Source organism: Arachis hypogaea, chromosome 13 (genome assembly GCF_003086295.3).
Source record: "Arachis hypogaea cultivar Tifrunner chromosome 13, arahy.Tifrunner.gnm2.J5K5, whole genome shotgun sequence".
NCBI lineage: Eukaryota > Viridiplantae > Streptophyta > Magnoliopsida > Fabales > Fabaceae > Arachis > Arachis hypogaea.
The window spans coordinates 6,192,705-6,309,058 of NC_092048.1; the positions used below are offsets into that span (position 1 = coordinate 6,192,705).

At 32.5% G+C, this 116,354-nt stretch overlaps 15 protein-coding genes and 3 non-coding genes across 26 annotated transcripts; 13 read left to right on the plus strand and 5 right to left on the minus strand.

Annotated features, from left to right (window-relative positions):
• The first annotated feature begins 7,560 nt into the window (after positions 1-7,560).
• On the plus strand, positions 7,561-11,300 carry LOC112736779 (uncharacterized). 2 transcript variants are annotated; one of them, XM_025786373.3, is made up of 11 exons: positions 7,561-7,944; positions 8,250-8,325; positions 8,429-8,501; positions 8,581-8,632; positions 8,855-8,916; positions 9,298-9,361; positions 9,730-9,790; positions 9,878-9,964; positions 10,287-10,380; positions 10,633-10,742; positions 10,889-11,300. In XM_025786373.3, exons 1-10 carry the CDS (start codon positions 7,725-7,727, stop codon positions 10,723-10,725), a joined length of 882 nt encoding a protein of 293 aa, XP_025642158.1. In that variant the 5' UTR covers positions 7,561-7,724; the 3' UTR covers positions 10,726-10,742; positions 10,889-11,300. The 2 variants fall into 2 exon arrangements, with proteins under 2 accessions (XP_025642158.1, XP_025642159.1); XM_025786374.3 differs by having other exon boundaries at positions 7,683-7,944; positions 10,867-11,300.
• Positions 11,301-11,857: 557 nt separating this feature from the next.
• Positions 11,858-13,122, minus strand: LOC112736780 (tetrapyrrole-binding protein, chloroplastic). Its single transcript, XM_025786375.3, has one exon. The coding sequence runs from the start codon at positions 12,792-12,794 to the stop codon at positions 11,991-11,993; it is 804 nt and encodes a 267-aa protein (XP_025642160.1). The 5' UTR covers positions 12,795-13,122; the 3' UTR covers positions 11,858-11,990.
• A 6,193-nt stretch (positions 13,123-19,315) lies between these two features.
• Positions 19,316-33,224, plus strand: LOC112736781 (eIF-2-alpha kinase GCN2). 3 transcript variants are annotated; one of them, XM_025786377.3, is made up of 29 exons: positions 19,316-19,628; positions 19,761-19,829; positions 20,163-20,222; positions 20,382-20,487; positions 21,204-21,308; positions 21,647-22,036; positions 22,174-22,302; positions 22,382-22,465; positions 22,572-22,658; positions 22,748-22,856; positions 23,803-23,914; positions 24,196-24,250; positions 24,503-24,678; positions 25,465-25,649; positions 27,043-27,191; positions 27,312-27,561; positions 28,352-28,631; positions 28,747-28,840; positions 29,219-29,299; positions 29,561-29,617; positions 29,936-30,067; positions 30,145-30,228; positions 30,347-30,455; positions 30,545-30,681; positions 31,192-31,299; positions 31,789-31,874; positions 32,006-32,108; positions 32,194-32,316; positions 32,690-33,224. In XM_025786377.3, exons 1-29 carry the CDS (start codon positions 19,489-19,491, stop codon positions 32,798-32,800), a joined length of 3,711 nt encoding a protein of 1,236 aa, XP_025642162.1. In that variant the 5' UTR covers positions 19,316-19,488; the 3' UTR covers positions 32,801-33,224. The 3 variants fall into 3 exon arrangements, 2 of the variants coding, with proteins under 2 accessions (XP_025642162.1, XP_072067212.1); XR_011869308.1 differs by having other exon boundaries at positions 19,321-19,628; positions 30,562-30,681; XM_072211111.1 differs by lacking the exons at positions 19,316-19,628; positions 19,761-19,829; positions 20,163-20,222 and adding an exon at positions 20,584-20,748 and having other exon boundaries at positions 20,397-20,487.
• Positions 33,225-34,630: 1,406 nt separating this feature from the next.
• Positions 34,631-34,702, plus strand: TRNAT-UGU (transfer RNA threonine (anticodon UGU)). The gene has a single exon. It is a non-coding gene; the product is annotated as a tRNA-Thr (tRNA).
• A 1,582-nt stretch (positions 34,703-36,284) lies between these two features.
• TRNAT-UGU (transfer RNA threonine (anticodon UGU)) lies at positions 36,285-36,356 on the plus strand. The gene has a single exon. It is a non-coding gene; the product is annotated as a tRNA-Thr (tRNA).
• A 62-nt stretch (positions 36,357-36,418) lies between these two features.
• Positions 36,419-40,678, minus strand: LOC112736782 (serine/threonine-protein kinase-like protein ACR4). Of its 3 annotated transcripts, XM_025786382.3 has the most exons (4): positions 38,709-40,655; positions 38,068-38,471; positions 37,397-37,796; positions 36,419-37,165 (listed from the first exon to the last, which is right to left on the minus strand). In XM_025786382.3, the coding sequence occupies exons 1-4, from the start codon at positions 39,892-39,894 to the stop codon at positions 36,609-36,611; spliced, it is 2,547 nt and encodes an 848-aa protein (XP_025642167.1). In that variant the 5' UTR covers positions 39,895-40,655; the 3' UTR covers positions 36,419-36,608. The 3 variants fall into 3 exon arrangements, with proteins under 3 accessions (XP_025642167.1, XP_025642164.1, XP_025642166.1); XM_025786379.3 differs by having other exon boundaries at positions 38,068-40,678; XM_025786381.3 differs by having other exon boundaries at positions 37,397-37,781; positions 38,068-40,655.
• Positions 40,679-44,399: 3,721 nt separating this feature from the next.
• On the minus strand, positions 44,400-48,033 carry LOC112736783 (uncharacterized). 4 transcript variants are annotated; one of them, XM_072211114.1, is made up of 6 exons: positions 47,814-48,033; positions 45,968-47,075; positions 45,522-45,556; positions 45,239-45,440; positions 44,998-45,100; positions 44,400-44,641 (listed from the first exon to the last, which is right to left on the minus strand). In XM_072211114.1, exons 2-5 carry the CDS (start codon positions 46,985-46,987, stop codon positions 45,098-45,100), a joined length of 1,260 nt encoding a protein of 419 aa, XP_072067215.1. In that variant the 5' UTR covers positions 46,988-47,075; positions 47,814-48,033; the 3' UTR covers positions 44,400-44,641; positions 44,998-45,097. The 4 variants fall into 4 exon arrangements, with proteins under 4 accessions (XP_072067215.1, XP_072067213.1, XP_072067216.1 ...); XM_072211112.1 differs by having other exon boundaries at positions 45,196-45,440; positions 47,814-48,008; XM_072211115.1 differs by having other exon boundaries at positions 45,968-47,084; positions 47,814-47,974.
• Positions 48,034-48,554: 521 nt separating this feature from the next.
• Positions 48,555-48,636, plus strand: TRNAS-GCU (transfer RNA serine (anticodon GCU)). Its single transcript has one exon. It is a non-coding gene; the product is annotated as a tRNA-Ser (tRNA).
• A 589-nt stretch (positions 48,637-49,225) lies between these two features.
• On the plus strand, positions 49,226-50,302 carry LOC112736784 (calmodulin-like protein 3). The gene has a single exon (XM_025786385.3). It carries the CDS (start codon positions 49,630-49,632, stop codon positions 50,089-50,091), a length of 462 nt encoding a protein of 153 aa, XP_025642170.1. The 5' UTR covers positions 49,226-49,629; the 3' UTR covers positions 50,092-50,302.
• A 1,334-nt stretch (positions 50,303-51,636) lies between these two features.
• Positions 51,637-53,775, plus strand: LOC112735718 (uncharacterized). Its single transcript, XM_072213088.1, has 3 exons — positions 51,637-52,427; positions 52,534-52,618; positions 52,862-53,775. The coding sequence occupies exons 1-3, from the start codon at positions 52,401-52,403 to the stop codon at positions 53,572-53,574; spliced, it is 825 nt and encodes a 274-aa protein (XP_072069189.1). The 5' UTR covers positions 51,637-52,400; the 3' UTR covers positions 53,575-53,775.
• A 382-nt stretch (positions 53,776-54,157) lies between these two features.
• LOC112736785 (uncharacterized) lies at positions 54,158-56,630 on the minus strand. The gene is made up of 3 exons (XM_025786386.3): positions 56,299-56,630; positions 55,096-55,730; positions 54,158-54,855 (listed from the first exon to the last, which is right to left on the minus strand). Exons 1-3 carry the CDS (start codon positions 56,405-56,407, stop codon positions 54,640-54,642), a joined length of 960 nt encoding a protein of 319 aa, XP_025642171.1. The 5' UTR covers positions 56,408-56,630; the 3' UTR covers positions 54,158-54,639.
• On the plus strand, positions 56,612-59,827 carry LOC112732495 (uncharacterized). The gene is made up of 4 exons (XM_025781237.3): positions 56,612-56,745; positions 57,150-57,483; positions 58,111-58,512; positions 59,222-59,827. Exons 1-4 carry the CDS (start codon positions 56,657-56,659, stop codon positions 59,714-59,716), a joined length of 1,320 nt encoding a protein of 439 aa, XP_025637022.1. The 5' UTR covers positions 56,612-56,656; the 3' UTR covers positions 59,717-59,827.
• A 2,545-nt stretch (positions 59,828-62,372) lies between these two features.
• Positions 62,373-65,746, plus strand: LOC112735720 (uncharacterized). Its single transcript, XM_025785233.3, has 5 exons — positions 62,373-62,578; positions 62,683-62,735; positions 65,013-65,204; positions 65,293-65,382; positions 65,486-65,746. The coding sequence occupies exons 1-5, from the start codon at positions 62,522-62,524 to the stop codon at positions 65,652-65,654; spliced, it is 561 nt and encodes a 186-aa protein (XP_025641018.1). The 5' UTR covers positions 62,373-62,521; the 3' UTR covers positions 65,655-65,746.
• A 4,264-nt stretch (positions 65,747-70,010) lies between these two features.
• Positions 70,011-71,586, plus strand: LOC112736786 (probable fructokinase-4). Its single transcript, XM_072213090.1, has 3 exons — positions 70,011-70,999; positions 71,077-71,193; positions 71,286-71,586. The coding sequence occupies exons 1-3, from the start codon at positions 70,775-70,777 to the stop codon at positions 71,412-71,414; spliced, it is 471 nt and encodes a 156-aa protein (XP_072069191.1). The 5' UTR covers positions 70,011-70,774; the 3' UTR covers positions 71,415-71,586.
• LOC140178059 (fructokinase-like) lies at positions 70,022-70,540 on the plus strand. Its single transcript, XM_072213089.1, has one exon. It carries the CDS (start codon positions 70,022-70,024, stop codon positions 70,538-70,540), a length of 519 nt encoding a protein of 172 aa, XP_072069190.1.
• Positions 71,587-73,191: 1,605 nt separating the features above from the next.
• On the minus strand, positions 73,192-76,014 carry LOC112736787 (B-box zinc finger protein 24). The gene is made up of 3 exons (XM_025786387.3): positions 75,353-76,014; positions 74,162-74,470; positions 73,192-73,743 (listed from the first exon to the last, which is right to left on the minus strand). The coding sequence occupies exons 1-3, from the start codon at positions 75,533-75,535 to the stop codon at positions 73,501-73,503; spliced, it is 735 nt and encodes a 244-aa protein (XP_025642172.1). The 5' UTR covers positions 75,536-76,014; the 3' UTR covers positions 73,192-73,500.
• A 22,023-nt stretch (positions 76,015-98,037) lies between these two features.
• Positions 98,038-99,890, plus strand: LOC112736788 (uncharacterized). The gene is made up of 3 exons (XM_072213091.1): positions 98,038-98,472; positions 98,798-99,020; positions 99,288-99,890. Exons 1-3 carry the CDS (start codon positions 98,085-98,087, stop codon positions 99,478-99,480), a joined length of 804 nt encoding a protein of 267 aa, XP_072069192.1. The 5' UTR covers positions 98,038-98,084; the 3' UTR covers positions 99,481-99,890.
• Positions 99,891-109,146: 9,256 nt separating this feature from the next.
• Positions 109,147-110,736, plus strand: LOC112736789 (RHOMBOID-like protein 13). Its single transcript, XM_025786388.3, has 2 exons — positions 109,147-109,233; positions 109,581-110,736. Exon 2 carries the CDS (start codon positions 109,643-109,645, stop codon positions 110,432-110,434), a length of 792 nt encoding a protein of 263 aa, XP_025642173.1. The 5' UTR covers positions 109,147-109,233; positions 109,581-109,642; the 3' UTR covers positions 110,435-110,736.
• Positions 110,737-116,354: the final 5,618 nt, after the last annotated feature.

Genomic DNA, 116,354 nt, shown 5'->3' on the forward strand with positions numbered 1-116,354 from the left:
ATAAAGTATTTTTTAGATAAATTGTAATGATAATTTGATATTTTATTGATATTAAAATATAAATTAAATTTTTAAATTATTTTTAATGTCTTATTTTAATTATATCAAGTATTTAAATTTTTTTTTAATAATTAAAAATATATACTATATCTAAAATTATTTTAAGAATATATATTAAAAATAAGACTGGACACGCTGATACTTTATGGTATTTAGGTGTGTCCAGACGTGTCCGAAAATTTTTTTTTTTTATTAAGACACGGTTGAACACGGCAGACACGCGTGTCAGACGAGTGTCATTGAGTGTCATATCCAAAATGTGTCCGATACGCAGACACGACAACTCAACGAAGTGTCCGTACTTTATAGGATACGCTCAATTTTTTTTCTTTTCTGTCTAAAGATATCTCTCAACCCGGCATATCAAATACTAATTCGTCATGGATCGAAGTTTTAATGTGTTGTATGCACAAGACTGGATTCGAACCCTCAACACTTGTGAGCTAAGTGCTAACCACTACTAACCTAACTTGGTTAAAGATATGCTCACTTGGCTAAGTTTGTTTACAAAGATAGAACACTAAAATAGGAACACAGACACACAAAATCGTGTTTGACAGAGAAAATATGGATAAAGACATTGTGTCTAGACTCCAGAAATACTGAATTAGTGTATTTTGTATTCATCCTGACAGAAAAGACACAGAAACACTAATAAAGAATACAACTTATTTTTTCTTTTTTCTTTTATTATTCTTATTAATTTTTTATAATTATATTTTTATTATTATATTTTTCGTTTCAATTTTTTTAAATAAAAAAATAAAAATAAATTAAATTTTTATAATTTATTCTAATTTATTATCAAATAAAATACAAATCTTACTCTTAGTGTTTTGTCTTATTCCTAAAGACAAACTCAACCTTACACCTGCTACTAAGGACCAAGAAGGACCGAATATCAAAAACTTATAATCAAAGTGGGCCTCGCAGGTCGGCAAGAGCAGCAGTATCAATTTTACCTACAGAAGACCATTATGGCCCAAATGGTCCAATCATGAGTTCATGACATAGTTTTTAATGTAAAAAGAGTATTTCGTCTATTTTTTAATAATAATCTTATACTTATAGTATTGCACTAAAATAGTCAATAAATTATAATTCAAATGGCATAGTCTCTTCGTATTCATCTAAAAAGTCGCAGGATTCGAACTTTTCTATCTTTGATAAAAAAAAAAGTATTGCACCAAAATAATAAGTTCGTAGTATTTGAATGCTCATTTTCAGTTGGTCAGTTTGATTTTGATAGTCACACATTTGGGTCACTAGAGAGGTAAATACATATTATTTTAGTTAATTTAGTTTAATTACCTAATTCAATAATATTTTTTGTAGAAAAAAGAACAAATAAATTTTTGACTTTTTGATTTACAGACATTTAAATTTTTGAAGATTTAAAAATATATTTAAGTTCCTAATTTTTTTAAATTTGGATATATTGATTCCTCATATTCACTTAGATCTGTTAGATCTAACGATAAAATCAAACGTGATTCCTGTTGTACTGACTTGATTAATACAGATACACACGTGAGAGAGTTTTTAAAATAAGACAAATTAGACCCATAAATCAATGTGTGCAAATTTTGAAAAAGTCAAGGATTTAAATATATTTTTAAATCTTCAAGACTTAAGGCTTCGTTTGGTTTATGTATAGAATGAGATATAGACACAAAGATACAGACATTAAAAAAAATATATATATAAATATATATATATAATATTTATGTTTATATATTGTGTTGGACAAAAATAATGAACCAGACACACAAATATTTGAAAAAGATTAAATTACTGCTCATTCAACCACAACCGCTTCACATCCATCACTCCAAACACTACATGTCATTACCATTGAATTTTATTTCTTTCAGTATTTTTTATTTCTTCTAATATCATCTTAAATTATCATTCAAATATTAAAATAGAATTTTTTTATAAAAAAATAAAAAAACCAAAGACAAAAATTTATCAAAGATTAATCAAAATTCAAATAAATAAAAAATTAAATGTACAATTTTTTCTTAAAAAAAACAAGAAGGTCAATTTGGTTATAGCATCTAAAAGAGATAGAAGAAAAAGAAAGATTTGGAGAGATAAGAAGATAAAATTTAAAAATTAAATAAGGGTAAAAGAGTAAAAAATTAGTGTCTCACAAATTATGTTTCGGTATTTCACTAAATTGGAGGTATACAAATTTAATATCTCCGTGTCTATTTGTGTCTTTTAAAAATATATGTCTCACCAAACTAAAGAGTAGAATGTGTAATGAGATATGGATATCAACTAAACGTTACTTAAATGTTCGTGGACGTGACTCCAATTTGTAAAAAAGTCAAAACTTAAATATATTTTTAAATTTTCGAAAATTTAGATGTTTATGGAGTGGCATGGGAGCAAATTTTTTCTAGTGAAAAAAAAGTTGGATGGTGTCAATTGTTTAATTTAATTTTTTATTGTTCTCTCTCATATTTATTTTTAGTCTTACTTATAAAATTAAAGATAAAAGATCACATCTTATTCTTTCAAATGTTAAAAAAATTAAAAAATTGAGAGGATCGAGTGGCACAGACATTAATTTGGATTTTTTATTTTAATATGGAAGAGGAAAATGAGTTTTACGTTAATGATAAAAAATAGAGTTTTACAGTGTTATCGGGGCGCTGTTCTGGACAAACACAATACGCAGAACACGTATTGTAATGACAATACGCAAACTGTGTATTTACAATACGCAGACTGCGTATTGTAATTTAATATTAAAATAATACAATACGTAATCTGCGTATTGTAATTTAATATTAAAATAATACAATACGCAGTCTGTGTATTGTCTTTATAAATTAAAAATAAATTGATTTGGCAATTCGCACTCTGCGAATTCTATAGCCCCCAAAATTTTGTAAAACACCTTAACTTCCAATATTAAAGGATTACGAGTTTTTTAATTTTGATATGGGAGAGAAGGTGGTGTTTAGCAGCGTTATGGGGTTTTGGGGTGTTTGACGGAGATGTGACGGCGTTGTAGAAGAAATCGGTGGCACCGACGGGGGAGACGGAAATCGGTGGGACCGATTTCAGGGAGGGGCAGGTGCGCAAATCGGTGGCACCGATTGGTGACCCCCTTGCCACGCGTCGCGCATGCAGCTGGCCCGTGACTCCCTATGCATTTTTACCCTCTCAAAACCGGATACCCCTATCTCTTTCATCCTCTCACACTCTCTCTTTTTCACTCTCAACAACAACTTTCCCTTTCTGCTTACTCTCAACCCCACTCAACCCCACCATTTCATCATTGTTGGACCACTATTACCTCCTTGAAAAAATTGAAGAAAAATGCCAAAAAAAGAAAAACCAAGAAAGTAAATCAACCGGAGCTTCACATTGTTAATTATCTTGGAGATCCAAATTATGTAAGTTTTTATTTTTTAATAATGTTATTTAATGATAATAATAGTGATAATTTTAGATTTTATTAACAGTATATATTATAATGGCACTAGGTAGAAATTAGAAATTAAACATGTATGTATAATTTTATTATTAGGTGGTTAGAAATAGAAATAAAAATAGGAATAAACTTTGTATGTATATATGTATGGAGATCCTCATGTGTGAACCGGTGCTCATGAACTGAACTGGATTTTTTTTTATGTATATTATTTAAAAAGAAAAGAAAAAATAAATGTTTGTAAAAAATAATGAATAAAGGAAAAAAAATGAGATCTGTATATATTAGATTAGAATAGGAAGATATTAATATATTGTTGTTGTTATTATCAGTATTAGTAATTAAATTTAATTAATTATTATGATTAGTAATAAAAATTTTATTAATTATTTTATTTATGATTATTAACAATTGAATTTTAATTCAGTCAAAATTACACAATATATTAATAATAACTAAAATTAGATTTTGTACTGTGTTACCTACTACTACTAATAATAATAATAATAATAATAATAATAATAATAAATTAGTAAACCTGGTATATATGAATAATAATAATAATAACAATAATAATAATAATAATAAAATTAGTATGTATGTTGTTTGAATAATAATAATAATAAAATTAGTATATAGGCTGTTTGGATAATAATAATAATAATAATAATAATAATAATAATAATAATAATAATAATAATAAATTAGTACGCTGGTTTTTGTATGAATAATAATAATAATAATAACAACAATAATAATAATAAAATTAGTACCTATGCTGTTTGAATAATAATAATAATAATAATAATAAGAAATTAGTATGTTGTTTAGTTTATAATAATAATAATAATAATAATAATAATAATAGAAAAATTAGTATGTAGACTGTTTGGATAATAATAATAATAATAATAATAATAATAATAATAATAATAGTAAAAAAAATTAGTACGCTGGTTTTTGTATGAATAATAGTAATAATAATAACAACAATGATAATAATAATAAAATTAGTATCTATGCTGTTTGAATAATAATAATAATAAGAAATTAGTATGTTGTTTAGTTTATATAAATAATAATAATAATAATAATAATAATAATAATAATAAATTAGTATGCTGTTTTTTTATATGAATTATAATAATAATAACAATAATAATAATAATAATAATAATAATAATAATAATAGAGGCTGATTTACTGTGTAAGGTTAATTAATTTATGTTATAAAGTAATGCATATGATTGAAGGATTTTTGTATAACAGATTTAATGTGTATGTTTGAATTGCAATTATGCTAGGAATTAGTTATAATGGACATGTTAAGCATAATTGTGTTTTTGAATAATATAGTTATATTATACTTGTTCTCATACTGGAAAATGTGATATTGTAGGCTTCAAGGATGTTGATGTGCGATCATTTACACCCGCCGGATCCATATAACCAAATTGTTGAGGCACAGTTACGCGAGAGTGGATTTTATTATGTATCCCAAGTTGGAGTTATTAAAGGCCAGTCAGCAATGATTAATGCTCTGATTGAGAGATGGCGGCCCGAGACTCATACTTTTCATTTTCCGGTTGGTGAGTGTACCGTGACCTTGGAGGATGTGGCGGTAATTCTCGGTCTGCCAACAAATGGTCTTCCGGTTACAGGTCCGACCATGAGTAGCTTTGAGGCATTGGAAGCCGAGTGCTTGCACCAATTTGGAATTGCAACCAGCAAGAATGACTGTAGAGGGAGCTTTATAAAATTAACGTGGTTTAGGAGTGTGAGAGATCGTATAGTGTTGAATGATGATGTGCACATGCAGATGTATGTAAAGTGTCACATAATGTTGTTATTTGGGAAAATTCTGTTTGCAGATAAGTCGGGTGCAGCGGTATACTGGAAATTTTTACCTTTGCTCCGCAACTTCGGTGGGATCATACAGTTTAGTTGGGGTTCAGCATGCTTGGCACACTTGTATAGATCATTGTGTAGGGCAACTCGTGTCGACTGCAAGGAGATGGACGGTCCACTAACACTGTTGGTCAGTTGGGCTTGGATCCGGCTACCATTTCTAGCGTCGATTCCCGGCAACCCCCGAGTGTTTCCAATTGCAAATAGGTAATTTTGATTAAAGTATGCATTGAAAGAATTCATATAAATTGTATTCTGTTTATGGTAAGATAAGTTAACAAATGGATTCATACGATACTTCCCAACTTTCGAAAATTGATTCGACCGCTTGCTGCTTTGCTAACCAAGCCTTGCGATAGCTGACGGTGTAGTTAAACTTTGACTGGATATCAGCAATTACTGATTTCACCTTTATAGACGGGTCAACCTCTACCAACGGCTTTATTGCTTCTGCAACTGTCTTGGAATCCAGCTTCGAATGGTCTTGAAAAATAGTAGACCTGGTACAAGTATGACTTCCATTGTACCTCCTTATCTCTCAACAGTACTTCTTCTGCATTTTAGTTACCCTGATCAACCAGTCACAACCATCCCATATTCTGTACATTTTGCATAGAATGTCGTCGATTCCGACTCATATACCCAATAGTCCACACCTATCCGGATGGTGTAATCTTTAATTGCCTTGATTACTGCCTCCCTTGAACTGAATTCCATCCCCACTGTGAACTCACCATCCGCCACAACAGGAGGGGCTGCATACAGCAAAAGTAATAAATGCTTCATTATGTACTCAGTAACAAATCTTTTATTACAACTCAATTAATAAACACACTTTACTATGTAAGATCGTTATAGTCTTATTTCTCGCTATTCCATCTACATAAACAACAACTAAATATCATTCACAACAGAGAACTATTAATTAATAAAAAAATCAAACGCTATGGTCACAAATGCCTGGTCACATATCACATACATTACTCATCTGACTTATCGATCTGCTACTTCAGAGATTCACATAGCCACCTAGGTTTACGCACCTGGATTCATATATTGCGGAAACTCCGGTGCGTGCATAGCCTCCAAATCCAATGACCGCATGAAAGAAGGCTCCTGAAACGGATGCGGGTTTGCTAGTGCATTTGCAACTTCCGCCACATCTGCGTTCATGGCGCCGCCAGCTTCTTCTTCGTCCTCACCTGGACCGACGATCTCATAGTTACTTTCAAATTCATCTTCGCTTTCACTATTATAATCTTCCAATTCAATGTTACGGTCCGCTTCAGATTGCTCAAACTCAATATATAACTCGATGCACGACATTCGGTTGCGATTTTCCATGTACACTGAAAATATTTCCTGCATACTCGCTTCGTCCATCACATACTTGGTCTGAAATTGAACAAACCCACCAAACACAGGTAAAGGATACCTGTACAAAATACACGATATTCTCTATATCTTCGAGAATCTATCTTCTCACAAATCACACCTTTTAACTCCTCAAATGACAACGTAAACGGAATAACAACATCAACCGGATTTTCACACACAAATTGAACTCCCTCATATGTTTGTAATAAGATATGTCCGTAATAATAAATCTTTAATACAACTCTATCATCCATAACACTAACTATTCTCAACCTCACAGGAATTTTTTTTACAGAAATAAGGGAGAAGAATCAGATAAGAGAAGAGAGGAGAAGAGGATGAACATTAGCTGACGAGGAAGAAATGGGGCTTCTGTGATACCACCGTCCGCTTTTTGTATGGACAAACGGCAAATCGGAGGGACCGACCGCTGCACCCCAAATCGGTGGGTTCGATTGGTGCGCCCCGACTAAAATAAAATTCTCTGCGAGACCGATTACTGCACTCTTTGCTCATGTCTTCCAGCACCCTCAAATCGGTGGCACCGATTTAATACCCATTAGCCTCTACCTTGCACAAATCGGTGGCACCGATTTCACATCCATCAACCTCTCCCTCCCACAAATCGGTGGGACCGATTCCTCGCAGCTTCAAATCGGTGCCCCCGATTTCTTCCCCCAAAATTCCAAAAAAGCAACACCGTCATAACAGTGTAAATCACCCTTAATCATCATATCCCAGCATAACTCACACCCCCAAATCATATCTAAAAAAATCAGCCAAAGGATTACACCCATTTTTATCCAATATCCAAAAAAATTAACCCATTAATTTGTCCTTTTCCTTTTTGTTAAACAAATCTTAGTAGGCCTATAACAAATACCAAATAAATAAAATTTTATATTTCTTCGCATTTTGCCAGATCGACATGGGAATGAGAAAAGCAAGAAGGTGCAATGGAAGGTGGGAATCAATGGAAGCATTGCACACGATGGGGAAAACGAACACTCTGATGCTGCTTCTGATACACATTTTCTACTTTTCACCCACAACAATCACCGCTATCAGAAAAGACATTGGGTTTGAACCTTCCCATCGTCCCTGCAACACCACCGTTCAAGGAAGATACTTTCTCACAGATGATAACGGTCTCTCATTCTTTTCTAGGGTTCCAATTACTATATTCATTTCATTTCATTTCTTAATTCTTTTTGTCAGATACCTTTGCTTATATGCTTTAATTTTGTATCTCTCATGAACTTGGATTGGATTAGATTAGATTCTTAAGTGAGCTAAGAAAATGAAAATTGTTCTATGGTTCATTCATATAGTTCAGCAACTCAGCTATTGTGGTGTAAATTATAGCAGGTTTTCTGTTCTTACTCCAAGAGCACCTAAGAATTTATGAACTTACTGCTGTTGCTTTTCTATAAATGGATTTTGAATTTGGTAGGTTATGTGTGCAATGCTATGTCCGTGGATCCGCAGACTCGGTGCTGCCCCGAAACTGGGGAGAAATTCTCTTGTCAGTGAGTTCTCCCTTCGTTTTGTTTACATGGAAACTGCTTTGTTTTGATTCCATAAGACATTGACTCAGCCATCTCATGCTGTGAATTTATGTTTGGTACGCAGAGGATGCAATGTTCTTTCACAGTGTTGCAACTCTTACGAATATTGTGTTTCGTGCTGCCTAAACCCTGTGCAGGTAAATGTAAAATCTCTTGCATGATATTTATCCAGTTGAAGAAGGATCTAAGTAAGCGTTTATGGGTTTAATTGAACAGACAAGTAAGGAACAAATTCTGAAGGTGAAGGTTGCGAAACCAGCTACTGCAAGTAAAGTTTCTGCCTCGTTACTTTGCATGGATATTTGCCTTGGCCATGGATTTATTTGTAATTAAGGAATGCCTTGATAGACATAGGAATTAAGAAATGCAATTTTTTTCCCTATCCCAATTTTTATTAGGTCGTATGGCTGGTGATTGGTTCTTATGTACCACAGGTCTCCTGTGTAAGATTAATTAATTCCAACACATGCATCCTTTTATATTTTGTTAGGGACTTATACAAGTGTTTTTGACTACTGTGCTGGGAGATGCCGTCATAGTTCTGAGAGTGTGGTGAGCATTCTTTATGCCTTCCTGCTTTCTTCTTGTTCTTGAAGTTGTATCCCCTCAACTCAGCCATTTATTCTTACACCTTTTACACTTGATATTAGCAAATCCCTTAATTACGGAACTAATTCCTTTACACAATTGCACTTACAACATGCTTTTAAAAGGTCCTGCCCTTTCTTCCCATGTCTCCTATCTAATAGGAGCTCTCGTGGTTGTTATTTTTTTTTTTTGAAGGTTTATGAACTATGAATCATACATACCACCACGGACTCTTTTGCTTACTGTATAATATGTCTCTAATAAGGATAAATGAACATATTTTTCTTTTAACTTCTTTATATTTTTGTAGCTGTTTAATATTTACAATGAGTTATAATGTTTCAGGTTCATGAAAACGCTTATGTTAGTGATTTCCACCACTGCTTTTCTCTCCCATCTAATTCTTCTGGTAAGTGTGATGAGGGAACTAATTGTATTAGTCAGTGCCCAGTGACTGAGTTAAGTCTCTAAATTCTAATTTTTTTAACTACGAAGGTGTGGGTTCTGAAATCCCATCAGACATCAATTTTGTTGCAGATATGGATTTTGTCTAGACAGAAATTGTTAAATATACTTAGCAGTTGTTGGCAGTAGACTAGCATCCATAATCTATTTCAAAACACGTTGTACTTTGCAGTCTAAAAGATCTTTATATATATATTACTAGCATATCCTTGTTATGGAAGGGTTTGTATGTATGTCTTATTTACAATTATGTTCTGATTCTGTTGTTTATGGCTATTTCATTAAAACCTGTTTGTTTTTTGTCCATTGAAGCGGGGACAAATAGTACACTCCTTGAAGCAAGACTGAATGGCATCAATGTTGTTGTTGGCAGGTGAATTATACTGAAATTGTTTCTTTTCATTAAGTCTTGCTGTTCCTTGCTTTATCTTTGCAGTTTAACTTCTGGCCATTTTGACAGGCAAGGTGAATCATGTAATTCAGTTTGCAAGTTAAGAGGGAAATTATGCGTACCAAATAAACTTTTGGTTCTTAATCATTGTGATATGTAAGTGGTGCATTGGAGTTTTTGGTGCTCTTATTTTGTTTAGTTTATAAACATTGGGCATGAAACGTATAATTTGATTAACTCGTGGTTATGATCTACCCAAGGAGTAATTATATTCATCTAGAGCCCCTTTTTTCGTTTCCCCTTTAGATAAATAATCTAGAATTGATGGTTAATTCTAACATGCATGCCATAGATGTATAATTTCTTGACTCAAAAAGCATTATTGAGAAAGAAAGGAAGATCATATATGACTACAGATATTTGTTTCTTTTCTTTTAATGTACTGTTCTTATCAAGTGTTCTTTAATTGTTTGAGCAGTATTCAGAAATATATGAGCTGCAAAGGAGCTTGCTTTTCAAGTGTAGGAACAGATCAACCTGCTGAAGTTGTTGATGATGCCCCCAAGCATATGGTAATAATTGGCTATGTTTTGTGTTGTTTTACTAACACAAGAAATATGTTACATTCCAGAAACTGATGAACAGTGGTTTACTAATATTGTACTTTTCCCATCGAAATCATTTGTTGATAGTCAACGGAAATTAAAGTATCTGGGATCTGTGTGTGACTTAAATATTTAAATAGTTTGAATTTCTGCTAGACAGATGAAACTTATATGAAGGATAAATGATAATAATCTTTCTTTGTTTTTGGTTGTTTTCAGAATCCAGGATCATGTTTATACACTCAGACACAGTCTATGCTTTCTTGTGATGGTTCACATCAGCATACAAGAAGATTGTGCCCCTGTGCTTAGGGGTTTTTTCCTGCCTGGTAAGTATTGGTCCCCTTAACAATGTTGGATTTGCTCAACACAATGCCAAGAATTAGAAATAGCTTTCTTTATCAGTTAATGAAGGAACAAAAAAAGAATTATGTGGAACTAAAGCAATTGCAGAACATTTTCCTTTGTGATGCAGAGTTCTGTGACTATTGTAGAAGGTGGAAAGCATCTAGTTGTGTTACAATACAAACTTTGCTTTCTGTTACACTGCTGTACTAGATTTTGTAGCACTAGTAGAGATGGTATCAGTGGAGGCAACTCTTGTAAATCATCAACCTTTGGAAATGCTAATATCATTCTATGTTGTAAATTTTCTTTTTCCCCCCTCATTGCTGTTTCTTTCTAAAATTTGTTAAGAGTTAAGCTTGCTTAGGTCATATTTGAAAGCTAGAGAGAATGGATGGAAATAGAAAGACATGAGGAAATACCTAGATATATTTCTATGCACTGGCATCTATATTGTTGTTTCGTACATACAATTGATTTCTTTTTTATATTGTTGATGTAGAAGTTAATTACTTTTGTCTATATAATAACATTTGCTTAAAGTGTGTGGAAGAGTTTTACATTGAAGTGCGTATGAATCAACCTGATATCTTAACATAAAAGTTTAATTTTGAAATAGTTTATATATTTCAATTGCTCGTGTAATAGATCTATTAATTTTCTTTCAAACAATTTCTTGGGTTATTGTATCTTCAAATTTCCAGTGTAATAAGCCAAAAAAAGAAACACATTATGCACCGACTACATCTGTGTCTTCAATGGCTGAAGTTGGAGCAATAAAGTTACATTGGTGAAAAAATCCAAAAATGAAATTGAGCAATATAGTTATATACAATACACAAGTTGTAGCAGTCATTTTTTGTTATGCAATAGATTTCTTCTGCAAGTTGCAACTGAATAAGCAAACAAGAAAAACAACAAAGGTAGGCTTCACTGTTATTTTGTCCTTTTCATAATTTCATATGCACACTGATTGATTTACATAACATTTTTACCTTTTCACTCTATGGGTTTTGACAAATGCACTTAAGCCTTAAAGATGATGTAAAATTACATTTGCAAATTGAGAAAAAAAAAAAAAACAAACAGAAGCTACCACTTTCATAATAATTAATTTGTGATTACCATATTATATATATAGGTAAATTCAAAATTCAAAACCCAAATTACATTATCTGTTCACTAAACTTGTCTGTGGTAGTAGTAATTTTTTTTTTTTTTTTTGGTAGAACTCAGAAGCTATAATTTGGTTTGAAGACCCTCTTAGCCAATGAACTATCATCCTTTTCCTTCAACCCCTTGTCCTCAACAGCAGCAACAACATCATCACCCTCTTCTTGTTCTTGTTCTTGTTCTTCATCAAATGCTGGATGGTTAAAGATGTTGTATAGCAGCTGTGTCCCTCTGAGAGCATTTGTGAGAGGCAAATGGCCTTCTGGGGTGTCACCATTGAGCTCCCAAGTGAACTCAGTAGGGAAAGATCTATAGTTATACTGTTCCATTTCAGTGTCAAGCTTCTTCATCCAACCAACTTTGATGAAGAACTTGGTGAAGTCTTCATTGGATTTCTCAAATATCTTCTTCTGAACACTGTATCCAAACTTGTTGTCACTGTGGACCCTCCAGAGTTCATCAATGGTTTTGAGGTCAGATTCTGATATGAACTGAACCTCAGAGAAGAAGACATATCCACGTTTCTGAGCAGCTTCACCAGCTAGAACTATGAGGAGCCTCCTTGTTTCTTCATCAGCTTTTTGATACTCTTCTGCTGTGAGATGCTGCTTTAAGACTTCAAAGGAAACTGATTCTTGTGAGGTTGATGATGGGGTGGTGGAAGTAGCTTGTGAGAGTGAGAATGTAACACATGAAAATGAAGAAGAACCAGAAGAAGAATGTGAAAGAGTGATGTTGTTGGTAATGTTAGAGGGTTTAAGGAAGAGTTGTGAAGCAGAAATAGTAGTTGGAGGTTGGAATTTGATATGGAAATGATGGTTATGGTGTTGTTGAATTGAACAGTGAAGAGAGTTTGTGGCCATTTTTTGTTTTCTTTGAATCAAAATGAATGAATGTAATGACACTATATTTTGTTTTTCTTCTAAGATTTTGAGTCTTGAAGGTTTGATATGATATGAGACAATGTGGTGTTAATGTTGTTATTTGTGTGGTGAAAGATAAGGAATATGTGGGGAGAGAGTTGAACACTGAATAGGCTCATCTCAAAAGGAATACAATACTAGTTTGTGATTGGTTGGTTTGGGTATGGCTAAGATAACACTACCTCTTTCTCTTTCTCTCTCTTTCTCAGCACAATTAATTTCTTTACCCCCATGAAATTGACTTGTTATTTTTCTTAGTAACGAAAATTAAATGTGCTAGTATGCTGTGTAAGGTGTAACATTTCTGGAATTTTCTTGGCTGCAGTTTTACAATTTTAGTAACCAAGGTAGATGACTTTATATATATATAGATTATAAATTTAACATTATTCTTGGACATCATTAGATATACATTAGTGACAGGATGTAAATAAGATATATTTTTTTTAAATGTTCAGCAGCCCTCTTAAAATATGAAGAAAAACATTGCCTCCCATTTTTTATCACTTCTAGAACCTACACCATAGAGTTATCATTTTTATCTGATTTTATGCACAAAAACTGCCGTTCTTATAGGAAGATATTGATTGTACAATTTACATATCCCTGAACAAAGGACACACAACAATTTGTATTTTGTAGTCTTTTAATGGTTTTATGTGGTGGCAAAGTTTCTTCTTGGATTTTATGTATGCTCTTCTAACTTCTAAGCATATTCTAAACGATTAAAAAAACCAAAAAATAACGAAAATGTTTGAGAAACAATAAAAATCAGCTGAACTTAGTTAAAAATTGTCTTATTTTATATTCATTAATTATCTCTGAAATGAATACATAATATTAGATGTAACAAATATATAATTTTAGATGTTATATATATAAAATTATTGATGTTAAATTAAATAAAATAATTTTACATTATTATCTTTCTAGCATGATAATAAATTAAAAGGTATACATATTTTCTATATATTAATTGAGATGAACTAGTAGGCGCGAAAAAATTGAGATAAACTAGTAGTTTACGGGGTCACATTTTTTCATTTTTTGGGCAATTGTTCCGATATTTCTGAAAATTATGGAATGAATTATTCTTCTCGTGTATTATTACATAATAAGTCTATTTTGATCACTTTTAACATATGAAATATTAGAACATGCATTAAATATATTATAAATTATGTATATATTTTTCAAGTTTTATATTCTATAAAATAGAAACAATGTAATAAGTTAATTATCTATAATTTAATTTAAATATATTCAAATAAAATAAAAAATAGTTCATGAAAGAGGGTAATTTCCTCCTAGTTTTCAGAAGGTACCTGAGCAGTTGACTTTTATATTTTTTCGTCTAAATGTTTCATGGATATCTCCAATTCTCTTTCTAACGAGAAAACATGACATACCCAATATAAGTGGGCCGAGACCATTGTTTTTCTGGAATTAATGCATGCGGTTCAGCATTGCTTGCACGGTATTGGGCTTATAAGACATGAACTTTTTAAAAATTAAAAATTAATGTAGTGGCAGACTGGCAGTAAAAAAAATGTGGATAGTCCATGTAAAAAATTTAAACAGAAAAAAATTTGGATTGATATTCATTTAGTCAATTTAAAAAGTGTCGGGGTTAACCAACTTGTGTTAGTCGAGCAGTCAACTCACTCGTTTGCTTAAAAAAGTGCCGGGGGTTTGAATTCTACCTTATGCATGAAGCAATCTATTGGCCAACAACAGACCCTTAAATAAAGTTCAAATCCGCGGCAGATTAGTCCTTAGTCTGCCGGATTCAAAAATATATTGGATAACAAAAAAAAAAGTATCAGAGTTTAAAATTTAAATGTCGTCTTGCACGTACCAAGACTATGCCACTTTAGATAAAAAGTATGTGTTATATTATTTATAACCGTTATAGTCATTCATTACAATATTACATAATAGACAATTATGTTGATTTTATAATTATTCTCTACATATAAGTTATTTTTTTATACAAGTCATTTTATCCTAATTCATCTCATGCGCTTCTTAATCTAACTGGTATATATAACTGCCTTTTACAAAAGGATTTCATTTTTATTTTCAAATTTTCTCAATGTTTTTTATCTACGTTCTCTTCCATCTCTGCATTCTCTGCGTTTCTCTTCGTTCGTTCTCTACGTTTCTGAAATCAAGCTCTAAAATTAATTTTGAACAGTTATCTCGTTGTTGAAGATAATGAATAATTTAAGTTCAGATTGTCAATTGAATCAGAACGAAATTGATTATTGTTTTGAATCCAATCAAGTGGCTGAGGTGTGGTTCGATTCTAGTTAATGTTTTCGTTAGTAATTTATGATTCTGTAGGTGAATAATGTTGTTTTTGTTTGTGAAAATTGTTGTTCATCGTTGATGGTTTGAATTGAATGTAATGTAAAAGTTCTGCATTAAAGAATATATTTTTCTATATTTTCAGCAAATTTCAATGTAACACGAAGATATTTGAGTGTATTGTTTAAGAATTTTCAGTGTATGTGTTCTGATAAGTTCTGCATTATTCAAAACTATTTTTTTCCCTCCTCCTCATCTTTTGCTGCTTTTTCTTCTTCTTTTTCATCATCATCATCATCATCATCATCATTATCATCATCTTTTTTTCTTGTTCATCTTTTTTTTTCTTATTTTATCTTCTCAAGTTTCTTCTTGTTTTACTCTCTTAACAAGAATAAAAGCAAAAAAAATAAAACAAAGAAGAAGAAGAAACACATAATGGTACAAAACTACTTGGAATAGAATGAACTTACATTCATTTAACTAAAAGAAAGAAAGAAAAGAAGAAGAAAAAAATGCACCATTAGAATAAACATTTTTCTGTATTTGCAGCAAATTCGGGTGTAACACCAAGATATTTAGGTGTAACACAAAGATATTTAAGTATATTGTTTAAGAATTTTTGGTGTATGTGTGTCGATAAGCTCTGCATAATTCCAAAACTCTTCTCCCTCCTCCTTATCTTTTTCTGCTGCTTCTTCTTTTTCATCATCATCATCATTTTCTTTTTTTTCTTATTCATCTTTTTTTTTCTTGTTTTATCTTCTCAAGTTTCTTCTTGTTTTACTCTCTTAACGAGAATAAAAACAAAAAAAATCAAACAAAGAAGAAGAAGAAACACATAATAGTACAAAATTATTTGGAAGAGGATGAACTTACATTCATTCAACTAAAAGAAAGAAAGAAATACGAAATAAAAAAAGAAGAAGAAAAAATGCAGCATTAGAGGAAACATTTCTCTGTATTTGCAGCAAATTTGGGAACTAAATCTCCATAGTGGTCCTCCAGATTTGGCTCGTGCACCAATTTAGCCCCTAAGATTTCAATTGCACTGTTATGCTCCTCGAGATTGTGCTCCAGACTACATACTGGCCCTTCACTCGAATTCCGGCATGAGTCAGCAACTGGCTTGCTGATGTGGCACAACCACTGCCACCTAAGATCTACATAACAGATAGATGACATGGATATTGTTTTGCAATTTTTCAATTTAGTCCCTATCCCTTTTATAAACCCTAAAGCTTCTTCTGCTTCCTCTCATTCTGGTTCTTTCCATTGACGTCTCGTTCTTTATCTCTTGTCTACATCAATAGTGGTCCTCCATGATAGGAATTGGGAGCCACGTTGCTGGAAGATCAAACCGGTCATCATCAATGGAGAACTGGACAAGAAGCACAACACGAAGGAGGCATGGGCAGGTTCCGGAGTGATGCGACTGTGGTTGCCGCCCTGTGCTTATGTGGTTAGCGATGGAGACACATCCTAACAAGCCCTTCTTTGATTGTCCCAATTATAATGTGAATGAAGGTAACTTCTTTGTAATTTAAATTTTTTGTGGTTGTCACATTAATTTGTATATTAGCCCTGACACCCCCAACAAATCCAATATCAACTCCTTCATCGGAAACGTCCTCCACAAATGTATCATCATCAACACAAATCTTATCCTTCCCTTTTTCCTTTCCACTCTCCTCATGAACCTTCTTTCTCACATTGTATTTTCTTACTTTCTTCTTGGATGAAGAAATTTTGTCTCCAATGCCTAATTTACCTGAACTATCTTCCAGCGATACGGGCTTGTACGCCTCGTCCTCAATACTTTCGTAGCTGTCATGAGAGTTTGAATTAGAGGACAACACTACATCGTCACCTCCATCTACCTTTGTTTTTGAAAAATCTTTTTCTAAAGTCTTGGGGTGGAAAATTTCTAACAGTATCTCCTGATCTTGGTCACTTTGTTTTGTGTGGGTGTGCATTTGGATACTGTCTTAGACTTAGGCTTCAATTTCAAATTAAAATTGATCTTCCTTGGTATTATTTTTTTAGCTTTATGCTCAAACTCAACGGAGGTGGCTTCTCGGTAGTAATTTTAGGGAAAGAGTTTAGGACATTGGTCATCTAGGTGCACAATAACATCCTGCCCTTGTAGTATCTCAGGTTCTGAAATTTCATGTTCAATGTACACATCAATAATACCATTGTTTTTTTCACCATAAAAACACATCTCCCTCAACTCATTATCAGAGTTTAAACGCCTCAACCCCACTTCCAGGCTCCTTTGTGGCACATGCCACCAAACTTTCTTCATTTTCTCATATCCTAACTCTTTGAAGTAGTTTCTCAGGTAGAATACATCCAACCTATCAACATCAACTTCACCCAAATGGTGCTTATTGTCAGGATAATTTGTCCATCTTCTATCTTTACCCTTTTCAACATTTCTCCCATGATGAAATATTATATCTAACACTTCGGCGTCCATCTGCAACATAACAAAAGAAGAAAAAAAATTTAAAATGCATGCAACCCAAAAAGAATAAATAACAAACACACACTGCACAATCAGAGATAGCCCTTGTTCTATTCAAAAGCAACAGAGCATCCAGTAGCAGTTCGAACATATCAACAACAAAAATTCTAACAACCTATCATTTCCAACAAAATCTAAATATAAACGAAAAGAGTAACTTAAACAGCCTCTCATCGGAAGAATGAAAAATGTACCAAAAAAAAAATTTGGAAAAAAGAAAACTGACCTTCAAGATAGCTTAAACGGTTTCCTACCATTTGCTTCAATAGCTTTTCACGAAACTTTCTCCAACTTTAGCGCAACGACTGGAAGAAATCAGCCACCAAGTAGCACTGTCCTAATCTATCGCCATTGTCTCTAGCTATGGAGGAGGAGACTAAGCATTGATGTCATTGAGAAACTGTGAAGAAGATGTAACGAATGACCAACCCTTCACCCAAGCAACTATTTCATTCTACTAGGAGCAAAACGACGACATTTTAGTTTCAAAACGTTTCAACCATGAAACGATGTTGTTTTGTAGATCCTAGGTGGCAATGGTTGTGCCACACCAGCAAGCCGATTGCTGACTCACACCGGAATTCGAGTGAAGGGCCAATATGTAGCCCGGAGCATAATCTCGAGAACTATAATAGTGCAATTGGAATCTCAAGAGCTAAATTGGTGCACGAGCTGAATCTGGGGGACCACTATGGGGATTTAGTCCAAATTTGGATGTAACATGAAGATATTTGAGTGTATTGTTTAAGAATTTTTGGTGTATGTGCGCTGATAAGTTCTGCATAATTCAAAATTCTTCATCTCATTCCTCCTCATCTTCTGCTACTTCTTCTTCATCTTCTTATTTTGTTTATCATAATTCTTTTCGAATTTATCTTCGCAACTTCCTTCACTTTTCACGACGATTTTCAGATATTTTTGAGAGATTTTGATCTTTATTTAAATTTTGAGTATTGCAGTTTTGATTGAGGGAAAAGAACCGTTTGTGTTGTTCAAGAGTAGTTTATTTATTCGCAATCTAAACTAAAAGTCGTTTTTGTTGGATTTCAGCCAATTTGTATAAATTTATATACCAAAAAGACTTATATATGTAATAAATCTCTTAGTTTTAATTGCATTTAAAATCTATATTATTTGTTTGTAATTGGTTATAATCATTGGATACACAATAGACAATTATGTTGTTGTTAATTGTCTTTGAAAATTAATATTACAATTGATAAATTATGAGAATGATAACAACTACTTTTTATTGTTTGAATTACATTTATTTTTTTCCAAAAGAATTCAAAAGTAATTCAATCAAAAAAAAAATATTAAAAATTAATTCAATTACATAAATAGTAAATAAATTATGTCAATCAATTAGAAGATTATCTTAAAATTTTTTTTGACAGACAAAAGATTAATCCATCACAAATCAAAATTTTATTTAAAGGTTGGTGTATTTAATATTAGACCAACCCAACTTACTTATTTTAAATTCTATTTTAATATATTATAAATACATAGATAAATAAATTTTCAATACATTTTTAAGTAAAATTACATTAAATAATTAATTAATAAATTAACGCAAAATAAAATTGCCCACATTAAATAGTGCTTTTTGTCTCATTACGTGCTGCCATTTGCATCCTTTTCAGTTTACTTCATTTTCATTTGATTTTTTAGCTGAGGTTAGCTAGATTTTCTAAAACGGTGCGTTTAGCTCCGCTGAGTGTTTCTTAATTCTTATAGTTGCTGCATCAATTTCAAACTTCAAAGAGAATCAGAGTGAGTTGAATGAATTGAATGGGACACAGCTCGAAGAAGAAGAAGCGCGGCGGCGGAGGCGGCGGTGGCGGCAGGAGCAAGGGAAGAGCCCCTTCCAAAGATCACACTTCTCAATCCGCCAACGATGATATTGAACTCTCCGAAGAGATCACTGCTCTGTAATGAATCATATGCTAACTCTTCATTTTGGAATTTCTGCATTCGTTGTTGATTATTGCGGTTTTTGTTTTACGTTTCTATATGACTATTCTTATTATTATGGTGCATTGGTGTTTGTTGTTTTGTTTTAGATGTGCGATTTTCCAAGAAGATTGCAAGGTTCTTCCTGGCTCACCTCCTCAAATACTTATTAAGCTCAGGTAATAGAGTTTAATTTTGACGCTGACAGTGTAAACACGCCGTCATCTAATCTAATCAGATTCATGCGTTTAGATTTTTTAACTAGTTTAATTTTTAGCTGATATGTTGATATGTCAATATACGATTGTAAACTCTTTTACACTCGGTGCATGCATGAAAGTTAAATTCTAATTTATGTCGTTTCTTTGGTTATGAATTTGGATGATGAGGGCCGTGTTTCGTAACTAGCAGCGTGTGTTCATTGAAATATTGCATTTTAATATTTTTAAGCTGTTTTGAACGTGAAGTAAGTTATTGAATGTGTTGTTTGGTTTGTGCTTGGAATTGACTAGGCCTTACTCTAAGGACATGGGTTATGAGGACTTGGATGTTTCTGCTCTTCTTCACGTCAGGTATCAAACTCTGACTCTTTTGCACCTTTGTTGTCAATTCATATGTAGATGTTAATGGTTTGACATTCAACAGGATTTAAGATAGCTTTTGTTTATTTTTTAATTTTTTTAATTGTGAATTGATATTGAATTGGCCCTTCTGTGTCTTTCTCTTTATAGATGCTTACCTGGGTATCCCTTCAAGTGTCCCAAGCTGCAGATTACTCCTGAGAATGGCTTATTAGAGAGTGACACTGATAAACTATTGTCACTCCTCCATGATCAGGTATGATCCAAATTTATACCTCAGTATATGTCTCTACTCGTACACTTCAATGTTGTTGTTGAATTGTTAACCGTTGGTGCATTTATTGTGTTGTAGGTAGTGTTGTGTTAATATTTATGGCTAGGATGAAATATTGGTTAGCAATAGAATGCTTTGATGTTTTTGGTTTCTTGGTGTCAATGCTGAGAGCAATTGAGAGCAAGCATGTGTTATGATGCCCAAGTTGGTAGAAAGGGAGCCACAAGGTGGAAGAAGTATCAAGTATGTATTATTGAATTAAAAGATTCTGAAAAACATGATTTGTACATTATCTAAAGAAAATTGAGGTAGGATTCAATATTGAGGTAGTTGAGACCTGAATGGCAAGAACAAGTTACTAAACCAAGCATATTTCTATGTGATCTTATTTTGAATTCTCCATGTGTTCCTCTTTCTTTTAATTCTTTGAATGTAATTACTGATCTTTCTTGGTACCCAGGAGTTTACTAGACATGTTTCAGGCATCTTGTCATTTGCTTTCTTAGTCTAATTGGATACAATTCTGTGTTATATTTATGGCTTCTTTTTTATGTTGAGTCCATTTCTCACTCTCTTTATAAAGATATTATAATTTTTGTGAGAACTACTATTCATCCCTTGGAGCCTCTAAGTTGTTTACATTGGATGAAGTAAATGTATTTATGTTTTGCTTTGTATTTTGTTACTGTCCTTTTCAGGCTACTTTAAATGCTAGGGAGGGCCGAGTAATGATCTTTAATTTGGTTGAGGCTGCTCAAGAATTTCTGTCTGGAATTGAGCCAATTGCTAAACCAACTGAATCTGTGAGCTTTTCATTCTGTATTTTGTATTACTCTATAATAACTATTCAGTATCTTTATTCATTCATTTCTTGTAATGCATAAAAAAAATTGTCATAAAAAGAACATTGTTAGATATTAGAACAATAAGATTGGCAATGCTGCTGTTGTTGTTGATGATGATTTTCCTTTATTTGAATATTTATTGGAGCATTACTTCATTACTGCTAAATGCTTGATTATCTTTTATCGTTGATGGTATTTCGCTGATGCTTTCATGTAGTTTTTAATAATCTATTTCAAAGGGCAAGTTATTATGCTTCTTAAGCTGATGTTCGTATATTTTTGTTCTCCTTCTGTAGAAGCCTTTGCACTCGACTAAGGAAAGCAATGAAGAATTGTTTCTCAAGGATATGGCACCGTCAAACAAAAATATATCTTTTGTTTATGGTTTCATAGACCTTTTCAGTGGTTATGAAGAGTCTTGGAATTGGGAAATTGGAATGGATGAAACTGCCGGAAAAAGTTCTTCTCTTCCTCCCTCTAAGTTAGACACCTCAAAATATGATTCTGAGGCCCGCGAAAAGAAATCTGACAGTAAGGAAAAACCATTAATAAAGCAAGAGCTCCCTGCTAAATTAGATACAGTTGGAGAAGTTAGTGAAGATGGCAATAAGAATACATCCTCGACTAGTTCAAGTGGAAATCTGGTGGACGATCTTGTGGGGAATGACATTGAAGGTGAGAAAGAGGTAATATAAATGATATATTTTGCTTCTTTTAAGTATCTATGTATTGTTTGTTTGCTTTTTGTGTATTTTATTGTCTTATATCTGTTTAAGATATTTAATTATGTTAACCCGCTTATCTTCTATTGATGCATATTCAGGATTTTGTCTTTGCTGAGTATGCACCACAAGATGACGAACAGATGTATGAAAGTGTGTCTTCAGAATCTTTTTCTTCCGCCACTTCTCAACATCAAACATCCCAAACAGTTGAAAAGGATCTTATAATGGTAAAGGTCAAGTTTATCATTATCATTTAATCACGAGACAATTGCTAAGCAATGATTAAGCTTCACTCCTTTTGAGTAGGTTCACCTGCTTCGTCTATGTGCTTCTAAAGGAACACTGGTTGACTCTTTGCCACAAGTAGCAGAAGAGCTATACAATTTTGGGGTATCAAAATATAGATTGCCACTTCACCGAAATAGAAAAGACTAATTTTAATTTTCAACTGATGTCCGTTTCAAAGGGATCCTAATTTTTCGTGTTACCTTCCCAGATATTTTCTGATTGGGCTCGTGATATGGCATCTAAACCTCCCTCCCTTTTTAACAAAACATTTGATAATGTTTTTCAGAAACATGTGGTTAGTAATCTCTTTCTGGGTGGATTAGATCATCTCTTTCTCACCACTAAACTTGTTAATTATCCATTTATTTGCTTGTTTTTGTCCAGGCTTCAACCAGAATATCTCAGTTTTGGAAACCTTCTGATCTTGGTGGTTCAAATACGATTCCCCATAGTTCTCGATATCTGAATGATTTTGAGGAGCTACGGCCTCTTGGTAAAGGAGTTTCATGAGTTTCTTTTTGCATTTTATATGAATATATATGATATATGATTCTGTAATTCTATAATGTCTTTCTTTAAGGTGTATACCATGATGATATTGAAGTACTATAATTTCATTTTTAGTTGATGATTTTGATTTCTTCTCCTTTGTGTTATTGATATTTTGGTAATTGGAAAATATTGGAAGCATTCCTAATTTTATCTTTTTTGCTATATAGAATTTGTATTGGATGTGATCTTTCCACTCTGTTACATTTTGATGCCATCAATTTTTTTAACAGAATAGGTATTAGGCAGGTTGTTTTTGTCACTAATTCTCATTTGCTGTTTGTTTGCTAATCATTCATTCCTTGTTGTGCTAAAATCCTCATAGAAAGCCCATGGAACTGGATCTCACCATGAACTTCCATTTAGCTAGTGATATAGAAGAGAAACCTCAGGTCAATCTTTGCTCTGCCTATTGATAATCCCACCTCTGGAGGTTTATTAGTAATATGGATTTGTGCTCCTTTATGTAAGGAATGGCAAACACCTGTTTATTTTGTTTGTTTTGGAAATTATGCTTTCAAATATGATGGAACCTTCATCCAACTTTGCGTGACCTTCTTTCTCTGAAGACACTAGGAAATTGTTGAAGGCCAGATTCTATATTTCTTCATTACCTGCTTAATTCCTGTTTGCTGTTCTTTCCTTTTTTTTTTTGGGTGATTTGAAATTTGGGTTGCAACTTTCTTAGTAATGTGTAAGTAGCACTTTTTTTTTCTTCTTTTTTATATATTTACTCCCCCCCCCTCCTCTCCCTGTTTTAATTTTAATGTAAACAAAATTTCAGTTAGTTACGGTTTAGCTGTTTCTTTTGAAATAATACATCAGTATTGAGAAGTATTTGATGAAGTATTTCAGTGAGTGTAAGAGTTTTTACTTGGCATTTGAAACAGGACATGGTGGTTTTGGCCATGTTGTGCTGTGCAAAAATAAGCTTGATGGAAGGCAGTATGCTGTAAAGAAGATTCGCCTTAAGGACAAAACCATGCCTGAAAGAATATTAAGGTAATTTTGTTGTTACCTTTGCGAAACGAACTATCACTTTTTAGTGTGCAATTATGTAATTAATGTCTATAGTTTGGTGAATAAATAAGAAACCATTCACTTTGTTCTCGATTTATTTTTTTGTTGGAGCAAATTGATTTCAGTATGGAGTTATAAGGCTTTATTGTTCTTGTTGTGGTCCTTATCATTTCTTTCTGTTTCCTTGTATACTCTCTTTTTACTTTATTTTATTTTTACCACTTCTTACTTGTTTATCCATCAATGTAATGCGAGAAAACCAGAGAAGTAGCCACACTTTCTCGTTTGCAGCATCAACATGTTGTTAGGTATTATCAGGTATAAGCCATCTTATTTTTCTATGCACCATTTTTTGGTTACTGAAACTTTCTCATTTTGCTTCTGCATTAACTGTGTATTCTATTGTATTGACCATCCTGGATGCCTTGTTCTTCTTTGTTTGCATTGAAGAGGGACAGAGTTTCTCGAAGAGTACATGAGTAGATATGCAAAATAAATAAATAAATAAATAAATAAATAAATAAGATTTATGTCCTCATATGATGATTCTGATCAATGCAAAACTCCCAGGCATGGTTTGAAACCGGAATCGCAAACTCTGAAAATGATGCGGCTTGGAGTTCAAGGACTACACTGAGCCCTTCTTTCAGCTATACCTATAAAGCTGCAAGCTCCAATAATGCCCTTGTGCATGAAAATCAGCTTGAATCAACGTACCTTTATATACAAATGGAGTACTGTCCCAGGTAAGATTTTCAGTTATTTGTATTCTTTATGATCAGACTGCAGACTTACTTATGGGACAATGCTTAATAACATGGACTTTACTATTGTAGTGTATGTCTTTTAAATAGAGATAATTTGAAAATGTCTAGCTTTAGCTTCTCTCTCTCTCTCTCTCCTTCTTCTTTGCTGTTTATTTTTTTTTTCCCAATTTATATTTTTGCAGATACCTTATCTTCCAAATTCTCTATAATTATCTTCTTGTCTTCAAGACTTGGTGCATTTACTTGTGATCAGGCATATAGAATGTATAGCTACCATGAACATGGTAAATATGATTTGGTTTTATATATATGTAAAAGAAGAATAGCAGTATCATTAAGGATGAGAGTGATAATGTAAGAAAAACGGAGGATAAGAGATCCTCTTTGTAAGAGCAAAAAGGCAATCAGAAGAAAAAAGCTATCTATGAAGTATAGCAATCCAATCTTTCAACAAGGAAAATGAATAAAATATTAGTTGAATTCTGGCCTTGCCTGACTCTGTTTAGATTAATGGATTCCTCTCTGGATAACTTTATCCACATAATTTTCTTTATTTATTTTCTTTTGATATTGTTCTGTAATTATTCATTTATTTGAATTCGAAAACTACTATCAACAATCAATATTGTGGATGAAACTCCTTGGATACTGTATATGCATGCAGGCACATGTGCACAAACACAGCCAATTGTCCCATATTTATATTCGCCATATGTCATTCATCTGTTTTTTTCTTGTTTGGGGGTTGGGTTCTCGGATTTAAAGGACTCTTCACCAGGTGTTTGAATCATATAATCATTTCGACAAAGAGCTGGCATGGCATTTGTTTCGTCAAATAGTGGAAGGTTTGGCACATATACATGGACAAGGAATAATTCATCGGGATTTGACACCAAATAACATATTCTTTGATGCTCGCAATGATATTAAAATTGGTGATTTTGGTCTTGGTAAGATCCTGATTCCATTAACTTTTCATTTTGGGTAAAGTACTATTTTGGTTCCCAACGTTTGAGCCTAATCCTAATTTTATCTCTAACGTTTCAAACCTCCTATTTTAACCCCAAAAAGTTTCAAACAGATTCAATGTTGTCCCACCATTAAATTTGACTCGAATAATTAACGGAAACTTTTACATTAGTGATCATTCGTAGGTCGATTTTACTTACATACTGAAATCGAACGTTGGCTTTTAAATATGCTAATTGTTCATGTCAAATTTAACTGTGGCACAACATTGAACCTGTTTGAAACTTTTTAGGACTAAGATAGGACTTTCGAAACTTTAGAGACTGAATTAGAATTTGGCCCAAATGTTGGGAACCAAATAATACTTTACCCTTTCATTTTATTCACACTTTCTCTTTGTATAATAATTCAACCCCGTCTAGCTTGTTGACTCAGTAGATAGCTTACTAGATATGAAAGGTTCTGTTGTATTTAACTATTTATCAGAGGATGTGATAAAGCTTATCAATCTATTGGCTGCCAAGTGTTCTGGTTGTATTTGTGATTTGTTTTGCTTGTTCAAAGTTTGTCCATCAGTGTATTGCATTTATATTTTCATTTGAGGTCAATGGTAAAAAGGGTTAAGGATGCCCATTAGCTCAACTTCACTGATAATAGTTTGATACTTTGATGGTAGTTATTTCCCCTTAAAGAGACAAAAAGTAGGCTTCCATTTGTGTAGTAAAGGGGGTTTGTCAAACTTGGTTCTCAATTATTGTCCTTTGAGCAAATTGGCAGGCTTTATTGTTTTTGCGTATTCAAATGGTTTTTGTCTCCTCTGTTTTGTTTTTTGCTATGTTAATATTCCCTCTACTTTCCTGTTTTACCTTAACAGAATTGTTTCCACTCTCTCACTTTCTTGATCTTCACTGTGAGCATGAGTATAAAATATTTAGTTATTTTTATCTTGTTTGGGATGCCTGCAAATGGATGTGCATTTTGCTTGTTCCATGTGCCTGCTCAGTAACATTAAGATCTTAGTGTGGTTTCCTTGTTAGAGTTTAAGCCAGATACTGATGATATTAGTAAAATTACTACCTCTTTTTCAAATTAAATTTCTATTTCACTTTTTTTATTAATTGAAAACTTCATGTATTTAGATAAAAGTTTGTCCAAATATATCAATTTTTCAGTGAACCCAAAAATAGGTTTTACAGTTAATTTGAGGAGGGAGTATAATATAAGCATTCTGATTGAGTGATGTTAGTGCTTGTTCTTTTCATATTACCAAGGAAATGGTTATTTGTGGATGCAGTATCAAATTTTATATTGCTAATTTAATTTTTTAACTTATTTTTGATAAAACTAATTATTTTAATCTCTAATCTTTCCCAGCCAAGTTCTTGAAGTTGGACAAGCTTGATCATGATCTTAGCCTTCCTGTTGATCCACCTGGAGTTTCTACAGATGGCACTGGACAAGTGGGGACTTATTTCTATACGGCTCCTGAAATTGAACAAGGATGGCCTAAGATTGATGAGAAGGTGTACAAGATTCACCATTATATGATTCCGACCATTTATTTTATACTTTTTCATAACATCTGTTGCATATAATCTGTTTGAAACCATTTTATGTAATTCTCGGGTTTACTTGTGCTGCAGGCGGATATGTACAGCTTAGGTGTTGTTTTCTTTGAGCTTTGGCACCCATTTGGGACAGCCATGGAGAGACATATTGTGTTGTCTGATCTGAAACAGAAGGGAGAACTTCCTCCGGCATGGGTTGCTCAGTTTCCAGAACAGGAATCCATAGTACGAAAGTTGATGTCTCCAGGTCCTTCTGATCGGCCTTCTGCCACAGAGCTTCTACATAATGCCTTTCCCCCGAGAATGGAATCTGAATTGTTGGATGGTAAGTGATTAAGACCTTTTTGCATTCTGATATTGTGTTGTTGAATTGCACCTACATAGTACTTGTATTATCCATTTAAAGGAAGCATTATCTTATCAACTTATCTGAGGTTAATTATTTGCACAAATATGGCTATCAGAAGAACCACTGAAAAATTGATTAATCACAACTCATGAAACACATGTGAACTGTAATTTTTCCCCCACATTGTGTAACTCATGAACTTAATGTGTTTCAGAAGTCCACAAGTGGTTCAAAACTTTTCTTAGGGAAGTTAATAACTTAAAAATCACATGCATCTAGCAATTTTTGATTATAATCATAATTATTGGAAGGTGTTGAATTCCAATTTGGTGAGAACTTGTTTGTAAAATATTGTTGTCACAGTATAACATATTTACATGTTTTCATCAGCACTAGTGTATGATATGTAATATGTTAGATATAAAACTATTCATGACTCTTCATCTAATGGCTTGAACTTTTAGAAAAGCTAGACTATAACATCCTGTCAGAGCCTTGGGGAAAACAATAGGCTTTCGCATGAGGAAGTGCTAGATACAAAAATATGTATGAAGTCTTCCTAGTCTAGTGACTATTGTTTTTAAAGATATCTCAGCAAGGTATTCACTGTCTTGATGGGTATACTATATGTTTTGTGAAGATAAAACTTTTTTGTCAGACTGACAAGGAGTATAAATTCAGGAACAATCAGCCTTGATGACTAGCGGTAGTAATGAGAATCTAAATGCCATGGGTATCTTGGATAAGTGATAATTGTCTTTTTCAGATATCCTCCGAACAATGAAGAAATCAGAGGATACAAGCATATATGACAAAGTTGTAAATGCCATCTTTGACCAAGAGATGTTAACTTCAAAACATATTCATCAAGCTGGAAGCTTGGGGACAGTTGGAGATAGTTCTTCATCTATTCAGTACACAGATCTTGAAACTGAGGTTCGAGATTATGTTGTAGATGTGAGCAGGGAAATTTTCAGACAGCATTGTGCAAAGCATCTAGAAGTATTAACAATGCGATTGTTGGATGATTGTCCACAGTTTAACAGGTCAGTATTTGAAACTCAAATTCTTTGCTTTTGTTTACATATTTTTGACATAATGCTTCATGACCTTGACAAACTAGACGAAAGATTTCTGGTTTTGTTTTGTTTTTTGGAGTAGAAATGCAGTTAAACTTCTGACCCATGGAGGAGACATGCTCGAACTTTGCCATGAGCTGCGCTTGCCTTTTGTGAATTGGATCATATCAAATCAGGTATTGCATATATCAGCTTGATTTTATTTATTTCTTTATTCTTCAATTATATTCATCATGTTAATATTTGACATCAATTGTATATAAAATGGTTATTATAATAATGGTTTCATTGAAAAACAGAATTCTAGGTTTAGTTATGATTTTAATATTTTATACATATGGATGTATAGTCTTTAACTTCTTTGTGCCTTGGAATGTATAAATGATGCTCTTCAAATAGAACATTTGAAAAAAAAAAAAAACACTACCGCATGATCCTTCAATTCTCTTTGATGAAAAAAGATATTCTGAACTATTCTTAGTAGATGGTATGACTTTGTCAGTGCAGCAAGCCATGAGGATAAAATTTGATACATAATTCTACATTGTGTGTAGAAATCTTCATTCAAAAGATACGAGATATCAAGTGTATACAGAAGAGCAGTTGGACATTCGTCACCAAATCGCTACCTTCAGGTACTATTCTAGTGAATTTTTCCAGTGCTTTTATTCTTTCTTGTCTTTGAATTGATCCGAAGGAACAAAGAACAATATGAATGATAAATAAAATTATCCATAGCTGGTATTTGGTGGGAGAAAAATGTAAATGGTCTTGAGAATTTTTACCCTGTATTCATTGAATAATCTGTTTGGAGCTTCTGCAATGCTTTTCTTGAAAGTCTACTCTATCATTTCAATGCATCTTAAGACCCTTCATTATGAAATCATTTCTCGCAGGGAGATTTTGACATTATTGGTGGTACCTCAGCATTGACAGAGGCAGAGGTCATAAAGGTGATGTTTTCTACCTTAGCATTAAGTTCTGAATTTTGCTATGAATAGTTATCTGGGATCTGGCTTTATAACAGCTGGTAGTTAGAGTTATACATGACACGGACTGGTTCTGGCAATAGAAGGACAAGTCATTGACTTTATTAGCATGGTACATAAGTAAAAGTATTGTTCTTAAAATGCAATATGGAGGGATAAAATCTTCACTACTCAACCTATGATTTATTTCATTCTGTGTCTCTTAAATCTTTTGGAATTGTGTCTTATGAAGGTGATAATTAATCGGTATTTAATTTGCCAGTTTTACCAATTTTATTACAGGTGACAAGGGACATAGTCACTTGCTTTTTCCATGCAGATTCATGTGACATTCATCTAAACCATGGTGAGTTACTGGATGCAATTTGGTCGTGGGTTGGAGTCAAAGTAGAACACAGGCTTAAAGTTGCAGAGGTATGTTGGTTGCACAATCATGACATTGGCATTATTAAGTGCATAATATCTAGTATGACAGTTTTAATTTTCTGAAGATTCTTTCCATGATGGGTTCTTTGCGCCCACAATCTTCAAAAAGGAAATCAAAATGGGGAGTCATAAGGCGGCAGCTTTTGCAGGTGAGAAAATTTATTTAGAAATGTTGTTTGTCTGTAATAGTTATTGTTGTGGTCATAGTAGTGCATAAGGAAAAGATTCATCAGATAGATTTATTAGTATCATCAAATGCTTTTACAGGAACTAAAATTAGCAGAAGCTACTGTAAACAGACTGCAGACAGTTGGTTTAAGGTTCTGTGATTCTGCAAATCAGGCACTTCCTAGATTAAGAGGAGCTCTTCGATCTGGTATACTATTCTTACAGTTGTATCAGAATATATGTCTACGCATAATAGAAGGAACGTCGTGGTTATTAGAAAATAATAAACTAATGCAGATAAACGCACATGCAAGGCACTTGATGAATTGTCTGAACTCTTCAGTCTCTTGAGAATTTGGAAGATTGACCAAAACGTCTATATTGATGCATTGATGCCACCAACTGAAAGTTATCATAGAGATTTATTTTTTCAGGTAACCTAGAGTTGTTTTTTTATAGACATATTAATCTCACATTGGGTTTATTTAAATCCTACAAAGCCTTTCATTGTCTTTCTTTCTCTGTTTATTCATCTTTTACTCTTCCATTCTGTTCTGTCTAGTTTTCCCAATACTTTTGGAATGAACAATTCTATAAAGCTTCACTTCAACATACAAGAGAATTAATTCTGACACTAATAACAAGTTATTGAGTTAAACTTGTTTGGCTGCTGATTAAAAGGTTTAAAGAGATTATCTATTCATTGCTTTATGTGAAATAAGATTGATTGAACTAGAGTATACCAGTTTACTAAACATATTTTTTCGGTCACCAACTATATATGTGCCCCTGCTTGGTGCTTACTGGAAATTTCGTGCATGAGTTTTTGTGATAAAAAGTGTCAGGGTGATGATTTCTTGGAATTGCATATCAAACACACATACATTGATACAAGCTAGAAGTGTATGTTGTTCATTCTCATGAAGTTAACTTATTCCTGGCAGGTGTACTTAAGGAAGGAGAACAATCCTGGATCACTCTCTGATGGTGCCTTGCTAGCTGTTGGTGGTCGTTATGACTATTTGCTTCAGCAGTTATGCAGTCACAACTATGTAGGTTATGCATACACATTTATTTCTTCTTATTACCATTTTCATGGAATGTATCTGCATACTTCTTTGTCTCTGACTTTATATATGTTAGAACATATTAAGATCAATTAACTTTTATTAGAATTATTTAGCATATTTGAATATTTATTATAGGATATTATGTTTTTATTATTTCGATTCTCTTAGCACCTATAAATACTCTTTTATATTGTATCATTCTATACAATTTGAATACACACAAATCTTTTTTCTATTGCTCTCTCTTACCTTAATCTTGATAAGTCAGGTTCGCTGTGATGCTAATCTTTTCCGTGAGTAATGATTAACTGTCCACATTGATTATCTTACATGTTTCAATTGTATATATATACCTGTTACAGTGGTTTTTGTTTCCTCCTTATTGCTGTCCTAGACAAACATAATGCTTCTTTTTCTCTGAGGTACTAGATTGTATACTGTTACTAATTGCTTGTCGTCTTTGTTGGTCAGAAAGGAAATCCCCCCAGTGGTGTAGGGAGTAGCCTTGCATTAGAGACAATAATTCAGAATTGTCCGGTGGATTTTAAGCCCCTTAGGTTGGTGTCCTACTCATACTTTTTTTTTTTAATTATTATTTTAACTTTTGATACAGTCCTTGCCTCCAGCACTAAGTTATTGTCTTCTCAGTTAGGCATTTTGTTTTTGCAAATCTTCTCGACTGTTTCAGAAATGAAGCCAGCACCAGTGTTCTTGTCTGTTCAAGAGGAGGAGGTGGTCTTTTGATGGAGCGGATGGAACTAGTTGCTGAATTATGGGAAGAGAATTTTAAGGTTGAGATTTTTTAAATGATTTTGATATCCATATAATTTAGTGTTATAACTCAAGCCTCTGCTCACTTGCTCTTCATGTTTTCAGGCTGGATTTGTTCCCATCCCCGATCCAAGTCTTACAGAGCAGTATGAGTATGCTAATGAGCATGATATCAAATGTCTCGTCATCATAACCGATGCAGGTGTCTCACAGACAGGTTCTGTTAAGGTAATTTGTAATGTTCTCCAATCCCATTCCGAGTTTTGGTATAAACTCACCCAGATAAGGATCTACATTTATATCACATTCCCGCAAATAAATCCGCGCAAATATAAAATCCAAGCATTTTCTAGGTGTTACTTGTTAGTTCAGCTGGTTATCACTTGTGGTTTTTTCTTAGAATCTCTGTTCCAAAATTTTCTTTAAGCAATTATAAGTTTAGCAATGATTGGATTGTTTATTTGTAGTCGCTAGGGTTCATGAGGAACAATCTTGGGATAAGGAAAGCAATCTTGTCCCAAGTTTATTGCTCATGAACTTGAGAATCTTACTGAAATGTGATTATACGATACTGTTATTAAGGGATTTCAATTGCCTCCAGGTTCGACACCTTGAATATAAGAGGGAGAAAAATGTTGAGAGAGAAAATCTAGTCAAGTTTCTGTCAGATGCTATGGCAACACAATTCAGAAACCCTTCCATTTGGTTTTAATATGACGTTTTTAGAAGCTCAACAACATCTCCTTCATACATAAATAGATGATAGATTCGATGGCCTTTCCAAGTTCCAACATAACACAGTAGACTCTGACAAGATTATCAGCGGATGCCTTCTTTTTTTTCACACAAATGTTGAGGAATTCGTACATATACCGGTTTTGCAGGTTTATCTGATTGTCATCTTTCTTCTTTTACTTTCTTTTTTTCTTCTATTTTTAAAAAAAAAAAATTTGGCCTAAGAAAGTTTTGTTTTAGGCTTTTCTGTGCATAGTTGTGATTTTGTAAATGTGTAAATAGTATATGGATGGTTTTAATTCATAGAGCTGGATAGTGTAGCCATTAAGGAGCTATTTCCTGTGTGTTTATCTTGGAACATGACGCAAGTATTAAACGTCTAATCATTATAGCTTCTCCTCTTTTCTTTTGTTTTGTCGTCTTAATTTTTAACCCATTTGGATGAGCGAGCTATAAAAATTACATTATAGTGAGATTCCTAGAATTAAAGCTCAACGACTAGTGTATATAATTTTGAAAAAGAAAACACAAAGAACTTGGATTAGATAGTGAGAAGATTGATTTATAGTCATGGATTGGATGGTAAATTGACAAAGGTGAAGATTGAAGAGATAATGAAAGTCACAGTTTCTAGTACATAAATCTTTTTTTCAATTCTGCTGGGTAAACAATGAGAAATCTGAACAATGTGAATAATTGGCTAAAGTCTACTTAGGATTAAAAAAAAAAACACCTCAATTCAAGTTAAAAAAAATTTCTTTTAATCCTGGTTATACTCCCTTCTAATCCAAACCCCCTCCCTAGTGCCGCTATTGCCTGTCGTCACCAATCTTGAGTGCTGTATTGAGTATAAGCATCCCATTTACAAGAAGAATAAACATTCCATTTGTATTAAGAATAAATATCTCATTTGTATGAAAAATAAACATCCACATGCGTATATAAAAATTCATGCTTTGCGGCGTTGAGGTTGATGGCGGAAATGGTGGAAAGAGGGAAGGAAGAAGCAGTCGAGGTCGTGGGAGGCAAGAGAACGGAGTGGAGATTATGCATGGCTTTGAACAATGAGTTGGTCGTGGGAGGCAAGAGAACGGAGTAGAGATTATGCATGGCTTTGAACAATGAGTTGGCGTGGAGGTGGTCGTTGTTGTCGACGGTGGTCGTGAGCTGCAACGATGAAGGTGGGGCTGCGGTGGGGTCTGCACGGCCAGTGGCAGGGCAACGGGAAGGAGGATGCACGGGGCTGCGGCGCGATTTGAGGTTGCTACTTACTACGGAGCGCAAGCAGGACGAAGAGATGCTTCGCTAATATCAATTATGATTTGGTTTAATTGTTAATTCTTATTTTTTAAATTTTATAATTTAAAATTAAAAATAATTAATTAATAATCTGATTTATAATTTTAATTTTATTTTCTTTTTTACTCTATTGTTCACATTGTTTATAATTATTATTGTGTCTTCTTTAGTTGGTCATGACATAAAGCTATGTAAAATTCATTCCGGAAAAACACCTGAAGGAAAAAGACAAGTTGGTTTACTTAAATGACATACGTAAAACTTCAAGTTCAACTGAAAAATTCTTGAAAAATGAACCATTTATCTCCCTACTAGTTAGTGGTTACTGATGAATTAACTTCCATCCAATAACATTGTCTAGCGAGCTCTTTAATGCTTTTTCACAAAAGAATACTGGATCTGTTCATATAATAGTTGAGGAGTCTGAAGTTCTAGCAAACTTATTTCTGCATCAAAAATCTTTTAGATTTTCTATACACATAATAAATAAAGATTTGAATATCAACAAGCCCTTATAGCTCAGTGGTAGAGCGTCAGTCTTGTAAACTGAAGGTCCGTAGTTCGATCCTGCGTGATGGCATTTTTCTTAATTATATATTATGAAAAAAAGATATACAAGCTATATATAAATAAATGAATATCATATTTATTTATTTGATGAACCAAATAAAATGTTATTGTAAGGAAAAAATAATAATATATTTTTAATAATATTATTAATGCAAAATAATAAATTCTAAATGTTCTTTTAAATATAGTAAAGTAACCTATTTTAATAAAAAATTTGTTATTGAAATAATTATATCAATATTTTCTAAATGTTCTTTTAAATATTATATTTTAAATATAGTAAAGTAACCTATTTTAATAAAAAATTTGTTATTAAAAAAATTATATCAATATTTTTTATATTAATTTGTTTTATTAAATTTTTTTTTCCTTTTAAAAGAACAACTATAATATCATTGAGATATGACAAAAGTAATTTGACTTTATTTTTTATTTGGTTTGAATTTTGGTCAATAATAAAATATGACATATATATACATACATACACATACAGATTCCAGTTATAAAATATAGATTATTTAATTTAATCTACTTTGTCATACATATGAGTATATAAATATAAATACATCAAATATTTAAAATATAAATTTTGTGAAACTTTGTCATGACAAAGAGATGTACCGTGTGAAAAAAAATACTAATTCTTCTATTTTTTATTAGTTTTTTTAAACAAATTAATAAGATATATAACACACTTAATTGGTTTTATTTTTTTATGCATATATTTTTTTAACAAAAATTATAAATAACATTAATGTAAATTCAAATGTTTTTGTGCATGACAAGTGCTTTAAGCCTTTCACACTTGTAAAATAATATAATTTAAATAATAAATTTGCCATTAAAAAATATTTTTATCAATTTATTTAATGTTTTAACTATTTAATTTGCTATTGATTTTTACAATTCATCAATAATTTTTTTATTGATTGTTCTGTAATTGTTATTTAAATTCAACCATATTTTGTCAAATATATAACAATTTCTTTATTAACCTAATTGAACTCAGCAATCTAATCCAAATTTAAAAATAAAAAATTAAAATTCAAAACAGTAAATAAAATTTAATTAATATTATATTTTTTTAAAATAAATTATGATATGGATACTACATAAATATTATAAATAATATAAATAAATGAAGCAATTATTTTTTTTTACTAAAATATTCATTAATAGAAACGAAAAGAGATGTCCACGTTATAAGACTACTAAAATTAAATATCTAATTTGTTTTAACTTTACAAAGATTTTACAAAATGATTTAACATGACTTAAACATGGGATAACTACAATTTTCAGCAAATTTTTTAAACAAAAAATTATAGTAATTCCAGCATACAAATTTTAACTTTTAAATGAAGTTTTAGAATTATTGTTATAGTCTTTTTGAACTACTCACTATATTGTTTAATTTTATGTTATTGATTGGTATCATATCAATTTCGACGAACTTAACCGACAAAAATTGGTTAGAGATGTTACTTTATATATTCGATGTTTAATTTACAGAAAACATTATTTGTGTGGGATTACTTCTAAAATTTGTATGAAAATATAATTATTATTAATTAAGAATTTAAAATTAACAAGCTCTTATAGCTCAGTGGTAGAGCGTCAGTCTTGTAAACTGAAGGTCCGTAGTTCGATCCTGCGTGAGGGCATTTTATCAATTATCCCTTGGGTTTTTTCGGTTAGCTTCAATATCCAAAACACATGTAACATATAATATAACTTTAGTAAACATTAGTGGTAGAATCACTTTGTTCTCTAGCAAAATTAACTCAATTTTTCTTTCCATACACATTTTCATCTTCCCCAACAAGTATCTAAACAAATACAAAGAACAAGATCATCTAAGAAATGAAACCAAATTAAAAGTTTCCTCCAAGAAGATATATATGGTTGGTTAGAACTTAGAAGTTATGTTGCAAGAACAACCTCTCTCTAGGAGAAGCAGGTCCAATCTCTTCCTCAAGACTCTTCAAACCATCACCACCAACACCAACAACATTTCCCAAATTCTTATTCACTTCTGCATTATTACTAATGTTATTGTTGTTGTTCTTCCCTCCTTCAACATCAGCATCTGACACTGAAGACTTCCTCCTCTGAGAAGATGTAACACTTGGGAATGTTATCCATGATGGTGCCCTGAACTCAATCCGTTGATCCTCAGTTTCTGCTACCTCAGTGGTCTCAGAAGCTGATCTATTTGATGATCTTTGTGATGATTTCTTGTGCAACCTATTGCTTCCCAAAACAACCTCAGTTGGCAAAATTGGTTGCTCAATGCAAGGACTTCCCATTAGCATTGCTAACCCTCTTTCCAATGCTGTTGTTACTTTGTCCATTGAAGGTCTTTCTTTCCCTCTCATCCTCACACATTTGCATGCCACATTTGCAATCCTTTTCAAGGCCTCAAGATCACTAGGAGGTTTCAAAACTGGGTCTAATATTGCAGCTATGTCACCTATGTTGCACCAATAAGGATATGAGTATTGGATACAAATAAATATGACAACTTTACTAAAAAATATGATGTGGGAACAACAATATGTATATTTTCACGGTATATCCCAACCGACAAGTCAAACATTAATTTGTTGTGTGTCTGCAGCTGACTAATGGGTTACTGTATATATAAGGTAAAATTTAAATCCTTGACAATTTATTTGCAGAGTTAAAATATATCATAAGTTACCTGACTTGATCAATGGCACTGCCCATTCAACAATGTTCCCTTCTTCATATTGCATGTCAATGGCTTTTCTACCACTTAGAATCTCCAATAACAGAACACCAAAGCTATATACATCAGATTTTGTGGTGAGGTAGTGAAGCCTATAGTACTCTGGATCAAGATAACCAAGAGTACCAGCTGGTAATTCAGCAAGTGGTGAACCACTGTCTGCAGGGCCTAACAATGACAAGCCAAAATCAGCAACTCTTGCATTGTGTTCTTCATCAATGAGAATGTTTGATGATTTTATGTCTCTGTGAATCACTGGTGGACATGCATATCCATGCAAGTACTCAATTCCTCTTGCTGCTTGGACTGCAATTGTTACTCTCCTTATCCAATCTAGCTGCTCCTTTAACACCTATGTTGCATTAATATGAATACAGGTATTGAATACGATAATTGTTCTAAGAAATTAGAGAGTAAACTACCAATTTAGCTCCACAAAAAATTTGAATGCTGACAATTTAATTCTCGAAAGAACAGAAGCTATGGTACACTAGCTTATTTAGTTCTTTCGAAGTTAAATTGTCAGCGTTTAAATCTTTCAAAACTAAACTACTATAGTCTAATTAGTCATGGAAATGTAGCACAAAAAAGTGAAGTATTTGTGTTATTATAGTTTTCAGCACCTTATTTGGTCCATGAAGGTGTTGATGCAAGGAACCATGGGCCATGAACTCATAGACAAGAAGCCTTTCGTTTCCTTCTTCACAATATCCTAATAGGTTCAGCAAATGTGCATGGTTCAACCTTGATAGCAAGTCAAGTTCTGTGTGAAACTCCTTTGAATTCTTCTGCATGTTTGTGGAAACTATGGCCCTCTTAACAGCAACAACAGTGCCATCTTTCAGAACACCCTTGAACACACAAGAGAAGCTTCCTTTCCCAACAATGGATTCTTCTTTGAATCCATTAGTTGCAGTTTCAAGCTCCTCATAGGTGAACATTTGGGCCCTCCTGATCTTGAACTCCTCCAAATTTGTCCTGTTCTTGCTGTTAGAACCACCATTGAGTTTCTTCACCTTTGACCTTCCTGAAGAACACTCACAATCTCTTAGCTTGTATCTAACATACAAAACTGAAGTCAACGACACAATACAAACCAAGAACACTGCAAAAGCAATCTCAGCAATAACAACTGGTAACTGCAAAGCCCAAAACTTATCATCATTTTTCTTCTTCTCAGAATTAGAAGATGAGCAATTTGATAAGCACTTAGATGAAAAACATGAAGAACAATTATATTCACATATTCTATCAGAATTCACACCACAAGAACTCTTCTGGTACATCTCAGATGGACAATCACCACTGCTGCAATGAATGCAAATTCTTGAATCTGTTGACTTGCAAAGACCTTTTTGGAGATCAATCTCATAGAATCCAGGAGGACATGGATTTGACTTGCACATTCCTGGTGAAACAGCCAAAGGTAGTGTTTTTGGAAAACCAACACCCCAGCAAACAGGCATAAGAGATCTTTCAGCAAGAACACCACAAGAAAAGTAATCACCACCAGCAATCTCAAACACCTTGGTTCCACTTGGTGGTGGTGTGCTTGGTTTGATGATGAATCCCCAACAAATCACTTCCCTATCATAGCTTTTGATTCCACATGCGTGAAACTTTCCTCCAACAACAGATAGCATTGGATCACTTGGTGCCAAATCAACATTACCTTGACCATAACTACCAGCATGTTGTTTCACTGAAACTGAGATTTCTTCTTCTATATCCAAGCTTCTTCCCCAACAAACAGCTCTTGAATTCTTCACACCTTCCAATATTCCACAAACATGGTATCCACCAGCTGAGATTCTCTGGAATCTTTTGTCATCTGGAATCAAAGTAATGACCCTGCTACTAGTCTCATCACCCCAGCAGAACACACTCCTATTCTGAGAGAAAAGGCCACAGTTGAATCCAGAACCTGCTGAAATTGACTGAAACATTCCATCAAACACATAGCTCCTAGTCATGTTGTAACCCCAACAATCAACAAATGAAGTGTTCCTGAATCTTCCAGTTAATGGCTTCCTCAATCCACATACATGGTGATCACCAGCACTGATGTCTATGTATTCAGCTTCCTTGATCATTGGTTGAGGCACCCCCATTTCAATGTAGCCACTGCTACCCCAACAATAGGGTTGGTTTGAATCCATTAAAAGTCCACATATAAAGCCATCACCAGCAGTTAGACCAATGAATGAGAAATGAGATGGTGTTTCATAGATTATGGCTGTGTTGGATCCATAACAGGTAACAGTATGGGACCCATCAAGCTTCAAACCACAAAAGACTGAACCTTGTTCTCCATAAGATATTGCAATGGAAGACATGGATCCAAGACTTGTAACTTGTGACCACAAGTATGATAGAACCATCACATGAAAAAATAACCACAGTTGCATGTTCAAACCATAGATTAACAAGTCTCTCACTGAGAACCCCATGATGATGCACACCCAATCTAAATATCATATACAATAAAGTCTAGAATCTTCACTGCTCAGCATTGTGAATAAATAAACATAGAACACCACAATGCTATTGTTGCCATTACCTCAAACTTCTGTTCCTACAATCTCCATGTCTTTGTATAGCTAGCTAGAAATGCATGAAAACACAATAGCAATGGATCTTCGCATCATTCTGAAGTTTTCTCTCAACACAAGTTATCATCTTTCTAGCTAGCTATGCTTGATGCAACACAAAACAAAACAAATAGCTAAGAAATGTAGTGGATCTTCTTCTGCATGCCCACTTTGTTTCTATGTATGCTTATTAGGGTAAGCAAGTAAAACCTTGCATATTGCTGATGATGAGTTGGTGAGAAGAAGAAAGATAAACTTGCCATCTCAAAAGCTTACAAGCAACCATAGCTAGAGCTAGCTGCTTCAATGAACTTTGATTTGAACTCATCACTAGATCAACAACTAACTAACTGGTGGAAACTATGCTTTGATGAGTCCTTTGAAGAAAGCTCTATATAGTATATAGTTAATGAAAGTGTGAACTCACATTTTTGTTAAGAATAGTCAGAAACCTTTTCTTCAATGCAAGTATTTAGCAATTGGCAGTTGAAGTTGAAGTTGATCATCAAAGGGATATAGAAGATGGATGGATTGTTGTTGAAGAAGGGTAAAGAGAGTGAGATTAATGGAGAGAGTGAGAGAGAGATGGTGGTGCAATAAATGAGAGAAAACTGCTACTTGTGTACGTTATGGGCAAAGTGTTGGTGAACACATTTATTGTAAAACATAAATGCAAAAATGACCTTTTCATGCCCAAACTATAGGAAAATTTTCAAGTGAATGTCGTAGTGACAGCTATTTTTAATCGTTGATCTTAATTATAAAAACATATATATAATATATATATATTATAAAAAAATATATAATATATATAATTAAGATCAACGGTTAAAAATTACTGATATACCGATACGATGATACACTTAAAAATCTTTCCAAACTATAATGCCATAATACAGCACTTACCATTCTCTCCTTCTTTCTTTATTTCTATTTATGTACTTATATGGTTTTGGAAAAAACATTCATATATTGTGTTTTAAGGTTATATTTAAAAAGTATAATAATAAACTTTTTTTAAATTGTTGATATATCTAATATATTAAAAATATAAAAATATTATTTTTTCAATAATTTTTAGTAAAATTTTTTATAGTATTTTTAAAATATGTCTTATATATATATATAACTAAAATCATTGAAAAATAAATAAAATTTCAGTTAAAAATAATAATTACAAATATAATTTTATTTTCTTATTGTATAAAAGAATTTTAGACAGATAACCAATAATATATAATTGTATCACAAAAAATAAAAAAAATTCAAATTCAATACTTCAAAAGTCAATCATTTAAACGTATAAATCTTATTGAATAACCATAAAAAAATTTTATACTATTAATATATTAAAATTAAATTCATAAAAAATTAAATAAATAATTTTTTTGGTGTCAAATATATATAAATATATAATAGCACATACAATCTTTTATTTTATTTTATTTTTTCTGCATCAAGTTATTTTAACATTTAAATATCTGAATATAATGTATTGATATTTCAGTATATTAATAAAAAAAATAACAGAATATATATGTGGGTTTAGCTTGGTACAATAATATATACCAAACCTCACACCTCAAGACTCAACATATTTGATATGTGTCCCTACTTCATTTAAATTCTTTCATGTTCCGGCTCCCTCTATGGCTACTACCATCGCCACTCTCACCAAGTGACAAGTGTATCATCACTTATTTTTTCATTAATTTCCTGCTTTTTTTTTTCCTCCACTCTTTTACTTTGGTCTATGGACTGGTTAATGAATCTTCTCTTTGAGCATGTCCTTTTTATGCCCTTATATAGATGCAATTAAACTTTAGCTTAGAGGTAATAATGTCATTGTAAATTACTTTCTATAACTCCTATAAAGACTGACTTACACTCACAATATTTCTTCTTTTTGGTATTTTTTCATTATTTATCGGTAAAATTATTTCTTCTTTAATACTACATTTTACACTGTTTTTTTTTTTAAAAAAGGAAAAAGAAAAATTAACCCAAGGTAGGTACCAGATGACAATGAAATAATGAGTTAGTTAGGGCATGGCGCGTCCAAAACTAGGGATTAGGGAATTTATAAACTGCCCATAAATGATGAATCACTGGAAAAAGAAAAAGAAAAGGGACCGCAATTAAAACTAAATTTAATGTCTCCTAATTATCAATGATAAAATTTTATATTGACACATTGTAATGTTAATCTAAATTTCTTTTGAATTTTGTTAACAAATTCCCTTAAAAATACAAAAGTAAAGCTTTTTTTATAGAACAAAAATAATTTAAAAATTTGAACAATATTAATTATATACTCTTAGCATATTTGTTAGAAAATCTCAATTTTTGTATACAAAAATATTAATTTTGTAATAACTCTGTATAAAAATTTAACTCGAAAAATTACTAATTAACATGTTTTATAGTTGGTGGAAACTCAGGTGAAGTTGACTTCACATGAAGTTGATATCTAAAAGCCGTTAGATAAAAATTTAGTAAAATCAGTCAAATTATATCTAACGACTTTCAGGTATTAACTTCATGTGAAGTCGACTGCACCTAAGTTTTCACCTTTACAGTTTTACATACAATTGGAACCCCTAATGCATATCTATAGTAAAACCCTTCACAATAAGATTTCAGTTGTTTTTTGTGTCTTTTATCAAAGACTGATACAAGACCCACTTGTCTGATCAATTTACAAACTTCAGGTTGCGCCCTTAAATTGAGACACTAATTAAGGAAAATCACTATTCAAACTTGGTGGGGACGTTAATAACCAGTTAAACTTGCAAATTGGGCTAAGGGTTTGTATAGGTGAGCTTTTAAGAAAAAAAAAAATGTTTAGTTTTTTTTTTTAAAAAATCTTATGAAAAAGTAAAAATAATTTTATGTTTGAATATCTCATAGGGGTGTCTGCGGATCGGATCCAATATCCGTAATTTTTAAGGTTGGATCCGATCCTATCCGATCCGCAAAGCGGATCGGATATCGGATATATCCGCAAAATACAAAAATATTTTTAAAAGCTTATTTTTATTAAAAAAATATCAATAAAATTTATTTTTTCTATTCTTTTAAATATGTTTACTCTTAAAATAATATTAAACATACTTTTCTCGAATAATAAATTAAAATAATTTAACATATATGATAATTATTAGTTAAAATAAAACATAAAAAGAATATTTTACTTATTTATTTCTTTATTTTTACGGATACGCGGATATGCGGATACCAACACAAAATCCGCAATCCGATCCGATTAGTGTGTGGATCCGATCCGAAAACCTTGCGGATCGGATCCATATCCGCAATTTTCGGATCAGATTCGGATAAACACTGCGGATATGCGGATCGGATCCGATCCATGGATACCCCTAATATCTCATGCAAAAAGATCTTTTTATTTATCAATTATATTTAGATATAATAATATAAAAATATTTTTTTATTTATTTATTACATGAAAAATATCTTTTTTTAAGAAAAAAAGATATTTTAAAAAAAGATGTAAATTAGAACTTTTCAAAAAAAATATTTTTTATTTTTTTATTGTTTTTACTTTTACTACTCGAAATTTGCTAACCATGCTAAAAAATAAAAATAAAAAAAGATTTTTTTTATCAAGATAAAGACGTCCAAACAAATACTAAGTCAAGCTTAAATTATAGCTTAAATTATCATGTCTGCATCATTGGATGGTTGGTGGCCATTAATTAATTAATACTATTAGTATCCATATTCCACCGTCATAGATTTGCTGCATCATTAAAATGAATAATCAGTTTATCAGATTTTAATAATATGGTCTTTCCGACAATACGCATAAAAATAAATTTTTGATAAGCGCTTTCTCAAAGAGTTTATTTATTTTTTATAGTCAACACAAACTCAAAAAATAAAAATGAGATAATGGATTATGCAATAAAGTTGCCACTAAATCTCGTGATATTCACGTGATGATCCACAAAATCACATGTTCTTTCTTGTTCAAGTTCAATTATATTGATGATTTGGCGAGTTGTGCTAGTTCATCCAGGTAACTTATTTTGCACATAATTTTTATTCATAATTTAATTAATTTTTTCCCTTTTTTTATCCTCATTCCAAATTCACTCCAAATATAGATAAAAATCAAAGTTATATAATCAAGAAGAAGAATAAAAATTGCATGAGTCTTATGCTCAGCAACATAACTATATATAAGCTGTTTAACAAGAACATATTTAAAAGATAAGGGTGCACTTTCCACAAGAACAGAGAAGAAAGATATACATGTAATAGCTGCAACTACTGACAACTGTATCCAAACTATAGGTAAAAAGACAGTCCTATCCTGCATGTGTTCACAAAATTAAATATGCCAGATCAAAGCTTCGCAAGTCCAATGATGAATAATCAGATACATATACAACAAGCAATAGTGTCACAAAGGAAAAACATTAAAAAAGATGCAATAGTTGTTTTTCTAAATACCAAAAATAGAAAGACCTATATGGCTCACTTTCTAACTGTTTAATTGGAATTTACCCAAAGTAGCTACCTCGCATTCTTATTTTTCTGTGATTCTAAGTTTCTAACTCTTCCAAAAGAATGAAGCAACCTGCAGCCAATTAACATCATTAATAGCATAATCTTGCATTTCAATTGATGTAACTTTACTTATTAGAGCTAGATGGCCTCAGAAGATAATCCTGATGTAGAGAAGCAGAAAAGAAATTATTGGCATTGAAGAATCTAGCTTATTTCTAATTTCTGATATGCTTCAAAAGATTTGTCACATTTAAGACCACTTTTAAAGTGATTCTTTACCAAGTTATTGATTTAGAAGACAAAACAAGTAAAGTAATGGATTGTGATTCAAGAGAAAATAAAATTTTGATTTATCCAATATCTCCTCTAAAAGTAGTAGTCAATTTCATGAAACTAGAATATAGAGGAATAAGAGGATGCTCTTACCTAGTAAATTTCATTCATCCACTTCCAAACCGTGGATGATAATTTCACTGGAAGATCTGTAACTAATGCCTCCAAGTGGCACCCGAAGCATTTCAGGAATTCACTGGATACGAAAAAAACAGAAAGCATTAGAATGTAATCACCAACTCGTACATGTAAAACCATTTTCTTTTTGCCATGCAAGTATATAATTTTTACATATAAACGCTGTAACAATACGTCAGAAGAATGTCAAAGAAACCTTCGACATTCGTCGCATGGATCTTCTAGGCAGGATTCTTGCAACAGTATTCTTCATGCTCCTTAAAATTCTTGTAACAGGTGTGCCACTTGAGGCTTGAATTTCAGAGTCGCATTTTCTCTTTTTGGAAAGCTTCATTTTAGAACCCTGATCATCATAACCTTGGCCAGATTTCTGAACTCGATCATCTAACTGGGAGCATCTGAAAGCACAGTATCAATATGCTCAATTGCATGAAAGCTTTTAAAAACACCAAAAAAGTTTCAGAAAGAAGAGTAATTACTCTGAACTCTCTCTGCCATCGACACTCATCCCCACCTGCAAACACAATGGATATTTATCATACTACACATAAGTAATACACACTCAAAAACAAGTCAAGAAGCTTGTAAAGGATTATCAAAACTGTCTAGGTTTCCAATACAAGTGAATTTCATATTTTAGCATATACCTTGTTAAAGGTGTATTTCTGTGCAAATAATTATAATCCTAGGCAGAACATCGAGCAAACATGGAAATTTGTATTAAAGCTAATTAGCTACAGCACAATAGCCATCAAAATATATTTTATGTGGTGATACCAAAAGAAAGAATTCCTGAGTTGAAATAGTCCAGCCACAACAAACCTAATATACCATTTCGATCCCCCAAAAAAGAAACACCCCCCCCCCCCCCCCCCAAAAAAAACCAAAAAAAAAACAAAAATGAAGGCTAGAGAAAGCACTATACCCATTCTTCAGTTAATGCTGCAAAATTGTTCCCATCAATAGCTGGGCCACATTGTTCTGTATCTGACGTATTCTTTGGTTCACTTAAATCCAGGGATCCATCATTTTCACAGAGTGAAACTGATGGATATTTATGACAACTTGCAGCTTCTGAAATTTGTAGCTCCATAGAACTGCTTAACGAAGCACCTGGACACACCACCCCAGGGTTCACAAAGCAAGAATCATTTAGCAGATCACAATCTTGAAAACATTCATCATCAGGCTTTGAAGCTTGATATGCCAGTGTCCCCAGATCTGACAGTGAGTTGCCAACAGAATCACAAAGTGACTTGAAAGGAGTACCAGTAGCATACGAATCAAAGAAGGCCTTAGACGCAACTTTAGCACAAGATTCAGCACCAAAAATAAAATTGCTAGGTACACCATAACTTTCTTCAGCTGAGAGAGTGGACTGATCTTGCATTAAGTTATTTACTACATTAACATCCGGTTCAGCTAAGGCAGAGCATTGATTTACCTGCTTTGAATTAGCTGCTGCTTTCACATTCATGCTGCATGGAGTTAATGAATCCGATATTAATGGGCTTTCAACTTTATTCCGTTGGCCTAACTCTACAACAATATCTTTTGTGAATTTCAAGCTTGAGGAAGATTTAGCCAGTCCATTATGAGCATCAATTTGGACAGGATTTGCATCCCACAAGGAACATCTTTCTTGTGTAGCGCTCCCTCCTAGGCAAGCAAGATCCTGCCGGAGACTCCAGGACTTGTTTCCGTACATAGTCTCACGTACTTGAACCTCATTTCGAAACCTGTTAGTCCAATCTGATGGGGATGAATTTAAATCAACATGAAGATTAATTCCCTTGTCTGACCAAACATAGAACTCAAAAGAAGAGGGAGTAGCTTCAGCAGCTTCTTTTATTAAAGAAGCAAAATCTTTGTCTACATAAGGTGCACCTGCTTCTACAGTTCCACGATTGTTTTGATGAAAGTTCTGCACTAAGCTCTCTCCCATTTTACCTGGGCGAAAATAAAATCTTTTCCCTAGCTATATATTACTATTCTGCAGAGCTGTTTGATATATTGTATAGCAAAACTTCCTCCTGCATTTGCTAAAATGATTACATAAGAGATGCTCCCAAGGATTACAAAGAAAATAAAAAATGCAATTAAAGATGACACAACTCTACCACATCATCCACCCTGAAATGGGAAAAATATGCAATCCCTATTCATCCTAAACTCAAGCATGATTTTCAGCTTCCAAACGGTTAAGTACAAAATTAAATAAGACTAAAAGACTGTCATCTCATAAGACTGTCCTGCTGTATAATTCATACATTGTAATTGCAATAAATCTACTATCCCTTCAAATGCTCGAAAGGAAGTCTAGGAAACTTGTCACCCTCACCGAACCTTCACTCAAATTCACTCGCAATTCGTTATACCCTTTCCCGGTCCTAACAACCCCATCTCATACTTACAATAGCCAATAATTCCTACTAACTTTATCACAACACAGCAGCAACATACACACAAACACGTTATAGACATTGACATATCTCCTAGAACACTAACACACTGCAATTGCAAATTCCCTTTCTTTCTTTTTTTTCTTTTTTTTTTTTTTTTGCTTTTTCCAGTTCTGTTTTTTACTGTCTTAAATTGTTACTACTAAAAAAGTAAAAACTAAGACACATCCAAGTACACCTGCCAAATCAGATTTTCCTCTTAAAGAAGAGAAATGAAAACATAAGAACACCGTGTATTCAAATCTATCTTACGAAATCTGAAAACAACAAAAGCATAGAACAAAAAAATGCAGCAACGAGAAGCAATACCTGATCGGAAACCTTACTGAAAATGTGAGCAGAAAACAGCAACATAAAATAAGAAAGAAAGCAGAAAAAAGTTGAGGAGCTTTAGGATCTTCAAGCTTAGCTTAGAGAGAGAGAGAGAGAGAGAGAGAGAGAGTGAGAGAGTTGACGCAAGGAATGGAGCGAAGGAGCCGAAGAAGGTTCCAAGTTCAAATCTGTGAGAGGGTAGTAGTGGCACTTTCGTAAATAATGGGTATATTTTGGGGCGTTTCTGAGTTTGAATGGTTGCGTTCCTGTGCGGACAGATCTACTGTAAGCAGCATGGCTTTACGATGGGTACGGCTCTGGCAACGGGACACGTGTCACAGATCAAGGGTACGCATGAAACGAATGGATAAGGCTACGTAGTTTCCCAAGTCAAGCGTGTTCCCATGCAAAACGAATTGTGTTTCCACTTTTTGTCTTTTACTCTTTTTTGGGAATTTGGAGTTGGATAATGCATTCTGCTCTTCAAATGTTTGAATTTCGAACACCAGCTCCCTTATCCTGTTTTGGTATCTAGAAATTTCCCCGTCATAAATAAATAAAAATGTCCAGAAATGCTTTTAACTATAATTTGCTCAAACAATTTTCTTTTTCATTTTCAATTAACAGAAGGGTTTATTGTTAGAAAAAAGAAAAGATTACTAAGGTAAAGAAAAAAATAAGAAAATGTTTCTTCAGATCCTAGAATTTACAATTTCAAAATTCCTTAAGTATCAACCAGACGCTTTGGCCGAGTGGTTAAGGCGTGTGCCTGCTAAGTACATGGGGTTTCCCCGCGAGAGTTCGAATCTCTCAGGCGTCGTTCACTTTTTTTTATTAATTTATAATTTCGAATAAAATTTTTTTTTACAAATATGAAGCTCAATTTATAATGTGCATCAACCTATCAACGCGTCTTTGAAGACAAGTTGTGTTCAAGTTACGTCGCAATAACTTTATATAATGCTAACTAATTTCAATTAAGAAACCAAAGACGCGTAAAAGTAAAAAGTGACTCAAAATAAAATGCGGCTCTACACAACTCTGATCCCACTACTTTGCCCCTTAATTATAATAGTGAGAATTTCTAGGTGCAGAAGCTTTTGTGTTTTGTAATTATCAATTAGTCATCAATAATTTTTTTAATAGTGTGAAATTATATCCAATAATAGAAGATCACTCACTTTTTTATTATGGTTAAATGCTAGCTACAAAACACAAAAAATACTGGCTCCCTAGATTTTTTCCTTTAATAATAATGGTTTCTAAAACATTTCCGGTTTCTAAATATCACTACATATATTAGATATTTAAAAAGCATGGTTATTTACGTTTATGTTCATGTACCTTGGTTGTCAACTCGTCGAAAATATGTATTTAAGCCACAAATATGATTTTTGTTTCTTATTCACCACGAATAATTGCATACGTGAGACGTGACACATACATGACAAAATACAATAAAGTAGTTATTTAGTAGTTACTTTCAATTCCTCTATATATCATCAAATAAATCACCCTTCCCAAATTTAGAACAAACGAAGAATAAACACCTCAAATTCCCTATCCCTAGTAGTGTTCTTCTTGAATGCCAAATATTTTGCTCCCTATTTTCCTTCTTTATTTTTAGTTCACAACCTCCTAAAATCTCAATTCATATCCTCTCTTTCAATTTGGTACCAAAACAAATTAGGTCTCCTCCTCCTCCTCTGTCGCCTCCTCCTCCGTCTTCCTTCTTCCTCTCCTTCGTCGTCAACTTGACAAATTACTCTTTTTTTATTACTACAAAGTAACAAAATAATAATATTCATAAATTATGGATTCGGCCGAACTCCAGCGCGTTTTTCAAATGTTTGACCGCAATGGAGACGGCCGAATCTCGAAAAAGGAACTCAACGATTCTTTGGAAAAGCTTGGGATCTATATCCCGGACAAAGAGCTTGACCAAATGATCGAAAAAATCGACGTTAATGGAGACGGTTGGGTGGACATGGAAGAGTTTGGCGAACTCTACATGTCTATAATGGACGAACGCGAGGAGCGCGACGAGGAGGAAGACATGAAGGAAGCCTTCAACGTATTCGATCAGAACGGAGATGGTTACATCACGGTGGAGGAGCTTAGATCGGTACTTTCTTCCTTGGGGCTGAAGCAAGGGAGGACGGTGGAGGAGTGCCGGAAGATGATAATGAAGGTGGACCGCGACGGCGACGGCATGGTTGATTACAAAGAATTCAAGCAGATGATGAAAGGAGGAGGATTCAGTGCTCTTGGTTAAATTAAATTTTCAATTTTCGTCGTTAATTATAATTAATTAGCCTCTTAATCTCTCTTTGCTACGTTCTTTCTCTCTATCTATCTCTAATTTCTCTGTAGACTCTACATATAATGCATGTAGTTTTACTTTGTATTGGCATGCATGCACATAAATACATACATTTGGGTTTTCAGAATTCAAGTCGTAATTCATTGTGGTTCCAAAACTCAAATCCCATCCCTTGTAAATAATAAGTTTATGTTATCTTAGGTTATATATATTATACATGTGTGTATGTGAAAGAGATTTTGTTTTTGTGACTGTATGCGAAAGAGATTTGGTATGATATGATATAATCTATACTTATTTGTGGTATTTTTAATCTTTCCTTGGACTATGTTCCGTGTAGTGTATCAAAATCAGTTATTAAAATTAATTATTAGTATGAAATATATGTTAAAATATAAATAGTAAATACATATTGAAAATAAATTAAATAATAAATATATTTATATATAAATATATTAATAATTAATTTTAGTGAAGGAGAAATAATATTTTTGTTTTAATAAATTGTTTTGTTTGATATAAATATAAGATTTTGTTAGTAAATATGGTTGAAAAATGAAAAGGTAAAAATTAAATATCTCAATTTTCTTTTATTAAATACATTTATAATGAGGTCAATGAGTAATAGTTCAAATAGTATATTCTCTTCATACTCAATTAAGAGGTTGTGGTCTCCTATCTTTAGTAAAAAAAAAATACACTCATAATGAGATATCGACCTTTGATGCTCTGTCTTTTTTTAATACATATATTTCTTTTAAAAAAAAATCTTTTCTTTTTCTAATTTTATTTCTAGGTATAATTCTAATTACACTCAATTATATTGTCCACAAATTAAAAAATTCAACAAATATATAGCTATAATTAAACAATGTAATTTTTAAGTTATCCTACATAATTATTAAACAAAAAGAATTAAAATCAATATTAATATTTAAAGTACACAATAATCATATATCATTTTTTTTATTCTATATCAAAAATAAACAATACGAATTGTATGTATATAATGTTGACATAATGAAAGAGGATCGAAACGATTCTAATACCATTTATTAACATTATTGAAAATATTACTAAAATATTTTTACAAGAAAATTTTATTGAAAACGTGATAAAACATAGAAAAAATTTGTTGTTTTTAGTTTTAGCTCTACAATATAAAAGAAATAGAAAAAGATCATCTAAAATGTATTTGAATTTAAAAGGAATCAGTACTCTTAGTTTATAAATTTATTTTTATTATCAATAAATTCCAAAAATTTTAGGGGTATATATATAATACGGGTTATTAAATTTGTTGATAATAAAATAATGTCTATTCATACATTTTCAGCAAATATGATAATTGATAAAACTAAGCATGTGATTAAGGACATATGCTCAGTCAAGTAAAGTCAAATCATGTTTGAATCCCTCCATAAGGTTTTATATTAACATGCTCAACCACTAATTAGAAACATATACTATAATTAAACGACATTACTCACTAGGCAGCTCTGATTTTTTTTTTTTTTTTTCTATATATACCCTCTGGTCTCATTTTATACTATTTAGGATGTTAGAATATATAAAAAGATGTAATCTATTGTGTGATACAGAGTAGCAATTGATTAAACAAAATGAAAGCTCTTATATAATAAAATAAAATTAAAGTTCATATGACTTGAATTTATTTGAAATCTTGCAGGAACAGATACCCAAATATTTACGTCAATATAAAAAATTCATAAAAAATACCTATAATTTGAGAAAAAAAAAAACTGAATCAATATTTTTCATTTGCTTTCTATTTATTAGATATATTTAAATATTTTTTTTATTTAAAAGTAGGAAGAAAAATCAGGAATATATATTATTATTCTTATTGAGTTATTGTATATCTAAATTTTTTTAATAAAAAATTATTGAATAAAAGGTTTTGTCTACGAAAGATGTTTAATGTAAATGAAAGTATCAAGTATTAATAATGGATATCAATGATATTACTATATTCCTATAATTAATTATAAATACAGTACTTTTTTATATATTCATTATTAGAATAGAATTTTATTACATTCTAATTTAAAAAAGATATTATACATTTTAGATCAAGCATTATATTTTTTCAAATCAATTTCATATATTCAAAGATATATTTTCTTTTTTCTGTTTCCTTCTCTTTTTTCGGGTAGATTATTCACCATTATATATTTGCTACTCATGCTAACAATTTACATAGCAATTGCTACATTCATTGCTTCAGAGATTTTTCTCTAATGGAGAACAATGAGTCCGTTTCTCCGGTAATTCTTTGATGTTACATAATTTTTCTCTTTACATGCATTCCATTTAGATAAGATATATACATTAACCTTTTATTTATTTTTATTTTATATTTTTTCTTCACAGACTTGTGTTGTTCTCAAAGTAGTGAATCTCCAATGTTGTGAAGCTTGTCCTTCCAGGGTGAACAAAGAGCTTAGGAAAATTAAGGGTATGTATATAAATATAAATATGACACTATGATTTATAGCTTTATGCACTTCTTTTTCTAATGACATATGATTTAATTAGTCTATCAAATAATGGATGATCTTAAAAGCTAAAGATATGAGTTTTAGAATATTACTTTTTATTTTGGTTCATAGAAAGACATGAATTAGTAAAATTTTTTGAAGATGTGTAAATTTTTTTAGAATATGTACACACAACATTTTGGAATTGCTAAATTATGCAGGAGTTACTGATGTCCAAATGAACAGAGAAGAGGGACTAGTTACAGTTTTTGGTGAGGCAGATTCTTCAAAACTCATCAAAGCAGTAAAAAAGGTTGGAAGAAAAAGAGCAGAGATTTATATGGAGCCTAAAGATCAACCTACTGAACCAAGCTGCACCTGCTTAGAACACACAAAGAGCACAAAATCCAAGAACTCAAGCATCCCTGATGACACAAAGAGCACCAAATCCAAGCACACAAAGGCGAGTGCGAAACATGATGATGATGATGATGATTCTGATGATAATTGCTCTGCTGATGCTGATTTTGGCGACCACGATCTGCCTCTGCCTCCACAATTTAATGATCATGGAGCTCCTTCAAGGTCCAACAACCATGTTGCTTCTAATGCAAGCTATCATCATTATCCTCAAAATAATCCAATAATGCTAGGTACCAATAATGGTGGTGGTGGTGGCGGTTATTTTCAAGGGACAACATTTCCTGTGCCTGCATATATTAATACATATGCAAGATTTTGTAATGACTACAATGAATGTGTTCCTCCTCCAATGGGTTATGGTAGACCACAACAACCACCTTATCAATACAGTTACTATCATCATCAACAGCGTTATCCACCACAACCACAGCCGCAGCAACAGGCTCCTCCTCCTCCTCCTCCTCCTCCATGCTCATATTATGGTGATGCTAATGGATGCACCATATCATGAGCTCTGCTACTTATTATATAGTTGCTTCTTACTTCAATTCTATATTCTTCTAATGTTTTGGTGTATATCCTATGGTTTGCTCATATATCCTATGGTTTGATTTTGACCTTTTATGGTGACTTTTTGGTATATACTTTATATAGATATTATTTTATTTATTTTGTGATATCTATTTGAAAGATAAAATATATTTTATTTGTATTTTTATTTTCTATTACGATTTCAATGTTTTTTATTTTCAGTACTAAAAATAAAAATACAAACTGAATACATCCTATGATTCCCATAAGACATGGGAGTAAGAAAATAAATAGTGAAAAAATACACATAGAAGAAACGATTATGTAAATAATCAACAAATTCATTCTCATGATAACACCAAAAGAAAAATGAAACTAAAATTCAGAAAGCAAATATTAGGATTATATACTTGAGATCCATCCTAATGTCTTAACCATTTTTAATAGTAGTAAACCCAGTTAGCAATGGAAGGTTGAGCTTTCATTGATTACTTCACTCGTTGCAGCAAAGGAAATCATACATAACAGTTTAGAGCAAATCAATTGATGGAAGCTGAGCAAAGGGAGAAAACATGAACATGGATTGGGAGCACAACATGCTCATACAAGTCTCATTATATATACAAAATAGATTAATCATTACTAGACACAAGAGTCAAAGCCTTGGATCATGTTTTACAAACTCATTAAAAAAATGGAACAATTCAACTCTACCATGGCATTTGAATGCCTCTCTTGAGTAATAATATCATATTTCTGGCACAGCTCCCACAAGAATCAACTCAGATGAAACCAGGCATTGACAGTAATTGGCTTTCTTCTTCTACCAATTAAAAGTGTCATTCATTCGTAGCATAAATAAGAAAACAATACAATGAATTTCATTGCATGAGAACCCCACCAGACATCTAAAGCAGGAACAGAGAGCAAACACCCTAGGGTCAGCAATTAGCAGAATACTACTAACATTGCACTTTGTATGCTTCGCATCGCAGCATTTTTGAATTGACGGTTGGTTTCTGTGTTTCGTCCGGGGGAAAATTATTTAAAGGGTGGCTAATTGAAAGTTCAATTGACTTTGTTCTTCTTTGCTTTCCATCTCCTTTACATTGTCTACTATGTGCTGTATTTTCTTCGATAGGCTCTCGTTATACTCGTCAATGTGCTCGAGTATCAATTCAAGATGTCTTTTATAGGTGGCAGACCTCTTTTTCTCTGCTGTCAACTGCTGATTTAATTCCCGAATTCTATCCCGTTCGCCCTGGAAAATAGTATCAGAAAACAAAGAGGTAAGTGGGGGAAAATAAGCTGAAAACATGTAAAAGAACCAATATTATCCTGAAAAACTTCATTCTGAAATAGCCTGATGCTAATCTCCAACATTTAGCTTAATAGTGACATCATGATCCATCCAATTTGTCATTTCTAATCAATCTGGCATGAAGTAACTGTGAAGATAACTAATTTAGTAATGCATAGCAATGGAAGAAGGAGAACTGACCGGATATTGTTCGTAGATGAAATCCCTTCTGCCACCTCCTGGACCAGCAAGAGGATGTGTGTGTTCCTTTACAAAACGTGTAACAACCCAGCTACCAGATTTTACTTTCCTTACCATTATCATTGCCTTGCAACCAACCCTTGTCTCAGCCCTTTGCCGTATAACATTTTCACGCTTGTCAGTCATCCTGTATCCCTCTTTGTTGCAGACAAAAATCCGCCCAATAGCAGAATTATCGATCCTTGATCGAGAGAGTTTACTAACACGTACGATGAATCCAACACTCGTGGCATATGCATTGTAGAATGCATGTGCTTCTGCTTCTGACTCAAACTCCTGTCCCACATAAGGTTCAACAGGTGAAACAATTGGGACCGGAAGTGTGGGAACAGCTAGGGTTATGGCCCCTCCAGCAGAAACTTGAGTCACATCTTGACCTTGGCTTTGAACTGGCACAATAGCACGTCCATCGATGTTATTTCCATCATCACCATTGTTTCCTTCGTCAGCGTTGTTCCCTTCATCAGCATTGTTTGCTTCATCTGCGTTGTTTCCTTCATCGGTGCTACAATCGTCAGCCATGGCAGCATTTTCTATTGCCTCCCCATTATTAGAGCCATCAATCTCAACCTCCACTGCAAGAACATAACATATATGCTATAAGATTTTCAGAGCCAAGGAAACATTCTACAGAACAGTGCATAGCATAAAAAACAATGAATGAACATGTAAAGAAATAAAACCCTAACCCCAAGATTGTTCTTTTTCTTCTTGATATTAAGAAAAAGCTTACAAACAATAAGGGAAAAATTAACACAATTTGGTTTAAAACAAGTTCTAGAGCAGAGAAGTGACTAATAGAAGAGAAACATGAAAATCACACCGAGAAATTTGCAAATTAATTCATTCCTCCACAAACAATCAAAATAGATCAAGCACTCTGCACCAAAAGCATGACTTTCGCATACCCTTTCAATAATCCTTTCTAAAAACACCAAACAATAATGATTCGATTGCTTTAAAGCTCAATACCAAATTCCCAAACCACAAAAGGGGGAGAAAACCCTCAAATTCTATCGGCATCAAAATCATCAACAGAATTTCCACATCAAGAATCAATAAACAAAATAAACATAAAAAAAAAACAAACTTTACACCCTAAAAACGAAATTTTTTAAGAAAAAAGGAAAAAAAAAAACTTACTCAGAATTAGATTAACGTAGAAAACCGAACGTGATACCGCTTGTGTTAAGAGCTGCAAAGTGAACACAGCGAAGTAAAAAAGGAATAGAATTGGGGGAATGCGAGGCATATATGGACCCTAATTGTCTCTCCACGTGTCTTATTTCTATTGGAGAATTCATAATATGAAAGTCAACTTTTTTACATTGACTCGTTGCTTTGTTGCCACGTTTTCAATGAAGTGTACGCTGGGCCGTAAGATTAGAACCCGAACCCGATCCAATACGAGTGGGTGCACCACAAAGAAAGAACACACGCAGTGCACAACACAATAAGCTGCTTCTTTCTTCTTCATCGTCTTCTTCTTCGAATTCCAACCATGGCTACTTCGTTGTTCCGGAGCATTCGGAGAGCTTCCTCTCTTCTCAAATTCTCGTACTCAACTACCTCCTTTTCGGTTTCTCCCAGGTTTCTCTATCATTCCACGTGCTATTTTTTTTTAAATTGTTATATACATGTTTCGTCACTTACATTCTTACACTAACCCCAGAAGGGGAAAAAAAAATTCATTTTTTCAGCGCCCGGGAACTGTTATAAATAATTCATTGAATCTCTTATGTTGGGTTAGCTTGTTTTCCTTGTTTGTGGTTCTAAGTTGGGGAAAGTTTAAGCCTTTGAATTGAAGCGTGAATTTGTAATGTGTGTATATATGAGCTATTTTGTGCTGACTGCTGAATCCCTTGTGTTCTAGATCAATTTTGCTTTTTGCGATTTTGTGTTGTGGAAAGTTTAAGGCATTTAATTGATGAGTTAACTTGTAATATGTATCAGTTATGTTGTTTTTTTTTTCTCCTAATTCCTTTGTGCTCTAGGTCAGTTGTGAGGTCCCGGATATCGGTTTTCTTACCGTTTAGGCAATGCAATTCAGTTGGGAAGCCGAGTTCATGGTGGGGTTTCAGAGAGTTGAGCTATGGCACTGTGAACTTGGTTATATCGGAAGGGAAGACCAAGTTTGAGGCTCGCGAGGTTGAGCCGCCAAGGAAGGACAAATATAAAACTAAGAAGAAGCTGAAGATGCAGAGGAAGAGGGAGAAGGAGAAGAGGAAAGCTGCAAATAGGAGAGACCCTCGTTGGCTTGGTGTCAAGGGGAAGAAGAAGCAGAAGTTTGCCAATGCAGAAGAGAGAATCAAGTGCAAGCTTGAGAAAGTAAGCACTGTGATCGGATTCTTTCTTGCCACAATTGGTGCAAGGAAAAGAGCCAAGCTTAGTGTTGCATACATGTGTATATTGCGATTGATGAGTGCAGACACCAGATATGATAGAATTAAGAATGAATGAATTAGAGAAAAAAGTTAAGGTTACATCTATTGTGGTGTCGAAATATGGTAGAATCGCGCCATAAATTATTTGGTTATACTAGATCAGATGAAAGATAGCCGAATAGGTAGGGTTAGAAGAAAACCAAGGAACCATGGAGTAGCACTCCAAGTTGAATGACTTGTCTATACCATGGTTCATAATAAGACACAATTATTATATTACTATATCTATATAGCCAACCTTACCTTGGGTAGAAGTTAGAAGAGACTTAGTTGTTGTTATTGTGCAAGCCAGCACTTTTGCAAGAGCTTCTTCATCTACTCATTCCTATAAATTTTAGGGGTCTTTTGTTTTGTTGTATTGATATGTCGATCTCACAAGTTATTCAGTTTCCCTCTTTTAGGCCGCAAGGATATGTTTTAGGGCTAGAGGTTAAATTTATTAATTCATATCTTTTGCTTATTTTCCCAGACATTCTACGGAAATTTGTAATGACTCAGATTTTAATCCCAGGCAAGAATTAAGGAATCAATGCTCATTGAAAGACTCAAAAGATATGATGTTCCTAAAGCTCAGGGTCCTGTTGCCAAACCTGATGGTTTGACGGGGGAGGAACGATTTTATTTGAAGAAGATGGCTCAGAAGAGTTCTAATTATCTACAAGTTGGCCGAAGAGGATTATTTGGAGGGGTTATTCTTAATATGCATATGCATTGGAAGAAACATGAGACTGTTAAGGTCATATGCAAGCCTTGTAAACCTGGCCAAGTACATGAGTATGCACAAGAACTTGCTAGATTGAGTGGTGGTATTCCAATCCACTTCATTGGAGATGACACTATAATATTTTATCGCGGAAAGAACTATGAACAGCCCGAGGTTATGTCACCAGTAGATACATTATCCAAGAAAAAGGTATGTTTCCGTGTTCCTTTTGTTAATCTCAAATGCATTACTGAAGTATTTGTTCATCACATGCAAAAGCAAAAGCACCGAAAATGAAATTTAGTTGCTTCAACATTTTATCTACATTTTCTGTTGCAGCAAGGTGTTTTAAAGTACATAACTTTTTGCTCTTAGCACATAATTCTTTTTGCCATTCTTTTTGTACATAACATTTTATCTCCAGTCTGCATTTTCAAGCTGTATGAAGCTGCTATTAGCTAGAAAATGCGGGTTTGGAACCATTTGTTGCTGGTTTAATGTTCAGTATGGAGTTTGAAGTTATTCAATTTTCTTTTTCAAATGATGTTGTCAAATGTGATCTCTCGCTATACAATATCTTTTCCTATTTGTTTTTTCTTGGTCTCACTTAAAAAGTGTTTGGTAAGACAACACACTTGACAATGATAGAAAAATTGAGAGAATCTATATTCCCTGATGAACATTTGGTCCAGAGTGACATTTATTTTGAAGTGGATGAAGTAACATGGAAATCTGTAGTTGACTTCTCATTTGAACTATACATATTTTTTGTAGCTTGGAGAAAAAATTCTCCAGTTTGGTATGGTTTTTAACAAATTCCATGAAGATTTATTCCTAGTTCCAGATATCTCTTATTTGACAAAAAACTCTTCTTCTAGAAGTGGTCAATTTTCAAATTTTATTTTTCATTTCTCCGCAGGCACTTGAAAAATCCAAGTATGAGCAATCTCTTGAATCAGTTAGGCGCTTCATCGCTATCGCTGAGAAAGAACTAGAGCTATATTACAGGCATATCGCACTCTACGGCAATCCGAACGACCGTAATCCCTTATCAGTTCTTGAGGGCCCAAGTGGAGACTCCATCAGAAAAGGGTACCATAGGATTCATAAACAAAGTAACCCTGAGTTGATTAATGATCTTGCTGATTCCAAAGAAATGGGGCTATCAGAATCTGAAGATAATAACAATGAAGATGAAAACTTGTCAATGGATGAATCAGATTCTGAAGAGGACAGCATGCTAGATACTAGTGATGATGATAAAGAAAGTGAGGAATGTTTTACTAATTTGAAAGATGCAAGTGCAAGCTCAAGAGCTGGTACATCACCATCAATGTCTAAACATACCTACCATTATAGTAATTGTAATAATCAATGTTTATTATCCAAACAAATGCTATGCACTAGAGATTAGAGATAAATTTATACTATGCCTCAAATGTTGTATATATATGGCAATGAATGTTGGGTCTTTAAATGACAATATAAAGGTTATTCAAGCAATGAAAGTTTTTTCATTCAAAAATATTTGAGAAAAAAATGCATTTCTTATAAATCACGTTGATGAACATTAAATAATAGTAATAAAAAAAACTCAACCATAACTAAGTTGTTTTTGCACCTGCATGATGAAAAGAAATTGACAACTGGGGCGGGAGGGGGAGGGAGAGAACAATACAATTAAGTATGTAAATTAACTAAAAGCACTTATGTTCATACCAAATGTATCAACTCCTCCATTTTTTAATTATCATAAATTCATACTTATAAGATCATAGTATATTTAAAAAAGTTAAAAAATAATAATTAACATAAAAGACATCTATAATTATGATAGCTAGAATTTTTTTTAGAATGATGTCATACTACTTATTTTATTTGCAATATAATTAGAGTGTATTATAAAAAAAAAATTAAAAGATTAGACTTATTTTAATAAAAAATTATATGTCTATAGACATATAATTGCTTCTTGTTCATACCTCGACCTCCAACTTAGCCTAATCCAAAAGCAGGCAAGGTCCAACTAACAAAAACCAAGATCCACCTACCGGCATGCTCGACCTCGTACGCCCGACCTAGTGTCCAGAACCTAAGTGCTCCTACAAACGTGTTCATATATTCATTCCAATATGAAATCTCAACAACCTTAGATAAAAAAGGGGAAATAAACTCCCACCAAGATAAGTCAACAAATTACTAAAAATAACTTATCTTTACTTATATATAAATACACCTCACTATCTCAGGTATTTCTCAACTCTAATCTATCTAAAACTTGTCTAAAATCCTTACTAACCTAAATATCAGAATCTCTTGCAGATACCACCCCACACATTCTCACGAGGAATTCGAAAACGTCAGATCTTTCATCTAAAGGTGTCTGGATCTCACGTTCATACCCAAAATCACCCTGGTTCAAGATAAGACTCGAAACACTTCTTATATAATAAACTATGTTAAATTAGTTTATCTATTTTATAGTTTACTTGAAATTTTTTTTTGTATCATAAAATATTAAATTGAAAAAATAGCATGAAATTTATTTGTTTATGTTATTTACAATTCCTAGATTTCATTTAGTGGATTTATTATAGTTTAAAATAATTAGCTTGTCTTTTTAATTATAAACTTAACAAATATTGCTTATAATTATCATATGAAATCAAGCCATAAATAAATAAAAATAGAAAATACATATTTGATGATATTGAAGAAAAATAAATATAAATATATTGAGAGAACAATGATTTACAAAACTACTACAATAATAACAGAAAAGAATATGGTTACAAATTTATAACAGGAGTTGAACTCAAGAGCATACCTTTGTCAAAAAGAGAGATCAATTCAATAAATAACTTATTACATATTGATAGAAAATTTAAATAAAAAAATTTGATGGGACCATGAGTCCATGACCAACCATTGTTCCAAAGAAACCTTCAGTCAAATAAATGGCGTCGTTCTACGTTTAGGGTCCAAATAAAGAAAAAGGAAGAAGGGACAAAAGTACACCTGAAAGTTCGCACGTTGGACACGATTACACTTCAATTATTTAATGAGTTACTCGTGCACACTATTTATACACTCCAGCGGACACAGTATTTTTCGTATTTATTTTGTTTAGGAAGAAGGGACAAAAATACAGTTAAAAGTTCACACGCTGGACATAATTACACTTCAATCATTTAACGCCGCCACATGCCGATGGTCGGAAGGGTAAATGTGTCTGCCGGAGTGTATAAATGGTGTGCACGTGTGACTCATTAAATGATTAAAGTGTAATCGTGTCCAGCGTGCGAACTTTCAGGTGTACTTTTGTCCCTTCTTCCTTAGAAAAAAGAAGCATTCAGTCCTTCACTTTCTCTCTCTTCGAACCATGAAAGCCTTCGCACCCACTAATCCCTAGCCCCTTCGCTGAACAGCTTTGTCTTCGTCTCACTCACTGCCGTCATCTTTGTTTAGGGTTGTGATTATTTTTTGTAGTGATGTGCTGCTTTGTATTTTGTTAATGCATTTCTTTGCCAATTTCCTTGGCATCTTTATCTTTGTACGGGTGATAGCTTGCCATGTTGTTATGGCTGATCCAAAGTATGAAGGGAACTAGGAGATTTTTACTTTGTAATTGTGATTTTTATGTTGTAGACTTTAACTATTTTTCTAATGGAAATTAAGTTGATATAGAAAGGAACTTTATTTTGAGTAGACGATGGAATATTTATTATTAATTTAGTTAATTTAATGATTTTTTTTTTTTTTTTGTGACTATCTTAATGAATTTAATATGGTGATATAATGACTAATGAATGATAAATTATTAATAATTGATGAGATCAAAGGTTATATTAGATTTTGGTTGATACAATATTTTATATTTGGAAGACATTATAAAGTTTATGTTAGAATATAATTATATTGTAGGATATTTATTTATAATTTATTTATTATTTTAGTATAAAATAATTTTTCTAGTTAGATTACAATTGAATTAGGTGAACTAATAAACTAATGACTAGGGAGAATACTTAGTCTTCCTTTTCTAGGTTTTGTTTCTTTTGTTCTTTTGTTTTTTTTCTTTTTCTTTTTTTCTTTTTTTGGGCTGAGGCCCATTTAGAGTAACAAAAAAAGAATTGAAACATGCTGAACGCAGCCTAAACTCTAGCTCTTGTTAATTCGATTCCAAAGGAGAGAGAGATTCAAACTCGAAATTGCATCAATGTCTGACAGAGAAGATAGTGATTCCGACGCCCCTGAGGAATTCACAGCTCTGCAGGTCTCTCCTTATTTCACCATATTTTTCTCTTCGTGCAATTCATCAACATCCTTTTTTGTTATTGGATAAGTAGTTTGTGCTTAATCGAAGCTTGCGCTTCATAGGGTATACAACAAGACGAGGAGATTCGCAAAATTCAAAAAGAAAGTAAAGCTAGGTATGAAACGCTTTAATGCTTTGTTTCTTTCTATGCTTACTTAAATTTGAGCTTCAGTTGTTTTCCTTCCAAGTGAAACTATAAATTATTTAGTTTATTTGGTTAAATCCTCAAACTATATTCGGTTGAAATATGCGTGTTTGTCAAATTTCGGCCCGTAAAAATAAAAGTATTAGAAAAATCAGAAAAATATTTTTTTTTTAGAAGCTGTAATTTATATTTTTTGTAAAAGATCTTTTTTTCTAAAAAAAAAAAAAAGGATGTTTTTCATATAATAAATAAATAAAAAAGTACTTTTATATTGTGGGTATGTCTAAAATCAACCCAATCATTTTGTGCACATTAGATGCACCATCTTTTATGAACCATTGGATTTTATTAAATTAGAATCAAAGGATATTATAAAAGAGGAGTACTGATAGACTTTATAAATATAGAATATATTAGTATATACATACATAAATATATTTTAATATAAAATATTTTAAAAATGGTAAGTAAAATTTTTTAATTTAAAATAAATATAAAATATATAAATACGTACAAAAATATTTTTTATTTATTAAGATTAATTATTATACAGTACTATTTTTAATTACATAATATAAAAAATTAAATTATTTTATATTATTTAAAAATAATTAAATTATTTTATATTATTTAAAAATAATTAGATTATTTATTAAAAAATATTTATTAATAATTAATTTTATTAAAAATATATTATTATATGACATAATTTTTTAATCAAATATTTGTAAACATACATTTTATTCAAAATACTATATATCATATTATTTTAACAAAATTAATTATTATATAATATTTAAAAAAACGTGTAATGTTTATATGTATTATATATAATTTAAAAAAATTGAAAAAAATTAATTTTAAAATTTTAAACGTATAATATTTTCATGTATTATATATCACAATAAACATGAAAACAATAAACGTGTAATATCATAATAAAAATTTGAAAAAATAAAAAAGGTTAATATTTTTATGTATAATATATAATATTTTAAATGAATTTTATTTTTATAAATATTTTGAAAAAAATTATATTATATAATAATATATTTATATCTGTTACGTTAAAAAATTACGTTAAACTATTTCAATTTATATTACGTTAAAAAAATATTTCTTTTCCAATTTATATTAAAATTATATTATATAATAATTTAATTATTTATCAAGTAATATAAAATAATTTTTAATTATTTTATAAATTATATTATAGTTTAACATATCATTTTAATATATTTTTTAATATTAGAAAACATTTTGCATAATAATTAATTCTAATGAATATAAAAGAAGAGTATTGATGAACTCTAATAAATACAGAATATTCTAGTATATAATTAAATACTTTAAATGACAATATTTTAATACACAATATTTTAAATGGTAACAGAATCTTTTATTTTTAAATAATTAAATATAAAATATATAAATACAAAATATATGAGTATTTTTTTATTTATTAAGATTAATTATTATAAAAAAAATTTATAATATTAAAAAAATATTTTAAACTGTAACATAAAAATATAAAATTATTAAAATTTTATTTTATATTACTTGATAAATAATTAGATTATTATATTCAAAATTTATTATTTTATATTTTTATAATATAAAAATAATTTTATATTACTTGATAAATAATTAAATTATTATATAATAAAATTTTAATATAAATTGGAAAATTATTATATTTGCCATTTTTAAAATATTCTGTATTAAAATGTATTTATGTATCTATATACTAATATATTCTATATTTATAAAGTCTATTATTACTCCTCTTTCATAACATCCTTTGATTTTCATTTAATAAAATCTAATGGTTCATAAAAGGTGGCGCATCTAATGCGCACAAAATAGTTGGGCTGATTTTAGACATACCCCTATATTGTTATATCCAAACATAATTGATAGATAAAAAAATCTTTTTGCATGAGATACCCAAACATAAAATTACTTTTACTTCTCCATAAGATCTTTATAACTCGAAAAAAGATATTTTCTTAGAAGATCACCCAAATAAGCGCAAAGTGATAAAACTATGAAGTCATATAGACTAACATTATTTGTAAGATGAGAAGTTACAAATCCGTGTAAGACATTAGCTTCTTAGATCATGAGATATGATTGTGTGCTATTCAGTTTTGTCAAAGTTATTTTCTAGGATTTATTATTGGATACATGCAAAATTTGTCAACTTGAGCAGTTGTGAATGGTGTCTAATATGAGTTTGCCGGATAGGGTTGCTCGCGAAGGGAAAGAGCGTAGGAGGAAATGGGCCGAAAAATTAACTCGTCGACAATCCAAAGAAAGTAAGGACACTGCTCAAGCTGAAGATGATGATGTATCAGGTTCTAAGCCTCAGCATAATTCGAATCCAGCTTCAGGGTTTCTTCCAGATGATGTAGTGAAAATGCTTGCAGCTCGTGAGAAGTATGTGTCACCTCTCTTTCTCTCTTGTGCAGTGTTAGTATGCATAATGGTTTAGATATGTGTGTAAGAGTGCATAATTCTTTTGCAGACAAGTTTTCTTGCCTTACTATGAAGGGGAGGAGGAGAAGGCTAAAACAAAGCCTGCTGCTTCAAAGAAGAGGAAATCAAAGAAGTCAGGGTGAGGGGGATTTCATCCTTTATTTATTTCTTTGAGCAATTAGTTGGATTAATCATGTTGCTTGTTAATTTCTAAAATTATCTATTCTGATAATGGTTTGCAGTTTGGAACCTGTTATTTTGAGCGAACTAGGCCCTCCTCAATGTTTACAGGGTGCCTTAGAATTCTTGAAGAAAAGAAAAATGTCAGTCCAGAGATCGTCCTCTGCCTTGAATAATTCCAACAGAGCATTTCGGCTCCTTTCTAAGTCTGGTGTGATACTACAGAAGTGAGCATTTGTATCTTTTGATATTATTGATTGTTTTTGTACTGGGAGACTTGTCCTAACATATAGGATATCCAAGATATATTTAGTTATAGTTTTTTATTCAGAGTGTTTTTTGCTCTACGGAAAAGGCTTCCTGAGCTACATTGAGATGAAATGAAGGGATAACTATGAAAGAATTTACCTTTTAGAACAAAGCCCAAAGATATTTGAATATAAAATAACAAAATACAACTTCGGTTCTGCTAATGAACATCTAGTGCTGCAATCTTGGTACTCGACCGCAAATGCAACCTCTAGCATTAGCAGCCCACAATTAATCAATAATTCACTAGTCCTATGTCTCATATCGGGATATATAATATACACTTGTTGGTGGGTAGCTTAAGGTCAAGGTGCAGAGAAAGTGTCTTCTTATATTGTCATGTATTGTTTATTTTTCCAGAAGATAACAAAGTTTTGTGAAGAAATAATGGAAAGTATTATGAAATCCGATATTGTTGGAGCTACCAACTCGGGATAAAATAAAAGTTAAATGGAGCAAGAAAGAAGATGATACTTCCACGTGTATGCATGACACTGGTTCCGGGGGAATATTATGAAAATGACCTTTGTATGCTAAAATTGTCTAATGTGAAAATGACAACATAACTTAAAAGCTTTTGTGCCAGTTTTATTTCAATCAGAATAATTTCTATAGATATTTAAAAATATTAAAAAAACAATATTATTGTTTATTTTCTGTTTCTATTATTTCGTTGAAAATATAAATAAAATAACAAAAAAAATTAAATATTAATAAATTATTATTTTCTAACAAAAATTAATAATATATGTGTAATCTTTTGAATAGTATGTATCTTAATAATATTTATATAATTTTAGATTACGTAGTAATATTTTAAAAAATAAATATTTAAGATATTTTTTATCTTAAACTAAAATAATTTATCATATGTCAAGTAATATAAATAAAATTTAATGATTTTATATTTTATATATTAAAATAAAAAATTATTAATATGAATTTATTTTTAACATAATAAAAAATGTTATTCCACACTTATTGAATTTAATAATAAAAAATATTTATAATTTTTTATATGTTGATATGTTCTATTGTTTATTTAAATTTACTCTAAAAATAGAAATGTTATTATTTGTGTAGTAATATGGTCTATATTAATTAAAGTCTTTCAATATTTTTATATAACATCATTTAATTTTTATTTTATAAAATCTAATAATTTATAAAAATGACATATTTAATGCGTATAAAATTGTTGATCTCATACTCATTTTTTTTTTTTTCGGTGAATATCTCATACTCATTTTAAGACACTCCATCTATAAAAGGCTCCATAAGTATAATGAAGGAACATTAAATACCCTTTTTTTTTTCCAGAGTATACAAAGGGGCTAAAGGCCCAAGATCTGCTATTTTAATATGCTATTCCTATCAAAATATTAACACTCCTAATATCTTATTGGAAAACTTTTTAGTATATCAAAAACACTGGTGTTCCAGTTGTTTTAACTATTGATTTCAATTAATATATATTATATATATTTTTTATAATTCAGATCAACGGTTAAAACAATTGAAACACCGATATTTTCGGTATACTAAAAATTCTTCCTATTTTACACTCATACAAATAATCAAATATACCTTTATACAATCAAGGAACTCGTGCCACCAAAACCCAACAAGAAGCCACTCATTAGCCACAGCAAGAGGAGTCTACTCATCAGCCTGTGCGAAATGTCTGTTGGCCCGAGTTACGGAGAGAACTCTTAGCCCAGCAAATGAAGCCGATACTCCAACATACAAGCCATTTATGAATGTCCAACATCTGAAGGTGCCATGAACTTCCCATATACGTATTTTAAAATTTACATCCTCTAAATTTTAGATTTTTATTTTAAAAAATAAAATAAATTTTTTTATTATTAAATATCTTTTTATAATTTTTTTATTTTATCTATAAAATAAATAATAATAGATTATATATTATCCTCTAAAATAAAATTTAAAATTTAAAAAATTTAAATTTAGTATTTTAATTCCAATTACTAAAACAAAATCTCTTTATCTCCGTACATTATGTCTGTACGCTATAATTCTCCATTTATATATTGTAGTTTTTGTCTATTAGCAATAGAAAAAAAAAAAGGCAAATGAGTGCTAAACCACTTTTAGTGAAACAAATAGTTCATCAATATATTCCTTGTAGCCTTGAGGATTTTTTTTACTCGAATAAAATAAAATTAGTTATATTCATATTATATTTTAATTACATGTAATGGTGGTGTAAAACTATAAATTAGAAACATACATATATTGTGGTTTCCAACAAAATTTTTGAATAAACACTTAAATTGGTTCTCAAATTTTAAATTGACTAATTTGTTTTTTAACAATTTTTTAATACTATACAAGTCTTTGAAAGTTATTCACATCGGACAGATAGATAAATCTTTTTATTATTTTCAATAAAATTTTTAATATATATGTTAGATAAATAAATTTTATAATAAAATATTTAATTTTCAAAAAAAATAATATTATAATATAAATTAATCTTCTTGCAATAAAATGAAGAGACCAAGTCGTGTATAAAAAAATTATTAGAAAGCAAAGTATTTAATCTAAAGTTTTTTAGAACTAATTTATTTATGAAAAAATATATATATTATTTCCATAAATTTTTGTTCTAAACCTAGATTTATGAATAAAATGAAAAACTTTGTCCAAACACAATATGGTACAAGCATTAGGATTTGCTATTTGGTTATAAATTGATTTATATGTATTTTTTTTTCTTATTCATAAATTGTTATTTAGAACCAAGATTTGTAAAAGTTTTTAGTTTGGTCATAACTCATAAATAATTATATAAACTACAATTTATATATAATTAAAATTGGATAAAAATATAATTAATTTTATTTTAAAACAATCACATAATATCATATTTATCATTGTAATTTTTATTATTTGTGAATTCTACTCTCTTAATTTAAATATAATTAAAACATTAATTTATCATCTTATCAATTTTCTCACTTTGACAAATTTGATCCAAGATAAATATATACTTTTATATAAATTCAGTACAAATTATGAAAACTTGGAAAATATATTATTCCACATTTTTAAAATATGAAACGAGAACAATGCAATTGTAAATTGATAATGCATTTTCTGATGGGTTATTAAGACTTGATTAATATAGTTTACTTCTACCTAAATGCCTAAACAAAACAAAAAATGTATATATATAAAAAGAGGAAACAAAACAAAAATAATGTCTTGCCAAATTCGGAAAAAAAAAACCTTTTGACATATCACTAATTAAGTGAAAAAGTAGTACATTAATGATCCTCTAATCTTTACTAATTACTCATATTTTTATCCTAATTCTCATCTTCATTTTCCCGTCTTTACTGTATAATGTACATATATACAAGTAAAATAAAATAATAATAATGATATGATAGTTATAAATACGAGTTATAACTCAGCATCGTATGTTACATCTTAGCCTTTATGAACTATAATTCAGCCAAATAATGATTCAATCGCGAACAAACGGCACAATAATCAAATACGTTACCAATACTTCCCAAACTTAATAAAATACGTTATCAATACTCCCCAAACCAACGTAAATGCTCAAACTATAATTGACGAAAAGCTCACCATACAAAAGGAAGATAAAGTATTTTTTTAAACAAGTTTTTTGGAATATACAATACTGACTTAAGTATTGGAGTGCCACTCCTCCCTCTTCATTGCTCACTACTTTAAATTTCGTCAAAGAAAAAACTCGGATTGGAAGGATCATTGGAGTGCCTTTGCAGGTACTCTCCTCCCTCTTCATTGCTCACTACTTTAAACCTCGTCAAAGAGAAAGCTCGGATTGGAAGGATCGATAACTCGGTCTCCAAAGAACCTCGTCAAAGAGAAAGCTCGAATTGAAAGGATCATTGGAGTGCCCTTGCAGATACTCTCCTCCCTCTTCATTGTTCACTACCTTAAACCTCGTCAAAGAAAAAGCTCAGATTGAAAGGATCGATACCTCAATCTCTAAAGAAATAGCTCGACAATTGTTCGTCACGAGAGCCAACTTATTCCACAGTCAAGAACAAATAATAATAATAATAATAATAATAATAATAAAATAATAATTCAGATACAATTATTTTACGTAAAATTAATAATTAAAAATAATTAAATAATTTGACTGTTAGACTTAATTTTTATCTAATAACTTTAGTTATCAACTTCACTGCAGAATTTTCCTCTAATAATAATCTCTTCACTTTTTTCATTCCACACTTCACAACTTTCCACACACTATACCCTCCATGGCTTCCACCACCGCCCTCCCAGCCACCGGTTCCGGTCTCATTGTAAGCTTCGGCGAGATGCTCATCGACTTCGTCCCCACCGTTTCTGGCGTTTCCCTCGCCGAAGCCCCAGGCTTCCTCAAGGCACCCGGCAGCGCTCCTGCCAACGTCGCCATCGCCGTCTCTCGCCTCGGCGGCAAGTCCGCCTTCGTCGGCAAGTCCGCCTTCGTCGGCAAGCGCGGCGATGATGAGTTTGGCCACATGCTCGCCGGAATCCTCAAGGAAAACAACGTCGTCGCAGACGGCATCGCCTTCGTGACACTGCGCGCCGACGGCGAGTGTGAGTTCATGTTCTATGGGAATCCCAGCGCCGATATGCTCCTCAAGCCCGAAGATCTCAATCTCGATCTCATCAGATCTGTATGCAAAAATCTCTCCCTCTCCCTCTCTCTCTTGTCAACTTTCTCGGGAAAGTTTACCTTTTCTTTTCATTTTCCGTTAAAATCCCGAAGCTACAGTGTAAATGGATATTGCTGAGTCGGATACAGTGGGGTCCACGATAGATTTATCATCTATGGTGGTACGCTCAACGTTTTTCGCTAGCCTTTCGATAGATTCATTTTTCTTAAAATTGAAAGTTGAAAAAATATCAGGTGAGGTGGATCACGTGTTTTTTTCTCTGTTTAGCTGTTGTGAGCTATTGCTATTCCATAGAACGCTGATGATGGCTCTGAGAAAATTACATTCGGGTTGGGAGACACTCTCTACCGCATGGATGATGGATCTACTATTTCTTTGAATCAAAAGAGCACGTGTTCGTCACGTGCTACGAGCATATGGGAGAAGGCTGACGTCATCAAGGTGAGTGACAATGAGCTGGAGTTCCTTACCGGCAGCGACAAGATCGACTATGCTTCTGCCCTCTCCCTCTGGCACCCCAACTTGAAGCTTCTCCTTGTCACCCTTGGTGAACATGGTTCCAGATACTACACCAAGGTAATTATAGTATCCACATCCACGGTTTAAAATTTAGAATTTAATGGAATGATAATGTATGTTCCATTTGAAACCAGAAATTCCATGGACAAGTGGATGGTTTTCGTGTTGACACAGTAGATACAACTGGCGCTGGTGATTCCTTTGTTGGCGCTCTACTATGCAAGATTGTCGACGATCATTCCATTCTTGAAGTGAGTGTTAGCTCCCTTAACTATATAATAATAATAAGACTTGACATTGGCTATGTTTGAAGATTGTGACATGTTTTCCTTGTGGATTGCAGGACGAAGCAAGGTTAAGGGACGTAATCAAGTTTGCAAATGCATGTGGGGCAATTACAACTATCAAAAAGGGAGCCATTCCAGCTCTTCCTGCAGAGCATGAAGCCCTTAAGCTCATCAATGGAGCATAGAGACTTCAGGTACATAATAGTGCTAGTAGTGTCTTTTAATTTTTCTTGTATAGGAAGGATTCTCTTTCCATTACATCTCTTTTAGTCACTTTTCTGTTCGACTTGTTTAGCTATCAATGTATTTTGGGATAACCGTCACATTTTCTTTCTTCCAAAAATTTTAGATTAGTCCGTTGACCCACAACACAAAAACAGCCTCGTAACCTTAAAAGGCCAAATTGCGGCATGAGTTTTGGCTGAAACCTGCAATTCTATGGCCACAAAAGTTTACCAACCACTGTTGCGCACCTCACAGATCAAGGTGGTCTTAGACCATCTCCAATAGGGAACTATCTCCACATCAGCTTTTGCGTCATAAACAGTAAATAGGAACTCAAAGCATCTCTCTTCTCCATTAGGAGGAACTAACTTTAGTCCCTGTTGTGGTCTCACTTAATTAATTAATTAAAATACTTGATTATTATAAGGAGATTGAAAATTGAAATTAGAAAGATTTTGGATTTTGAAATGTATTTGGTAGTGTGAAGTTTTGATTTGGAACTTGAGAGTTTGAGGTTTGAGATTGTTGGGTATTTGGAATTTGAGGAAAGTTTTGTAAGTAATTGAAGAAAGAGTTGAGTTGGTTTGGATCCATTCTTTCAAACAAAAAAATAATAATAGCAGAACTTTGATTTCGTAAACTTGGAAGAAGAAGAAGAAGAGTAGTAGAGAGTGTGAGAATAGAAGTGTATCTAAGTGGTATATATAGAGTAACAAAATATTAATTTATTAATAATAACGGTAACATAGTAACGGCTAGTTTCTAACGGCTAATTTTACAATGGCTAGTTTTGCAACGGCTAATTTAATATAATAATATAATTAATATATAATATTAATTTAATTACTTATATTAATTATGATTTAAATAATTAATATAAATTATTAATCAAATAGAATTATAATTAATTATTATAATTATTAATAAATTAAATATAATTTAATTATTTGATATAATTTTTTAGATAACTAAATTAAATACTTAAATCACATTTAATTTATAAATAATTATAATATTTAATTATATACATAAGGTTAAATAAGTTAGTATCTAATAAGATTAATACCAACCTTTTATTCACAACATATTCTATAACATTATTAGTTGTTATATTATTACGATATTATTTAATTTTTTTTAAATTAAGTGCCACATGTTAAAATTTTATTGCTTACCATGAAAACAAAGCAAAGTCCTGCTCAGAGGGACTTACTTGCTTTAAAATACGTGCGGAAACTCATATTTATATTACTCCAATGGTAGGGCTTTAACTTTTGTCAGAACGGGTCCTTCATTGGATTGCCATTGGAGATGCTCTTAGAAGAACCGCAAAACTAAGACTCTTTAAACAAAATTGGACTTAATAATATCAGGGCCGAAAAATTGAAAAACTCCTACTAACAATATTGTTCTTTCTTGTTTACAATTGATCCAATGTCTTTGGTTGCAATTACCATCTTTTTTTGTTGGTGCTTTCTTGTGCAAGATTATGGATGATCAATTCATACTTGAAGTGAGTCAATTCCTAATGCTACCACAATCATAGCTGTCTAAGCTGAATTTGAATCATATGCACTGTAATTATATCTATCAGAAATATATAAACCGAACCAAATCCATATGCACACATACAGAACCAAACCAACCACCATAACAGGTATTGTACGGGGGTAAGAATCTCTATAGTATGGACAATGATCATAATGAAAAAGGAAAAAATTTAATTCAATTCTATGCTACTATGAACAAGACACTAAAATTATAGCATTTCATCAAAATCCAACAGTCCACAAAGCATGTGAACACATACTTCTGTTCTTACTAGAGAAATGTTCTCTATATTCAACTTTTTCCTATACACCAAGCCAACTTATTCTCCTCTACCATAATCCGCTCGGCGTGCGAGGGACGACGATTACATATAACACATCTCCTCTTATTTTCCTCGGAGAAGTATGACCGTTATGAACATACAACTTGTCATCAAATCTAACACTGCACATTAATGAAAACACTACTACTGACCATTGTTGTGGTTTATTTATCTTAGCCTAGATCAGGCACAGTGAAATGCTCATCGTCTATTTCACCTAAGACTTCGATCCTAGGCTTTTTGCTAGACATGTAAGATTTATTAGTGGCTTTAAAAGTGTATGGTGCAAGAGTGCTAGTGTGCGACACAGGAAGCTGAGGAACTTCAGCTGCAGCTAATGTTTCCTGAGGAAACTGTTCACCAAAGATACCAACATCTGCTAGCCATTCCAACTCTCCAAATTCGTCTGCTTGTTTCTGAACATATATAAGAAAAGAATAACAGTAAATTACCAAAAAAGAAAAACATTGATATCATGAAATAATAGCATTGTAGGAATGTCATAATTAAGTGGCTATTCGACTTTGTTTTTCCTTACCATTGCCCTCAGCTAGATAGATGTTGTAATAATAACAGTATTCTTCACTGTTTAAGTACAATTCTCAAATTTAAAAAATTTTCAATCACTGAAGACTTTTAAAAGAACTTTTTTTGTTGAGTTAACATGAATTATGATGATTGGCTACTGCATGGTATTGTCCCAGATGAAAAGTTAAATGAGGTAAACTTATGAGGACATGAAAAGAAATGTTATGTCCTAATATATATAGCAAAATCACTCTTATCATCCTATCTCTTCTATGCAACTAGAATTTCAAAATAAAGCTGCCTTACTTTCTCTGGTGATCCAAACTCTGGTAAATCCAATAGTTGATCAACTGCCCAAAAGCTAGGGGGAGTGAAGCTAGGCGATTGCTGAGAAGGAACTTTCCTTGGAACTTGTTGCGCAGCTGGATTAGATGGTTCCAAGTGGCTTTTCTCATCACTTTTGGAGCAGTCATTAGAACCCAAAGCCACCCGGATTCCAGTAGCGAGAAACCGCTGGTGGTTCGCAGAAAGGCTGCCAGCTAAATGAATTGGTTCGTCGCAATCCTTACAGAAGAGTGCTCTGTCTTCGACACAGAATATGAAAGCTGGCTTATCCTGTAGTTATAAGTAGGAGAACGGAGAGAACACAATTAGCAATATTTATTTTAGTTAACAAGATCATGCACGATGAACAAGTAGCTTTTCATTTGGGATAAAAACCATTTAATTATGCCATTTAGTCAAGCAACATTTTCACCACTCACTCAACAGAAACTATACACTATTTATCAAGATGGTGTTTTCTGTTTTCGTTTCATGTTTTACCACTGCTTCGTAGAGTCCTAAAAACTGAAAACAGAAACAGAAAACAAGAACAAAATCCAAACAAACACTAAGAATTTCACATGTTAACCTTGAGTTTGTTGGGCATAAAATTATGTGAAATCATGTAGTATTTTCTAACAAGCTCACATGAAAAAGTTGCAATGTTTTTAAAAATCAACTAACTTCTTTCAAAAACTTTGCTTTTAATATAAAAAAAAATGCAAGATCTGCATAGGCATAAAGAAATATCAAAGACTTTAGACAGTATAAGCTGTCTGGAATATGGAATCAAATTATAAGTTACAAAATTGCAGTCTCTACCCTGAGATGTGATGAAGTTTTCTTAAATACCATCTACCCAAAAAGATTCTTAATGTAATCTCAAGACTACTACACCAAATCTAATATATTAAATCCTAAGATTTAGATCGAATGTGAACTAAAATGTTGCATGGCCTTATGTTGAATAAGGTTTTCATCTCTCTACAGTTAGCTTATTAAACAAAACACCTAGATTTCCCATTTGCTTCTCATTTCTAAATCCAAATAAACCCAAACTAGGCTTGATCAAACCATCCATCACATGAATTTCTATAAGAACATTTTTACATGATAAAAAGCAAAGGATATACTTAGACATAAAAGAAAAGAAAAGAAAGATGAGGAGGGTACTTGGCAAATATCACATCTTGGAAGCTTGTTAGAGAGACATTGAAGGAGAAGCCTCTGGTGTTTGCTTGCAAGCTTGTTAGCACTATGAACCTCCACATCACATTTTGCACACAGAGCTGCTTCATCTGCACAACAGATCACTGTTGCTGGAACTTTCTCACACACATCACACTGAATTTTCATTGTTTTTGTTACCTCTTTCTTCTTCCCTTCTTCCCTTCTCTTCTCTGATCTGATGCTACCCACAAAAGGGCATAATCCAAATATCAACAATGTGTACGGAACAAAAAAAGATTGGATTTTTATGGAGCCACCAATAACAAAAGACAACTCTCAACTAGTGATGTTAACTTCTTTTTTCTGGGAGTATCTTGAAATACTTATCCCTTTTCTTTTACAAATTTATCCCAAATATGTCTCAATCTATCTATATTTTCATCCTAACCAAACCATATTATAGTAACAAAAGTGTTAATAGAGGTAATTAATGGTGGAAAAAAAGCTATTGGGACAAGTGGAAAAGGAAGTGATTGGAGGAGAATCTAGCAGTTGGTGAAGGTGTTGTGTGTGAATGTGGAGATAAGGATTCTGATCAGATACTTACGTATGAAAATCAAAATCACGGAAGAAAACAAGTCCAAGTGGGGTGCCACCCTTGCCATGTGTGTGGCTATGGAAGTTCTAACCTTTAATTCAGCAAGTTCTTGTGGCCACTAATGATTCTAGATATTTTTCCTTTTTACTACATCTTAAGAAATATTTTTTTCTCTTAAAATAAAATTTAATCTCTATCCTAAACCTTAACTGTGTTTCTACTTTTCTATTTTTTAAAATTTTAATTATTATTCGTTATTATAAATAAAAATAAAAAGGTATAATATTCTTAAAAAATAAATTGAATGCATTTAAAATATATATGTGTGTGTGTGTGTTTTTTTTCTATTAAAGAACATGACTTAGAAACACTTTTAGTATGTACTTTAGAAATAATTATAATTAGTGTTAAAATATCTATATGCTTGACATACCATTAATGATAAAATTTGAATCTAAAATTTTATTCCTATCATATATACTAATATATTAATAAAACGTGTTTATTAATTTATTTTTTATCAATTAAATAATAATAATAATAATAATAATAATAAATATGATATTAGTTAATGTGATAAATATTTTATGTTTGAATTAAAAAATTCTGAGGTTAAGTCTTAAATATTGTAAAATATTTTTTTTATAAATTACATATAATAAAAGTTGGAGAGATGATAATCTTAATATTATTTTGATAAGGACATTTTTACAAATTCATATAAAATACAATACAAAAACAATTATGTGCATTATAAAAAAATGGCATTATCATTTTCTAAAAATATTTTAAAAAGGAAAATTATACATCTTATATATAAAAATACAGTAGATATACATTAAATTATACAAGTATTTATCCTCTCTCTCGAGAATGTGGATTTGTTTAGGGGTCTGCTACACATACAAGCAAAAAAGGCTTATAAGCGTTATAAGTTGGCTCAACTCAAAAACACTACACACGCACTGAAGTCTTTAGAATGGAGCGTCAATCCCACGCGCATACACAACGGTTACAATATCCAAAACACACTGATTATGGCGCACACTACCTCTTCTCCCTCAAAGAAAACGCAAACCGTCAAGTTTCAAGGAAGATTCGAAACAAATTACAATTCGGAAGAGAAGTTTGAACTTGTCGCGAAGATTAGAAGAAATCAAGAACAAAAGATAGAACTCTCCATCAAAAATCGTCGGAAAAAACAAAGAAATATTATTCAAGGTAAGTTATTGTTTTACTGATCTTGTAGATTTTTCACATTTCGAAATCGAAGAATTAGGTTTTACTGTTCTTCTACGTTCTTCTAGGTTTTACTGTTCTTCTTGTTTTAGCTCTCATTTTACTGTTTTTAATGTTCTTCTTGTTCTAGGTTTTACTGTTCTTCTAAGTTCTTCTAGGTTTTACTGTTCTTCTTGTTCTAGTTCTTCTCTTAACGAATTTTTGGGAGTATATTGCGTAATTTGGTGGTGTATATGGCATAATTTGTTGGGTGTATATTTCTGAACTGATATAATGTAATATAATCAACTGTTGCAACTGTTCTAATATTGCTTGTCCTTGGGTGTATATTGTTTGACCTTGTAATGTTGCTTGACCTTGTATATTTATGCATGTTTGAGTGAATTGAACATCATTTTGAACTGATCTAATTAAATACTTATGAGAATCCGTATAGGTGTATGTGGTTGATCTATGAGTGTATTTGACTGATATCAATGGGTGTATTTTTCATTTCAGAAAAAATGGCAAACAAAAATCAAGCTGAAAAAAATGTAAGAACAAATATATGTCTTAGATCAAATCAATTTTTCATAATAGAAATATATCTGACTCTAATTTTTCTTTGTTTACAACAAACCAAAGACCTTAAGTGTGCAACCCATTTGTTGAGTGAGAAATTCAGAAATATGAGCGAGGAGAAGAAAGCAATTGTTAGGGATTTGGGATTTGGTGGCCTGATGCACATCCCGCCGCTAAGGGTGCATCACAAAATATTAAAGGAGTTGGCTAACTCCTTTAAATTAGGGAAAAACACACTCGAAACCGGCTACGGTTCGTTTAAAGTAAAACCAAGAACAATAGGGGCTGCGCTTAGCATCAACGCGTCAGGTAACTCGTTACAAACATAGGTGTATATGAGCCATATTGAGGTGTATTTCAAGTGATGCTTGGGTGTATTTTAAGTGATTTTCATACAATGTTATTTCCCTTTTTGTACGAGATCTACTGCCTCAGAAAGTCAATTATAAGGATCTTTTTGAAGACAACAAACAAATTTTTAGAAGATTCCAGGGGAAGACCCTAAAAAATCTGACAGATGAGATGATGGCTATTGGTGTTGATAATGAACAGGATCGCCTCATGTTCAAGAGGATTTTCATCCTCTATATACAGATGGCGTTCCTGTTACTAACCACAATAAACAAAATCTCCCCTGTGTACCTGACACCAATTTTCAAGATGGACAAAATAACAGAGGGAAACTGGGGAGCACATGTTCTGAATTTTATCATAAAGGGAATAACAGATTACAATCTGAAAAAGAAAAAGGCCATTGATGACTGCCTGTTTGCCCTGATGATAGTTTATTTCTATCTATCAAAAAATAAAGACAAGAAGGGGGAAGAAAGACCTCCAGAAACCTGGATTGCCAACTGGACTAGAGAGCAGTTGGTTGAAAGAATGAGGGCAGAAATGGAGGAACATATGATAAGTGAACAAAATATCTTGGGTGTATTTTATTTACCTGAATGCTGTTAACTAACATTTCTAATGTTTCAGGGAATTGTAAAGATGGCTGAAACAAAGGAGAAAATTAAAGAAATAAAGAAAAAACAAAAAAACAAAAAACCAAAAAAAAAAAAAAAGAAGGCAAGTTCATCATCATCATCTGAGACTGAAATAACAGAAAGTGAAGTTCATTCTACCTCTGAGTCTGAGACTGAAAAAGACTCAGTGGATTCAACAGGGAAACAACCCACCCAAAAAGCCAAAACGTAAGTAACATACTTGGATGTATTTTGTTTATCCAGTTGGGTGTATTTTGTGCATTCATTTGTGCATTCATTTGGATGTCTTCACTCGTGTGGCCCAGATGTAGCATTTTTCTTTCATGTCAGCCGTATTTTTATTCGTCCTCGCAGGAGTTTTAAACTTCTCGAAACAAAATATGGCCAAATGAATGCACAAAATACACCCAAATGAATGCACAAAATACACCCAACTAGATAAACAAAATACATCGAAGTATGTTACTTACTTTTTGGCTTTTCGGGTGGGTTGTTTCCTTTTTGAATCCTCTGAGTCTTCTTCAGTCTCAGACTCAGAGGTAGAATAGACTTCACTTTCAGTTGTTTCAGTCTCAGATGATGATGATAAACTTGCCTTCTTTTTTTTTGTTTTTTTGGTTTTTTGGTTTTTTGTTTTTTTCTTTTTCTTTATTTCTTTCATTTTCTCCTTTGTTTCGGCCATCTTTACAATTCCCTAAAACATTAGAAATATTAGTTAACAGCATTCAGGTAAATAAAATACACCCAAGATATTTTGTTCACTTACCATATGTTCTTCCATTTCTACCCTCATTCTTTCAACCAACTGCTCTCTAGTCCAGTTGGCAATCCAGGGTTTTGGAGGTCTTTCTTCCCCCCTTCTTGTCTTTATTTTTTGATAGATAGAAGTAAACTATCATCAGAACAAACAGGCAGCCGTCAATGGCCTTTTTCTTTTTCAGATTGTAATCTGTTATTTTCTTGATGATAAAATTTACAACATGTGCTCTCCAGTTTCCCTCTGTTATTGTGCCCATCTTGAAAATTGGTGCCAGGTGCACAGGGGAGATTTTGTTTATTGTGGTTGGTAACAGGAACGCCATCTGTATATAGAGGATGAAAATCCTCTTGAACATGAGGCGATCCTGTTCATTATCAATACCAATAGCCATCATCTCATCTGTCAGATTTTTGAGGGTCTTCCCCCGGAATCTTCTAAAAATTTGTTTGTTGTCTTTAGAAAGAGTCTTATAATTGACTTTCTGAGGCAATAGATCTCCTACAAAAAGGGAAACAACATTGTATGAAAATCACTTGAAATACACCCAAGCATCACTTGAAATACACCTCAATATAGCTCATATATACCTATGTTTGTAACGAGTTACCTGACGCGTTGATGCCAAGCTCAACCTCTATTGTTTTTGGTCTTACTTTAAACGAACCGTAGTCGGTTTCGAGTGTGTTTTTCCATAACTTAAAGGAGTTAGCCAACTCCTTTAATATTTGGTGATGCACCCTTAGTGGCGGGATGTTCATCAGGCCACCAAATCCCAAATCCCTAACAATTACTTTCTTCTCCTTGCTCATATTTCTGAATTTCTCACTCAACAAATGGGTTGCACACTTAAGGTCTTTGGTTTGCTGTAAACAAAGCAAAATTAGAGTCAGATATATTTCTATTATGAAAAACTGATTTAATCTATGACATATATTTGTTCTTACATTTTTTCCAGCTTGATTTTTACTTGCCATTTTTTCTTAAATGAAAAATACACCCATAGATATCAGTCAGATACACTCATAGATCAGCCACATACACATATACGGATTCTCATAAGTATTTAATTAGATCAGTTCAAAATGATATTCAATTCACTCAAACATGCATAAATATACAAGATCAAGCAACATTACAAGGTGAAGCAATATACACCCAAGGACAACTAATATTAGAATAGTTGCAACAGTTGATTGTATTACATTATATCAGTTCAGAAATATACACCCAACAAATTATGTCATATACACCCAACAAATTACTGCATATACACCCACCAAATTACGCAATATACTCCCAAAAATCCATTAGGAGAAGAACTAGAACAAGAAGAACAGTAAAACCTAGAACAACTTAAAAGAACAGTAAAACCTAGAAGAACTTAGAAGAACAGTAAAACTTAGAACAAGAAGAACATTAAAAACAGTGAAATGAGAGCTAGAACAAGAAGAACAGTAAAATCTAGAAGAATGTAGAAGAACAGTAAAACCTAGTTCTTCGATTTTGAAATGTGGAAAATCTACAAGATCGGTAAAACAGTAACTTACCTTGAATAATATTTCTTTATTTTTTTCGGCGATTTTTGATGGAGAGTTCTATCTTTTGTTCTTGATTTCTTCTAATCTTCGCGACGAGTTCGAACGTCTCTTCCGAATTGTAATTTGTTTCGAATCTTCCTTGAAACTTGACGGTTTGCGTTTTCTTTGAGGGAAAAGAGGAAGTGTGCACCATAATCAGTGTGTTTTGGAGAGTGTAACCGTTGTGTAGGCGCGTGGGATTGACTCTCCATTCTAGAGGCTTCAGTGCGCGTGTAGTATTTCTGGGCTGGGCCAACTTGTAACGCTTGTAGGACTTTTTTGCTTGTATGTGTAGCAGGCCCCATATATATATATATATATATATATATATATATAAAATGTGAAACACAAGAAAATTCAGAAATACACCCAAAAAACAGTGCTTTTACACCCATATTCTGTAACTATACACCCAAAAAGTTATCCGCTGCTGTTGGTTCCCTGAACTGATAATTCATAACACGTCCTTGATATTGGTTGGAATTTGAACGCACCACTAATGCAGCATCAAAGAGGTTTAACTGGATATAATAAACTCACATATTAGCTAAACTATTAACGAGAAAATTAAACTCAATCACCACATATTTAAAGAACATCACTTTTACCTCGTTTAAAACTTTCGTTTTCTTCTTCTTTGAGGTATTTACAATCTGTTTGTCCAACTTTGAACCTAGCCTATTTTTGGGACATCCTCTTGTTCGAATCCTTGGATGGCTTTGAAGCTCGTTAACGGATTCCAAGTTGGAGTCTTCGTGAGATAAAGAAGATGTCCCCCTTTTTTTTTGCTTTCATTGATTCCATCTCAACCATGACATTATCGTACGCACGGTGTAGAATTGCAGTAAGCTCCTCCGATTCTAATGCAAATTCGCAAATATTTTGCGAACGAAAAATCAATTCGACAAACCTCTTGCTTTTTGGCTCCAACAATGGCTCGTCGTGGCTACTCTTGATGTGTGTGTCGCCACTTTACCTTCTTGTTCCATCGTTCCAATATATATCTCGATGACACTTGGCTTACTCGTTCAAAGCTTGACACGCTTAGTGCGTGACGGCACAATATCCCTCTTGACTCGAATAATAAGCATTGACATTTTACCTCGGCTGCTACTGAGTCGTAAGTAACCACAAACTTGTTGAATATTGAGCTGGAAACTTGTTCTCCAACTTCGTATACTGAATAGCCTAAAGCGGAATTCATTAATCTAGTGATGCAATTCGTCTTTCTTCTAAATTGTGCTTGGACTTTCCTAAACTTTTGATGAGTGTACACATCTTGAAACTGAGCTTCAATGGAGGATTTGGTTGCACATGGTATGACCGTATAAAAATCTGCAGCATCTGATTCTCTCTCTACTTGCTCCCTGCTTCCGAGGCAATTATTGTATTGTTTGAAAAATTGAATAAGCGAGCTGTTTCGGGTAATAAACTTGTTAAAAAATGAATGCATGCTCTCGCTCCTTTGTGTACTTTTCATCCCTACCCAAAAGTGGTGATCCAGATAGATTAGAACTCATATATGACGGTCTTTATAGAGATCTGTAGAATACACCAAAAAACAAACTGTAAATACACCCGAAAAAATATGCAATTTACACCTCTGCTGCAGATTTTAAACAACATTACCTGAAAGCCACTTATTGTCCATAAGACCAAAATTCAGCAGAAAATCATTCCAATTCCTATCAAATGAATCTTTACTATGAGAGTTCCAAACAACTTGGCTCAATTCTTGTTCAATTTCAGCATGTCCCTTGTACCCATTTAATTTGCTTGGGATCTTCTTCGTGATGTGTCCAATACACCAACGGTGAATTGTTGTTGGCATACAAGCCTCCATAGCCCTTTTCATTGACGCGCATTGATCGGTGAGAAACCCTTTCGGAGCATTTCTCCCCATGCAATGAAGCCAACATTGAAATAACCATTTGAACGACTCAATTTCTTCGTTTTTTATCAAAGCGCATCCAAAAAGTATTGACTGACCGTGGTGATTCACCCCGATGAAAGAACTACAAACCAAATTATACCTGAAACAAATTACGACATTGCAGAATGAAAATCATTACATACACCCATATAATGAATTTATACACCCAAGGAAGATCCAATATACACCTCTGCAGCAGATTCATAGAACAAAATTAATTTAGCAGCATAAACAAGAACATCATATTACCTGTTTGTATTGTATGTGGTGTCAAATGAAATAACATCTCCAAAATACTCAAAGGCAGCTCTGCTCCTTGCATCGGCCCAAAAAGTAAGTTTAATCGATTGATCATCCTCGAGTTCGAGCTCGAAAAAGAAATTCTGATTCTTCTCTTTCATTCTCAATAAATATTTCCCGAATTTCTTTGCATCTTCTTGTTCCGAAACATTCCGCACTTCTCTCGTGATGTAGTTCCTCACATCCTTTTCAATAAAATTTAACTCGCGGTGACCCCCAGCTGCCGCAACGAATGATTGGAATGTTTTGCTTGGTCTGATACCGGCTTCCTCGTTATTCTCTATTGTATGACGAACGGACATGCTTAGTTCCCTGTGCTGTTTGAGCATCTCTGCTTGAGTTGGACAGCAAGGGTGTGAATGATGCAGCACGATCTTTGAAATGATCCAAGTACCAACATCCTTCAATGTGTGTATATAAATTCTTGCAGGACAATTTAAACCAGCTGTGGGATTTGTCTTCTCGGTCGGAGATATTTTAGATTTCAATTTTTTCTCTCTGCTACATGTGATCAATTGATTCTTAATTTCGTTTCTCTTCTTATTTGTGCTCCGAACTCTTGTAGAAAAACATGCAGTCTTGGCATAGTCCTTGTAAAATTTTGCAGCATCTTCAAGGGTTTTAAAGGTCATTCCAACCTTGGGAACAAGCTGCTCATCAACAACAGAGAGAGGCTGTAAAAATACATGTTTAAAACAAGAAAATACTATAGAATTTCTACACCTCTTAAAAAAATAACAATCAAAATAAAATACACCCAAGGACTCCCTGATCTACACCCGTTACGACAACAAGTCAACTAAAATAACAAGAAAAATCATAAACTGTGAATACACCCAAACTCCTCCCTAAAATACACCCAAACTTCCCTAAAAATACATCCAAAAAGTTCTGATCTACACCCGAGCGTTTGCTATAAATTGTAGATAATTAATCAAAACTAATACATTAGATTCAATCCACATATTATGTTCACGCATTAATTTTACAGTCTATGTTAACGAATTATTCAGCTAGACAATTATAGACGAATACTTGCATCAAATTCAGATTAATCTTAATTAGCTGAATCTAAATCAAACCTCAGAAACTTTGTTCGATTCAAATTCAAAATCTACTTCGCCCTGATTGAGCTGACAATCTGAGGTTGAATCATTCATTATCTTCAAGGTTCGTTTAGATTTTGATTTCAGAAACCAGAAAATCGAAATAAAACGAAGCTAGAGTTACAGTGAGAGAAATTGAGGTGAATGACGAAGAACAAAGCAGTGATAAACGCAGAAGAAAGAACGATCGGGAATACAAGGGAAGAACGCGAAGAAGGAGAACGAAGAAAATTGGCAAGAGATTCGAAGAAGGTAACGAAATTTTTTGAAAATTGAAAATAATATTATTCGCGCGTTAATTGATTTTGATTGATATAATGGTCTATTATATAGCGCGTGACTTGTACGTAACAGTTGGAGCGCGTTTAGAATTTTAGTAAGTTTCAGCACTTGTAACATTTGTAAGTGTTAATCACTTGTATACTAAGATTAATCCATTTGTTTATGGTCCCTTGGTTTTTTATGAGGTGCTAACTGCTAAACTGTTAAATGTGCTGTCTGTCATGGAGCTGGAGCACCTATCAAAGTGATGTGTACATATGGCCGATAAAATGCATCAAGCTTGGGAATGGAACTCACATGGCCCATAATTTTACATCAAATTTATTTCAAGGATGTATACAACATTAAGGACAAGGTTGCTATAATTTCTCCATAAATTATGGGTATAAGTTTCCTTTTCATCAACCATCATTCTTTAACCTTTGAGAAAATTTCTAAATATGTTTACAATATCACTTTTTTGTGCTTGCTTTTTCCCCATTTTAGTTGAAATATACAATTTTTCTATTGAGAAAATATAAACGTATGCACAGTCATATGGATATTCTTCTTATCATTTGAATTGAGTAAAGAATTATTGAAATATATTTTGGCACCTTATTGGTGAATTCCCACCCCCCACAAATTTTGTAGCATTGTCTATATATATATAATATATGTAAGTCAAACCTAAATTAAATTAAATATATAGAATGAAGATTATATTATATGTTATCGAAAATCAACTATTCATTTTATTATTTATTTAAATATATACAATAATATATATAAATATTTTTAAATATATAATAACTAATTTGATAACTATTTTTATAAAGTAGTTGGCTATCTACTTTTAGAGGTTCTCTCTTCCCACTATTGCTTGCTTTTTGTAGGTTCACACATTGATGAACAAAAACAGAAAAACTTAAGATTTAAGAAATCATTAACCAGATTTTGGCAAGTACCACATTATTCTAATCCGCAGATAGATATTAATTTAGGTAATGTTGCACACTAACCATGATCATTAATTAATTCCTTGAACATGCCATAGGGCCTCATATAGTGTTGCCGGTTACAACATTTAAAGTTTAAGCTACATTTCAAATTATGCATCTTGCATTATTGGTGATACATTATTAATATACACCTTCTTGATTACTAATAGTACTACTATATCTTCAAAGTTCAATATGAATTTAATTATGTTATACGGCATAAAAAAATTAACTATTAAATTAATTATTATATATTTGTATGTAATTATATACGTTATTTTATATATTTTTAGTATATATTTAATACGTGTGGCTAATTTAATGATTGATTAATATAGTATATACACATAGTGTGATTTATATAAATTATATTAATACATCTTACCAAGACGTCCAACTATCACAATTCTTTGAATTAGATTAGTCAAAATATAAGTAATAAAAAAATTACAATAATGTTCTACATTCAACTATTCAACTATTTTTCTGATTAAGTCCAACTAAGTGATTTAGAGTTACATGTTGTGTTATTTATAATAGACGTAAATTTTTTCTTTTTCGTTTCTCTTTAACATAAATTTTTCTTTTTTTTTTTTATTTCTGTGTTTTTATTTGATTATTGTCATTTTTTCTTCAGATTTTTGTTTTTTTTTTTTTTATTTCGTTGTGTTCTTATCTGATTTTATTCTTTTTCTCTTTAAATTTTTTAGCTGTATTTGTTTTTTCGAAATAAAATAGTATAATTAAAATCGTTTAGGTTTTGTGTGTTCTAAAATAATGAACAATTCAAGTTCAAACCAGTTGAATGAGAGCGATTTGGATCATTCTTCTGAATCGAATCAAATGGACGAAGTTTGAATCGTTCTTAATTTTATCTAGTTTTATTCTTCAACAATTTTGAATTGAATGAAATGGAATGGAATCTAATGCAATTGAATAAAGTGATCATGAATAATTTCATTCTTTTTTGCTAAAATCAGTATTGTTTATGAACACAATTTTCGGTTCATTTGTTATTACACAATGGTGTTGTTTTGATAATATTTCGGTTCATTCTTCAACAATTTTGAATTGAATTGAATTTAATGCAATTGAATAAAGTGATAATGAATAATTTCATTCTTTTTTGCTAAAAAATTTGGTCAATACTTATCAGCAGCATCAAATGAACCTCAATTAACTTACAAATAAATACAAATTTGTTCAGATTTAAACAAATAGTCAAAAAGATTCAATCATCAACAAAACACACATCGAATTTATTTTTGGATCCAAATAAACCTCAATTAAATTAATAAATGAACTGAAATTACTTAAGGAATAAAAAATTTGGTCAATACTTATCAGTAGCATCAAGTGAACTTCAATTAACACACAAATGAAGTGAAATTAGTTCAAATTTGAACAAGCAGTCAAAAAGATTCAATCATCAACAAAACATATTGAATTTATTTCTAGATCCAAATGAACCTCAAATAAACTAAGAAATGAACCAAAATTATTTAAGGAATAATAAATTTGGTCAATACTTATCAGTAGCATCAAGTAAACCTCGATTAATATACAAATGAATTGAAATTAGTTTAGATTTGAACAAATAGTAAAAAAGATTCAATCATCAACAAAAAGTAAAAAACACATAGAATTCATTTATGCATTCAAATGACCCTTAAATAAACTAAGAAATGAACCGAAATTATTTAATAATGACACCAGAGAAAATCAAAACCAATAAAAATATTAGCAGAATATTGATGTCGTTAGTGATGACGATAACGAATGAGTAAGATAACGAAAAAGGAGAAAAGAGGAAGAAGAACAAGAATAAACGATAATAGTGAAATAGTTTTTCATATTTGGGCATGTGTACACACTCTTTTAATAAAGGTTTAATTACTCTGTTGGTCCTGTAGTTTCACCAAATTTTTAATTTGGTCCCTATACTTTTTTTTTTCAATTGGGTCCTTACACTGCTTTAATTTTGTAATTAAGTCCTTTCTAGTATAAAAATTATTAGAGTTAACTGAATATTTCTTCGCAAATTGAAGGTATTTATAATTAAAAACTTAATTAAATCTTTGATTGCATGTATTTTGGTAAAAATATTATGTTAATTTTATCATTTTTAACATGAAAATGACGTGATTACAAAATTAAAAGTAGTATAGAGACCAATTGAAAGAAAAAAAAGTATAAGAACCTAATTAAAAATTTGGTGAAACTATAGGACCAACAGAGTAATTAAACCTTTAATAAAAGTGGTTTTTATTAGTATTAATAACAATAAAATTTAGATGCATAGTAAATCTGAAAAAATTATAGTAAAATAATAGACACAATCTCAAACCATAATCTCACAACTCTGCTAGGGAGCGATTTTCTATTGAAGTAATTTGCTTAGGAGGTTGAGACATGAAATATATTATCCCAAAACAAACATTACAATATATATATAAGCCTAATTAATCACTAATATTTCGTTACATAATTGCCCTTTTTGTGCAACCATGGTATGAAACATCTCATGATAACAAGAAAAGAAGATGGAAAATTCATAGTAACCCTATAAGCCCTTACTCCAACCACTCTCCTCCTCTCAAAAACAACTCCAATTGTAGCTTCATGAGCTTCCTTCATTGACTTCTTCAATTTCTCCTTAATGCCACCATTTTTATTATTGTTGTTATCATTGTTTGGTTCCAAGCTCAAGTTATAACTATTGAGGAATGCACGCCTTGCATGCCAAAATTTATGGCCACGTGTACACCACCCTCCATGATAAACTAATTGCAAGCTATTATTAGGTGCTTGTTGAAGTGAGTTATCATTGGAGTTTGCATGAAAATCGTTGGACATGGAAATGGGACAAACTTTGGAATTTCTCATTAGGTATATTGCTATGAATGAAGTATGTGATTTATGAACATTTTGAAGCGAAAATGTTGGTTGCTACAATAGGATTTATATATATGTATAGATCAATATATGAACCTTTATTTATTTATTTATTATTTTTATTGATTCGCTATGTTTAGATGAGTGGTTAAACCATAAATGAAAAAGGCATTGTATGTTGAGGTTAGTTACTACTTTTGTTGTACCCAAGATTAACTAATTAAACCTTAAAAAAAGTTTGATGTGAATATAAATATATATAATATTCTTCTCTACTAGACACTTTTGACAACCTGTTGTTGTTATCTATAAAGATAAGTATAAAAACATATTATTAGTTTATAAAATTAAAATTTTTGGAAGAATTTTGAATTTAGAGTTAAGATATATAATTTAGAATTTAAATTTTAGAATGTAAAAATTAAAATTTAATATAAAAGATTTTTAAAAAAATTAATTGATATTCACGGAAAATAATTAATTCTCTAATTGAACTCTATCTCTATATTGTCCTTATCAATTTATTTAATTAGTTTATGTGATGATGGATGGCAATGAATCCTCAAAACTTTTTTTTAGCGTGGGTTTTGGTTTTCCGTTTTCCACATTAATATTGAATGGATCATGTAAAGCGATCATTTGAGGAAGAAAATATTAAAGTTATTTTATATAATTCAACTTGTCTTATTTAATATTTATTAATTATTGTGATAATTAATTAATACTAAATAAAGTAAGTTTTAGTTGTTTTTTTTTGTCTACCTAACATTATCCTAACAGAAATACTATACACATAAGTTATTTTAGTTTATAAATCATATAAGAGTGGTTAAATCTAACAAAAAAGATGCTCACCTATACGAGCATATTAACACGCGCCACCTCTCAATGAATGCACTGACCAAAGGCTCGTCTAACCAGAACCAACGGTTGTTTAGCCTGGCCAAGTGGTACAAACTAGCCCTCTCTAAATAAGGGATGATCCTGTCATGCATAGACATATTTTATTGCCGCCTCACACTGTAGATACACCTACTTGATTGCACCCAACAGAAGAGACATACACAAAGTAGTTAAATTCTACTTTCTACAAGAAAAAACCCTATCTAATTATACCAAATAAATAATATATACCATAACCAAACAATGAAACAATTAGACAATTAAATTATTATTCAATTAACAAATCAAATTGTTAAATATTTAATTTATTAAATAATTAAAAAATTGGTTATAAAATAAAAAAAAATCAGTTTTTAATTGATTATAAAAAATAAACACATTTTCGACAAAAACCGATATCTGGCCAAAAAACTTGTTTCTTAAAAGAAACTTTGGTAAAAATCGATTATTTAAAATTAGACTTTTAAAATAAAATCTTTTAAAATTTGGTTCTGAATTTGTTTAACCGCACAAAAATCGATTTTTAAACCAATTTCGTTTTCCTTAGCTAATTTTGAAAAGCATGGATATGGTTTTAAATTCATTTAGTTGAGTTAGTTAACCAAATTTTAATTATGATTTTTTAACCGGTTATCAATATTTTGGTTTTTGTATGTACACTCCTACTACATTCTACACCCTAATATGCAAAGTCTAATACTCAACTACAAGGGTTAAGTTATAAATTCTAGTTCCTCTATCCTACATACCATATTCTATTTAACAAATGCTAATGCTAAGAAAAATAAAACAAAATTAACCTCGTTGACAATGGCACCGGCAATATAGACAACGCCGTTCAGTTGGTACAAGCTCTGTTTATTTGTCATGATATCCAACTGAAGGTAGACGCTGAGAAACCTCGAATCCGCTCTCAAAGTGTTCCTCTCTCTCTCTCTGTCCAGAATTTTATCTCTCTAGCCAAACTCAAAATCCACACCAAATGAGGAATATGCGGCTGTCTTCTACAAATTTATAAGCACACTCAACGTAAACCGCTACTGCCTCCAGCGGTTTACGTTCACCCCATCCAATACATAAATCGGTACTTCTATAAAGTATTATTGTCACTAGCGGTTTCTATAGAAATATGAAAAATTGCATTTGCATCTTGCCATTTCAAAAGTTGTATTTAGGTAAAATTCTTTTTCAAATAATTTATTTCAGTAAATTACCCTAATTTTTAGTGTATAAAGAATTTGATTATAAAATATAAAATTAATTTTGATATGTTATTTATGAAAATAATTTTATACCGTTCTTTTATGAAATTTATATATTTAGATAAATTTTTAAATAATAAATTTAAAAAATCATTAATTTTATTGATATACAATACACAATTAATTATCATACACTGATTGATCATTGAAATTAAATTTATAAAATATTATCTATCCAATAAAATGAGAGAAATTGTTAAGTCTTGTTATTTGCATGTAGGTGTGTTTGGTTCAATTTTTTGTCTAGAATAAAAATAAAACAAAAAATAAAAAGAAAGAACATAAGCTCTCAAATTATTTTTAAATGAATGATGTCATGAAAGATTGCACTAATAACGTATCGAAATTGACATGAAAGGATAGAACATAGAAGATACCTTATTATATATTTATTTTTTTTACATGAAATATGTTTATCTATGTAATTATACTTGATTGAAATAAAATAAACAAAAAAAAAAACGTTTTTTTTAATTGTTGATATTGAAAGAAAAAAAATATGAGAAAATATAGGAAAATAATATATATAGTACACAATATAAACAACAGATTAAGACTCAGTTTGGATAAATAGCCTAATTAAATTTTTTTTGAAAAATTAGTTTAAGCAATAAATGCTTATATTAAAAATAATTTATTTTTGTGTTTGTTTTTTTTTTTTTTAGTTCTAAAAGTATTTTATTTTAAGAGAAGAGTAATAAAAAAAATTTATTATAAGAGAAATCATTTTTTTTAACTTCTCTATAAGTACTAAAATAGTTTTTAGAAAGTTGCAATTTGATTTTAAAGATTGTATCAAACATTAATACTATACCTTTTCATAAGTTAAAAGTAAAAAAAAAGTTATTTATAAACCTATCCAAACAAACCCTAAAAAAAAGGTAAATTAATTCATATTCTTAATTAATTAATTAATTATTAAATTTAAAATTTCAAAGATAAAGATTTGCATGTAACTCCATTACTCATTCATATGATTACTCCAGAGCTCCACGCTCATCGCTTACCATACATTTTTCATATCCGGTCTGCTGTTATTTCCCTCACACCGTTCAGACGCAGCAGAATGCCACTGTCACTCCACCCCTTGCATATGCAACCGAATGCCGCTCTCATCCGCATTCGTGTAGTCGTTGTACCTGCACCACTCTCGGACGCATCCATAGCCGGACCCCCTGTTTGGATCTTTCACTGTCCCATGCGCACTCAGTAGCAGAACGCCGCTATCCCTCCACCCTTTGCAGACACAACCGAACACCGCTTTCCCCCCATAGGGTGGCAAGCAGGGAAGCCCGCCCCGCCTAGTGAGGCGGTCTCAGAATCCCACCTCGTCCCGCCTAACGGCGGGCTGGCGGGCCGGCGGCCCGCCAAATATCTTTTTTTTTTTTTACTTTTAATTATTAAATAATATATATAAAGGCATAAAAAAATCTCTTCTATTTTTTACTTTTAACGATTATAATTTCTAAAAGTATAAACAAATAATTTTTATATTCATAAACATTAAAGTCTTTGTAATTATAAATATCTAATAAATATAATTATAAACCAAATTTTCATTCAAAACATAATTATAAATATTGTTCCAAAGCAAAATAAACATAATCCAAAATATAATTATAAATATTGTTTCTAAAACAAAATAAACATAATCCAAAACACTCAATTTTCATCTTCATTATCTTGTAAGTTGAGTTGGGGGAAGTTGGATTTTGGAAAAAAAAATTATAAAAATACCCCTTGCCAAAAAAATACTAAGCCCGGCGGGGAAGCCCGCCCCGCCCCGCCAAAGCCCGCGATTTAAGCGGTGTGGGTTAGGCGGGCTTTTACTATTTGACAGTCCTAATTTTTCAGCCTAACCCGCCTTTTTTGGCGGGTTATACGGGCCGGCCCGACGGGTTTAGGCTCGTTTGCCACCCCTACCCCGCACCCATACTGTCACAACTGTAACCGCTGTACTTGCACTGCTCTTAGACACGACCATAGCCGCACCTCCATCTGTTTCCTTCACTGTCGTGTGTGCTTTTCATAGTCCCTTTCTGTTGTTGTCTCGTGATTGCTGTTTCCAATCGCTGCGGTTAGAAGTCCCAAACCAATATCGTGGTTGGTGTTGTAGGCGTGGGGTTGGTACTGTTGTATATTAGATGTTTATTTTATTAGGTATGAGGATGATTTTTTTTCATTTTAAATTGGATGTTTAATTTTTTGGATTGGATTTAAGTATATACAATTAAATTATATTTGATGTTTTATTTTAATAGATATGCGGATGATTAATTTTATTTTTAATTATATATTTAGTTTTTTTGTCGATGAGAGGGCTAGGTAGAGAAGAAGTGGCGACACTAATTCTTGCTGTGAGAGACGGATTAACATCAACCAGTGTGGCCAGTAAAAAATGGAGTGTCACCGATGAGAGAATTTAAGAGCGTAGTATTGCGGTGGTCAATAGAATAAAAAAATATCGCTAAAAATTAAAATGTAAAAATAGAACTTTTGGTAGGGGTGGCAAAATGGGATGGCCCGCTCCGTCCCGCCCCACCAACTAAAATGGGTTCAAAATGTTAGCCCGCCTCACTTTATGGTAGATTGGCGGGTTGGCGGGCTAGCCCGCTTGACTCTTTTTTTTTTTTTTTTTTTTGCAAAATAAAGTTCATTAAAATTAACTAAAAAATAATAATTAAAAAATCAAATACAAATAAAAAATAGTCAAATTAAAAAATATTTTTTTATTATCTTTTTTTAATTTTTAACTTTAATAAAATTGTTCAAAATAATATTTAACAATAGAATTATCTTTATTTTAAAAAATAAGTCACATAATTCGAACAAATATACAAAATTGTAAAATAAAATAAATAAAGTTAATAACTAAAAGAAGAATAAAAAAAGTGTTTGAAAATTTTATATTTATTAATTTTATAATAGTAATCACTCTTTTATTTAATAAAAAAATAAAAAATAAAAATTTTTGGCCCAACAGACCAGCCCGCCCCGCTCCACCAGGCACCAAAACCCGCCAATTTAGCAGATTCCAAATCCTAACCTCACCCGCATTTTTTAGCGGATTTAACGGGTCGACTCAACGAGTCCGACCTATTTTGCCACCCCTAACTTTTGATGAGAATAATTGAGAGCGAATTTTTTTGTTTTTATCTTTGTTGGACCAATATTATAATCCGTTATTTGTATTATTTACAATTTTTATTGTCTATCTAGCAGAAAAGATATATATTGTTGTGAATTATTGTTTGCAGTTACTAATTTATTATAGAAATAACACGCGCGTTACTCATTGATTTTCATAACTCATCGTTATAAAAGATGCTTTTTTTCCTCCTTCTTTTTTGTATTTTTCTTCTTTTTTTTCATGTGTTTCATCTTTATCGTCGTTTTTTATTATTATTTTTGTTGCTTTTGTTTTTTTCCTTCTTTTCTTTCTATTGATTTTGTAATATTACGTATTTTTTTTTATTTGATTTTTTCCTCTCAAGAAGAATTATAAGAATATGAAATAAGAAGATGAAGAAGATGAAGTAGCAGAAGATGAGGAAGAGGAAGAGTTTTGAATTATGCAGAACTTTTCAGCACATATATACCAAAAATTTTTAAATAATACACCCAAATATTTTCGTGTTATACCTAATTTTGCTGCAAATACAGAAAAATATTTCCTCTAATGCTGCATTTTTTTTTGTTATTCTTTTTTTCCTTATTTCTTTCTTTCTTTTAGTTGAACGAATGTAAGTTCATCATCTTCCAAGTAATTTTGTATCATTATGTATTTCCTTTTGTTATTTATTTGATTTTTTTATTTTTATTCTTGTTAAAAGAGTAAAACAAGAAGAAATTTGAGAAGATAAAACAAGAAAAAAAAAAGATGAATAAAAAAAAGAAGATGATGATGAAAAAGAAAAAGAAGAAGCACCAGAAGATGAAGAAGAGAGAGAAGAAGAGTTTTGAATTATGCAGAGCTTATCAGTACACATACACCGAAAATTCTTAAAGAATACACCCAAATATTTTCGTGTTACATCCAAATATAGAAAAATATTTTTTTTAATGCAGAACTTATACATTACATTCAATTCAAACCATCAACAATGAACAACAATTTTCACAAACAAAAACAACATTACTCACCTACAGAATCATAAACTACTAACGAAAATATTAACTAGAATCGAACCACACCTCAACTACTTGATTGGATTTAAAATAATCAATTTTGTGATGGTTCAATTGATAATCTAAACTTGAATTATTCATTATTTTCAACAACGAGATAACTTATGATGGAGGAGAATGAGAAAAAGGAAGGAAGAGAAGAAATTTAAATGAAAAAAGGAGGAAGAGGAGGAGGAGGTGATGTTGGTGAGAGAGTAAAACAAGAAAAAATTGAGAAGGTAAAACAAATTAAAAAGGAAAAGATGAATAAGAAGAAAAGAAGAAGAAGATGATGATGACGATGAAAGAAGAAGAAGAAGAAGCAGCAGAAGATGAGGAGGAGGGAGAGGAAAAGTTTTGAATTATGCAGAACTTATCAACACATATACACCGAAAATTCTTAAATAATACACTCAAATATTTTCGTATTACACCCAAATTTGCTACAAATATAGAAAATTTTTTCTTTAATGCTGCATTTTTTTCTTCTTTTTTTTCTTATTTTTTTCTTTCTTTTAGTTGAATGAATGTAATTAAGTTCATCCTCTTCCAAGTAATTTTGTACCATTATGTGTTTCTTCTTCTTCTTCTTTTTTGTTTTTTTTATTCTTGTTAAAAGAGTAAAACAAGAAGAAATTTGAGAAGATAAAACAAGAAAAAAAAATCTAAATAAAAAAAAGAAGAAGATGATGAGAAGCACCAGCAGAAAATGAGGAGGATGGAGAAGAGTTTTGAATTACGCAGAATTTATCAGCACACATACACCGAAAATTCTTAAATAATATACCCAAATATTTTCATGTTACACCTAAATATCTTCGTGTTACACCTAAATTTGCTGCAAATACAGAAAAATATTTTCTTTAATGCAGAACTTTTACATTATACTTAATTCAAATTATCAATGATGAAACATTATTCACCTACAGAATCATAAACTACTAACGAAAAAATTAACTAGAATCGAACCACACCTCAGCTACTTGATTGGATTTAAAACAATAATCAATTTCGTTTCGATTCAATTGAGAATTTGAATTATTCATTATCTTCAACAATGAGATAAGGAGGAGAATGAGAAAAAAAAAGGAGGAAAAAAAATTTTAATGAAAAAAGGAAGAGAAGGAGGAGGAGGATGAGGAGGAAGAGAATGAGGAAGAGGTGGTGGTGGTGGCGTGACAATGATAACGAAAGAAGAACGTGCAGTAACAGCACGAAGAAGAACGTGTGCATGTTGATTGAAATTTGTTAAATCAAGAGGCGCGTGAAATGTGTGTACGTAAGACGCGTGCTTGAGGGTAATTTAGAGAAAAATGACTTGTATAAACTTGTATAGTAAAATAGCTTGTATGTGAAGAATAATTATTTATACAATATAATATTTATAATTATATATTTATTATATCTAAAATTGTATAATTATTCTAATAATAATTAATAAATATTAAATAAAATAATTTAAAATAATTTTAACTATTTTTTATTGTCTTTGAGATATTATTGCATGTAAAATGATTAATATATTTTCATAGTTACTTTTAACTAGCTAATTAATTAGTAAGATTTTTTTTTCTACAATATCTTTTAATCCATTATACCAAACACTAATTCATTATTAAACACGAGAATTTATTAAACCATAGTTAAGTAATCCCGCTAATTAAGCACTCTAGAAAGATATTCATCTTTTTTTTTTTTCTAAATCCATTTTTTCCCTTATTTTTTTCCCTTTAAAATCTATCTCTTTTTTTCTTTGTAGAATTATAATTATCTATAATAAAAAAAATTAGTAAAATAATAAAATAAGAAGTTAATTATTATTGAATTTTAATTATTATAAAATATATGTTTTACTATTTTAATTTAAGAGTAATTGACTCTTTACTTCATTAACTTTTTTATTTTCAAAAATCTTAATTTCTCTTAACTTTATTACTTTACTAATTTTCTTATTTTATAGAATCAAACTTTTTTAAGTTCATAAATTGAAATTTTTAAGTTATGGCTTCTGGACAATGATGCTTCTATTTTAACCACACTTAAAAATGGTTGGAGCACACTACTGTTCAACATTTTCATATAAACAAATTAACATCTTGTAAATAAATAAGAGAAGAAAACATTATTAATGAATGTAGCACATGTTGAATGGACCAAGTACTATATATGGAATTGAATTCATTCCGTTAAGGCAGATCATTATCCCTCTTTTGGGGAAACCTGCCGACAGAGATTTACATTTACTCTTCAAATGCTTATAAAAATCCAATGCATAAACATTCAACACTTTTGCCTGAATAAGAAAAAAATATATTTTTGCTTTTTTTCCCTTTTTTTTTCATGACTCAGAGATCAAGTTCCTTTACAATAAAGAAGTAAAATAAAAGTAAAAATTTAGTCGCTATTAAATTAGTATTATAAAACTTACCCATGATGTAAATTATAAAATTAATAATGACTAAATTATAATATTTTTTATTTTATTAATTTTTTTTATTTTAGAAGAATTTTTTGATAGCACTTAACATATAACATATAATATGAATAGAATAAGTGTGTTTAGGGGTGGCAATATGCACTCTATCTGTGGGTACCCGATCCGATTTAATCCGATCGGATAGGGTTGTCAACCCGATCCGCAACAGGTAGGATAGTATGTAGATAGAATTTTCGTGCGAGTTGGGTATGGTTGTCAATCCGATCCGCAACGAGTAAGGTAGGGTGTAATAGGGTTCTCGTGCGGGTCAGGTAAGGTTCGGGTTGAGCCTGAACCCTACCCGACCAACCCGCACCCTACATATGTATATGTCATATACTTATTTAAAAAGGTGTTTGCTACGGTACGATAATAAATTCATACGTATCGGTACAATAAAAACATAAATAAATAACAAAAAGACATGTGGATTATATTATCCATGTCAACATTTAATTTTTTTTAAAATATATATCATATCAATAATTTTACTAAAATACTCTTATAATTTAGTAAAACAAAAAAATCTTTTTATTTAATTTTAAAAAAAAAATCTAAACATTCTTTTTTATATCGAATAAAAATTATTTATTTAAATTAATTAAATTTTAAAATTCAACTAAATTTAGTTTTATAATAATTTAAAAATAACACAAAAACACTTTTAATTATTCATCAACACTAAAAAAAATTGTTCAATCTTATTGATGCTCTCTCATAAACTGATGAACCCTAGTCTCTCGTACATTCATACTAAAAAACAATACACATCTAAAACAGTAAGAAAAAGGGGGCTTCTAGTTCTGGGTTTTCTCAAAAGAACGTCTCTCACTCTCAATTCTCAGACTCACTCTCTCATCTCTCACATTGCCACTAGCCGACTAGCGTCTCTCTCGGTCTCACTCGAATCTCGTCTCCTTCACACTCGCCGGCGTCTCGTCGCCGGCGTAGAGACGCCGGCGTTTCAACGTCTCGTGGTCTTCCATGGGCTCCTTGTCGCCGGAGACAGAAGCAACTCGTCGGGTCTTCGTCGATCGTCATCTTCTGGTTTTGGGTCCTCGTCGTCCCTGAGTCGCCGTGGACCGTGGACCGTTGGTGAGTCCCTGCATCATCACTTCCCCTGTTCTGTCTTTTCCATATTTCCCTTCTTCCTGTATTTTGAGATGATGTTGAATTGCTAATCAATTAATTTGCCTTGTTGCTGATCTAAATGTTGCTGTAAATCATGAATGAAGGATTTGCTGAATTTGTTGCTGTAAGCTTAATTTGTAACTGAAAATATCATTGAGCTAATTTTTTGGTTGATGAAAAATCATCAGTGAGTTAAATTTGTTGCTGATTATTATCACTGAACCTTGATTTTGTTGATGTCTTACTGAAATAATCACCTAGTTAAATTTTTTGTTGTTGTAAATCCAAGGCATTATTGGTCAAGCTCCAAATTTGTCTGATGAAGATATAGTAGCGGACTTTGAGATCACCCCTTGGAATTCAAAGGATGCTTTGAAGAAAGGTAGCGGTGGATGGAAAAAAGTTGTTGCAGCTTTTGGGGAGGAAATCTTCCTTGAAAATGGAGAAGTCAATAGACCCATGCTTGGCCAGATTGTTTTTTCCAATCCTGATAAGTGCCAATTTCTCAATCGGTTATCAAATCTTACTCTTTTTCTTTTAGTTTACAAGAAATTTCTTAACAATTTTGCATATATCGATTGCTCAAAGCTACTTCTTTTAGTAATTTATTTTAGATCCTAGATTTTGTCAATTTTCTAAGGTTAAAGTAGGCTAAAGTTGAAGACTTTATAATTCTTAACCCATAACTAGTATTTTCAATTCAATAATTCCTAAAATGCATCATTTTTTGGATTAGTTTGTTGAATTTCTTTTGAATTTTCGTTGTGATCATGTTTTAGATTATGGGCTCCCCATATATCCTCTGGAATCTTTTGGGAAGTTGTGAAGCTGGGGCTGAAGGGATACAAGGTTATTGTTTTTGATGTCCCCTTGTTGTTCGAGGCTAAGATGGACAAGTTCACAAAGCCAATTATAGTTGTGTGGATTGATCTTGAAACACAGAGAAAGAGACTCATGGGGAGAGACAAATAAAATGAAGAGGATGCTAGGAACAGGATCAATGCTCAAATGGCCACTTGATGTGAAGAGGAATAAAGTAGATATATTGACAGATAACACTGGATCACTTGATGACTTGAATGAACAGTTTCAGAAGGTTCTAATTGAAGTGTCAAAACCCTTTACATGAACTCAGTTTTGGCTTTCGAGGAATGGAGCCTTGGTCATACGTGCTTCACTCACTTCGGTGTTGTTTTGTGTATGAAAACGGTAGAGAAAATGAAAAATTAAGCATGTCTTGTCAAAATATGTAGAGGTGAATATAGCTCACATCTTCTTATACTTTGTCTGACTGATATGAAGAAAGAGTTTATTCTCATTGTACAAAGTGTTGTATTACTTGTAACAACGTAATATCAACTTATATTTTATTTATGGATTAATTAAGTGCATTTAGAACACCCTTTTTATATTGAAAAATCAAAATTTTTAAGATATTTATTAACAAAATCCTTGTTTAGAGTTCACGCATTCTAAACTAAATGTTTAGGATGAAAATGTGCAGATGAGCCTGACTCTTTGAAAAATTGGGACCATTCTACTTGTTGAAGATTGGCTCACTATTTGTGAAAATCGTGCATTTATCTGTTGAAATGTTGTAAAGAGATAGGATCACGATAGCATAGATTGATTGTGTGATAAATGGCCCCTGAAAATCGTTACTGAAAGTACTACAACTTATTGGTTCATCAGAATTTATTAAAAAAATCTATAAACATTAGTTGGGTACATCATTCATGATTCATCAAACGGCTGCCCCTTCATGGATTCCCTCTAATCTTCAATGGCTTTGATAATTATAACACACATTGTATCAAGATATTTGCATATCCACCATCATTATATTCATTCATCCTTTTCATAAGATTATTATTAGTATATATGCTGATCAAAACTCATAAGCCTATAACAAAAGTATCTAATGATCACTCCTCCAGCATTTATATATTGTTAATATATTATGCCACAGATTTGGTTCATAAAATTAAAGCCACCTGATTAGCAAATACTTGTAACCTGAGTCATTAGGGTAGCACCATGAATTTATGGTTGATGGACCCTAATAATATATCATTTTTTTTTTGGGGGGGGGGTGTATTCAGTGGCAGCTCTGCAATCATGGTCGGAAAAAAAATGAATGGTGATGAAGGCCTTAAGACAGATAATAAGATTTCACAAAAGTTTTTATTTTATGCAAAGGAACCATCTATGCTACTCTACAATCACATATACCAGTTTTTCACATTCTAAGAAAATTTGAAAACGTGAAAACAGAATCATATATTTTAAAGTGATCATGATTAATTACCTTAATCCTATCAGAAAAGGAAAATTAAAACAAAAGCTAGGAATTGAATCATGATATCGGTCCCTATAAAATAAATAGTAGTTGGCAGCTAGCAAGCGACGACCCCACAACGGTCCACGATCCACAGCGACTCGACGATGGCGAGGACCCGAAATCAGAAGACGACGAGCGACAACAACCCGACAAGTTGTTTCTGTTGCCTGCGATGAGGAGCCCAAGGAATGCCGCGAGACGTGGAAACGCCGGTGAGGAGACGAGACGAACGACGAAATGCCGGCGAGTGTGAAGGAGACGAGACTCGAATGAGACCGAAAGAGACGCCAGTCGGCTAGTGACGGTGAGAGAGAAGAGAGAGTTTGAGTATGAGAATTGAGAGTGAGAGACGTTCGAGAGTTGAAGGTGAGATAAGAAAACCCAGAACATGAAGCTCTTTTTTTTTTTTTTAGTTTTTTAGATGTTTATTTTTTTTACTATGAATGTATGAGATATTAGGGTTCATGAGGAAGTATTAATAAAATTGAAAATTTTCTTTTAGTGTGATGAATAACTAAAGATGCTTTTGTTTTATTTTTTGAATTATTTAAAATTTAAAATTATAAATCTAAAGTTAGTTGAATTTTAAAATTTGATTAATTTAAATAGATTATTTTTGTTTGATATAAAAAAGGAATATTTAGATTTTTTTTGTAAAATTAAATAAAAAGATTTTTTTGTTTAATTAAATTATAAGGGTATTTTAGTAAAATTATTGATATGATATATATTTAAAAAAAAATTAAATGTTGACATAGATAATATAATCCACATGTCTTTTTGTTATTTATTTATGTTTTTATTGTACCGATACGTATGAATTTATTATCGTACCGTAGCAAATACCATTTAAAAATATGTTTTAAATAGATGTTGAACCAAAGACCTCTCACTAAATGCAAAAGATCCTTAGTCATTAAGAGAAGATCATTAATTGATAATTTAATATTTTTTTACATAGAAATCAATTTTATTTTAAATTATGATCGAGTTATATAATAATGTTGCATCTTTTTTGTAACCCGCGAGTAAGGTTAGATACTCACGAATTAAGAATGAATAGGATTAGAGTTGGGATATTCTCAACCTGCGAATAAAGTAAGGTTAAATTTATATAAAAATTTCAATTCACAAATAAAATTAAGATTGAATCCAAATCCTACTTTATCCTAACTATTGCCACCACTGGGTGTGTTATGGAAGGATTGAAGTTACTATTGTACAACTAAAATAAATGTTTTGGGTCAAGTTAATATTTCTTATTTGGGCTGAAAAAGAAGGTCCATTATTAGATGTTAAAAGCCTCAAAGGAAGGTGGAGATTTAGGAATTGATATTTTACATGTAAATTTTGGTTGAATGACATTTATGGATTAGATTAAGAAAAAAAATTGGGGGCAAATCACATAAATTATTCATTAGGATTTATAATATGCGTAAATGTCCTAAATGTAAAGAGTAAATGTGACTGCCTTAAATTTATGTAAATTGAATCTATATAATTTGATTTACCTTCATTTTATGTAAATCAAAGTAAGTTAATTTGATTTACTTTGATTTCATGTAAATCGAAGTCATTACATTCGATTTATTAGCAATACTTATAATTCGAATCATATTAATTTGATTTAATCATACGCCTATAATTCGAATTTTGTTGATCAATTTACGTGGGAATTCTTAATGCATGTAATTCGAATCAATATGATTCGATTTACACATAAAACCTAATCATGATAAATCGAAGATAGTAGATTCGATTTACTAGCAAAGTAATGCATGTGATTAAATCGAATTGACTTAATTCAATTTACATAAGGACCGTGTGCTATATAAATAGGATCATAACATAGAGTGTTGAATAGAGGTAAATTCACAATGGCTAGTGAAGAGAATTTTCTAGTTCGTGTACGCTACAAAGACACGATTAAGAAGAAAATATGAGCGGATATAAAATTTATTGATAAGGATCCGTTGAGTGTCTTTATCAGACCTTCTACGAGCCTTGTTAATTTTCAGAACCACCATACTACAGAAATTGGGATTGCATGGAATGAAACGGATAGATAAATTATATTATAGAATTCTGATTTCTGTTGTTCGTGATGGGATGAAGTACGACTCGTTTGTAATAGACAGTGATGAGGATCTGCAAGTTTTATTTTACTGTTGTCACCAGTTTTCGAAGGTGAGAATTCCTGAACTATTGGCCAAGTTGTGGATATGGTCTCTAGCTCAGGAGGATCGAACCGGAATCATCAATAAGTAGAAATGGCAGCAGCCTCTAGTTCAACACCTGTTGTTGCATCTTCATCTATGCCTGTATTAGCATCTGCGGGAGACTTGGTGGCATCTCCTTCTTTCGCAGCTGATTTACACCCAGGTGAGATTGCAGAAATAGGTGCTAACATGAATATTCCTGTTATGTTCCCAAATTCTGGAAAGATTGGAGAACCAGATGCGGTGGAAGACATGCTAGGGGATAATGATGATATCGAGCCCGCCATGATTGACGATGACAGCAATGATGACATAGGGAGGAGTATTTCTGTTGGGGCTGGTGGAGAATCGAGCTCGGGAACTCAACAGTACCCACCGTACTTTTTCGACTCTAGACTTAGATGCCATGAGATAGCAGGGGTTCCCGGATGTAGAATCTGGTTTTAGGGCCAGAAATTCACAAGACACTGCAGGTCTAGCTGAGTTCCAAGTCGGTTAGCAGTTTCAGAATAAAGAAAAAGTTGTCCTATGTGTGAAGACTTATAGCATCCGCTGTGGGGTTGAGTACAAAGTGCTGGAATCAGACCATACCAAGTACTACAAAAAGTGTAAGGAGTTTGAAAACAGCTGCAAATGGTTGATTTGGATCACTCTACGGTAGTGGAAGGGTATCTGGGAGGTCAGACGGTATAACGGACCTCATACACGTTTGGCTACCTCGATCTCCAGTGATCACAGGAAGCTTGATTATCATGTGATATCTGCTTTTATCTTTCCTATGATCAGAGCTGATGCGGCTGTGTCCATCAAAATTCTGCAGAATGCGATGGAGGCACATTTTGGGGTTACACCTACATACAAGAGGGTGTGGTTGGCTAAGCAGAAAGTCGTCATGTAGATATATGGGATTGGGAGGAGGCTTATAATGGTTGCTAAGGTGGGTACTTAGTGTGCAGATAACGATGCCAGGTAGTATTTCAGTTCTAAAGATGAGTCATGTGCAAGTTGGAGGCCATGTTGACGGGTCATCAACGTTTTTCACCGACTTTTTTGGTCGTTCCCATCGTGCATCGAGGCATTCAAGTACTGTAAGTCATTGGTCAGTGTTGACGAAACTCACTTGTATGACAAATATGGGAAAACTTTGCTGGTTGCGATTGCTCAGGATGGAAATTATAATATTGTTCCCATTGCTTTTGCCTTAGTGGAGGGTGAAAATGCGGAGTCATGGTCATTTTTCTATCTCACTTACGGCAACATGTGACTCCTCAGCCTGACATTCTCGTGATATCGGATAGGCACAACAGAATCAAGGCCTCCTTGAAGGCACGTGATGGTGGATGGCTTCCGCCAGTTGCTTATCGTGCATTCTGTATTAGACACGTTGCAGTGAATTTCGTGCTGAGTTTTAAGGGAAAGGATGCCAAGAGGTTTCTAGTCAATGCTTCTTATGCGAAAATTGAGGTCGAGTTTGATTATTGGTTTGACATCTTCTAGACTGAAGACCCATCAATGTGTAACTGGGCCAATAGGATGGAAAGTATGCGTCTCAGGCTGCCACTGCTCGACAAATGCATTGAATAGCGGCTCATCCAACCTAAATCAGTGGTCGCTTAGCCTCGCGAGATGGGCTAAGCCAGCTATCTACAGGTACAGTATGATCCTGTCATCTAGGGACATACCATACTGCCTCCTCATGTTGGTGATACATCAGTGGGGCTGCACGACGATGAAACAAATTCTTTTAGAACCATGACAATTAACAAACCAATTCACCAAAAGGCCATTAAATAATGCAAACCCTTTTTAAGAAAATCATATCCAAGTTATATAAAAAATCACCTAAAGCGGACAATTCTATTAAAAATAAATTTTAATATAAACCAAGGTTGTAAGAACCGGATCGATCATTAAACCGGTTAAGTGACTAATTCAATAGTTCAATGGTCCAACCGAAGTCGAACCTTGGTTGAACCAAATTAATTAAATACACACTAAAATTATATAAAAATTCAATATATAATTTCAAATATACCAAATTTTCCTTGCTCTCCCTGTACCTGTTCCTCTAAAGGCTTCTTTTTTACTAAATTAATTGGCTAAGCTACATGCACAACTAAAGTTTCCTGTTTTATTTTAATTAAAGTTTTAAAACCAGATCAACAGATACTATGGAAAAAAGAAAACTGCATATCTAATTGAAACAAAATTCTCACGTTTCTACAATGACTTAAAATCCAAAAAGAATAAGAATATATAACTGATAATACCTCGGATCTAAATCTGACATGCTTAATCAGAACTAGTTAAAATATTAACACTCTATAACAGCATGAGTTTGAGAAGTTTGAAAAAGTTGCTGACTAAACTAATATAACAGTCTCATTTATGATGTTTAAGTATTATGTTAATTTTCTAAAGATCCACTTTGTGTTATGACATGTCTTTTTTATTTTGAACGTTTAAACAACATCTATACTTTGTAGAAACATAAAATCTATGATCCACCAATTTAATCTTTTTGATTTCAGCAATAACAACTATATCGCCATAAGCCAATTAACACAGCAGTGTGGGCAGTGCCGATAAATCGCAACTTGCAAGGCATCTGTATGTACCTTTTCAATATTCTCGATCATGACACCCTTAACTTCAGAGACTTGGTTCTGTACCTTGGCAAGCTTGCTTATCTCCTCAGGGTGATTGATGCAGTATTGCATATGCTCCTTCAATTTCAGCTTACACCATCCAAACAAAACAAAAACAACACAATTTACACAAATTCAAACAAATCAACCTCCATAATCAATTAGTCTCAATTCTCACAACAATACAAAACACAAAATTATCCAAACTCAGAAAATAACAAACATATATTAACAAAATTTATCACTAAACAAAATCAAAACGCATAAAAATAACAAACATAATGTTCTACAAAAAAAAAAAATCAAAATTAACATATATTTTTATTCTATGAAGCGAATTTAACTTAGAAAATTATTTTGTGATTGCATCTTCCAAATTAGAAAATCAGAAACTAACAAAATTAACCATAAACAAAATTAACTCAAACAAGCAGCAGCAGTTCAGAATATTAATCCCAGCAACTCAGAACCACAAAGTCAGTATTATAGTAACTCAGTAACTCAAAATAGTAAACCCGTCAACTCAAAATCACATAATCAGTGTTATTAAAAAATTGAAAACAAGTAAAAATAAACTGAAGTACCGGCAGCAAGGGAGAAAGGAAGTGACGTCGACGACGGAATCGGAAGTGACAGTGACGGAGAAGGGAAGTGAGCTCAAACAGAAAGAGCCAGAGAGAGAGAGAGCTCGAACAAGGAAGTGAGCTCGGACAGAGAGACAGTGAGCTTGGACAGACAACGACCGATGGACCCATCAATCCTTTGCGACGGCGACGCCAGGAGCTCAACGCAGCCCTTCGTGCGACGGCCAGGAAAGGAGGAACGTCGAGAAGATGGTCGAGCAGACTTTTTCACCGACGACGATGGCACCCACGGCAAGGAGAAGGGTTCGGCGACGAGTGTGAGTGATGGGTTTCGGATGAAGGCTAGTGGGTGGTGGGCTGGTGGTTGTTGGAAATTCAAAGAAAAGAGAGGGAGTGAGGGGATCAGGGGACAAATTAGGATTTTTTGAGTGAGAGAAGAAAAAAAGGAAGGGGGTTAGGTTTGATATTTCAGCTTCAGCTATTTAATTTTTTTTAAAAGTATCAAAACGATGCCGTTTTGGTGAATTTTGGAAACAAATACTTTTCAAAATTTGACCGGTTTGGCAGTTAACTGCCGATTCGACTGTTTTTTCAACACAATTTTAGGAGTGGACCGGACCGGCCAAATGACTGATTTTCAGTTAACTCGGTTAAACCAGCCGGTCCGGTCCGATTTTTAGAACCTTGATGTAAACTATATTGCAACCCTAGACATATAATCTAACGTTCAATAATTTAATTAAATTGCATTAAATCAAATTAAATTAAATTCTAACGGTACATAGTTAATCTAATATTCAATACGTAAATTATAAAATTAGACTAAATTAAATTACATTAGTTTAAAGTCTAACCTTTAAGGATTAAATTAAATTAATTTAAAATAAATTAAACTAATTTAAATTAATTTTAAACAAATTAAATTTTTACTAAATTAATTTTAAATAAATTAAAATTAACTTAAATTACTGGCCTGTTAATCTAACATTTAAGAATTAAATTAAATTTAAAAAACTTAAAGCAAATTAAATTATTGCCCAACTTCTACTGCCTATTTAATCTAACATTCGAAACCTAAACTAGATTTACCTAAACTTCCAAAAAATTTAAACCTAGTTAATCACTACTATCACTTCTCCACCTTGCATTTGTACTCTAACTACCATTTGTAGTTTAAAAATCTTAATAACACATATAATGAAATTCTAACACATATAATGAAATTCTAAGCGACTTAACATCATAAACAATTATTTATTTAAAAAAAAAATTATTCACTAGCCTCTTCATGAATAGAACTAGCAATATGGACAACGCCATCCAACCGATAGATATGATTCGAGTCATCTTTCACATTTTGAATGTTGTGGATTTTTTTTACTATGGTTTAATTCGAATTCAATCCATTCGAATTACTACGAGTACAAACCATGGGTTTAATTCGAAGCATATGGTTTTGATTTACTATGAGTGGATTTTAAACATTACTAAATCGAAGCTAGTAAATTTAATTTACGTATAAATCTAGTAGTTTAAATCTACTTGATTTAATTTACCACTGTAACGATTAAATTGAATTTAATCAATTCAATTTTTACATATAATTGTGAATCAAGAAATTTATGTAACATTTCTTTTTTAGGAGATTTATATAATATTGATTGTGATTTAGTTTCTTTACGTTATTTGCCCACTAATTTATTTTTTTTTGAAGCAAATTGAAGCACTTGGAGAACGAAACATATTGGTTATTGGATATACATGTATGTAAGAATTGTGAATTTTTTATAACATTCACTAATAAAATATGTAAAGATCTATATGAAAAAAATTATATATTTATGTATAAATATATATGTTATTTAATTTATTTTTTAATATATATTTTGTATTTTAATATATATTTTATATTAATAACTAATTTGATAATTAATTTTTAGTTTATAGAGAATTTGATTGTAAAATATAAATTTAATTTTGATATGTTATTTATGAAAATAATTTTATACAATTCTTTTATAAAATTTATATATTTAGAGAAATTTTTAAGTAATAAATTTAAAAAATAATTAATTTTATTGATATACAATACACAATTAATCATCTTACACTGATTGATAATTGAAATTGAATTTATAAAGTATTATCTATCCAATAAAAATGATAGAAATTGTTAACTCTTGTTATTTGCATGTAGGTGTGTTTGGTTCAATAATTTTTGCCAAGAATGAAAATAAAATAAAAAATAGAAAAAAAAGAACATAAGCTCTCAAACTAATTTTAAATGAATGATATCATGAAACATTGCACTAATAATGTATCGAAATTGACATGAAAGGATCGAACATAGAAGATATCCTATTATTTATTTATTCTTTTACATAAAATATGTTTATTTATGTAATTTTTTTTAGGTTAAGAGTAAAACTCAAATTGATATTTCTAAATGAGAAAGAGAAATTAATTGAAAAAAAAAATTATACTATTTGAGTTATAATTATATTTAGATTGAAATAAAATAAAACATAAAAAAATTATTTTTTTAATTGTTGATATTGGAAGAAAAAGAAAAAACAATCTTATTAGAAAACCAATTAAAGTGTAGTCAACTTAAAACTAACTAATTAAAATATAAATTCGTTATAACAAAAAATATCTACTATCCTAATTTTTTTAAATTTTAAAATTAAAAATAAAAATTAATTAAATCCAAAATAATTATATCCTAATTATATCCTAATTGATTTTTAGACTTTTTCAAAAGATATAAAAAAAAATAATTTAAAGATAAAAGATCACACTTTATTTTCTAAAATAAAATTCAAATGGATCCAAATCCCTAATTTACTTTACTGTAGTCATGAAAAAAGCGTAGGTCATCAAGCATCATCATTCCCAAATTGAAGAACTCGAATCGTCTAGTAACTTAACAGGTGAGAGAATCTTCTTCCCAATTTGATCCATCCCTTATTTTCTTCAACCAAAAACCCTTTTTTCAATTTATCTCTACAATCGAAGAATCCGTATAGCATTTCATTGAATTGAATTGAATTGAACTTGTTCAGTGTAACTCCTTGTCCTTCTCCCACCACAAAGATACAATCTTTATGCTCTCTTTCTCCCCTGCAATTCCCTTTTTGTGATGAATTTCTTCTACACTTGGGGTTGCTTTTGATTTAGGGATTGTGTATTTGGTTGTGGTCTCAATAGTTTTTGGGAGCTTCTGATTGAAGAGACTCTTTTTATCTTGTTTGGATTGTAAAGTAAGCTACCCTTTCAGCTGAAGTTTTGATCTTTGGGAAATTGCAAGAGTGTGGCTGGAAAAGTTAGGAGCTCTGGTAAATGGGGAAGCCTTTGTTCTATGAGATCTTGGAGAAGCCAGCAACTAGTTGCATCATAGGAATATGCAGTGCTATTTGGTTCTACATACGGAAGAAGAATATTGGATACTCACATGTTGGTCTGAGCTATGAGACTGTCATTGAAGGGCATTATTGGAGGATCATCACCTCTGCATTCTCCCATATAAGGGTTATTCATCTTGTTTTTAACATGATTGAACTTTGGTTTCTTGGGGGGGCGGTAGAGGAATTAGGGCACTTGGGTCTTGGTGTTGAATACTATTTGCAATACACACTTGTATTGGTTGTTTTATCAGGGTTGCTGGTTCTTGGAATGTACCACATATTGATTCAGAGATTTAAACTGGAGTATTTTCGCCGAATTCCAGCTGTTGGTTATTCGTGTGTTGTATTCGGGTGGCTGACAATTCTTGCTGTTAAGCAGCCTTCCTCCAAGTTGGATATCTTTCGATTCTTTTTGCTTCCAATCAGTTTCGCACCGTTTGAGTCGCTTGTTTTTACTTCGATTATTGACCCTCGGGCAGGTTTCCTTGGCCATTTATCAGGAATTGTGATTGGATATGCTATAGCATCGGGTTTGATTCATGGTATGAACAATTACTGGGCACTCTCCTTGTTGGGTTGGATCATACTTGTCTTCATCTTGAGCTTGAAGACATCTGGTGCTGTTGACTTCAACTTCCTTGAGATCGAATCCGTGACTGATCCATCCTTATCGTCGGTACGGTTTTTGGGATCAGACAAAAATCACTACCTTAACTACCATTTGTAGTTTAAAAATCTTAATAACGCATATAATGAAATTTTTAGAGGCTTAACATCACAAACAATTATTTATTTTTCAAAGAAATTAAATTTTCATTCACTAACTTCTTTGGATGGAATCAGCAATATAGACAATGTCATCTAACTAATAAATACGATTTGGGTAGTCTTCTATTTCCACGGTTTGAATGTTGTGATTTTTTTGGGTGGAGGGAGGATTTGGTGAAATGTAATTCAAAACGTGAGTTCGAATTGCTTATATATGTATTTATATACTAAATCAAAGCTAATGAATTTGATTTACCACTAGTATACGTTGCATGTAAATTGAATTCACTCAAATCAGTTTACTAGAGACACAAATCATGGATCTAATTTAAAACATATGGTTTCGATTCATTATGGGTGGATTTCAAACATTATTAAATCAAAACTAAAAGATTTGGTTTACATATAAATCTAGTAGTTTGAATTTATTTGATTCGATTTGTCACTATAATGACTAAATTAAATTTAGTCAATTTAATTTATATATAATTGTGAATCAAGACATGCATGTAATATTTCTTCTTTTAGAAAATTCATGTAAAATTGATTGTGATCTAGTTTCTTACTTTCTTTACATCATTTGTCCACAAATTTATTTGTTTGAAGCAAACTAAAGCACTTGGAGAACAAAACATATTGGTTATTGGATATACACATGATGAATATAAGAATTGAGAATTTTTTTATAACACTCACTAATAAAATATGTAAAAATTTATATGAAAAAAATCTATGTATTTATGTATAAATACATATATTATTTAATTTATTTTTAATATATATTTTATATTTTAATGTATATTTTATATTGATAATTAATTTGGTAATTAATTTTTAAGACAATTTACTGAAATAAATTATTTGGAGAAGAATTTTACCCAAATACAATTTTTGAAATGGCAAGACACAAATGCAATTTTTCATATCTCTATAGAAACTGTTATTGGTAGTAGCGGTTTATAGAAAAAAGTAAATCGCTACTGGCAACTACGGTTTATGTGGGTTAGCGTTTTACACATAAACTACTATAGGCAGCAACAATTTCTGTTGAATGTGGCATGTGCTGTAGCGGTTTATGTGTTGGGTGGCGTGAACGTAAACTGCTGGAGGCAGTAGCGGTTTATGTTGAGTATTTGTGTGTGGTGGTTGGCTATATATACCTCTCCAAGGTTTTGAGGTAGAAGAGGAGTGCCATTTCTCACAAATGGATGGTGAGGAGAGTTTTCTGGCTCTAGTGCATTGCTCTGGAAAAATTCAAAACAGCAAAAGGCACGGTGTTAAATTTATGGATAGGGAACCGCTTAGTGTTTTTATCCGGTCGTCGAGTACGTTGACAGAGATTAAACAGAGCATATTACAGAAGCTGGTGTGTGTGGGGGACAGAGTGGGTAAAAAAATTGTTCTACAAAATTTTCATTGTCGTTGTGTCAGCCGGTGTGAAGTATGAGACATTTGTGATAGGGTCCGATGAAGACATGCATGTCTTGTTTCATTGTCGGCGGAGTTTTGCAGAGGTTAGAATACCGAGTTGTTTGCGAAGTTAGAAGATGGCGTCGACAGCTCTGAGCTTCGGCGCCGAATCCCCAGTCGACGACGATGGGTGGTGTCTCGACGTCGATGCCTGTGGTAGCACATTCAGGTCCGATCCCCGATCCTCCATGTGTTGCGGTTGGTACTGATGGTGTGCCTCATGGTGTTCCTGATTTTGAAGTTGAGGCCGGACCGGATCGAGTTGAGAATGCAATGTGGGACGATGATTCGGACGATGAGTTGGTCGACATTGTTGGGGACAGTGATGATGATATTCCGAGCAATACACATACACCCCATGGAGCTTCGGGTTTCGGCACACAACAGTATCCTCCACACTTGACAACCTTGAACTTGGAAGCCATCGACCAACAGCGAAACGTAGAGGCAACCTTTGCAGGTCAGGGTCTGCATGATGCGACTACTCTGACGGAATTTCAGATTGGTCAATCTTTCCAAAGTAAAGAGAAAGTTGTGCTGAGTGTAAAAATTACAGCATCTGGCGTGGAGTTGAGTACATGGTGATGGAGTCAGACCATCTCAAATACCACGGGAGATGCAAGGAGTTTGGAAAAGGGTGCACGTGGATGATTCGTATCACGCTGTGGTAAAGGAAGAGCACCTGGGAAGTTAGGAGGTACAACAGACCGCAGACGTATGTGGCCACATCGATATCGAGCGACCACAAACAGCTTGATTATCATGTCATATGTGCAAGGATCTTTCCGTTGGTCAGAGTCAATGCCTCGGTTACGATTAAGGTGTTGCAGGAAGCAATGGAGGCAACCTATGGTTTCAGGCCTAACTATAGGAAGGTATGGATAGCGAAGCAGATGGCAGTAGCACAGATCTACGACGACTGGGAAGAGTCTTATGGTGAGCTGCCCCGTTGGATCCTTGGGGTGACATCCACCATGGAGGGTACGATTGCTCTGCTGAAGACTTCTCCGGTTAGAGTGGGTGATTAGGTTGATGAATCAATAGTCTACTTTTATCGTCTTTTCTAGACATTTCCTCCATGTATTAAGGCTTTCTGACACTATAAGCCGCTAGTCAGCATCGACGGTACGCACTTGTTGGCAAGTATGAAGGGACTTTGTTGTTGGCTATTGCTCAAGACGGGAACTCAAACATCTTGCCTGTTGCATTTACACTTGTGGAAGGAAAAAATGCAGAGTCTTAGGCATACTTTCTATCCAACCTGAGAAGATATGCGACTCCACAACCAGGTATTCTGGTGATATCTGACAGGCACAATGGCATCAAGGTTGCACTAGAGGCACCTGATAGTGGTTGGCGACCTCCCCATGCTTATCGGGCATTTTGCATTCGGCATGTTGCCGCAAATTTTGCTCTCAGCTTCAAAGGGCATGTTGCAAGGTGGTTGCTGGTAAACGTTGCTTATACGAAGACAGAGGCTAAATTTGATTATTGGTTTGATATAATGAGGACAGAAAATCCAGCTATGTGTGATTGGGCAAACAGGATGGAGTACGAGAGGTGGACACAGCACAAGGATGGTGGTAGACAATATGGTCACATGACGACCAACATATCTGAGTGTGTCAACTTTGTTTTGAAGGGCACCAGGAATCTACCAGTGACGTCATTGGTGAAGTCGACATATCTACGGCTTGCAGAGTTGTTTGTTATCCGAGGTCAGACGGCAGAGGCACAGCTTGGATCTAGGCACCGGTTTTGCCAGGCGCTTGTGAAAGCCATTGAGCATAACTTGAGGGATTTAAGGTGCTTCACGATGACAATGTTCGACAGGCATCAATCTGAGTATACCGCAGCAGAGACTACTCCTATAGGTAACTTCTCGTTGGGTATCTATCAAATTTCTCTTAGAGATTGTACCTGCGATTGTGGCCACTTTTAGGCCTTGCACTACCCCTGTTTCCATGCAATCGCATGCTGTGCTCAGTCGCGGCTAGATTCGGCCACATATGTTGATGAAGTTTACAGCATGTCTGAGGTATTCAAGGTGTACCAGATGGACTTTGCATCTTGTATTCCAGGGGGGCTTTAGCCGCCATATGACGGACCAACTGTCATCCCTGATCCTAACATACGACGGGCTAGAGAAGGGCGACCACGATCCACCCGCATTCGCAATAACATGGATAAAGGTGGCTCTAGTAGACCGAAGCGATGTGGCCTATACAGGCAGCCCGGCCACACTCGTAGGAATTGCCCTCAGCGAGGTTCAACGGTTGGGTCCTAGGATTAGATGTTTTATTCACGTTGTATTAGGTTATGTAGTAGTTGTTGTTCATCTTGGTTATTAGTTGTACTATCTTAAATGTTATGAGTTCGCATTAGTACGTTGTTATTTTGTAACGGTTTATTTGTTTTAGGTAATGCATTAGAACTTTCTTATCTTGTATTGATGTATTTGTACTTCCTCAAAACTAAAAACAGTTGAAGAAGCATGCAACAGATTTATAAAACCAACCATAGATACTTAAAGAAAGATAAGGTCATACAGTCATACCTAATAAGTTTGGAACATAACTCCCAAAATAAACATGAAGTCATACAATGCTGGAAATAAATAAATAAGATACGTGGAATGGAACTACTAAAACAATCACAAAGACAATGATCTACTCGTGACCATCATCCTGAACATCGTCCCCGAATGCACGGAGTAGATGAGAACCTGTGCCACATAGAGGAGGACGCCTCACTCTAGTAGGTCGGTGGGGCTCCTGTACAACATCGTCAGCCAAACGGTCCGCTCCAAATGCAGACTGGAGCGTCCCTCCCATGGTGGACCAAGTGTCATATGGGCTACCTGCAGACTTGTTCAAGTCCACCACGTACTATCCCTGATAGTCCGGTGCCTAATAGTCTAGTGCCTGGATCTGGATATCTGGCATTTGTGGATGGTAAGCTGGGGAATCAGGCTGGATATCTGGCATCTGCGGATGGTAATTAGGTGCATCAACCTGGACTTGGGACTGGCCGTCATCCTCCCGTATGATGGCCGTAAACTCTGCGTAGAACTGTGAACTACCCATATGATGGTTATGTCCATTGTCATCGTAGTCGTACCGAGACTAGCATACAGCCATACATCTGTGCACTATCATGGAATGCCTGAGAGCTGCATCCAGCCGTGAATGTTCCGCCCCCAGCCCCAGTCATTGTGTCTGCGCTAATTCCACCACCAATATGGGTACCACCCCAGCCCCCCTACGTATAGTACTGGCCCGACTAACATGGTGCTCACCAATACCTTCGCCGTCTCCACTTGCATCATCCTCTTGTTGTCCTGCATCATATCATCTAACCATCGCCACTCTCGACCTGTGTCCTGGGTACCAATACGACGGCACCTCTCGACACGCCTGTTGTCTAGCATGTCGGGTAACTATGATCTTCGTGGCGCCTGTGACGACCCTCTCTGAAAGGTCTCTGCCGGTATCTCCACATGCTTGGGATCCGCGAATGCGACTCCCAGAGAAAGGACCCAGTGCGCCTCGCAGAGGCACCAATCTAAGAACTCAGCGGAGGGGCCTAGATCAGGCACTCTATCAATAGCAAGGAGGAAATCAAGTTTGTTCTGACAGTGGAAATGCCAGACCTGATAGTAATAGAGGAATCACCTATCTCCGCCCCTCCCGTCCTTAGCATGCAGCTAGTCTATGTTCAAAGCCCTCTCAGGAACATGCTGCACCTCGCCAAGTTGTGGGACCACCCTATCAACTTGATGCCACTCAATGATGGCAAAATATATCAAACTGATAACCGCTCGCCATAACCGACAATGCTCCTCCATAAGTATCTCAGGATGAACCACAGCAAGTACGTCGAGGGCAGAGTATGACTCCCATACAATCTGCAAAATTTAACATCCTCAAATGTTATAATAGAATGTATATATATATAGTTAGAATGATGAACCTCAACTAATGAAACCAACCACAGACATGATACTTACATCTCGAGCGGTCAATCAATCTAACGCAAGGCGATAGTTTATAACCCTTTGCTCATTGCCATCGTTTGGTGGTAAGTATGCGGCCCACCTGAACGATAGTAATTGGTTATAAAATGAAGGAATTACACGACATATCATATTTTTTAAGCTTCAAATGAATAAAGAATACCTGGATGCCAACGAAAACGAAAAATTCTCAAACCCATAGGGCCTCAATGAGGGAAACCGCCAGAATATCCAACTCTGTAGCAAGTGGTTGCCACCTCTCAATGAATGCACTGACCAAAGGCTCGTCTAACCAGAATCAGCGGTTGTTTAGCCTGGCTAAGTGGTACAAACCAGCCCTCTCTAAATAAGGGATGATCCTGTCATGCATAGACATATTTTATTGTCGCCTCAC

Excerpts from the sequence above, each read along its gene's own strand:
- LOC112736779 (XM_025786373.3), top strand. The coding sequence starts at position 7,725 with ATGGGAATGAGAAAAGCAAGAAGGTGCAATGGAAGGTGGGAATCAATG. Across the intron at positions 8,326-8,428 it reads GGGGAGAAATTCTCTTGTCA|AGGATGCAATGTTCTTTCAC; the intron begins GTGAGTTCTCCC and ends TTTGGTACGCAG. Across the intron at positions 8,633-8,854 it reads TGCGAAACCAGCTACTGCAA|GGACTTATACAAGTGTTTTT; the intron begins GTAAAGTTTCTG and ends ATATTTTGTTAG.
- LOC112736780 (XM_025786375.3), bottom strand. The coding sequence starts at position 12,794 with ATGGCCACAAACTCTCTTCACTGTTCAATTCAACAACACCATAACCAT.
- LOC112736781 (XM_025786377.3), top strand. The coding sequence starts at position 19,489 with ATGGGACACAGCTCGAAGAAGAAGAAGCGCGGCGGCGGAGGCGGCGGT. Across the intron at positions 22,857-23,802 it reads TGAGGAGCTACGGCCTCTTG|GACATGGTGGTTTTGGCCAT; the intron begins GTAAAGGAGTTT and ends CATTTGAAACAG. Across the intron at positions 29,300-29,560 it reads CACCAAATCGCTACCTTCAG|GGAGATTTTGACATTATTGG; the intron begins GTACTATTCTAG and ends CATTTCTCGCAG.
- LOC112736782 (XM_025786379.3), bottom strand. The coding sequence starts at position 39,894 with ATGGGGTTCTCAGTGAGAGACTTGTTAATCTATGGTTTGAACATGCAA. Across the intron at positions 37,797-38,067 it reads ACCTTCATGGACCAAATAAG|GTGTTAAAGGAGCAGCTAGA; the intron begins GTGCTGAAAACT and ends AATGCAACATAG. Across the intron at positions 37,166-37,396 it reads AGTGCCATTGATCAAGTCAG|GTGACATAGCTGCAATATTA; the intron begins GTAACTTATGAT and ends GGTGCAACATAG.
- LOC112736783 (XM_072211112.1), bottom strand. The coding sequence starts at position 46,987 with ATGGGAGAGAGCTTAGTGCAGAACTTTCATCAAAACAATCGTGGAACT. Across the intron at positions 45,557-45,967 it reads CAGCATTAACTGAAGAATGG|GTGGGGATGAGTGTCGATGG; the intron begins GTATAGTGCTTT and ends TTGTGTTTGCAG. Across the intron at positions 45,441-45,521 it reads GATGGCAGAGAGAGTTCAGA|ATGCTCCCAGTTAGATGATC; the intron begins GTAATTACTCTT and ends CTGTGCTTTCAG.
- LOC112736784 (XM_025786385.3), top strand. The coding sequence starts at position 49,630 with ATGGATTCGGCCGAACTCCAGCGCGTTTTTCAAATGTTTGACCGCAAT.
- LOC112735718 (XM_072213088.1), top strand. The coding sequence starts at position 52,401 with ATGGAGAACAATGAGTCCGTTTCTCCG. Across the intron at positions 52,428-52,533 it reads ACAATGAGTCCGTTTCTCCG|ACTTGTGTTGTTCTCAAAGT; the intron begins GTAATTCTTTGA and ends TTTTCTTCACAG. Across the intron at positions 52,619-52,861 it reads AGAGCTTAGGAAAATTAAGG|GAGTTACTGATGTCCAAATG; the intron begins GTATGTATATAA and ends TAAATTATGCAG.
- LOC112736785 (XM_025786386.3), bottom strand. The coding sequence starts at position 56,407 with ATGCCTCGCATTCCCCCAATTCTATTCCTTTTTTACTTCGCTGTGTTC. Across the intron at positions 55,731-56,298 it reads CTACGTTAATCTAATTCTGA|TGGAGGTTGAGATTGATGGC; the intron begins GTAAGTTTTTTT and ends ATGTTCTTGCAG. Across the intron at positions 54,856-55,095 it reads TCATCTACGAACAATATCCG|GGCGAACGGGATAGAATTCG; the intron begins GTCAGTTCTCCT and ends ACTATTTTCCAG.
- LOC112732495 (XM_025781237.3), top strand. The coding sequence starts at position 56,657 with ATGGCTACTTCGTTGTTCCGGAGCATTCGGAGAGCTTCCTCTCTTCTC. Across the intron at positions 57,484-58,110 it reads TCAAGTGCAAGCTTGAGAAA|GCAAGAATTAAGGAATCAAT; the intron begins GTAAGCACTGTG and ends TTTTAATCCCAG. Across the intron at positions 58,513-59,221 it reads ATACATTATCCAAGAAAAAG|GCACTTGAAAAATCCAAGTA; the intron begins GTATGTTTCCGT and ends ATTTCTCCGCAG.
- LOC112735720 (XM_025785233.3), top strand. The coding sequence starts at position 62,522 with ATGTCTGACAGAGAAGATAGTGATTCCGACGCCCCTGAGGAATTCACA. Across the intron at positions 62,579-62,682 it reads AGGAATTCACAGCTCTGCAG|GGTATACAACAAGACGAGGA; the intron begins GTCTCTCCTTAT and ends TGCGCTTCATAG. Across the intron at positions 65,383-65,485 it reads AGGAAATCAAAGAAGTCAGG|TTTGGAACCTGTTATTTTGA; the intron begins GTGAGGGGGATT and ends AATGGTTTGCAG.
- LOC140178059 (XM_072213089.1), top strand. The coding sequence starts at position 70,022 with ATGGCTTCCACCACCGCCCTCCCAGCCACCGGTTCCGGTCTCATTGTA.
- LOC112736786 (XM_072213090.1), top strand. The coding sequence starts at position 70,775 with ATGGATGATGGATCTACTATTTCTTTGAATCAAAAGAGCACGTGTTCG. Across the intron at positions 71,000-71,076 it reads GTTCCAGATACTACACCAAG|AAATTCCATGGACAAGTGGA; the intron begins GTAATTATAGTA and ends ATTTGAAACCAG. Across the intron at positions 71,194-71,285 it reads ACGATCATTCCATTCTTGAA|GACGAAGCAAGGTTAAGGGA; the intron begins GTGAGTGTTAGC and ends TGTGGATTGCAG.
- LOC112736787 (XM_025786387.3), bottom strand. The coding sequence starts at position 75,535 with ATGAAAATTCAGTGTGATGTGTGTGAGAAAGTTCCAGCAACAGTGATC. Across the intron at positions 74,471-75,352 it reads CAAGATGTGATATTTGCCAA|GATAAGCCAGCTTTCATATT; the intron begins GTACCCTCCTCA and ends TTATAACTACAG. Across the intron at positions 73,744-74,161 it reads AGTTTGGATCACCAGAGAAA|AAACAAGCAGACGAATTTGG; the intron begins GTAAGGCAGCTT and ends ATATATGTTCAG.
- LOC112736788 (XM_072213091.1), top strand. The coding sequence starts at position 98,085 with ATGCTCTCTCATAAACTGATGAACCCTAGTCTCTCGTACATTCATACT. Across the intron at positions 98,473-98,797 it reads CCGTGGACCGTGGACCGTTG|GCATTATTGGTCAAGCTCCA; the intron begins GTGAGTCCCTGC and ends TGTAAATCCAAG. Across the intron at positions 99,021-99,287 it reads AAGTGCCAATTTCTCAATCG|ATTATGGGCTCCCCATATAT; the intron begins GTTATCAAATCT and ends ATCATGTTTTAG.
- LOC112736789 (XM_025786388.3), top strand. The coding sequence starts at position 109,643 with ATGGGGAAGCCTTTGTTCTATGAGATCTTGGAGAAGCCAGCAACTAGT.